Below are 134075 nucleotides of genomic sequence, written 5' to 3' on the forward strand. Positions count from 1 at the left end.
TGGATATATTTTAAATTTCTCTCATCTAAATTGAGTTATTTTAATTCAAATTCTTAAAAAATGACAAATTAGATTATAAAAAAATACTGTTTTAATGAACTGAATTGTCAGAACGTGCCATATAATATTTCATTTCATAGACTATAAAGAGTTTGAGAAATGGTAAGAGGAAACAAATTTGATTCAGGTACTGAGAAGCGAAAAAGAAAAAGCGAGAAACTGAATTTATTAATTCTCAAAGAGGGTCTCTTTTAAAACACTTTAAGTAATCGATAATTAACACAGATATGATAGAATTTGTTACTGCTCACTCGATCAAGTGAAGATTTCTCTTTTAAAGAACGCTTTCAGCAATTAAAACTTTTCAGGGATCATTTTGGGTCTTTATTGTTATACCTGTATTGGTAAATGCAGTGAAACAGAGCTGAAAGATTAATTAAATATTTTATTAACGGATCATGCCGACTCGTAAACCTATCTTTAATATCAATAGAAAATAACATTGCATCATTGCTAGATTGTACTGAGATAATATCCTCTTTTGCAAATAAAAAGGCGAGGGGAATAAATGTTATACGATTACTATTTTTTTAGTTTTTAATGATTATATGATATTGTGACTATGTACACGGTATATGCACTATATTAATTTTTTTAATGTGCGTTACTCATATTTATAATTAAAATTAAATGAATTTTACTATATTAAATGATTTGGTTTTTGTCAGAATACGAAAAACTTAGATAAATTGGCGTTTTTAAAAGGCCTCCGAATTGGTTTTTGCCCTGGGCCGCTAAAAGTTTCGGCACGGTGCTAAGTATATTAATGCTGAAATGATAGCAATCGGTATTGATACCGAAAATGTCTCATAATAGTGAACTAATTAATTTAAGCTCTTTGTAATAAGCTAGCCTTAATATCATTTTCATGAGTTAGATTTTTCCACAATGTTGGAAAAAAATATAGTTCTGCATTTTTATTAAATTAAATTTGTAAAGGAAACCAAAATATTTTGATTATAAGTTGTTCAAATATTCCTATTGATTGAATTGCAATATCATAGAGGCGATATAATAGTCATTTCTTTTACTCATCCTCACATTCATAATTTAATTGTTTTTTTTATCTAGCTTTTTTTTGTAGAAGTTTCAAATATTGAATTTCCTTTATTTCTATTTCTCCTGCTAAATTTTAACCTGATATTGATTATAGGCGTCCTACTCCTTAATCTCATAGGTGTAAAAAGGAGGGGGAAACCCCATCTTATTGAGAAATATAAGAATAATGCCTGACAACTTTAGATCATCGTCTCTAGATAAGCAATTTTAAAAAAATGTAAGGGTTAAGTACTTCATTACATAATTTAATTGTGATAAAATAGAAGAAAAATTGCAATAAATATAATGAAGCTTATTGGATGGAAAATTGATAATTAATTCTTATGTACAATCAATTTTGTTATATTTTTTTAAATTAGGGAAGGGGGAAATGAGAAAATCTTTTTTTCGATCTATTTTAGAAAAATACTCCTTAAAGAGGTCTAATTTCAATCTATTTTTAAGCTTTATTATATGTTTTAAAAGTAGCTTTGAAAGCAGAATTTATCGCACCACCTTTTTTGCTTCATTAGGAAAAGAATGATAAGCTTAAGATGAAAAATCCTATGAGATTGGGAAACAGGGATTTCTGGATCTCTATCTGCAATATTTGTCGAGGGATTATCACCATATTTTTTTGTGAGTCTGAGTAGCATAAATTATAAGTATGTAAATAATTTAATAACAATTAATTTAAATATATAATTTTGAAATATAACTATAATTTCATAATTAAAATTTTTTATAAACATTTTTGGCCTTTTCACGTTTAATTGGAAAAGAAAGTAAAAATTGAAAAAGATATCAATACAGGTGTTAATCAACAAGCATATTTCTAAATGAAGAAATTGTATTATAAAATAAATTTTCTATAGATAAACTTAAACCTGTTCTGGTTTTAAGAATTCCGCGAAATGTAAAGGTTATATTTCCACCAAATTTAATTAAGAAATAGGATATTGAAATATCTTAGAAAATTTGACAATATTATAAGATGATATGATAAATTATGAGATATTGTTAAATCAAATCAAAAATTAACATCAAATCTAAGTTTGTAACCAGAAACCAATCAAATAAGCGAAACCTGAAACTCCTGAAGATTTAAAAGCCAAAATATATTTTAAAATTTTAGAAACCTGCTCAAACAAAATTGTAAGCTATTTATACTTTTAGCTATGTAGTATCTTTTCAAACGAATCAATTTTAACCTGATTTTAAGATGTCACTCACTACATGTTTTAAAAAGGACATAGTGTAGCTAAAAAAGCGATATGTTGTCTAAATTATGAGATTTATTTTATAGAGTTTATTTGTTTAATTTTAAAATTACTTTAAAAATTTGAAACCCTGTAAACTGTCTTTAAGAACCAGAACCCACAACCAACTGAAATTTCTAGGATCCAGAACCTCTTTTTTAAAAATATTCTGAACGCAAGGTTCCAAACTTTGGCTTTTTTATATTTTGATCATTGGTGATATAATAGTTATAAAATATTTTTTGGAAAAGGTTAATTTTTATAAAATAACAATTACTTTGAGTTAATCATACAAATATAATGCCTGCAGAATTGGGTGTATTTTCAAAATTATGTTTTTGCCCATCCCTGCAGATTAGCAATAAATAGATAGGAGACAATAACATTTGAAAAAATTAACCTGAAAATGAAATTTATTTACAAATACATATAGATATATTATTATTATTTATATTACATCTAAAAATAAAATTTTAGTAAAATATCAAGGTTTAAAGATTATATAATATAATTATCAGAGTTTGATAGAATTCTCCCGTACTTCATCATAAATAAAAAATTAAGGTCCTGGTGGGGAGGGGCACACCTATTTAAAATGACATTTTGATCTTATTTATATTATCAGATTTTAACGAGCCAACTACTAGATCGTCATTCTTAAAATAGGATACATGAATAAGCAGTCTAGAATATAAATTAGGCATCATGTATATGATAAAAGTGTAATGAATGACTGAATTGGCTCCTATAAGCATAATTTATGTACTTTTTACACTTTTTTGAATTACAACTCACTTAAAACGCAAAACAATTTAGCAACGTTTACGTTGGGTGGGGGTAAAAAATTTGATGGGGTGGTACACTAAATCTTACTAATTAAGATTTTTGGAATAAAACGGGGATGTAATATTGTCATTTTATCGTAAAATTATATACTGGTAATTCACCCACTAACTCTATTATTCGCAAATTTGATTTGCTTCTACGTACGGATAGAGTTTAATTACTAAATATTCGGCTGCTTATATTTTATCGGCCAAACTTAAAGAGAAATTCTACTTTTCACCACCTTACTTATGTATGATTCTCATATAATTTCTTATCAAAAGGACATTCAGCATGGCGTTTCTCTCAATCTTTTATTATTTTGCGCGAATACATAGGATATCATTAGTCCTTTGGATGAAATGTTTGATTTGGATTTAAAATAATATTTAAATAATTATACCTATGACTTGTCTAAAAATATGTTTGCAGAATTGAAATATATCGAGGACAAGTGTGGAAAAATTGGCTAAACTTTAAAGAAATTAAAAATAAAATTTTATTTATAAACTACACTCCCTTTATTATATTTCTGACTTCAAACTTACTTAATTCCCGTTTATAGTTCTGTGCTAGGAAATATATTATGATTTCATATTTAAGAGATATATAAATAATTACCCAAAATTCTTGAACACTAGAGTTTTTTCATTTATTTCCTAAAATACTACATATTTTTCATATAAAAATTTAATAGACTCATGACCTACCGCCCTCTTATATCAAAATTATGTAAATATGATTTACCTTAAACTTGAAAAAGTTAGTTGGACATTTATTAACTTCACAGTAAAACCATTGATGCTTTTATTTCTTCCTTTATTAGCTGATAACTTACTTTAACTTCCAATCAATTACACGAGAATTTTGTATACACAGAATGCACTTCCCTGATAATACCACTTAAAAATTTTATCCCACTTCTAAAGGCCATTTTTAGATTTTATATAAAATTTTTAAAATTTACTTTGGATTTAAAATAAATAGAAAGTATGAATCTTTCTTTTTTTTCTTTTAATTTCTTCCCCTAAAAGGTAGACACTAAGAAGTAAGGCCTTTATTTACTGAGAGGCATCGAAAGTTTTCATTGCTCTTTTTTCTATTTCTATACGTAGTTCCTAATTAAATAACTTGTGTCTAATTAGCTTGTCTAAGTAAAAGCATAACTAGCGAGAGTCGCCCTAACCTAGCGTCTAATAGGAAGAATGACCAAAAATAGGTCTAACAGACTTCTCTAACCATTAAATTGTACACATATCTTCAATATAGTATTGACTAACAATAATGGATATAAATGTTATTAGTTTCAAAGCTAAAAATAACAATAAGATTTGAATTATTAGAACATAAATAGTAAATTAATAGATTTTTTTTCTATTTATAAGTCGAAAAAAAACAATATTTTCGGAAGATATAAAACAAAAAATATCTTAAAAAATTTTATTCCAAAAAAACAAATTGTATTGGTTTTTTATAATTTCAATAATACATTTGCATAGATCTGGAAAAAAATAATAAAAATTCCAAAATTTTATTATAAATTTTTCGTTTTAAATCTTTTCTAAAAGTTTTTAAATATTTAAAATTTTAATTTAAAAAAATAACAAGATAAAATTAAATATTTAAATTTATTTAATCATATGCCCCGATCCGACACCAGATGATTGGATATAAAAAATTATAAAACAATATTTATTCATAGATTATTTCTTACAAAATGATAATGAAAATTATTAATTTGAATTATTTGTAATTAATTGCACATTTTAAAAAAAAGAGAAGAATGAATATGAAGATAAAATGAAGATGCTTAAGAAGGAGCCGAACGAAGAGAAAAATGTAAAATTTAAAGATTCGAGATATTATTCCAATAATTTAAACAAGGACATTCCGGTGGAAGCGAAAGAAATTCATTATATTAATCGTGCCGTAAAAAACGTCAAACATAGTTCGAAAGAAAGAAAGAGATCTAGTATGATTCCCAACAAAAGGTTGACATTACTTAAGCAACAACTCATGGAAAATAAAGATAATTCTAGCTCGAACTCGGCTTTATCAAAGCAAAATTTAATAAAAAATAACGATGATTTAGTTTTTAATCGAGTAAAAAAATTACAAAGTAAATGGGAGGCCATGAAAAATGCTGATAAACTATTACCTACTCCCGCTAATTACAAATCGAATAAGTTTTCATCAAGATCTTCTTTAATTCCTACAAATAATGCCTTGGCCAAGAACGAAGTCAAAAGCTTACTCAAGAAATTTGAGGATATCAAAGGAGCTGTTACCCTCACAAACAACAGAAGCAACCTAAACCCTTTTCAAAATAAAAGTTTTTCCGAATTTGATGCTAAAAAAAGTAGGGAACAATTGACTTCTAGTAAGCAGAAAGACTCTCAAAATTTTCCATCACATTCAAATAGTGATTCTAAATATATTTACGCCAATACTCATGGTAAATCTATCATCCATTCAATTAGCAAATACAAAATTAGACCTATACCGAAACTGATACCCACATCATCTTATGAATTTATTAAAAATAGCTTTGATTTCGCAGAAGACATATATACAAAGCCAATAAATTCTAAAATTATGGACGAAGAAAAGATATGCACATGTAAATGATTAAATAATTTCAGCCAATTTTTTTAAATATTTATTTTATACAGTGTATAAGACTATCTATTCTTCAATATTTTTTTGAGAATTTATTAATCCATAATATCACCCTAATAAATTTATTGAGAAAAAGATAAAATGGTGTGTAAAAAAACGAGAAAAAAATAAGTAACAAATGCCACAAATACTTAAAACAAGTCAAAATAGAGTGAAAAGCTGTTTAGCTAAATATCAAAAATAAGTCGAACCAGAACACAGCTAAATGGCTTAAAATTTATTTTTAAAAAGAACGTATGCCAATCATCTTGCATTAGCAGATAATCATACATCTATTTTCAAAAATTCTAAATATTGCTGAATGGTATAATATGATTTGGCAGAGAAGGGCGCCTGAGTTTTTCTGCTGAGAGAGGGGGTGGGGTATTTATTACAGAATTCACTATATTTTATTTTTAGAAACAGGCTACTTTTATTTTATTATATAACACATTTTATTATCTGCTAGTCATATAGATATTCCAACCCTTTTTTAAAAACGTAATATAACTTTAAAATTTTTAAATTTCAAGAGGTGTCAATCGAAAGTTAAAAGTAACAAGTAAGTACAAATTTTGAAGTATAAATTTGGGATTATCAGCGGATATCAACGGAATCAGCCGTTTATGAGTAAAAATGCTGGTATCAGAACGACGAAGAATATTAAAACACTAATTAAGCACCAGTCAGTAACGTCACTTTGAAAAATTTAAAGAGCCTCCTTAAAATATTTCTAATACTTAAAAAAGGCAATTTTGAAATCCTAAAAAGATAATTTTGAAAATATTTCCTAAAAAAAAGGTAATTTTTTTAAAAAAAAGAGTCTTCTAATATTGTACAGGTTAGTGACGTCACTGGACCCAGCTTTATTTTATTACCCCAAATTTATATAGTCACAAAATTAAACAATAGCAAAATAGTAGCATATTTGTGCCTTTATTTTCATCAAAAATTTATTTGAAAAATAAAAAATATTTTTTTTAAATCAGTCAATTTATGAAAAAATAACTAGACATAGCCTATACATTGATTATGATAATTTAAGAAAAACAAAGTATAGTTTTAAAAACTAAAAAGCATTTTTCAGAAGTTTGCCATGCCTAGGTCTCATTGTGAGATGTTAGGATTTTCCAAAGTGAATGACTTTTAATCTAAAATTATTGAATCTATGCCAGCAAAGGCATAATCTTTTTGATAATTTTTTGAGATGCGAGCTTTTCCATTTATTGGCTTGTTAAAGATTTTATTTTAGACACGTTCAAAAGTTCGCCTTATAAAAAAAAGCGATTTTTTTTGGCTCATAGATATGGCAAATTTAGCTTTAGAGGAATTGTTCATAGCAACAAGACAACCCTTAGAGAACTTATACTGGTTATTAGAATTTTATTTTTTAAATAATATGATGATAGTAAAAATAATTTTCATTGCAAATAAAATTTTTAAAAATCAAGCACTCTAAAATAAAATCAAAAAGAATGAATAATTTAATCAGAAAAATATGAAAGAACTAATGAGGCATATGTTAAACATATTATATTATTTAATCAATAATTATAATTGAAATTTGTTAAAAAAATTGTAATGAAGTGCATGGAGGTGGGCAGTTGCCCAGGGCTCAAAAATTAGATCATTTTTAGGGCCGGCCAAATTTTGTTTCTTATGCATTTAAAAGTAAATATGATTATAAAAAAGTAAAAATTTTTCATAATTATTTTTAATAGTTACTAAATAAACAATTACAAATTACTTTTATTTTACAATAATATGATATATTACATAAGTATTATATAATTCATATAAACTGTTTATTCATAAATTCCATTTTAAAAATGACAAATCTAGTTCATTATTTTATGATTTTTTCTTAAAGCTTAAGCAAATTCGCCAGGAACCGTCAAAATTCTTATCAAGCCCCCGAGTATATAGTATATATTAAAACGAAATGAAAGTAAGTGAAGTGTATTTGAAAGAAAGCTATAAAAGAAAGATAATTGTTTTTCCCCAAATTAATGTACTATTATCAAAATTAAACTCAGATTTTATTTTTACAAAAAAAAACATGACTTTATTTGATCATAACATTCCGCTTATAGACGAAATATTTTCAATGCAAATTTAACATATTTAAAAAAATACCTTTTTCTAATCGATAACGTTTTTTCTTTTTTTTATTGTTAGATTAAACAAAATTATTATTTGAAAAATGGCAGAAATGTATGCTAAGATTTACGAAAAGAGTTTTCTTAGGGTCATATAATGAATTAAATATTTTATAATTAATCACAAACTGATACCACAGGCTTCTCTCGTAATTAATAAGATTAATTTAATAATTATTACCCAATGTCAAATATCTAGTCCTTAGCCCCTCAAGATATTTATTTTTATATTAAATTAATCTAACCCAATATCTAATATATAATAACGCTTAAACCTTAGCTGCTCGACCCTAATTATGGTAAAATTAGGTAAAATATCGAATTTTATATACTAATTTTGAGTGCACCCAGTCCTAGTCTATATCAAAATTTGGTAAAATTAAGCTAAGTATTGTTAAAAATCCCGATTCGGATCGATTTTTAAAAACGGCCCGATTAAGATTTTAGCCTATATAATATTATGTAAGTGGCAAATAGAGGTACAAACCTTTTAGCGAGCAAAACCTCTAGGCTTATATAATATTATTTTGGTTTAATTCTTAATCAGACTTTTTTTAAATATACCCAAATAGGGTTTTTAACTACACTAGCTAAACCCATCTGATTATATATAATATATAATAACAATCCCAGCCCATATCAGTCCAATATACAATATATTTAATTTTAGATGCCAAATGACATCCACGGTAATATTTTGCTTTAATACATTAGCAATAATCGGCACGAGATAATGTATTTTAGGTATTATATTAGTGGTTGTATATTCGTGGTAATACATTCGACATAATATATTTTGGCAAATCGACTCGCGGTAATAACTTTCAAAGAAAAATTGTGATAATAATGTCCTAAACTATAGAAGACAGACTAAGATTTATTGAGGAAGTCGTGAATGTTTAGGAAAGATACAGAATATATTTCAACAAATTATAGAGCCTTATTTTGCATTAGTTAAAGTTCAAATTTTTTTAAATCCACCATTTAACGATCCGAAAAGCCAGTTATCATATATTCAACACATGATGAGAACTAATACCATGTACCTCATGTGTGAGCAACGCCCTAGATTTTAGTTTTTCTGACCATCAAAGTAATTAGTAATTATATTATTTGGCTAGGCTTGGCTTCATCATCATCAGACACCTCCTAAGACCTTTGTTAAATCTAGAAAATATCAGAGTGCAATTTTGAATAATAGGTTGTCTATATTTTAAAGTGACTATAATTTCCATTTACACTTAGTGTTACTAAATTAGGTATCAACTTGCATAGTATTACACAAAATACCTATTATCTAATTTGTAATCTAATATGAAAAATTTGTTCAATTTTTGTCATGATTAATTTTTTACATTTAAATCGTTTTGTTATAAAGAACAGAATAACCTGTATTCATCATATATGCTTTTAAAGGGTATTAAAATAAATATAAATTCAAAAGTCCATCGATTAGCCTTCAATAAACGTGTTTTTTAACTTAACCATCCACCCGACCATTGCTTAAAAGATTTAACCGTCAACCCATGCCTTTTAAAAAACTAACCCGTTGGCCCATTTATTCAAAAATCTGGTTTAGCCCGCCCTCTCTCCCATTTTTAAAACTTATTTGATTGGTTGTTTTAGCTTTTTATTTATATTTTATTTTAATATAATTTTACAACTTTTAAAATATTCAATATTATGTAATAACTTTTTTTAAATTAATAAAGTTCCTTCTGCTCGTAAAGATTTTTAAATTTACCTTTCACCAGTTGTTTTAAAATATTTTTAGCCAACTCGCCCGCCTGTCCAATATCTAGAATTTTTTACCCACCCGGCCATAGCTTGCGAGGCAGGACTTAAACCCATCAATGTAGACCTCTAATCGATAAAAATATTTTTAGAATGTATTCAATAGTGACATATACATCGACACATTTCCCATACAATTTGGATTGATTTTTTTAGTATTGCAATTTTTTTTTATTAATTATTAACAAATACATTCACATATTATATATATAACATAATTACAAAATAACACAAATACTATTTTTATTTATTTTAACTTTTAAACAATAATATTTTTAAAAACATTTTGGCGTCACGTCTGAGAAAAAAATTTGTCAAGGTTTTGTTGTACATTTTAATTTTTATCATGTTTGTAGCATCAGCTTATCAAAATATGAGAAAAATGTATATATTTTTCTTTTCTGCAGCTTGAATATGGCGTTTAGGGAAGCTGATAGTTCTATAACTATCACTTATACCAGATCTTCTCCCTTTTCTCTCTGGATATTGGGGCCCACTTTATTTAAGCTTGAAATGAGGTATATTGTTGTAAATCCTTAATTAAGAGTAATTTAATTGAAACTTAAATTATAAATAACATTTGTAAAAAAAATAAGGAGAAAATTTACATTTAGTTAAAACTAATAATCATCAAAAAATATTATTTTAAAATCACTCATGATATTTCAATTTATAAAAAAACTTCTCAAAATATTTTACTCGGATTAATTTTTTAAATGACATTTTAAAGGTGATTATATAATTTAAAATTAAAAGTATCGGAGTAACATTTTTTCGAACATAGATATTATGAAGATGCCCCTTACTCTCAATCCTTCCCTTTAAAAAATATATCTTATAAATCCAAAAGTCCTTTTATTCACAATGATAAAATAACAACTAATATAAAAATATATAAACAAATACCAATAACTATCACATTACAAAATCGGTTCCATTAATCCAATATAAATTCTTTGTTCTTTCCCAGCTGGCATCCCGTGATCTCCCCATTCTCACTTCTTCCCCCAAGGTAAATTAATTGTTCCTGTCATAATAATTGACTGACATTTAGTATATTATATTAAATTTATTTCTTCTTTTTTCTAACTGCTACAACAGATATATTATAAATAAAATAATTATTCACCTAAATATTAAAAAAATGAAGCCAAATTTAAATATTTTAATGCACACATTTATTATATAGATTAAAGAGTATCATAGAAATTAGAAAATGTTAGCTAGTTTTACAAAATAATCTTAAGCTTTCGGTAAATTTTATGAATTAATGCAGCAAAAAAAATATATGAATAAACACATTCTTGGCTAAAGATTCCCTCCAGCTGTGCCAGGCGTGCATGCAGAAATTTGCTATGGGGGAAGATAATTTAAAGAAAAATTCTAGGAGTTATTCAAGAATATCTTTAGTTTCAGAAATTTATCAGGACTAGCACTAGTAACCACTATAAAATAAATGTCTCGAAAAGTGTAAAATATATAGAAATTTTTTAAGTATTTAAAGTTTATTTATAAATTTAAATTATATTTAAAAATTTGAATGTTATACATATTAATGCACTCAAATATTCTTAAAATATTCATATAAAAAATGGATGTGAATTTCAATCTCCTTTGGGATTGAGCTAATTTTTCAAGGATTTTATCAGAATTTGGAGTAAACTTCCTATTTATATTAAGAAGGTTAACCCATTTGATCTATTTTCAGACGTAGTATACTTCTCAGGTATATTTATATTCTTAAAAGAAAATGTTCTTTCATTTGTAAGACTAATGGATAGAGTTACCAAATAATATAATAATTTTAATATATTAGGAAAATAGTCTAAAATGTTTGAAATTTTGCAAAACATCTCTAACATTTTTTTATACCATAGTTTGCATTTAAATGCATCATGGGATACTTTAACATCCATACCATAAAAATCTGCCACTTATTCAATTTTTTCTCTATCAAGATTTGAAATAGATTCGGAAGGCTCCTCCTTTAATCATATATTTGCAGATTTGTCTGCGATAATGATATTTTCAGATTTGTAAGTACTACCTGATGAATCAAGAACCTTTCCTTCATTTGAGTAATAAAAGTATCCAAGAAGAGGATAAAGAAATTTATTTACCCCAAATTAATCTTGCTGCGAATCAAGGTAAACAAATATTTAATTTATAGAGCTCTGTTTTTCATTCTACAATGACATGGTAGCAAAGCTCAACGTTTTTTTAAAGAAATAGGCAAATCGCGAAAAAACCGATCAGCCTAAGGAATCCCTCTTCTTATGCCAAAGATTTGCTACCGCCATTATTCGCTACAACTACTTAAGTTTCATCTCTTCCATTGAATAACCTTCCATATTTTTAGCTTCCTTTTTTTTATCCCCTATCCTTTCCCGTAAATTCTATCATATCAGTAAATATTCAAATAAATAACCCATGACCGAAAAAAAAGATTTTATGAAATTCGTCATCTAAATTTTAGTATAATGTTTTTAGCTCTTCTCATCGTCTCAATCAAATCGATGTCCATTTTTAAAAAAAATATTTTACCTAAAATAAGTGTAAGTAAATAATTTGTTAATGCATTTCAATCTAAAAAAGATTTGGTTAGTATAGCACCCAATAATTTGTGCACTTCTGAAGAAATGTTTTTTTTGGATTATTACAGTAGGAGCATTTACAATAGGCTCTTATAACTCGATAAAAGCAGTTAATTTTTATGGTGAAGGCTCCATCCATTTGGAAAAGCTTATGTAATATATTTTCCGTGTTGGACAAGTAACTTCAGATATAATTCTATTTCTACTATTTTATCTCTTGGGATATATCTCATAGATGCTAGGTGAGAAATCTTATCAATTTAATATCAATGGTAGAGAACATCAATCAGAATTGCCAAGTTCAATGTGCAGAACCATGCACATATATAGTTGTTGGACTTTCTTTTTTATAAAGGCCTGAAGGAGATTAAATGGTTCACTCTTTGCATGGGTTCCATCACCACTTGTTAAGATAGATAATGATTTCATCAATATTGGTAAAGAAAAGTCTTTGTATCCATTCTTTAAATAAATTTTAAACTTAAATATTAATTTTTTGAAATATTTTACTTTAGCTTTGCAGTGAAAAAGTTTCAAGTGATTTGGTGAGAAATTTAAAAATGGTAATATAAATATAATGCTAAATTTGATATTGATATCAATTCATAGAATAAATCAGGAAGGAGGGTTCGAAGCAACTGCTTCTAAAAATGTGGGGGTATTTTTTTTTAAATTTAATCTTTTTATTGTTTTACTACACACCCATTCATAACCAAGTGATTTCTGTTTTATGATATCGGACTAGACTCGTGATTCCGTTTATACATATTAAATTAAATAATAAGTGGGGAGGGGGGGGGGGTGATTTTTATGCAGTTTAATGAAAGATTTAATGATGAATCGATAAAATTTTTAAATCAGACATCATTTTTTACACCAAAGGGAATGGTGGAAAAGTCAATCGTTAAAGATGATATCGAGGATATCTATAAATTTTACCATTTAAATTCAAATCAAATTTTTAAGAAATGTTGATTTGAAATATTTATAAGATGGCTAAAACGGGGATGTAATTATTACACGTGACCAGAATCTAAAGATTTGTCAGATTCTGAGAATTGTAAATATTTTTAATTAAAATAATTTTACTAATACATTATTTAGCTTCTTCTTCTGATGATGATGATAATTCTGAGACTTATGATTCAGATTGGAAAAACTATTCTTTTATTTTACCTTATCGTCTACTTTAAAATTTTTCTGCTTTCCCTAATTTAACAATTTTATATAAATATTTAGTAATCATTCCTACTACCTCATGTACTGCCAAAAGGTCATGAGTAAAATTAAATTAATTAAAACAAGATTTTGTAGTAACCCATCAAATTGTCTGACACACATGGACTCCCTCTCAAGTGTTTTTCCAGGCCAATACTTATATAAATTTTCGCTAGACATAATCGAAATGCTAGCCCCCTTATCAAATGACATATCTATATTCTTGTTGCCAATCTTCAAATTAACCTTCGGACACAAACATTGTCCATTTAAGATCTCCGTCACTAAAATATCATACACTTTAGTAGGAGGATCAATGCTCATTCCACCTGAAATAACCATTTCATTAGAATTAATATTATCTCCCAAATTCAACTCGGAATTTAGAGATTTTTTATTGACAACCATATTTCCTTTCACAAGATTTTTGGGACATTTTTCCCACCGAAAACTCCTGACATCCCTTCTATTCAAATATCGGACAATATTCACAGGATATTGTTCCCATTTGAACCCATTAATATTTTTTTTATGAGAATTAAGGGAAAAAACACTCCCTTTCATTTTATCATTACCATTATCAAGTTTTCCGTTATCATATTTGTACTTTTAACAATTTTCTCGATACCTCGGTCTCCCGACCCCTATATGATTAACTCTGCCATCATATAGTCACCGCGAATTTTGAGACATTTCATTGCATCGCATGGCCACATGACCCGGCCTACGACACTTAAAACATATTCGAGATTCACATGAAAGATCCATTTTTTAATAATTTAACCATTTTATCAATGGAAAAATTTTTATTTAAACAATTAAATATTAATGAAATTATAAATTTTTTCGCTTTTCCCCTAATTTGTCTAAATTATTAATTTAAAAATAATATTTTTAAGGTATATATTTTTTAACATTTTATTTATATTACTAGCTGATAGCCCGTCAAGAATGACGGGTAATCAGAATTTTCTCCTTATGGATAAATAATAAATTTTACCTTCATTTGACGATGGATGAATCATAATAATAGTCAAATGAGAGGAATAGATTATCCGTACATCCTTCCAAGATTTCTATAAATATGATTTGTGAGTTATGATATTTATTCTTTTAAGAAATTTTCCACATTTAGATGTAATGGTTTTTGTTCTCTCACTTCGTACAAAATCTACATTCTTCTCAAAGAATCATTTAAATTCTTTTAAAACCTTAAATACACTTTTAATGCCATAATAGATTCGAATCTATCATAGGGGCAAACCTGATTATCTCACATACACTGTAGTGGTATCCACCCCATTGCAATGGGCTATTTAGAAGATTATTAGCAAAAATAATTGCCATGAGTCAAAACCCAGGGTCTTAACTTATTAAGTATAATTATCAATTAGGATTTGGTAAGGGAGAAGGCATAGCTTTACATGCCATTTGTATTCCAAAATCCTCCTCTTAACATGGCTATTATCAAAGTAGACTTTAATAATGCTTTCAATAACAAATTTTGTGAACATTTCATAAATTGTTTTTATCCAAAATTTCCTGTTTATTAAAAATTCCTAATACTGTAACATTAAAACTTCTTTATTCAGCCCACATGACATAGATTCTGACAAAAGGATCCAGCAGGGGGAAACGTCCTCGTTTATTTTACCTTGGTATTCATTATCACATATATTACCTTAAATCTAAATTTGATTTGGGTATAATTATTTGACATCTTGATGATGGAACAATCTGTGATGCTCTTCCTAAAATAATTGGTTTTCAATTTCTTGAAGCCAATTTTAAAAGACTCATTCTTAATAAATCCAAATCCGAAATCTGTTTCCATGATAACAATATACAAAACCCTCAGCTGGCAAAATTAAATTTTTTATTAAGTACATAAATAATAAAAATTAAAAAAATAAGTAAATTAATATAATTTAAAAAAAGTATACAAAGTTAGATTAACAACCCAAAGCCATCAGCTTCGTAAGCGACGCTCTTGCCAATTAGGCCACAGACGCTTTTCAAAGTTGACGATTTTTTAAATATATATTATAAATTGTGACACTGTGACTATGACACGACTTTTATATATATTATTATAGATAGATAGATATATGTTTATGATGTATAAGATGGTAATGTTAGATAAGATTTTAATGGTTGCTTTGATGAATAGGTGTTTGATATGGTATGATGCTTGTTATAATTGGGAGACTTTGATTTGTAAAATTTGATTTTTGGTAAAGTGAATATGTATTGCGTTTGATGAGTCATTTTTATTTTTATAATTTTATTTTTAGTTAAATTGGTGTCATTGTTATTTTTATAATTTTATGTTTTAGTTTAATCGCGTTAACATTTTATTTTTAGATTTATAAAAGTTAATTATTGTAAATACATTATGATGGGATAATTTATAATTTCTAAAAATGTATTTTTATCTTATAATTTTAATTTGAGGCATGATTAGGTGCTTTATAATTTTAAAAGAAGATATTTTTAGATTGTTAAATTATAATTATTTATTTTTGATGATTACTGCTTCCCTATAAAAGGGAAGCGAAATTGTAAATTATCAATTCATTTTTTTTAATTAATTTTTTTTACACAAGTTATTTTTTTTCGTTTTAAAAATTATAATATTTTTTTTATTGGTTAAATAAAAAAAAAATATCAAAGAGAATTTGTAGTAAATTAGTAATTGCAAGTGGACAATGTGATAATGCTATAAGAATACTATTGGTTATTACGTTGTAAAAAAATTAAAAATATAAGAATACCTATTTAATAGTTTGAATTAGTGTTGTTAAACGGCTCGTTTTGAGCTGATTTTTAAAAACGGCTAACTCAATATTCCATCCAGAAAAATATTACGCAAGCCTGAAGATTTTGCTCATAGAAGGAACAAAGGTCTAGACATATATTAACGAAATCTCGAGGCTTAGGCCTAATTTTTCTGGCTAAAACATTGAGTTAGCCGTTTTAGAAAATCGGCTCAAAATAAGCCTTTTAACAACACTAGTTTGAATTTTAAAATAACAACAAACTTTGAATCGTATGTGAACATGTCACACTTAATTATTTTATCTTTTATTTAATTAATTTTGCCAGATTAAGTAAAAATAAATCATTACTGGGATTCGAACCCCATGACCTTCACATTTGTGAGCGAAGCTCTTGCCGATTAGGCCACAGACGCTTTTAAAAAATCGTAAATTTTTAAAATATATTATAAATTGTGATAATGACATTATGACTACGGCTTTTATATATATTATTATTATAGATTATAGATAGATATTATTAAATGTTATTTTTTTATTACATAATTTATAAGTTTAAGTAAAAAACATTAAAATAATACATAAAGATATATCAATCAATATAATAATTTTTATACATTGGACAGGCAAGTTAAACAAAATTTTTAAATAAATGAGCAGACAGGTGCACCAAAAATTGCCCATAGACCAATAATCAGGATGACATCGGAAACAGAAGATCATAATGGATTTTACTTCTGCCAAAGAATCCATTTATAAATGATGTGTGTCTGCCACTTTTATTTTCCCATGCATTTACCACCAGAGGTCTGCAAATGACAACATATTCAGGTCCAATGGGAATTTAGTTAACATCTCAAAGGACGGAACCACCAAGTTGGATTGGAAAAAAATAATAATCATTGCTGAGATTCGAACCTAAGTCCATCAGATTTGTAATCGACGCTCTTACTAGGCGATAGACACTTTTCAAAATTCACGCCCATGAAATGGTTTTTCAGAAAATAATCATAGCCTTAAATAATATCAGTGTTACAATTTATAACATATATTATAGATATTTCAGTTAGTTCTAGTATATATATGATGATGTATAAGATGGTAATGCTTTTATGGTAATTGTAGATGAATGAATGTTTGATAAGATATGATTCTATGGTGATTTTTATTGGAATTCTTTAAAAGAATATTAAAAATTTAAAAATATAAGAAATACCTATTTAATAGTTTGAATTTTAAAGTAGCTACAAACTTTGAATCGTATCTATTTGATTATTTTTGCCAGATTAAGAAAGAAAAAAATATTTTGCCAGATTGAGTAAAAAAAATATTTGCTGGGATTCCAACCTAAGTCCATTAGATTTGTAAGCGACGCTCTTCCCGATTGGGCCACAAGTCACTTATCAAAATTAACGATTTTTTAAATATATATATATTATAAATTGTGAAAGTGTGACTGTCACAGTGTGACAAGGCTTTTATATATATTATAGATAGATATATTAAAGATTGATGCAATAAAAATTATTTTTGAAATTTATGGGTGTCAAGAAATAATTTACCATTTTTTCGAAGGTGGGTGGTACTTTTCAGAAGGGGTATTCTGCTTTACTCCCTCAGAAAGTTTAGGGACCACTAGAATAAATTATTAGCGTATTTATTTCTGCTGCGAATGTGATAAATAAATGTAAATTGAAATATACATGTGACAAGAATTATTATAAAATAAAATTAATCATCTAAAACAGTAATATTATTGAGAAATATTTTAGCCGACTCCTAAATTTTTTGTACGCGCCTGAGCTGTACAATCCTTCCTGGTTAACTTAATCAAATCAAAATTACACGTTGGCGATCATTTATTATTATGGGAAAAGATATTCCATTTTACCTTTCACTTCCCAAAGGTCCCAAAAGACTAAGAAATTCACATATCAAAATCTATCAAAGATAATTTGATAAAGTTATAATTCAGATATGAATTTCGAAATGCAAATTTCGATATAAAACAGTATTCAGATGAATCTTTGACTAGGTTTATATGAAACAATATAAATATTTTCAACAGCAAAGGTGATTTAACTATTTTTCTAACAATTAGCAAATTTCTCCTGATGCATACCAAATTTTCATGCTTTCCAAACATTGAGCTAATATTAATAACAACACTTTCTCATTATTAAAGATATCTTTTATAAAATTAACTACATGGTTGAAATGTCTGAAACTATTATTTAATAGACTACGAAGGAATATTGGATGGTATCAAACCAGTCTTTCTACAAGATTTAATAAATTATGACAATTCTTGCTCTCTAATTCTATTATAGACATTGGCCAATCTTTGTAACCTAATAGTTAACGGGGGTCTATCTCATTCATTAATTCCCCCATTTTCGGAGCTCGATTGATTTATTTAAAGAAGCCAGATCAAGGCATTCGCCCAATAACTATAAATGGTATTTTAAGAAGGATTATTTGAAAATATATAAGCTAACATATAAAAAAAACTCCTATTAGAATTGCTGTCTCCAAACTAACTTACATTGGGCATAAAAGCAGGGTGTGAAATAGCTGGCTAAGCAGCAAGGATTACTCTAAATAATTTATCTTCAGATCATGCATTTGTTAAATTTTAACATAAAAAATAATGCATTTAATACATTAAATCGTAATTTTCAATCAAAAGCTCTAAGAATATATCCAGATTATTTCAATTATATCAGATCAAACTATTGTACTCAACCCTGTAGCGTCATTAGGGGGAAGGGGGCGCAAGGGCTTGAGTCCCCTGAAAAATTTAAGAGCCCCCAATTTTGAATTTTTTCGAATGTTAGTTAGAAAAAGTAATTTTCAAAATTTTTTTTGAGTCACCTGAGATTGTAAAGGTTAGCCTAGCCCCTGACCCAAAGCATATTAACAATAAACAGCATCCTCCAAATCTGATTCTAATATGAACGTTAATGTATAGTATTTGTATGATGTAACATTATCTCTGACATCAGTGAAATAATTAAAGCAGTAGACATCATCATTACAATTTCAAAAATGTAAATTTATCCCTAAATTAGAAAAAATGTGGAATTTATTCAACTAATTTATCTTACCCTTGATCTTGTTACCTAAGTGATTAAAGATATAATTTTCATTCTTGGCTTGCCAATAGAAGGATTTACAGGCATTCAAGCATTTTTAGAACAAAATGTAATTAATTTAATTTCAAAAGAAAATATTCTCATATATTTGCCTTCCCTTCAGGCCTTTTACATTATTGAAAATTTTTTTAATATTCCCAAATTCAATTTTGCTTTAGATCATCAGATGCCTTTGTATTTCCATCCATACTTATAAGATATGAAGAATATTTCAAAACAATACTCTAGAATATAGTTAACCTAAGATTCAACTAAAATAACAAACATAAATCTCATTTTAAAATTAATTAAAACTTTTGACATTATGCTAAACCATGTCTTTAAAGGCTGTGCTATATTATAGGAATTTATAATGAATAGTATTATGTTTTAATTTATGTAACGCGCATCCATCTAATTCTGTTTATTCAAATCATATTTTTATTTTAGTTTTACTTTTCGTTTTATAACTTAACCTTTTAATTTTATATTCTAATTTTAGTTTGTAAAAATATTATATAAACCTTAAGAAATATAAATAAAATGAACATTTTTAAACATTCTTTATTTTAGAATCAAGTGTTCCGAGGACTTTTTCTTCAGGCTGATCTGCTAATACATCCATCGGCACAATTTATTCCCTATCTAGCTTAAAAAACGATTGGAATACTGCTGTCATGTCACGCTCTGTTGATTATCTAAGTTATGACATCCAATAGTGTACTAACCGTTGTTCATTGATTATGAATAAATCAGGTCATGAAGAGAAGCTTATCAAAGCTTGATCAATAAATACTTTTGACAAACAAGGAATTCAGATATGCTATGGCTATTAAGCTAGGTTAATATTGTGTCTACTAGAGATCTACAAAACTTGGCATGGCCCGTACCCAAAACCGGCTTCGGGTCTGGCCAGGCAAATTTAAAAAGAAAATTGGGTCGAGTTTGGTCGGGTCTATTATTTTTAAAAAAAATTGGGCCAGACTTAAATTCTCAATATTAAAATAAATAAATATATTTTAAAATTTTTGCAAGAAACAAAACGCTAATATCTTTTATTTGTAGAATGTTATTTTTATAATCAAAAAAATATTGAATTTATCTATATTTAAATAAATCAGGGCCAGGCCGAGCCGGGCGGATAAGTGATTTTTATTTTCATTTCGGGCCAAGCCATTTAGGATAAATGAACAAAAATTTTGTTCAGGATCAGGCCGGGCCCAAAAATTTTTTTTTAAAAAAAATTGAGCTGGGTCGTGCTTGTAAAATTAGGCCCGATGCAGTCAATGTCTACCTTACAACTGTCAAAGATGTGGGTTAATGGTTATTTCTAAAGCTAGGCGTTCACTTCATTTTATCGTCAACAGATGCAAATATGTAGGGTGCAAGCAGAGTTGGGCAGTACCGCGAATACTTGTATCTAAGATACAAGATACAAGATCCTTTTGTATCTTGTACTCAGTATCTTATTGACATTTTTAATAAGATACTAGTATCTGTATCTAAGATCCTTTATTTTGAAAAGAATCTTGTATCTTTTTCATTTCTTTAAAAAGATACATATACAGATTCTTTTTAATATTCTTGTTTAAAACATTTACATATCACACAATATAACTTTATTTTCTTTGTGAAATCTTGTATTATTTTCTTTATTTTTTCCCGCTATATTTTAAATATATTGTTAACCAAAATTAGTTGGAAATGTTATAGGTCACAAAGATAGATAGATTAAAATAACAACACCAAAACTAAATAAGAGAAGGATATATTTTATATGTAATATTTTATTTGTAAAATGTTTAACAATCATAGTAGTGAAGATGAAATTATGGAGATGGGTTCTCCTGAATCAAATCCGAATCTTAAAATTCTAGATGGAAAATTTTATAAAGTAATTCATGTGAAAAAGAGCAAGGTACAAGCTGAATGTCAAAATTGCACAAGTAAAAAAGTTATTAAAGGTTCAACAAACTCCTTTACAAACTTTGTTAAACATATTAAAGTATATTATATTTTTATTTTATAATTATCAACATAATAATACCTATACTTAAGTCCCTCTTAGATAATTGTTATTAAAACTTTTTATAGAAGATGGTTGATTACAAATTAAAATCATTTTGGATATATATTTTTTAGGGGTGTGTCGATACCACTTTTTGGAGGCCGATCCGATATTCCCGATATTAAATTGATATCGGCCGATTACCGATCCGATATCATATCTAATTTTGTATTCTCTAAAGACACTAATGCTTTTAATTTTTAATATACTTTATTAGTATAACATCTATAATTTAACTATACCATAACTTATGTTATTTAAATATATTATAATGATGAGTTATAGTTTATATTCAATTCAGTTGCAATTCTTAAAGTATATAAAATATTTTTATTATTAAATCACTTTTATATAATAAATAATAACATTAATCTATATACATAATAAGTAAATAAACAATTATATAATGAAATTTGAAATAAATATTAACGAAGATTTCTTTTTAGAAATACCAATATTTCCAATTTATCAAGGTCAGCTTGCGGCGATAATAACTGTCAATATCACCAGCTTCACTAAAAACAGATTCTGATAAGAATCTCGCACACCTTTATAAACAGAATGCGCAAAAAAAAATAACAATATGGTAGAATATTTATTAATTAATTATTAAACATAATAATTTTCTTTAATGCATTTTAAATTGATTAAATTTTGTAAATAAATACTGTAATGTAATTTTACTTATATCATAAATAAATAAAAGTAACTAATAAAGTTAAATTCTACCTTATTATAATTATTTTATTAAGAGTCTTTTAAAATTTTTATATATCAATTGTAGCTTAAATATTTTCTCTAATAAGAACTTGCTAAAATAATTATATATAAAATATATTAGGGATGTGCCTTTTTTATCGGATCGGGCCGGTTTCACACATTTTAAAATGTCGGTTATCCGCCAATATTATGAAATTTGATCCGATATAAAATGGCACAAAAATAAAATGTTATAAAATTTAAAAAAAAATTATATAAAAAATCATTTATTTTTATAAATAAAATCGAAATCCATTTTTATGTATATTTTTTTAATAATAATTATGTATTTAAGAATTATAATATAAAGTTGTACATTATTATGATATTTTTTATATATAATTAATGATTTTGCAAGAAATATATAAAATAAATTTGAAAAGAGATTTAAATGATATTTATATATATAATATTACAAACGCAAGAATTAATAAGTCATATTAGAAAATAAACTAATTTAAATAATACATAAAAATCACAAATAAGTAATGATAAATTTAAATACTTATTAAAGATAATGAATAAAATAAAACTAGTAAATTTTTTTTAGAGATGCCATTTAGCCATATGCTCCGAATATAAGCTATATTTAAAACAACACAGAAAATAACCTGCACATTCTAATAAATCATTTGATTTAATTTTTTTTTCTTATTTGCAAATTTTCAACTCCCATTAAATATACTACTCTCCTTCCTGTTTAAGCTATTAATGGGCAAAAACTAATATTAAAATCCCTGGTTATTATAATTAATTTATTAATAAATATTTTATTAATTATTGCAAATATTCATTCTTATATGTGTATGCTATGTTCTTCACAAATAAATAATAAAAACTGTATTTTATAAACCTTTCTAATTTAATTGGTATTTATAATTTAAAAGTATCTTGTATTTAAGATACTCTAATTTAGTAAAAGATATAAGTATCTTTTATCTTGTATCTTTTTGATATTTTGAAAAAGATACTAGTATCTGTATCTAAGATTCATTTTTTTATAAAGAATCTGTACCTGTATCTAGATTCTTTTTCTGGAGGACCTGCCCAACTCTGGGTGCAAGAAATTAAAAATCATCCAAAATTGATTATTCAAAGCCAAAGTTCCTTAACACCTTGAACCTTGAGATACTTACGTTAAAAATAATTCGAGGTCTGATGACATACTTTAACACCCTGGGATTTATGGAAACACATGTACTGGGATTTTACATGCATGTACAGTTTATCCTCTTTAATAATAACTATATGAACTATTAGGAATTAGTAAAACAATAAAATCCCATAAATATTTACATTTAGCTAAAATTAATATATTCCTAACCATCGTGGTTTCAACAAACTGTTTATTAGGTAAAGAGGCAAAATCCCTAATCAGACTCATTAGTTGAAAAACCCCTAAAACAATATAGAGGGTCTTTTGATCCAACAGAAAATTAGCTTTGAAATCATACTTAAAAATTTAAAATTATTTAAAGATTTCTGGCTATCACCAGAAGAGGATGACTTTTATTCATTTTAAAATTTTCTTTTAATGTATCATATATTTTTTATATTTTTTTTAAAATATTTTTATGATCGGGATGTGTTTTTTTAATATGTACTTCTGTGTTTTAAATTTGTTTTTTAATAAAAATTGATTAATATAAATAACAGGAGAATTTATAACGCCATCTATATTGATTTTAAAAGTATCCTTTTATTGAAAATTATTTATGAAACTATAATATTACATATTTAAGGAGCATTAATATTTATTAGATATATCTGCAAGGTCCAGCCAGACATGTTAAGATTTTTTCACAAGTTACCCGGCCCATTATTTAAATATTTGTCAAACCTGTCCAAACCCGATAACTTTTTAACTAATTTCCGTTTCGGCCCCTTAATTTTTTTTAACGAATTTTTCTGCCATCTTATTTTTAATGTCGATATCTTATCTATATAAAAAAAATTCCCAAAATTAAGTCTCTTATACCTCTACTCTACGGGTATCTATTTCTATAACAACTATGTTATAAATCAATTTTGTTTTGATATCTGTATTGTGTAAATGTTGTTATAATTGGATTATATCATAAATGACTTGTTTAATTTTTTCTGAATTTACTATTTTATTTATGACTTTAATAAGTTAGACAGCTCTTCAAATGAAGAAAATCTTGTAATTTATTTTCAAATATTATAATCAAGATCAAAATATTAGTTTGAAATTTACAAAAAATAAATATCAAAATTTTAAAACCCGAGCTGACCTTTTAAATTTTAGGAAATGTCCGACCAAGTTTATAATTTTCTATAAAATAAGGAATATATGTATTTATTTTATTTATAGTAGAGATGTACAAATCACCTGGCCCGAGTCCTATTTTTAAAAATAATTTTGGTTCGGGCTTGGTCGGGCCTAATATTTTAAAAAAAATTCGGGCAGGGTCGGACTTAAATTTTAAATATGATATCATTACATTTTGTCAAATAAATTAATATATTTTTTAATTCTTGTAAAAAAAAGACGCTAATATTTTTTACTTATAAAGTATTTTTTTATAATCAAAAACAATAATTAAATTTTGCAATATTTGAATAAATTCGGGCCGGGTCGGGCGGGCAAATAATTTTATTTTTATTTCGGGCCGAGCCGGGCTTTTCGGGATAAATAAAAAAAAAATCATTCTTGATCGAGCCGGGTAGGACAAGTTTTTTTTTTAAAAAAATTGGGCAAGGGCCAAGCTTTAAAAATTAGGCTCGATGCAGATCTCTAATTTATAGATTTCATTTAATTAGAGAGTTCTCAAAATAAAATGAAAAGAAATAGACTCATTGTCGTTATTTATTGTTATTTCAAAGAATATAAAACTAATTCAAGATCAGAGATTTGCGAAACCCGGCCCGATTTTTTATGTATGAATTGTTCGACCAGGCTTGTTAATGTTTTATGTATAAATTGCCGGATCGTTAAATATTTGCCAGGCGCATTAAGATTTTTTATTTTGGCCATTGAAAATTATTTTTTGTGTTAATTTTTAAAATTTCTATATTTATAGCTAAAATTATGATAGATGTTTAATAAAATATATTTTAATTTGTATTTTATATAGTGTCAAAAAACATACACTATCTCGTTATTCTTTCACTATTAAAAAAGGAACACGTTGGGGGGGGGGGCAAAGGCGGACTGGTTATAATGGCAGGTTGGAACCCAGGGGCAGATTATTTTGGGGGCTCATTATAATGTGAGATATATACTATTCACGTAATAAATGTTACATGAAATTGTCATTCTGAACTATCATTTCACAAAATTAGTCGTACAAAAGAAATATATTCACATGAATGTAGAGACGAAATACCTAACAACCCTATTGATCAATATAGAATTGAGGTGGTTCGGTCAATAATAGACCAAATAATTAAAAGTTGAAAGATTTTCTGAAAATAAATGCCTCATTGGTGTTATACAAATTTTTCACCCAAATAAATTTCAGCATATTAATTTGGCAAATAACTAAACACAAAATCCGAATTAGTGAAAACCTCCAGTTGTAAATTATGATAAGAAATAATTTCTTTTGCTACTATATATAAAATAAAAATCCTGCAAACCCGACATCCAAAGAAAAAATCGCCCAAAATATGGAATAGGCAGAAGTCTCGGATAGGATAATAATGATAAGCAATGTATTAAATTTAAAATTATCAAATTTATGTGTATGACCTTCTCCATAGTTACAGTTTATAAATATTATTTTAAGTATAATTTTATATATGAAATTATAAATATAATAAAACATTAGATCATTTACTTTCTAATTAATAGAAGGAATCTTTTTTACACCCTACTTACTTGTAATGTTTTATAATAAAATATGATATATATATGAATTTTATGTGGAATATTTAAGATGCAATTATCTATAATAAAATATGATATAAGGTATAATTATATTCGTTTTTCCATTTATTAAAATCTTTGCAATAAAATTTTTAGCCCATTTGCACAAGTTTTCTCAAAAAATATATAAATTTTTTTTTAAAAGAGTAAGCCGCCACAAATGGGGATATGAGACGATGCCATCATAAATACGAGCTAGAATTTGTTAACAAAACCAAAGGATTCCCAGTCCGTCCTGGGGGAGGGGTTACATTTAAACATGTTGTTTAGAGGAAGAAATAATTTTTTTTAGTTCCAACCCAAAATATAAAAATGTTGTTTTTATTTATTAATTATATTTAGGCCCTGTCAGCCGACAGCCTATGCTAATGATTGAACCCGAATGAGCATAAGAAAGCAATGCTTTTTTTGCAAATTTCTTATATCAATTGATAAAATAATATTTTTTTTAAATTTGTTTTTTTACAAAATATGTAAGGTTCTAATTCTCACACATTTTTATATTAATTTTTGATTGTAAAGGAACCAACTTCTAACCAATTAAAAAACTTTAAACGAATAAGGGGGAATAAAGGTTTAATCATAATTGAAAGGATAAATTAGAGAAAATAAAATAAATCGAAGTCGAAAAAGATAAGAAGGAAAGTGTATAAAGAGGGTAGTTATAAACTTATCAAAATAGCGACCATATTTTATATTTCAGACTCAAATCTCCAAAACCGGAGTTATTCAATAATGACTAAGTATTATAAAAATTATATCAAACCGTGGTTATTACCTAGCCAACAGGAAAAACTTAATTTTTTTAATCTTCACCTCCTAAGACATTTTCACCTCCTAAGACATTTAAAAAGTATAGCCTGGCCCGCTGTTATTAAGTCTCTGCACTGCAAATTTTAATTATATACCAAATGGAGAGGTTATTTTTTAATTAACCAATTTTACAAAAAAAAGTCTGAAATGCATATAATCCGAATTGATAACTATATAAAATTCAATAATTCCACTTAAGAAATTTTATAAAAGTGTAGACAACGAGAATTTACATTTATATGAATAATCCAATGTATATTTCTTAACTCCTATACCGTCTTTTTAAGTACTCAAAATATTCTTCATTCATAGAAGAAAGGGTCACAGGCATAATCGGGCAAGATTCCCTTTTGCAAATATGCAAGTTATCATAAAATATTTAAAAATTATCTTCCAACATTCATCACCCCTTCCAACCTCACCAAATATTCATATATAATAATTGAAAACATAAAGTAAGTTTAATAGGAACGTGATTAAATAATATATTGATAGAGATCAGCACGACTCGGCCCGACCTTATATACCTTTACTAACTAATGCAAATTTATTTTTCTTTCTTCACAAAAAATAATAATTATTGGTCGGTCCGTGCTAAAAAAAATCATACAGGTCCGGTCAATTTTCATGAAACATTTTTCAAGCCAAGTTATTAATATTAAAAAAAAAAATTTGAATGTTCAATAATCTTTTATTAACATTAACTATTAAGGAATGATTAGAAAATGAACGAAATATAAGAATTATAATATAAATAAATTATTAAGAAGAAAAATGGAAAGAAAGAAGAAAATTAAGGTAATTATCGAAGGAAGTCACACCCATAACCAGGAAGTTTTAGTTGGGGGGGGGGGGGTATTTTTGAAATAAAAAAAATAGTCAAACACTCAAAGATTTTTAGCTATTTTTATTGAAATATTGTAAATACAAATAATGATTTTCATAAATGAATCGATTGAATTATTTTTTTTCATAAGCCATTAAAACTAAATAATACTATGATATAATCAATGACATATATATTACCTAGACTGACGATTCATTCATTAAAATGCATTTTTAAGCGTCGTTAAAAGCAAATCAGCTGGACCCGCCATTTTGGTAACACATATAGTAATTATTCTCATGTTAAAAACTACTATTAAATTGATAACTTGATTTCTTATTATCTCGATGATCCAGTAATTCTTTAATAAAGTTTGCATCAGATATAGGAATAAATTAGGCTCTCGTTTAAAATTTTATTAATGATTAGTGTAACCAAAATGGCGTCTCCAGCTGATTTGCATTGATGTACATTTTTAATGAATGTATCGTCAGTCTAGGTATTATATATGTCATTGGATATAATATGATGATTTTTAAATTTTAACAAATGAATTGAAAACTAAATTTTGGGTTATTATTATTTTTATTTACCATTAGACCTAAATTTTTTCGTTTCTTAATCATCTATCTGGTGCTTGATAAAACCCTGTTGAGTGTAGAGAATGAGTTCTCACAAGAAGCTGTTGAATAGCATTTTATGTAATTCTTCAAATGCATGACTTCATTTTAAATTCGAGGTGATATGTGTTGGAAATATTTTGGTAATAATTTTATAAAAAAATTAATTTCTAAATTTGAGGGCCGGATTGGAGGTCAATTATGGGAGCTAAAAATATCTCGGAGGCGAGATAGGGACCCAAATTTTTTTGGTGGGGGCTGGTCCCCTACGAAACCCCCCATGGCTACAGCCATAGCAACCAGAATTGATGCAGCAGACTTATCTCGACGGTTTCTATTTAGTCGTTTCCTTAAATAAAAGGTTTAATGTGGCTTTCCTGAGTTCTTTCCAATTAGATGACACAGAATCACTGTATATGTTAAGGGTCTAGCAAATGATTAGTGTTAAGAACTATTTTATAAATTTAGTTGAATTATTTACCAATTCTTAAATTTTAGCTCCTATTTATTACATCCCTTATCGGATGAGTTCCAAATATTAATAGTTTTACTTTTCATGGAATAAAAGATTGAAAAAGTTATTATTTCAAGATTACTTTTTATTTTGAGTACTTAACAGATAGAGTACTCGAAATAAGAATCAACTTAGTTTTTGACTAATCCAAATTAAGGAAATTCTATGGGATATATCAATATTCTTATCCTTATACATATATATTCATTTTTTAAATTTTAATTATAAAGCATCTACTTTTATAAAGGGGTTATATATAACGATAGTTAATTGGTTATCAAATAGAATGTATAAGCCTGATGATGGTCTATTGATTTAATTTAGGAGTTAGGGTAGATATAATTTATATGATTAAGCCAGACAACAATTGATCATGGCAAATGTTACATGAATACAATATACATATAGGAGAATAAATTTTTATTATCTTTTATACTTATTCATACACCCTACTATCAACACGTATTTTTTAATATCCTACCAATCTTGTAACCTACGAACAAGAGATCAAAATATTGACCGAACAAATCGTCGTTAACCTTAAATTTGGGTAATTATCTTGACTACACTCCACCCTTCCCACCAAAGCAGGTGGGATAGGAATACTATCTTCTTCCCTACTCTTCGTCAGTGGCTTCCTATCTTCACTTATTCCAGGGTTATAAAGTAACAAACAAATCCATGGTTCCAAATTTTCTTTTCTAAGAAAATATTCTTTCTTTATACATGAACTTGTGTGATCCAAAATATATAAATTTTTAACTCTAATTGAATAAATATATTTTCAATTATATCAAAAACTTAAAATTTAAATAATTTTTTGAAGTTTATAAAGTGGTGAATAAATCGGGTATGACCAGTATGAGCAAATTTTATAATAATTGTGAGTGATGTGATTCATTCTATCTTTTATTTTAGTGAGTAAGCGGGTAACTGCATATACAGGCCTGCGTCGACCTTTCCATTTGACCGAACCTAAATTGGCAGAGTGCTGTTTTTATCATTTTTATTAAAGCCAGACTCGAACCTCGACAAAATTTATTTTGTTTTCCTAACGCTTTTCTTTTCATGAAAAGACCACTTTTATAAATACATATAATTTTTTCACTTTCCTCTAAAAATTGTACTTTTCAGTCCAGCCAATATTTTCTTCAATTTGAATTGGACAGGTCTTGGACCTAGTTCTAAAATACAAGTCTTAACCAGATTTAGATCTTTAAAAAATTAATAGTAAGAATCGGTGTGCCTTAAATAAATTATTAGATCGGACCGGACTTGAAAAAATAAGTATAATGCAGGGCCCTTTCTCTTAAGGGCAGTATAAGACAGGTAATTTATGCTAGGAATTTTTCTCATTTGTAACTCTTGGAATATATCTTATCTAGATACAAAAATGTGGTATCTGTATCTAGAGATACTTTTATAAAAAGTATCTGTTTTAGGATCTAGTATTTTCGATATATCTGTATTTATTTATAAATATTTTTTATATATATTTTGTATTAATTTATTTTACGTTTATTTATATTATAAATAAATAATGATATTTTGATTAAATTCATTTGATAATATGTCCATGTATTTTATTACAAAAACAAACCTCACAAATTTTATTTTATACAATGGATAACGACATGATAAATTTTATATTATAATTTATTTTAATTAAATCATAACTATAAATCAATATTTCTAGACAATCTCTGAAAAGAAATCAATTTATTAGATGTTATGGGCACCCCGATATAAATATTGATATACGTTATGACACTCATCAAATTTTTATTATTTTTAAAAATGAGTGTCGGGTTTTAATATATTTAATGACTATCTCAATACAAAGTTGCTATTCATTAATATAACAACCCTTTGCCGTCAAGTGCTCCAATAGATAGTGTTTAGAGTGACTAAAAAATCCTTTACAGATTTAGAATAAAAATTTTAGAATGTTTTATTATTAAAATCTAACAATTATTTATAATCCTTTCATTATATATTTTGTTTATGAATTTTTATCATCTAACATTCATTATTTAAATATATATTTGTATATGGATGTGATATTAGCTCAAGAAATCTTTAGTTCACTTCGAAATTTAAATTTTAAATATTTTCTAAATTAAGCAATATGTACACCTAGCATAAGTATAATAAATAGCATATGTAGCTAGATCCATTTTTAAACAATGTATCTTGATCTATTTAAAAAGTATCTTTTAATACCTCTGATATTTCTAACAATTTTATTTTTCTGACATCTTCCTCATGTCCCTATTGGTCGAAATTAATCTAATTATATTAAATTGTTATTAAATTATCCAAAATATATAGCTTCATAACACATAGTTTTGTTATATCATAAAATCATTTTAAATGAAATAATAATTATGAACATAAAACAATCATACCTGTAAAATAAAATATTTTCAGGAAATATATTTGAATTTTTTTTACAATAAAAGATTTATCATAAATATTTTGATATGTAGAAGTATATTATTATATGTTATGCTTATTCAAATGACTTTATAAAATATTAAGCCCCGCATGAAGACAAACACAATTTTGAGACTATGTTGGATTCATCCAAAGTCCAAAGTTTAAAACAAATCGTAACAAAAGATGATCAAATAGATGGGTTTATGAACAAAGTTTTTAAATCACCGTATAATAACAATAATAGTAATGATACGAATATTGTAGGCTTAAATTATAAACCCCAAGACCACATTAAAAACTTTATCATGAATTACATACCAAGCGGTGAAATTTTTGATAATAATACCATTCTTTATTCAAATGCTTTTACAATGGAAAAAGCCAAGCTAATTGTTCCTCCAACAAAAAAAATAGCCTTTAAAATACCATCGGTTATGATCACCGAAACACTTATAAGACAAGACCCTGTAGAAGCAATCGAAGAAAGTAAAATTGAGGGACAAGATAAAATACAAGATGAGAACAAGAGCTTTATAAGTGATTCCCGTCTAATGAACGCAACAAAAGCCATGAGTTATTTGGAATCACCTCGGGTTACTTTAAAGAGAACCCCATCTTGGTCTTTGCCCACATCTCAATTAATAACTATCGTAAAAGATGATTTTGGTATTCAATATCCCACTCACGACATCAATTATACTAGTGTTGAAAATATTTATGATTCCTTTCCCTTTTTAAAAGAAGGCAAATGGCAAGTCAGGTTAAAGAGATCTTCCGTGCCAAACTTTGCATTGTCTAAGAGTCTCAAAAATTTGTCATGGTATAGCTCAACTTTCGCTCAATCTAAAAAAATTTTGAAACATTTTCAGCCTAGTTTGTTCAGGTATTTTTCTTAAATACATAATTGATACATTTTAATATAATAAGATAAGCTTCAGATTTAACTGACTAAAATTTATTACTATTTGTTATTCGATAATTTTGCTAAAGTAATCATTAGTAGCTATTTTATAGTTGATTACTTGTATATATTTTATGTTTGTTTTAGTTTAATATCAAAGTTTAATTATTTATTACTATATATCAATCATCAAATTCATCACCATTGTGTAAGGTTTAAGAACGAGAAGCAGGATCTATGATTAACAGGATAAGAATCGATTTTTCTTGAGACTATTTAAATTACTTATCTTATAATGTGAAAATAGATATTTATGAGGATTATATTTTTTAACTTTGATTGAACATATTAAATCGAGATTGAAAAATTATAAATGTTTAATATTTTCTTACATAATATCCTACGCATTTATTAATTACATGGACATAAATTTTTTATTTTGTAAACTTTTTTATATGAAAATACTTTATTTTTTAAGTAGAAATAATTAAAAATATAATAATACTTCTGTATATCTTCCCCATTTTTAATTATTATATAATTAACTAAATTTTTCTCAGTTTCGGTTACATTTCTATTTTTCCAGTGCTTTCAGTTCTTCTTCTAAGCGAAAAAATTTTAATAGGAAAATAATTTCAATATCGTTTACATTAAGATTAGCTTTAACTTAGCTCTCAGTTATCTAATTAGTGTTCAATAAAATCAACGGAATTATACTATTTTGCTTTTCGTTGAGGGTTTTTTGTGCGATAAAATTTTAAACGTACAGGTTGATTTACTTGAATCTAAAATTACACAAAGCGGTGTCGTCTTACCCCATAAAGAAAAAGTGTAGATCTCGTGTTATTGATTAAAAAAAGTTGAAACATATTTATCAATAAAGGGAAAAGTTCTGAAATTTTTTCATTTAAGGATACATCGATTTGTTTTTTTCATTAAAATGAACTAGATATGTTTACTGATAATTTTTTTTAAAATTTTATTATAAAATAAAAAATATTATTCAAAATACTGTTTTTAAAAATAATTATTTATCATATAATATTGTTAATATGCTAAAGTTTTCAATATAGGAGAAATTTCAAAATTTTAATTTATCCATTTCAGAAGATTTTTCGTTGCATAATAATAAAGGTTATATTACAACTATAGGTTAATCTATTCATTTGATATAAAATTATTGTATGCTGAAATATAGCGTAAAACACATATTAAGTAACTATCTGATCCAAAGATTAAATATTTTTATCACACTATCATGTCTAACTGAAATTTATTATCTAAACTTATACTTTTCAAAATAATTAAAGTGTTTTTGCATGCTCTTTGTTTCGTTCTGCCCGGGTCTTCCCTATATTCCGAGGGTTAGATTAAACCACGTGGACACTAGATAAATATATAACCAGTATCGCAATGAAACACCAAAACGGAATAACAAATATTAATAATTCATAATGTTACTGTTCGGTTATGGTTCTTAGGAAAAAATTTATAAAGATTCGGTCCAGCTAATTGTTAAGGTTTATAAAGGTTCATTACTAAAAAAAATTTTAAATATTTTTACTAGGGCAAACCATAGTATGTGACTTTAATTATCAATATTATTTAAATCTTGTCATCACTTAAGTTAAAATATTGTTTATTATAAAATAGATGAAAATTTGAATAATATATAAAAAAATGTAAAAATCATAACTGTACAAGAATTTATTAATGTGCATGGCTAGATTTCGATATTTATGGCAAGATAGATTTGGAAAACTTTAATTTTTTTTATAGTTAGGAATTCATGTTCTTTAGAATGATGCATGTAAATATTCCTTTCCAAATTAGCTCCATGGCCACTTTAAGTATGATTTTGCCCTCATCTTTATTACAGGCTGATTTATTTAAGAGAATACTGTAAGCATAAAAGGAACGGACTGAACTCTTGTTTGGACCATTTAAATTTTTTTTAAGGAAAATGAAATAAATTTTTACAATTACCAACATAAATACAAAATATGAGGTAAGAGCAAACAAATGTGGTAAAATTATGATATTGATAAACCAATTAGAATTCCCTATCAATTTGTAAAGCCAAATTATATGCGTATTATTAGTTTATAGATTTACAATTCCCCACATCTAGGAAATAAAATAAAAAACAGATTTGAACAACTTTGCCTGTATTTCAATTACAACACAAAATCTATTTTTCATAATAAAGGTTATAACAATACTAATGCTTTAAAATATACTCAAATGCCAAAATTCTATAAATAATAGTGCTGTAAAGTAATATCGTTGTCATTTTTGAAGAAAAGGAACACCATTCATTACCTTCTTCTAAAGGTACCGAGTAGCGTGTTTTTTTTGAGTAACGTTAACGTAAAACATTAACCGTTACTCTAAATTTTTTCTTAAGAAATATGAAAAAAACATATTTTATTGTATTATAAAACTATTTTTATTTATTTTTTAAATTTTATAAATAGTTTAAGCCGAGTTTTTAAGTCAGATCATTCACCAAATTTCTTCATTTTAATTTTAAATTTTCGTTGTTAAATTTTCAATCAAGATTGTTAATGTAATTAATATTGAATAATCAAGATATGTTAATTTACTCTAATATTATAATACATTTTATAAAGAATATTATGTCAATTGTATACATATTTCTTCAGGTGAAAATAATTGCCCCAGCCCTTATAAAACATTTTTTTTACACCAATAAAGGAAATTATGGGAGTAAAAATGTATCCCAACTCAAATATATCCTCAATTGTGGGATAAACATGCTCAGTTTCGAAACTGTGCATACATTTTTAAGGAAAAATAATAATATATCTGATTAAGTTTTAACAAGATGGAACTCTTTTTATAACTCAATAGTCTTATTAAGGAGAATAACCAATTTGACAAATCTTTTGATAAATCCGAATTCAGAGGTTTTCAGATAATGACTAGTCGTTCATATATATATTGTTTGGTTATGTTAATTAAAAAATATGATATTTATATATATGTTAATATGTTATAGAACCTGTTGCTACGGCTCTTTCGATTTTAGAATATTTGGGATATTTCACTCCCACGAAAACAAATATAATATTAAAACTTAAAAAATTGCTTTAAATAATATCAAGGTTAAGCCGCTTATTAATACAGATGCAATCCCGCAAGACATAGGTGCAGATGAAATATTGTTTACAATTTATATTTGGAATATATTTATTTTTAAAAGATTCGATCACATCTATAAAGATGAAAATATACAATCAGCAACAATTCACCCTCTTTTTAAATTGGATTGGTCCTGGATAAAATTATAGGTCAACGAAGGAGAAGGCCTAAACTTATTTCCAGTTAAAAAAATAATCTTGAAAAAAAAGTAGACTTTGATTCCTTTAAAAAACAACCCACATACCAGATTATTTTCTGATAAAGATAAAAAAAAAATATTTGATGAGGGTCAGATCTTTTGAAGATGATCAATTAAGTTTTTTTCAAAATGAGGATCATTTTTTAATTTTTAATAAATTCTTCCAATTAACATTTTTATTTATTAATTATATTATAACCCTCTCATTCTCTGCGCCAGTTGAAGTGTGCTAGCACGACGAAAGATGTGTTGAACACTCTCTTGTTTATCTGATCAAAATTTTGAAAATCAATTGTTGTTAAAAATAAATAAAAAATTATTACAAAAATATTTTATCCTATAATATATTATTTTTGTACAATTTTATTTATATTTTATATGAAATAAAATTATTATAAAAAGAATTATCTATAATATATTATTTTAGTAACGCGAGTTCCTTTTTTCAGGTAACGAGTAACGGTATCGCGTTTCTTTTTTTGATGTAACGAGTAATGCATTTCTTTTTTGAAGTAACGTTTAAAGCACTAATAAAATATATAGAATTTTATAAATATAGTCATTTTGATTGGATGGGAATATTTTCCCTTCTATCAAACTACTCGGTAGGCGGTGATATTATATTTAAATAAATTAAATAAATGCAACTAAATCATAAATTTACAAATTGTTTATTTAGATATTTTGCATACTGAAATAGAGAAAATAGTCTAATACTATAAGAATTGATGAATTTAAGTCGAAAAAATGAATACATACTTTTTATAGATATTAAACAAGTATTTTGATAATTTTATAATTATATGGATTGATATTTTAAGATAACCCGTATATAGTAAAATATATAATAACACAAGAAAAAGATAGTAAATAAAAAATGTAAATTTTTTTATTTTATTTTGGTTGAAACCTGTGGTTTAAACCGGTTAGCCTCATTTATAAAAGTTTTTTTTTACTCCTTCAAAAATAATTATATCGGTTCGTTAGGTTACAGTTCATATAAAGATATATAACGGGGGATCTCTGTATATAACAAAAAGCGATGTAAAAAACCATGCAATATTTATACCCTTTACATAATAGATTTACAATCATCCAGCTTAAAAATTAAATATAATGATTATCGGTATTTGTCTTTTACGCCGACTTCTTATAATGAGAAGCCTCCATGGCCTAATTAATCTGTATTCATTCTTATATTAATCATATCCTTGATTCTCATTGTTAATGATAGCTTTTTTTGCATTGATGATAGACATTTGGCAACAATACTATGGAACCGTAATAATGTATCTTTTATGCACAATTATATTTATTTACCATCATATTATATTTATTAGAGGGATATACCTTGACATGTAACGTTACCTTGATGGATCGATTTGAGTTTTTAAAAACGGCTTCAATATTTTGGCCAGAAGTATATTGTCTAAGCCTCATTCGCTAAAAGTTGTCAAAACCTCTATGCTCCCTATGAGCAAAATTTTGAGGCTTGCGTAATATTTTTCTGGATAAAATATTGAGTTAGTCGTTTTTAAAAATAGACTCAAATCCAGCAGTTTAACAATACTAATGGGAATCCGGTGTCTTTGTTCATTCTTATTGGTTTATTCTCTGCTTGCAGGGAAATTATATAGATTTTTGATTCAGAAGATTTCAGTTTAGGTTATGTTATGTATGGTATTAATGCAAATATAATTATTAGAAAGCTGAGTTTTTTTAAAAAAGGGGAATAAATTCTGGCCATGTTGGTATGATGAATTGTACCTTTAAATGAATTGGATTGCCAAGTTTGGTAGCCGTTATTTAATATTTCACCATGTGATAACACAAAGCTTTGTGTGAGGGTTTGTATTCTTATTATTTTATATGGCCTTTTATAATTACTATGTTGCCCTAACGTTTATATTCCTTTTTTGTGTTGGGGTGGTTAATGTATTGCTGTGAAACCTTAGATGTATGTTCATGTTAATGGATTTATGGGATAATATTATCTCTATTCTATACTGTATTACATATTTCCAATGTCTCCACTAGTCTTATTTCTTTCTAAGCACTGTAATAAAGTGTTAACTTTGCTAAGTATTAATGGCAATTTATTCTCACCCTTAATATCGAGAATGACATGACAATCCAACTATCTATGTCTACATTCTTACATTTATTAGGCGCTTGCATATTTGGCAATTATTTCCCATTTGCTGGGTACGGAATTAGTTTGTTTTATGAAAATCGAATGTTCTATTATCGGTTTAAGGGATATTAACTCTGCCTCTTTTATTAGTTTAGCTGCTTGGCATTCCCATCTTTATAATTTATAGATCTGTATACAGCAATAGGATGAAAATATTGACAGACGATACTTATATTAATTGAGACACATGGTGGGGAATCGGCGTAACAATTGTACAGATACATAGTATTTCGTATCTCCGACTAGCCATTTGTAGTCATATGCAATATTACCAAGTACTTCTACACCCTCTAACCCAATTAAGAAGTACCTCATACCACCTCTTACCCTCTATCCCCATCCTAAATCCTACCCCCTCCCAAAATTTTAATCACTATCTTGCATGATACCCCCTCCCCACCTCCCTTCCCACCCCCTCCCGTGGAATGGCCTGGATGAGATTAAACTTACTCTAGCACCAGTTTCACTGATTGAGTTCGATAATAAGATTATACATCCCAAAGAATGGATTAAATCGTGTTTGATGCTTGAGAGTTAAGTCTAGATTATATGCTTACCTTAACTACAGAGAATGTACATAGGTAAAAATTGCTAAGGTAAACAAACATATTATAAATAAAGGTATGATAAAGCATGCCTAGGTAATTTTTTAACCAGTATATTGCAATAAAAACAAATTTTTATTCAAAAATAATTAATGTTGGCAAAAATTACAGTATAAAAAGTTGTTCAATACAAAAAACATAATAAATATAATCTGGCTAATATAATGAAAACAAATTGATAATTAAGTTAACCCATTTTGAAAATATAATATATTCATTTTATTTTCGTCAAAAAATACCAAACCGGTAATAGAATATGTAAGGTTCAATATCATGATATGATTAAATCTCATAAGATGGGTATTATTATTTTCTTCGGTCCCAAATATTCATATAATTTGATATCCTTCTCAATGTGCAATATTTTTTAAATTGAAATGCCTAGATATGGAAAAAATATTTGCTCAGTTTTACAATATTTACTAAAATTAATTAACCAAGGTTTTGAATAAAAACCACACAGTGAGGATCGTTTTCTTCAGGACGGGTCATAGACAAACATGCTAAATAAATGAAATTAGTTAAATTATTCTGTAAATTGATTTATCAAAGAAATATATTTTTCAATTCGAAAACCAACCTTTTCGAGCAGAATACTTAGGACTGCGTACGCCGCGGGGGGGGGGGGCAGGGGGACAAATCCCCCCCTTCCAAAGCCAAAAAATGCAGATGCCGGATATATTTAAATTAATTTATATTTGTTAATATTTATTCCTATCTCATATTAAATATATATTTAATTACATTTATTTATCACATTCATCTACTAAGTTATTTTATCAATTAATTTCGATTTCAAGATTTTTTTGGCATAATATTTACCTATTAATTTCAAATTTTTAATGACGTAATATTTATCTACCATTCCAAAATTTATAGTCAAATAATAATTATTTCTGAAACTCCTAAGAAAATTGCAAACTTGTCCAACGAGATAGAGTCTCCACCATCAAGCAGTAACAGCTTTTATGGAGTTATAAGAGCCGATTATTTGCTATTACTGAAATATCACAATGGCCTGGAAGAAATATTTCCTCAGAAGCGAGAAAATTATTGGATTCAATGCTTATTCCACATTTTATTTATCATTAGAATGTATTAATTAATTTAATTATACAACTATATGTAATACTTTTCAAAAACATGACATTGACTTGATTAAAAAGATGAGAATATCGAAGAGCATTTTATTAGAACTCAAGGAAATTAGAATGTTGAAGAAAAATTTCATATTTTATATGTTATTATTGAGGCTATACGTGTTTAATATTTGTCTCCCTCGACTTGCAGCAAGGCAAGCTCATAGTTAAATCATTAAAATAGGATCAATAGAAGAGTATTATAAAATAAATGTCCCCTCTCTTAGATACACTATTAACCCAAATAAAGGAATGTTTTTTAATTTATCGTGCAGCACTTACCAATCTACAAATATTACTTCCACAAAAGCCTTCCCAACCTTTTTCAGATGGTGAAAGAAAAAATATATATTTGTTAGATTTTTATCATGAAGATGTTAAAGTATCTTATGATGCCTTATCAGCTGAATAACTATGTTTAAAATATTAACTATGGTTGATATAGTCCCAAAAAATGCTATGGATACTTTGCATTATTATATTTTAACAACTCTTCCCATTAGTAAACTAACATTCTCTTTTTTAAGAAGAATAACGAGCCCTGCAGAGATACCATTTGCAGGGCACGGCCCGGATATTTTTTTAAAATTTTTTACGACCCGGCTCAGATTTTTTTTTAAAAAATTTTCAGGCCCGGCCCGGATTATTTTAAAATAAATTATATATATTTTTGATTTTTATAGCTAATAATAACGATTTCAAATATAAGCGGTTTTTTTAAAATATACGGCGCGACCCGGATATTTTTTTAAATACGAGTCTGCAGGTCTCTGAAAAATATACCAAAAAGCAACTTCTAAAAGTAGATTGAAAGGTTTGGATCTTTTGAATATTCATAGGCATTTCACGGCAAGTAAGGATGAGATAATTGAAAAATTAGCTCAGTCCCAACTAATATTGGATTTTACATTATAATAATATTTCTTAAAAAATTTTATTATCCCCCCTCCTTCCCAGACCAAATTCCTGCGTATGTGCCTGACTTAGGAAGGTATGATTAAACATTAGAGAGACATTGGTTAGGTAGAAACAAGGACTTCTATCGGGGAGGGGGGGGTGGAGGGAAATTGAGATTAAGGGGGTTAAGAAGACTGGAATAAAATTGCAGGATTTGGATTAGTTTATAAAAAAAATTTAGAGTTTGATGGTAAACTATCTGGAATAATGTTTTAAAGCTCTAAGATTCATGGAAACTATTTCTATTAATATATATGATGGCTCCACGATACAAAAAAATCTTTAATATGAATTAGATTTTTTCAGGTTCTACCCGACGCGAAAGGATTTTCCGACTGATTCAATTATTTTTTCGAAGATCCTAGTTTAATCTAATTTTTTTTATAACTGGACTGTTGAAAATAAGATATTTTAAAGAAAATAACAAAATTCTAAGCGCTCGAAGGTGAAAAAGCCTTTAGGCCTTGTTCTGAACTAGGACATCCTATTTTTGTCCCTTCCGGTCCAAAATAAAATTTATCACCAAATTTAGTTGAGTCCGAAAAATTTTTTAAGTCTGACACCCAAGCAGATAGGACACGGACCTCTACTATGAATGAATTGGTTTGATTGAATATAGAAAATATTAGATTTCAGTTTGCATTCTTGACATAAAAAAATCGATATTTCCTGTTTGCGCAAATTAAACACTACTAAATAATAATTTATTTTATATTTAATAAGATTATTCAGAAAAAATAAAATGATTATCAAGTAAACAAATCTAAAAATATATAATAAATTAAGCACATATCTCAAAAAAAAGGTTGAAAAACCAAAAAAACTATCTATAGCGCTATCAATCATATTTTAAAATCAATAAATAATATATTTTCGCTAATTTTAAAATAAATTTTTATTTTATTTGATGATGAAAATAGAATTTAAAAAAAAACAACTGCTGAAGAAGAATCTAACTTAAAAAAAAATAATATTAAAAAACATTATTTATTTTATTTGTTTTTCTATATCTTTACCAAAAATTTTGATAATTATTATTTTTTAAATTTAAAAAAATAATATTTATTAATGTTTTATAAGAAAATTTGTATAATTTTTTACTTAATCGAATATCGATTTTTTTAAAGATAAACAATGTTTCATTTAATATCGAAAAATTTTAAAAATTCGAAATTATGAACTAAATAAAAAAAATGCGGTGCTTTTAGTGTACTATTCTCGGTGAACTTGGAATTTTATAAAATTCTGGCCAAAATTCTTACAATTACTTTTATAAGTAGTGCAATTTGCCAAATTCCTAAAAAAACATCTCTGCTCAATCCACAAGTAAAATTTTCTCAATTTTTAAGCATCAATACTTAGGCTACTGCGCAAACGTTTAAAAACGGCTAATCCAATATTTTGGCGAAAAAAATACGCAAGCTTTAAGATTTCATTAATAGATGTTCAAATATTTCTGCCATATATGAGCAAAATCTCCATGCATAATATTTTTGGCTAAAATTTTGGGCTAGTTGTTTAAACGCTACTACCATGATCAATCACATAGTTATTTGCATCAAATAAAATAAAAATATTGCCATAAATTAAAGAAACGAGTTAATTTCAAATGTAAATTATTTATTATAATGACCATCTTTTAATGTGATATAGGAATTTATTGATAATGGCAAGGTTGAAGGCATCCTTTCATTTTTAAATAGTCTAATTGTCATTGTTGATGTTTTCTTTGTTTTTTTTAAATGTAATTTTTCGCTGAAATCAAAAAGAACTCATATTTAAACTATAGAATTAATGATTTGTAGTCCGGAATTCGGATTTTGAAAGCTTTTTTATATTTAAAATATTACGGTGTATTTTATAGGATAGCGATAAGTATTCTTTAAAAAACTGGTAGAATTATATCGTCGTATTTATTTTGTTTTGTGGATTGTATTTAAAATGCTTCTTTTTTGAAGTTAATCCAAATATTAAACAAGGTCCTTTAATATTTATTTCTAATATGATATTTTTTTTTTATAAAAGCAAGTTTATATATATTTTTTTAAAGAGCTCTCTAATAGCCAAAAATACGATATTTGTAATATTATAAATAGTGGAAACGTAAGATTTAACAGAGGTCAATTTTTTAGGCCCGATTGGGACCGGGAATAATGTTTACTAACATGTTTCAAAGGTAAATTCAAAATAATAGCAGCAAATGTGTTAATCAACTAGATAATTGATTGTTTTCAAAAACAAGGCTGCCCTGGTGAAAAGAAATTTCAAGTCCTGTCCTAGTGTATGTTTTAGCCCGATCCTGCCAAAATTTCTAAAATCATTTAATTTTTCTGCCAACTCTATGCTGAATCGGATAGGCTGGGCCAAGTTACGGGCTGCGTATGCACGCCATTTTTTCAAAAACATATAAAAACACTAATTTTATTGTCTTATATCCAGACATCTCTTTTTCTAAAGCAACTCTAAGGGTGTGTTCCTTTTTAAGTATCTAGCTATTCTGAATAGTGATATTTATATTTAAAAACAGAAATAAATGCACCTTTAGCTTATTTTAAGATATCATCTACCTTATGTCAACATCTAATATAAAAAACCCAAAAATTGATTTTTTAAATAGAATTCAAAATTTAAGAACAGTCATTCAGCTAGGACATGACATAAGGGGCTGATTATAACGCACATGCGATTATAATTTTTATTTATGCTGATAGTTATTTAATTCATTGATGATGATTTATATTTTTGCCTGCAATATAAACTTTATTAATAATTTAATAAAAATTAATCGTTATACCACCTAAAATATAAACTTTCCTATATTTAATTTGAAGAACCCTTTTAGCGTAATAATATATTGCGTTGAACTTTATTGTTTTTTGCGTTTATAATCAACCCAGGGAGGAGGTAAATATTTTAAAGTCAAACATTTTAAACATTATCATCTATAAAAATTAAAAAAATTAAATATATTTTTTAAATTATGTATCATATAACAATATTTACCTCATTCACTTATATTTCCTATTTCCACCAATATTTATAGTAAAATTTAACTAATCATTATTTTAAGTGATATTCAAACAAATTAAAAGCAACAAAGATACTCCCAATATATAGAATATAATACACTTTTTAAGGGAAAAATTTATTTTAGATAAGTATCATTTTATCTCTCTTTTTTCAAGCAATTGTGTATATTGCCAGGGAAAGATCGCAAATGACTGATATTTATATTATATAAAAGACTATATTAAATTACAAATGGAACAGGAAATAATGAAATTGCCACAGATTGAAAGTGTGGTGATTCAAACTAACGTCTTTACGACAAATCGGAAGATAAGATAATTTGAAAAGTTACTATAATGGATTTCATATTCGCTGAAAAAACCAAAATGCCGAATAGGTATATTTTATTAAAAACCAAGGACGTGGAAAAAATTTATATACCCTGACCGAAAATTTTTTGAGGAAACCAAGGAAATTTTTTTTTTAAAAAATTCTGAGCCCTGAAAATAAAAATCCGGGCTGGGCCTGGCCGGAATTTTTTTTAAAAAAATCTGGGAGTGCAAATGGTACTTCTTCAGGTCTTGATTAAATAGCATCGTAATTTATCCATAATTGCTATTTTACCTATATAAATTTGGGTTCGAATCAAGCAAAGACCGGGTTTTTTCTGAAGTTAATTAGGTGGTTTTTGCTACGGGGTATGATATATAGAATTTCTGAAGCGTCCGCCTCATTCCTTTAATATATGTAAAATGGAAATGAGTTTTTATTACAATTGGTCGTTGTTTAGCAAATTAGTATATGCTTATTAACGCTATTTTATGTAGATTATCAATTAATCCAAACAAAAGAGGCATGAAGAATATAATTTTCTGTTATGAAAAATAAACTTTATTTTTTTTTACTTTTTATGATAATATGAAAACATAAAAATCAGCGAATATTAAATGTCAATTCAATTTATTTAAAATTAAATTAAACTACCCCTTTTTGTTTATTTTTCTATCAATTTTGTATTTTTATTGGTTCTATAAAAGACAATTAATTCTCTGTATACAATTACAATTCATTCATATTAATTAAAATTCTTGGGGTTAGTAGAATTTATTTTAGCCCTTTCCGAAACTAGGACACGCCATAGCCCATGAGTCAAGGGATAGACTCCTCTTTGATCTTTATGTTGATACATTTACATTTATTTCCTTTTTACCGTCGTAAGGATATACGAACCTCATCATAGATTTCCACCTAGGGATTATTTTTATTTGACAAATTAAAAAAATGCCCTATTTTTGTTGTTCTAAGCGTTTATCGAATAGTTAACGTAAAGTTAAAGTACAAATTATTCGCCAGTGTATTTTTGTTTTTATTTAATTTTAAGGTCTATTAGGTATAACTAAGTTTCAGTTACTCCAGTAATAACAACCGTCTTCGATTCCCTAACCTTCTAAAATTCAGTTGGACCTGACTTTGAGGCACTCATTCGCCGGGCCCTGTTTTATAACATACGAGAAATTATGATTTGAACTTTAAATAATATTCAATTTTTATATGCAAAATTGATTAAATTTTTAATTCATACACTAGCTCCATGCGGAAGCTCGCCTTTCCTGGGGTATGGTAATTCGTTTTAAAAAATATTTCTTAGAAAAAAAAAATTTTGTATAAGCATTATATATATATTTATAATTATAAATAAAACTAATTAAAAGAAATAGAATAAAATATGACAAGTATACTTTTAATTTGATTAAACTTTGCTTTTTGAGGCTCGATTAGATTGCATAATAACAAATTTTGAAGTAATTATCTGCTATGGGGTAATATATTATTTTGAAGGACCAGTTCACCAAAGCCGATCGCTTAGTAATTGAGGTCCTGACTTCTACCAGCATAATTTTTTTATCACTTTCTTTTTCTCTCTTTATTTTTTTGCTTTTCTCCCTTTTTCTATATTTTCATTTCTAGACTCTCTTCTTTTCGTTAAAGAAATGCCAAATTTGACCTAGCTGAGTTTTTTTAAAATCAGAGGTTACATGTCAATACCACGAAACCTTTTCAGATATTTACGGAAATGTCTTTTCATGATAATCGACATTCGCGATGTCATCTTTTAGCCAAAAAATGGTGTGTAAGAAAAATCATGTACTAAAATTAAATTTACAAAAAATATTCGATATTGTCTTCTTTTTTTCATATTTATAATTTTTAGCAGTTGTTTACAATATTTCAATTTTTTTTCCAATTTCAAATTTAAATTAAAGTTCACTTATGAAAAAAATAACATGGTATGCATTGAGATGGGTTTGACATGGGATTCCGAGTATCATATTATATAAAACTTTGAATTTATAAAAATAAATAACATGGGCGTTGAGATGGGTTTGATAAGGGATTCCGAAAATCATATAAAAACTTTGAATTTAAAAAAAAATAAAATAAATATTATATTAGAATTAGATATTTATGTAATTCTATTTTAGTTGGTATTTGTTTACTAAGAAATTCACAATTTGTTAAGAAATTCACATATTTAGATATGAGGGCAATTTAGATAAATTTATTCAAATTTTTCACAATCAGTGATAAATATAAACATTTTCTTTTCTTTTTTTAAATTTTGTGATAAATTGGTATCAATTAAATTTGGTGAAGGTGTTTTAAAAAGCGTTTATTTATATAATTTCAGAAATATATGATAAATTTTAAAAAAACTTTTTTTTATTCCAAGGTTAAAATAAGTAGTTCGTCATAACTATTAAGTATTTATTGATGATTATTATTTCTCTTGAAATAATTAATATATTATTTTAAATATAGTATATACAATTAATAATATCCATACTATGATCTGGGCTAACTACGAGGAGCAGCATTGGAGATAGTCCACACAACAAATATAAAACAGGACCCTTATACAAATTTTTAATTTTTTATACAAGTTATATACTATAAAAATTATTGCATTGACATTATATGCCTTTCGAACCTGGTATAACAATAAAAGTTTAATTTTATTCAAGAATAATTTTCAATTGTCTTAGGTTAGGGCTGGTTTAAACTATACAAATAAATCATTAATTTCAACATGCCATTTAGGTTGGGCGATAAATGTCTAGTCAATGCAGGGTATTTTGACATCTAATTATTATTATTTTCTAGGATTCTCCGATATCTTATGAATATTCATTTAAGCCCGATCCGATAACTGATACCGTCAGATAGATTAACTTTACTATTTTTCTTTGTTTAAACCAGATAAAGAAGAGTTTCTAAGCAAAAAATAACTAACTGTAATATTTTGAAATTGTTCATTTCTCGACCATTTTTACTACGTTTTCTTTTAAAAATATTTTGTAAAATCTACAAATAAATTGAATTTTAGTTTCATTTATTCATTTTTCATGAACAAAAACAATGAAGAAATCGGATTGACTTTTTGAAAATATCGCCTGAACCAATATTTTTTAAACGGTAAATATTGGCCTCGATCTGATAATTAATACCTGTACAGTCCTATTATTTTGCACTCAAAAATATTGTTTATAAAGAATGACATAGTATTTTTTTTGGAAGAAGATGCCATAAGGGGTAGGGTGAAACATGCAAATTTTCTAAGGGAGAATTCCCCTCTGCATAGCTGTACCACGATTCGGAGGGCATTGGTAAAATATTTGTTTTAGCCCAGTCAAAATATATTGGATCGAAAAATTTTATTGAAAATTTTTATGGATAAATATTTTCGATTTTCTTAATATATAGTTGTTTCACTTTGATAAATTTTCGTAAATATAATATTTTAAATTCAAATATTTGCATTGCATACTTTAATTAAAGTAAACAAACATTTAACTTAAATTTTATATGCTTAATTAGCTACATCATTTCGTATTATAATAATTGAATCTTTCAATATAAAATTTGCCTATTGTAACACTTTCAATTATAATTAATTTAAATTATATAAAAATTAACAGTTTTATAAACTTTTCCTATTTATGTTAAATAGTTATTAATTTTATCAGATACCTTTAGACAAGTCGGAATTTATGGCCCGGCCCGGATTTTATACCGGCCTATTCTGGATATTATGGCCCCACTCGAGTATTTTTAAATTTTAGTGCAGCAATTCTATATCTTAATTTGAACATGTTAAAATATTTTATATTCAAATGCAAAATATTTTTTTTAAGCTAATCTATCTAAATATAAAAAACAGATTTTTAAAAATAAAACATAAATTTCTTTATCAACTTACCATTCTCTTGGTTCGGATATAAAATAGTTATATAAACTCTAAATTTAAGACGATTGTTATAAGAGGTCTGCAAAATCCGACCCAACACATTGGTTCAAGTAGTCGTCATTATTTACTATATTGGGTAATTTTTTTCAGATGGGTTTGGAAATTTTATTTTTTTTTATTCTGAATTTAAACAGTGGTATCAATAAATCATGGTCAGATTGTAAATTATTTTATAATTTTTTTCATTTTAGATTATTTCTTATAACATAATATACTTTAAAAAAAGATCAGTGAAGTTGGCCCGGCCCCACCACTTTTGATTTTTGATGGTTTATCTATTGGACCCATATGTACCCTATATGCACCGATTTGTACCGTTTTCAGTTTGATTTGTACCATCACCGTTTTTGAGATATTCAAAGAATAAAAGGATGAGCCCAACTTCACAATAGCCCCGCTATATTTAAATTTACAAATAAAATGTATATAGATCTATAGAGAATAATTTGTACCGATCTTTACCGTTTTCAGTTTGATTTGTACCTTTACCGATTTCCAAATATTGACCGCTAAAAATATGGCCACCAAAAAATAAAATCCTTAAAAAAGATTAAAAAATTTATTTTTAATAGCAACTTCCTTCCTAATGATGCTGTAAAATTATTTTTATCTTCATTAGTTTTTGCTAAAACTTTAATTTTAAATAGCGTGAATTTAGCCCCACCCTTTTATAATTATCACATTTTTTAAATTTAAAAAACAGGATTGATTTGTACCCATTTGTACCGTTTTAAACTCGATTTGTACTATTACCGTTTGCAGATATTGACCATTAAAAATATGGCTTTAAAAAAAAACTTTAAAATAGGTTTGTAAAATTTTTTTAATAGAAAGCGAGAGATAATCTTCTTTCCTTCCTAATGGCATTTAAAAATAATTTTTAACTTCATTAATTTATCCGAAAATCAAACTTAACTTTCTTTCCTGCCTAATTGCGTTTAAAAATTATATTTAACTTCATTACTTTTCCCGAAAATCAAACTTAACCTTCTTTCCTGACTAATGGCGTTTAAAAATTATTTTTAACTTCATTAATTTTTCCGAAAATCAAACTTAAGTTTCTTTCTTGTCTAATGGCGTTTAAAAATAATTTTTAACTCCGAAAATCAAACTTTGTAATTAATATAACGTGAAATTAGCCCCAACACTTTTGTAATTTTTACATTTTTTTTTAATTTTTAAAATGGGATCGATTTGTACCATTACCGTTTTCAAGATATTAATTGTTAAAAATATGGCGCCAAAAATATAAAATCTTTAAAATATTAGGTTAAAAAAAATTTTTTTAATAGAAAGTGATAACTTTAAAAAAAACAAATTTTAAAGATATTTTAATTTTAACGTCAAAATTTAGATAGCCATTATCTGGAAAACTGTGATGGCACAAATCAAACTGAAAACGGTACAAATTGGTATACGGCATGCACATATCCGTCCAATGATAAACATCATAAATCGAAAACGACGGGGCTTAATTCACGGACCAATGTTGCCTCACCATTTTGTAATTTTAATATTTTTTCAAATGCAGTTTTAAACTCGATTTGTACTATTACCGTTTTCCAGATAGTGACCGTTAAAAATATGGAGCTAAAATATTTTAAAGATATTTTAAAGAAAGGAAAGAAGGTTCTCTCTATCACTTTCTATTTAAAAATATATTTTAAACCTATTCTAAATATTTTATATTTAGCGCCATATTTATAACGGTCAATGTCTGGAAAACGATAATGGTACAAATCGAGTGTAAAACGGTATAAATGGGTATAAATCATGTGCAAATCTTTCGGTTTTAAAAATTTAAAAATATGAAAATTACAAAATGGTGGGAAAACATTGGTCCATGAAGTTGGTTAAATTATTTTTGATTTTTATGGTTTATTTATTGGACGGATATGTACCCGCTGTGTATTCAGTTAGATTTGTACCATAACCTTTTCCAGATATTAGCCATTTAAATTTTGACGTTAAAATTAAAATATCGTTAAATTTGGGGTTTTTTAAGTTAAAAAATATTTAAAGCGTCCTTAGAAAGGAAAAATGGTTCTCTATCACTTTCTATTAAAAAAAAAGATTTGAACCTATTTTGATTTTATATTTTTGGCGCCATTGTTTTTTTCTGGAAATCGGTAATGGTACAAATCGAGTTTAGAACGGTACAAATGGGTACAAATCGATCCCTTTTTAAAAATTTTAAAAATGTAAAAATTACAAAATGGTGGGGATAACTTCACATTATATTTTTTAAATTAAAAGTTTGATTTAAGGAAAAATTAATGAAGTTGAAAATTATTTTTAAGGGCTATTAGGAAGGAAAGAAGGCTATCTATCCCTTTCTATTTAAAAAAAAATTTTACTCTAAAGTTTTTTATTATTTTTAGCGCCATATTTTTAACGGTCAAAATCTGAAAAACGGTAATGGTACAAAAATAGTATTTAAAACGGTACAACGATCCAGTTTTTAAAATTTAAAAAATGTGAAAATTACAAAAGGGTGGGGCTAACTTTACGATATATTTAAAAATTAAAGTTTGATTTTAGCAAAAACTAATGAAGATAAAAATAATTTTACATCATCCATAGGAAGAAAAAGGGTTCTCTATAATTTGCTATAAAAAATTTTTTTTTTTAATTTGAATTCAATTTTTTGGCGCCATATTTTTAACGGTCAATATCTGGAAATCGGTAGTGGTATAAATCGAACTGAAAACAGTACAAATCGTTAGAAATGATTCTCTATCGATCTCTGTACTTCTAATTTGTAATTCAAATATAGCGGGGCTACCATAAAGTTGGCCCCACCCTTTTATTATTCGTATAATATCTCAAAAACGGTGATGTTACAAATCGAACTGAAAATGGTACAAATCGGTTCATAGCGGGAACATATCCGTCCAATAAATAAACCTTCAAAAATCGAAAAAGGTGGGCTTCATGGACCTTAAAAAAATAAATATATTTTAGGATAAATTTTTTTATAAAACTTCGGATCGGGAATATGGAATTAATTTTATACGGGTTGGATCGCGAAATAATTTTAAAAATAATTTTCATGTTGCATCGGATCGAGGAAAAAGTTTTATCATTTGTGCCGAAAAAAATTATCTCACGGGTCTCTAATTGTTACTACAACATTGTTTTTATCTGTTTTGATGGGATCGAAATGGTTAGATTAATTTTATTTTTTTGCTGAAACGAATTTTTCTTTTGAATTTAATATTTTTTTTATAATATAAAGAATAATAGCAGAATTAAGGTTGTTTAAAATATAGTTTGTACGACTCTGAACCCAAGCCAAAGTAAATATTGGCTTTACTCACACCCGATGAGCCATATGAGCAGACCCATCATAGCTCGATAGTTGACTCATTGAGTCGGTAAAATCTGTTCCACAGGGAAGACACCCACCTTTATTTTGGAATATATTCCTCTTCTGTAACATACCAAAAATTAAAAACCCACTTTAAAGACTATAAGGCTATTGCCCTCATCCATGTTATCGTTTTCCTATTGCTACTCTCATCCTCCAATTGGCATATTTTTAAAATACATATGTGCATATCGCCCCGGCAATAATAATATGGAGTCAATATTAGCACTTAATTATGATCGAGAAATGTGTATTCTCCTCTATATACTTCAAAGGAGCGTTTGATAATATAAAGCATGAGGTCTTGTGGTACACCAATGGCAGAGGTTTAAAATTGTAGTAATTCTCTGAAATCATTACGACAATCTTTGCTTCCTTCAAATTTAACAATACAACGTCACCACCTTTCAAAATTAGGAGTGAAACGTTGTTTCCTTTCCCTTTTCAATATTTTTATAAATAAAGTTTTGAAAGATATCCTAGTTTCTGCAGTTATAAGAGCTTGTAATAACTACATCTGAAAAACAGCGTTATATGCTGGCGATAGTTATAATCATGAGAAATTTAGAAACATACATCCGGATTTACCTACTTGGGTTTTAGACACAAAGTTTGTCTAGACATAAACAACAAAAAAACAATAATCCTGCCAGTGAGTCGTGCACCCTCGATTGAAAACATCATAATAGAATCCGAGGACTCGAAGATTAAATATCTCGGCCTCACCCTAGATAATAAAGGGAGGAGCAAAGATGAACTTTGGGTTACATGCAGCTTTCAACGAACATGTTAAAATATGGAAATATAGAGATCTAGGGAGATTTCAGCATATATCAGTCTAAGAATCTTCAATTCCACTGTTATCCCCATCTTATTGTATGATGGCCAAACCTGGGAAACTAGTAAGAGAGAAAATAAAAAGTTACAGACTAATGTCTAAAGATAATAAACGGTATCATCTACCCTAGAATCATTTTTCATTTCTAACCATAAGCTGTAGAAAATATCTACACATTCTCCAAAACATATTACCTTAAAAAAGAGTATACATTTCTTAGCCAATATAATTAGAAGTGTAAACAGCAACATTGTTCACTATGCTTTTAGCTGGATGAAGCAGTTTATTTATCTCAATAACAACAAAAGATCAGAATTGTTAAAATATACTTTTAAAATGGATCTAGATACCGATACAGATGCATCATCTAAAAACGTATCTAGATACAGATACAATTTTTATTGTACTTATATAAAGGGTTCGCCGTTATTCTCGAACAGAAACTCTTATTATGAGAGCACAAAATACGGATACAACATTTTATATTTTGTTCTCATTCAACTCGAACACCATATAAAAAAATAATAATAAAATGTCAATACCCCTATTTTTATCGTTTCTTTGAGCAAATTCTCATTTAAAAAGATTTTTTACATCAAACTTATGTTAATTCATTAAAAGTTAGCAGAAATCTATAAAATTATTTAAAAAAATTCTAAATACATTTATTTGCTTAAAGTATTTTTGTGCATCAATGGTTTTGTTTTTAATAATTAATGGGTGTCATGGCTAAGCAAGGATTTATATATTCCTTTACATGATAAGAATATTTACAATCTTGAATTGATATCTATATATTTAAATGGGGAATATTTAATCAATATTTATATATATTTTTTTATTATATTAATCTTGGTAATGTTTAATATATATTTATTTAAATTATATGCTCGTATGAGATAAAATAAAGTTTGCATTAAAATATTTTTATTTTTAAGATAAAAAGCGTTAAATAAAAGTATATCAAAATGTATCTTAAAATTATCTAAAAACAGATACAGATACCTCTAAAATAGGATATAGATACTCTTTATAAAAATGTATCTAGGTACAGATACGACATTTTTATATCTAAATACTTTAACAACTCTGCAGAAGATTAATAAAGAAGCTACTGAGGTTAAAATCATGATACCTTAGATAATTCTAGCGCTCCTTGGCTTTCCCAAATATAAATATTCCCTCCTAAACCGCGATGATGACTTTTCTCAAACTTTAAACAAAGGTTTCTCTAATGAATCAGCTTCAAACTCACCTATATTCAATATCAAGTGGCCACTTATTCACTTTTCCAAGATAAAAATCTCAAGTCAATTAGACTTACTCTCATACTTTAAACTTAATATTACCAAATCCCCTCATTTAATAATTCTATAGTTCTTGGGTTTAGGTCAGCCTATAGACATTTAAATAACCATCTTTGGACAATTATCTATACAGGTGCTTGCAGCCTGCTCACCAACATATAACTTATATTTTTTTTCTCAAATCTTTCTTTAACATCTAATTAGATGAAATGATGTTCAATCAACGTTAGAGGGCGTAGCCCTTTATTTCTTATCACGTAAAATTATGTCAAATTCATTTTGCAGCTGACAATTTGAACATTTACCCTAAACTAAATGATGCAATTTCAAACATATTAGCGAAATTTTCAATTTTTTTTGATATTATTCAAAAAATATACATATTTTTAAAGAATTAACTTAAATTATAAATTTGCAAATATAGGCTTTTTAAATAGAAAATTCGGTCCCGGGTCTATATTTTGAAATAAATTTTTATATTTTAAAATTTTTGCTGGAAACAAGATGCCAATATTTTTAATTTGTTTGTAGAATGATCAAAAGCTCGTTTATGTTAGTGTAAAAATGTAAAACTATATTTATATATTCCGCTTTTCCTAGCGTATTTCTATTTAAAACAGGACATTATAAAAATCGTATTTCTTTGCAGTAAGTAATAAAACAGAGCGATATTTTTATATAAATTTGGGCCGGGTGGATTAATAATTTCATTTTAAGCTTTACGGGACAAATAAAAAAAGAAAAATTGTTCGGAATCTGCGGGCTGGAACAATTAGACCCATGCAGATCATTAATTGAACCTTCAGATATTAACATCTTGAAAATGTTAAAAAAATTTGTACCCTTCAAAATGATCATCCAGGATGATTTAATACCACCCGGACCTCTTATATTTCAATTTTATAAATTAGTTAGAGAAGAACGAGACTCTATAAAAAATAAAATGGAAATTTTAATTTTATTTATTTTGATAGTGTTTTATTCGAAAATAGCAAAGTCATTTCAAATTTTCTTTACTGCAATCCATTTTCTTAAATCTAGAAATTGCAATGAAAGTTTAAATATTATGCTCAAAGAGTGAGAAATCATTTTTTATTGTTTAAAACTGAAGCTGAGTAAGTGGCTAAAATATGGGGTGTGGACTGTTATTTAAAAGGGGAAGAGTATCAAGAATAGAAATTTGTCTAGCAAATGTTCAAATAAAAGGTTGATAAGCCAAGATTTAATATTTACATTGCATCTATCGATACAATCAACTAAAACGATTTGCCACAACCTATTGAAAATAATATTCATTTTTTAAAACCAACAAAATTTTTTAAATATTTCTAAGCAAACTTTTTAACCAAGCTAACAACGTGATAGTAAAATATAACCATGATTGATCAATCATTTCCTGATAAATTTTGAGATTTTATTTAATCAAAAAAATTAAATACTATATGATTTGGCAGAGTTTATCATCATAATTATAGATAGCCGGGGTAACATAGTAGGGGAGACCGGGGATGGTTGGGACACTTTTCGTTCAAACCTTAATAATTTTAATATTAGTAGACTAATCTGAATAACTAAAATATTTTCTAAATCCCAAAAGTATAGGCTATTTGAAATAATTAATATATATTTTATGAAGATTATATTTTTTTAGAAAATTAAATTTAAAAAAAAAAATTTTTTTTGTCCCAACTATGACAGACTCTGTGTACGTTGGGACACACATATGTGATAGTTGGGACACTCGTGAAATAGAGGTCTAAATAAATTTAAAAATTTAAAATCAGTAATCCAGTAAGACTAGAGACTATGACACATATGATTTTATTGATAATATTATAATTCATAATCATTAACTATATAAAAAAAATTTTAGCAAAATTTAGGAAATTTATTTTGGCGAAAAAAAAATTGTAAAGAAAAAAATGTAAAAAAATTTTTTTTTAATCATAAACATAGTGAAAGATAAGTATTTAATTATTTATTATTCACAATACTAAATTAATAATAAAATTATAAAATTGTTTATAAAATGAGCTAAAATGGCGTGTCCCAACTATACTATGACCAACTATGACCGAGCCCACTAACTTTATAAATATCATCCAAAATCATATTAATTCATGTTTATTGGTTCTGAAAGTTTGCCAGATTGGAAAATAGGGTAGGCTTTCCTAAAATCTATTTATTATGATTTTTGAAGCTTTATTGATAAATATAAACGATAAAGTTTGCAAATATTTTTTATTACTTTTGGTATGCCAAAACACATTTTCTTCTGTAAAAATTAAAATACTAAATATTTTTCAAATCTTTTTTAGCCAATCATGTATGACAAAATTATCTATGTTAGGCTCAAATTTCCAGTCTTATAAAATAATAGCTCAAATTATAATTAGAATGTCCTAACGTTCCCCTCTACTCAATGTACCCCGGTCTCCCCTACTCTTTCTATTTTTCAACTTTACCTGTTACTACAGCCACCGCAACGTTGTTACTCAATTACAAAATATAATCACCATAGCAGTAGCTCAATGTTTCTAAAAATTTAAAATAGCGTACTATCGCTAACGCTATTTTACAAAAATAGGTAGCGCGCTATTAGTTACTTTTTACGCTACTTTAGTATGTTTTTTAAAATATTTTTTACTTCCACAAATAAAAAATATTATTAATAATTCAAATATAAATAAATATATATTTATTTCTTATTGCATTTTTGTAATAATAACATTTCCATACTGTTATCCGAATAAGCTATGACTAAATAATCGCCAACACTAACAGGCATGCAGTAAAAATCATTCATATTAGGTAGGGTTTTTGATCTGGCTAGGGTTAGTCTGAAATTATAATAGTAATAGTTAGAATAAAAATTATGTAGGGGATAAGTAGATGGCTGTTTGCAGATAGGATGATTATAATATCACCAACTCGATTGACTCTTAAAATCATAGTGGCTTTAACTTTTTATCTATCTAACAAATTTCTCTAAAATTGGTTAAAATGTGAAAAGATTGAAACTAGCATGTCTTGATAAAGTTTATAAATATATAAATAGCTGAGTGGTTAATTTTAAGCATGTTTAACATCCAGATAATAATTTATAAAATAATATAATTAAATAGATAAGTCTGATGATAAAATGAAATTAATATTAATTATTTATTGTAATTTTTAATATAATTCTTGATTAATATCTTATGGCCAGTTGAAATATATCATGTTTGGACTGGACCAGAACTTTTACATAAACTCATCTAGCTCCAAAATTATTATAGATATGGCTTTGATTCAAATTTTATTTTAAAGATTAGGGAAATGATATTAAATTTGTTTGATATATTACTTTTAAATGTTTCCTTGTTGAAGCTACTAATCTGTTTGATGATAAAATCTTCCGATACATCTCACAATGAAATTTATAACCTGTGTTAATAATTTTATCGAGTTTGCGAATTCAGGAAAAAAAAATTCCATATTATTCCAGGGATATCACTTTGTCGATATGATCGGTGCCAAGATTATTTTCAATATTAATCTCTATCTTCGACATTTTAAATTTTAAATTATTTTGTAAACTAAATTTATAATGCAGATTTTTAAATATAAACTTCAATTTCAAAATTAAATTAAATAAAAGATTGTGATTTAAATTATTTTGTAAACTAAATTTTTAATGCAGATTTATAAATATAAACTTCAATTTTAAAATTAAATTAAATAAAAGATTGTGATTTTAGAATATATTAATAAATTTTAACCATATAAAATTGAAAGTAGCGAAGTAGCTCCTATTTAGGGGGGAGGGGGGGAGGATTTGAAGAGCCCCTCAAAAGTTTAAATTTTATATATAACACTGGAAAAAAAGGTAATTTTAGAGATAATGTTATAGCTAAAAAAACAAGTAATTTTGAAAATAATTTTAAAAATTTTTTGAGTTCCCTGTGACGCCCCTGCACCATAGTTCAATATCACAAGTCAGATTAATAATTTAGCAATAAGTAATTGGAGACTATTACCCTCAATTACCATATAGACAAGAATATAATTTAATAAGTTTTCTATGCAACTTTTAAATTCGTATAAAAGCGTTGGGTTTTTCTTAGTATATAATACCACTTACAATATTTAGTACCGACTTATTTGCCTGTAGTATTAGTTAATTATATATGCACAATCCCTTAAAGTAAAGTAAAGTAAAATAGAAAACTTTTGGTGCGAATACTTTCCATTTACTAGCTTTTTGTTAAATGTTTAAGAAAAATCTATGTGAACAGAAGTTTTTATTTTTTACAAAATTCAATAAATAAAAAGTGGTAAGTTAAATTGTTTTAAAATGTTCCCCCTGATTTTGCTTTATCATATGTTTCATAGGAGATATATTTAAAATATTGTTGATTAAAATTAAAACTTTTCATCGCTTTTTAATATCATTCAAAAAATTTCATTTTTTTAATCTTAAGTCGCATAACAAACAGGACGCAGGTGCAGCTCCACTCCACATTGTGGCTCCAGCTATGATGAGGGGTCTGTCCAGAATTTTTTTAGAGGCATGTGATATACTTTACTTTTAAAGTCACCATCCAATTTATTAATAAGCATGGGAAGATTTTTCCCTCTTTAGTTTTCTTATATCTAATATGATTTAAAGCGAATAACCCCCTTCCCCTATCTCTCACACAAGTGGAATTTTTAGGATAATTTACTCGAAAAATTTCGTTTTTTAAAAAAAATCAATTTTTGCTCAAAATTATTTGAAGATTTTTTTTCAAACTCTGATAAATTCATTCAATTATAAATTGGATACTATGAACGTATACCAAGAGATCCCCCCCCCCCTTCCCGAGATTTTTATGACGCAATTGATTGGTAACCCACCACAATATATATAATTATATAAACAATAATTTAAAAAAATAAATATGAACAAATGTTTTATAAGATAAGGATTATAATTGAAATTTCTTAGAAAAAAAGCATTTCAAAAAATGTATTGTAAATAATTATTTTAAAAAAATGTAACCCGGCCAAGTTTGCAAAAAAAAGGGGTCTAAATTCTCAATAAGATTTATTGGGGAAGACTCTCTTAAGAGCCAATAATACTGGCTACCCTTATATCAGCCAGAAACCTACAAAATAAAAACGACGCGAGCCCGCCCGCGATCCGTTAAAATTGTTTAGGTCTAGTCATACAACCCGAATTTTTAAAACCCTATAAGAAAGAAATCTGAAACTCAAAATATTTATTTTATTGTCTATTTTAATGTTTATGCATTAAATTCAAATATTTAGCAATAACTTAGATAATGTAATTATATTTATCCTATTTATTACAAATGATGAAAATGAATGGTATCGAAATGCTGACCTATATAGCTACCATTAAAACTAGAAAAAACTTAATGGATTAATAAAATAAAGGAGCTTAAAAATTAGAGATATTTTTGACATTGAATGAATAGATATCGTAATGATCTGCAGATGTTTATTACTTGTTCCTAGTGCTGAATTTATTTTTTTAAATTTTAGGGCCCTTGAAAACTTATTTTCTTTTGTTAAAACTTTCACTTATTGTTTTTTTGAAGCGGTCATACATATATTTCGATAATTATTTTGTATTTTTAGAATTCAATATTTGTGTATTGGCATACAGTTTATGAGTGGGGAAGCATATCTTGCCTTAAACTTAACTCGATGTGTCTTTTCGATAAATTTAAAAAAACTTGAATCAAATGAGCAGATAATCAATTTATTGTCAATGGAAAATATGATGGTCATCAAGGGCTCAATATCAACATGGAATATATGGTACCATAGTAAAATTTCCTTAGTGAATGTTCTGATCGGACATTATTAAAGTTGAATATTGAAAAATTCTATAACTATAATTAAAATAAGTGTAAATGCCTTGTTCTATATTATCTCAAACTATTGATTATACAATATATATAAGAGAGAATGACTTTAATGAGAATAAATATATTAATGTATGTCTATTAAGTCAAAAATCACGATTTATCTCATGTAAATAAATGAACATTTTAATATAACTAAGCCTCAAACCAGAGGCCTACATAAGGAAGTCCGGTCAGGCTCATATTTACAAAAAATATATTCAGCCCGGATGTAAACTTTTTCTATGGACCTGGTTTAAAAGAAAAATATATATAGGCCTATTCGGCATTTTACTACTCATTTTTCAGCAAATATGAAATCCATATAATATAACTTTTCAAATATTATTTAATTTGATTGAATATCACCTAAAATAATTTTAAGTTGATTAATTAATTTGAATAATATTTTACTATAAATATTTTCTAAGGATATGATAGGCAATTTTTAAATATATCTTATTTATTTTTAATTTTTATAAATAATAATAGCCATTTAAAATATTTGATCCGCGGGTATTTAAATTTTTTTTAGACCCGACCCGGGTATATTTAAAAAAAAATAACGGCCGGGCTTAGGGTCTGTCTTTCAGGTCTCTACCTCAAATAGAAAATAATTCTGTATTTTCAATTCCTCATTCGCCAGAACTTAATGAACAGATCATTAATTTTTATAAATGTTGCCTAATCAGTAGTCTAGACAGAATTTGAACATAAATTGCTTGTGGAGTTTGTGAAATTGATTTCCAAAGAAGCACAACTTTAAATAAAATACACTCAGCAACTCTTAAATTAAATAGACTCATTGGATAAATTTAAATATAGAATTTGTTTAATTTCCTTTCAAATTTTGATTCATAAAAATGTGATTATAAATATCTAATTTATAATAGAGATATAAATAAAAATACATAAATTTGTAATTAGACAAAATTTCATATAAACAACTAATTTTCTATAATCTAATTTATTCTAAAATTAGTTATTATAGTTGTATCATTTTCTCAATCTTATTCATAGAATAGAGAAATATATTGCCAATGATGGTGATATATTTCATGGTAAGGATCATGTTTTTATTTAAAAGGTTTATGGATGCTCAATGTACTAAATATTTAAGAGTTTACTTAAATTTTTTACTAGGGGGGGGGTAGGCTTGGCTTCCCTATGAGGTTCTCAGAGATACTAGCATAAAGGGGGGGAGCAAAGGCTACATTCCCTCTTTCTTGGAAAGTGAACAATTAATCGTCACATTGCAATTGTAACCTAATCAAAATAGTCTCTAAAGGATTGTTTATAATTGGTAGATTATTTTTAGGACAAAAAAATGGCATTTCAATGATGGTCTAAAATCATATAAATATAGAAATTATAAAAAGAATTTGTGAAGATATATAAAAAATAGAATAAATAACTTCATCCTTTTTTGAATAGAAATTTTTTTTTTTTGTTGGAACTTTTTTCGACCGGACCTTTTCCTTTTTTCTATGGGCCTATAATATTGTTTAATTAATAAATATTATATATTTTTTAAAGCCAATGGATCCACTTTAACAAGCCTTCCCATGAACTAATTGACAAAAGCCAAACTAGGAAAACATTGATTAATCGTAAATCATCTCTCACCAATAAAAAATTATTACAGCATATAGTTGGAATGGGAAATGAAAGTTCCAAGATACCCAACACTAGCAACAATAATATAGATGTTAAATCCTCGGAAAAGATACCATTCCCAAGCCCCTTGGATTCGAATGCAAACGAGACAGTTGACTTTTTACTTCAAGATGCTGAAAAAAATTCTTTACTATCAAACTCACAGGCGGGTTCCCCTACGTCTTACAAAAATGTATATGATTTATTATAAACAGCATTTTTTAGGATATAATCTATATTCTATATAAAGGTTTTCTATTCACTTCAAAAAAATATATCATTGTTAATTATTATTAATTTCAAAGATCTATATTAAATTTATTTTTAACATCCTTTAAAATATTTGCATTAGATGTCACCAAAATCCGATTATAGTAATCGTTCCTCCAACCAAAGCATCAATCAATTAAATAGAACCAATGTTCTTCCAATTGACCAAGACCTATTAAAAAACGGCAAAATCGCTACTGTGTTATCGCAAAAAGGTTCGAATATAGACAATCAAAAAGATAAACGTATAACAAAGGATGATCTAGACACTCTTACAAAACCCACCAAGATAGACAACGATGGATTTATAAACTCACCACTTATTCCTTCCTTATCTCTCCAAATACCCACACCCAGTCTTTCTTCTCTTCCTGAAAATCCTAAAATAGATATAGACATCAAAGAAAAAAATTTCGGCAAGAGTGCTGCTTCTTTGAAAAAAAGAATCTTTAAATTATCCAAAAAATTAACCTTTTCTAATTCTGTTAATAGCATAAGTTCATCTAGTGATTTTACTAGCCCAGAGGAAGAGATTTTGAATGAATTACCCCAAAACACTGCTCAAACCGATTCGACAGATATTAAGTCCTTATCAAATTCCAAGTTAAATGACGGAGAAAAGAGTAAAGAGATTGTTATAGTTACTGATGAGATGAAAGATTGTAAAGAGGTTGTTATAGTTACCGATGAGATGAAAGATGATAATCTTAATGAAAGTGATCAGGGGAACGTAAATTATAGCCTTGAACTAAGTACCTCATCTAGGCAAAGTGGCTCAAAACAAGGAGGTAATCTGCTCAGAGGAGACTCTATGCCTACTTCAGGAACCGTTAATAAATTGACGCCAGATACAGTTAGATTATTTCTATTCTTTGATAAAAGATATTCATATTAATGATCTGCATCAGACCTAATTTCCCAAGCCTGGCCCGGCCCGAGATTTTTTAAGAAAATTTGCCCGGCTTTATCCCGAACGATAAATTTTATTTATCCAGAAAAGCCAAATCCATAATAAAAATAACAATTATTTCTCCGCCACCCTGGCTCGAATTTATTTAAATATGGAAAAATTTAATTTTTTTTCACAAATAAAAAATATTAGCTCCTTGTTTTTTGCAAGAATTTCAAAATATATCAATTTATTTGACAAAATGTAATGATATCTTATATAAAGTTTTAAACCCCACCCAGCCTTGTCTGAATTTTTCAAAAAATATTAGGCCCGATTCAGCCCGAACCAAAGTTATTTTTTAAAAATAGACTCGGACCGGGTAAGGGCCAGCCGTGATTTACAGATCTCTAATTCATATATATTATATTTTTGCTATTTGAGGCAGAGACCTTCATGGGCCGGGCCGGCCCGCAATGGGCCGGGTATGGGGTTAATATCATATTTTCTAGCGGGGTTAGGCCGGGCCTGGTTTACAAAAATTTTTTTAATGGGCTTGGGCCTAAATTATCAAATTTAGATTATTTAAAACAGTTGGTAATTTAATGAAATATTGCCTTTTTTTCTTCTAATAAAAATAAATTTCAGTATTGTAAACAAAATGATTGCCAAAATATATTTAAATATTGTTAATTTTCATTAAATAAAAAAAATTAAATTTTTGTATATGGGCTTGGGCCAGGTTTGGGAAATTTTTGTGAAACATATTATGGGCTTGGGCCGGGCTTGAGAATTTTTTTTAACATTAAATATGTGACGGGCCGGGATTGGGCCAAAAAATTTTTTACTGCGGGCCTGGGCCGAGCTTGGTCAAAAAATTAAGGCCCATGAAGGTCTCTGATTTGAGGAGGTTTTATATTTGATAAATTATAGATTTTTTAATAATTTACAAAATTTGACCTCGATATAACATTAACGATTTAGGGTAAAATTGACAACTTTAGGGTGTTAATCTTATCTATACGTTCGTTATGTTATATGAAAAATATTTTAATTTAAATCTTTTGTTTTATTAGTAAAGGTCTCGGTTCGGTCTGGGGCCAATTTTGAAAGGTCAAGCCGAAAGTGAACCATATAAATACCATTTTTACCTTAGTTTAAATATTCCTATATAATACCAAATATCATTATATAAAATTAAAAAAATTCATTTATTTACGGCTATTCCATTTTTTGTTTCTTTTTTTGTTAGTAAGTCACCTGCATGGAAAATGGTTATTACCAAAAAACCAGAGTTGATAAACCCTACTTTTAAAAGTAGCACGCTATCGCTACCCATCTAAAAAAGTAGCCCGCTATTAACTACTATTTTTTATAAGTATGCTACTTTGGCTACTTTTTGTAAAAAAAATTTAGAAATAAATTTAATTTATTTTTTGCTTATAATGTAGCTGTATAGTATATATTACATAAAAATCAACATTTATAAATATTTAAATATATTTAGTTTTGATAATAGATGTAAAAAGGCTATAATTTATGTAATAAAAATAACTATTTATGGTAATATTCATTTTTTATTTATTTTGTTGCATTTTAGTAATAAAATCATTTCTATACTATCATTCCCAAGTCTAGAGCGACGATTAGAAAGTATTAGTTTCGCCTAACTAAATAATCTCTCAACACTAGCACTTGAGGGCAAGGCAGTATTTAATTTTATATATATATTTAATATATGAAAAATTATCAAAAATACTCATTTGAGCATTTTTTGAATTAAAAATCGCATAAGATAATTTTCTATTATATAAGTATCATTTATTTCAAAAAATTATCGGTGAAAGTCTTTTTTGTAGTTGTAACTAGGGTATCTTAGTTTGATATGAGACTATTCAGCTTTATGAGTCTATCACGTTGATCTATAGCATAATAGGAATTGATATATAGCTAGTTTAATTTAAAATTGGGATTAATCATAAATTTTATTTCAAGTAATCGTATGTCTGGCATCCTATTATCCTTTTGAGGGCTAATGCTACAGATCTTCTTTTTAAAATCTTAGGGTCAGGCCAATGGCCTGTGATTCACAAATAAGCTCTAAAAATATTAATATCAGATCAATTTATAAATATAAATAAGTTTTTACCTTCTGTTATGTGTCCAAATATCTGCCGTTGTACAATATATAGGATGACAACTCTGCTATTAGAACATATTTCATCACTTCAAAGTTATCTGCTATCTTAATAATTAGTGTCTGGTGGCATAAAATTGTTGAACCAGGGAATAGAACTTATATCATCATGATAAATGATGGATTATCAACCAAGGGCATTGGCTGAGCTGCATCAATTATAAAATCGACAACGACTGTTCAATATCTGTGAAATATTGTCATGTGCATTATTATTAATCAATTTAGCTTGAATTGAATTGGTCTTTTTGGATGTAGTCTCCCCTATACTAAAATTATTACTATGTTTTTCTATATCGTTAAGGTGGCACATTCTTATAAAATAAATACTATTAAAATTTAAAAATGACTATTACCTTTAATTGTTTTTTGAAGTTATATCTACTAGATTTATTTGGGATATATTTTTTTACATTTTAAACAAATAAATTTATAGCCACTTTTTGTTTTTATATTAATTTGAAAATATTTTTCAAATTTTGGAAATGGAAAATGTGTATTATTGTTATCAAGAACATTTTTTTCCAGGGTACCTTCCATTTCATTAATATCATCATTGTCTGTCTCACTTACATCGATTTGGATATTCATTTGCGATGACATTTTAAATAATTTACACTAGATGATTTAGGTTTATTAATACTTGAAAATTTCAATTTCAAAATTAAATAATAATTCATAAAAATTATAATTAATAATGATATTTTATTTAAATTTTCATGTTTATAGTTATATTCATATAATTTGCGTTACTTAACCACTTTCAAAAAAAGGAGCGCGCTAAAAAAATTAATAATTGGAAAAAAGCTATCGCTACCAAAAAAGATAGCGTGCTACAGTAGCGTGCTACTTTAACAACTCTGCAAAAACTGACCGTTGTTGTTTGTTTGAATTGCCAAATATTCTCTAGTAACAGGAAAACCTATTATTAATATACAAAGTCAAACAGATCTTATCATAGGCACCACTTCATAGAAAAATAGATAATATCGACACATTAATATTTTAAACATCAAATTAACATCTACAGCCTAATAAGTTTTTAAAAGTCACCACCTCTGGGCCTTATGATAATTTAACCAACCATGTGGATTCCTTATGGGCTATGAATTTAACATTTAAACATTTCATTATAGATATAAACTTACATTGAAAATTTAACGTCGTTAATGGCAATTGACAAATAATATTTAGTAAGAGGAAATAATATATACTAATAAAAACGAGAATTCAAAAGTATAAGGGGAATTAAGTTGATTTACATGAATATAACTTGGATAGATTTAATTATTTTTATATTTAATTTGATCAGAGTTGTTAAAAGATACTTTTTAAATGGATCCAGATACATCGTCTAAAAATGGATCTAGATACAGATACATCGCCTGAAAACGTATCTAGATACAGATACAATTTTTATCATACTTATATATCGGGTTAGCATTGTTCTCGAACAGAAACTCTCATTATGAGAGCACAAACATTTTTATATTTGGTCACAATATAAAAAAATGTCACCCCTATTTTTATAGTTCTTTCGAACAAATATTTAAAACGAGCACTTATAGAAATTTTTACATTAAACTTAAAATTTATTTATTGAAAGTTAGCGGAATATCTATAAATTATTTTAAAAATTCTAAATAAATGTATTAGCTTAAAATTTTGTACATCAATGCCGTTTTTAATAATTAATGGGCGTCATGGCTAAGCAAGGATTTATATATTCCTTTGCATGATAAAAATATTCACAATCTTGAATTGATATCAATAGATATAAATGGGGAAAAAATAATATTTAATCAATATTTATATATATTTTTTTATTATATTAATCTTGGTAATTTTTAAAATATATATTATATTTGTGAGATAAAATAAATTTTGCATTAAAATATTTTATTTTTAAGATAAAAAGTGTTAAATAAAAGTATATTCAAATGTATCTTAAAATTATCTAAAAACAGATACAGATACCTCTAAAATAGGATATAGATACTCTTTAAAAAAATGTATCTAGATACAGATACTTGTAAATAGATACTTTAACAACTCTGAATTTGATAATTATTAATAGACATAATATATAATTAAAATGATGTATAATTTTTTGTCGGTCTAGACTAAAATTTATTGAAAATCGATTGGAAAGCTTAAACAACACTTGGCCGATCCCAAAGACTAAACCACAACGGTTCAGTCAAACCGAGAAAACTTGGCCTTTGAGCTTCACTATGATATTAATTTGTTAATTTAAAAATTAAATTATTTATTTATTTTATAAATATTTAATTTTATAGGAAATAAATTCCCCCAATCCTACTCCATTAGAAGGCAGAAGAAGGTCTTCGGCTTCATTAGACGAAAGAGCACTTAACAAAGACAGTTCCAGCTCTGTAATAGATGCGTCTATTTCTCCTATAGAAATTTCAATTCAAGTTTTTTTAGAATTTAAAATAATGTTATCTTCTCTTTATTATTGGAGTGATCTTGCTATAATTTTTTAAAAAGGAGAAAATTGACAATGAACTTTTGAATCATTATTTTTACTATAACTAATTGACCAAAATGAAAGAAAAGTTGGGATTTATTAAAATTAATTATTTATTAATGTTATAGGAATTTATTTTTATATATTTTTTGACGCCCTCAAAATGGAAATAAGGTACAAAAAAAATACAAAGCAAACCAAATAAGTTTGGAATAGTTTTCTATTCACCCTGAAAATAATACTAAACTAAACTTACTATTCATTTATTAAAAGTGTACCACTTTGAAGTCACCTACGGTAAATGTCATTGACTAAAATGTAGACTCTATTGAAAAGCATTTCATCTATATGCTTTTCACATTTTTTCTAAATGTCTTTAATGGCGCACTTCAAAGTATTTATACCTTTTATTGCCTATTAATAAATGAATCAAGGTTGGTATTATTAAGGTCATTGAGTTATACTTTAAAATATTTAACTAAATATTCACAAATATCCGATGGGGAGATTATGGCTAAATATAACAGGGGGCACATCAGAACACTTGATTTCATTTGGCAAATTTTAAGTTTAGAGTGATATTCAGTTACAATATAGATAATTATGGTACTAATGAGTGACAAAATTTTTTTATTTTTATACCTGATACTTATGATTTATTGTAGTATATGTGTTTTTTACCCTAAATTTCAGCAAAATTTTTTTTAACATTAGTTTTCACAAAATTAAACTGAAATACATAAATTTTATTATGTTAAAAAGCTTGCCTTCCTCTATCGGATGATATAAAATTTATTATGATATTGCAAGTTAAAATTTTTAATATTACCATCCTGCCAACAATGAGGAGTAAAAGCACTCTGGAACGGGGCGGGAACATTCAATCTGATTGTTTTACAACAGTTATTTAAATATTTTTTACAAATTTTATATCATATTTTTCTCGAATGTTCTTAAATTGCAAAATATCATGTAAATTGTTGCCTATATATATATATTAATTAATTAAGCCATTCTGATATTTTTATCACTAAAAAGTTTTAAAAACAATTTTGAAATATAAATTTCACAAAATATCGCTTTCTGGATATTCTCATCACTAAAAAGTCGTAACAAACAATTTTTAAACTATATACACATCCGACATAATTTCCTCTTATACCATTTAAAAAATAAAATTTGACCTAATATGCAGCATGCCCAACATACTGCCCATTGTGCAACGAATCTGTTAAAATAATAAAAGAAGGCTTCGTGTCATCCCACAGCACCATGCCTAAAATCCTGAAAGCATATGACATATATATTTCATTCATAACTATCACAACCACAGCCCTGCTACTACTTTACAGCCTTCATCTCCTGTTTCAGATATTCTTATGATACCTACAAATAGTGAAAACCTGAATCCCACCTATAGAGTCATTTCTCATAGCCCCCAAGCCTCAAAAAACATAACAAAGACACGGTAGCGATTGGCATCACCTGGTTTTAGCCAAATTAGAAATGAGTTTGATGAAATTTATAATATAAGCTCCAACCAATAAGAGTTCGCCCTGAATGCGGTTGAACTGTCTTTAACATGGCCCGAATGTACTTTAGATTTTCTGTTAATATATTTTTGATAGTTAATTTTATTTTCCTACTATCTAAATAGGTTATAATTTAAAATCTCTTTGTCGAGATTACTCTCAAGTTTTATAAATAGATTATATATATTTTAATAATTCACTATCGGAAATGTACTCCATTAATATTTGTTATTAAATCATAAAATTATCTCGTATTTTAAATTCAGTATATTTGTTATTTATATGAAATTAGTATAAATTTATTATTTTTGTGTTTTAAAACCATAAGATCAAATATTTTGACGCAGTATGCCCAGGTTTGTGATTCAATTTACACTAGCTGACATGCCACATTTTTGGTGACACTAAAATTTAAATATTAAAAAACATAAAATATTAGGATTTTTTATTATTCGTATTACATGGACACCTTGACTATCGTTAGTATTGTTCAATCGTTATAAACAATGCCTCTAAGCTCTATGGACCTTTAACAAAATCCTTTCCATTTGGCCCTAGTCATTCCTATATATAAAATATAATGCATCAATATTTTTATAATTATTGCTTCTAGGCATCTTTTATCCACCTTTGGTATATAATAATTATTGACATATATACATACACCAATAATTATATATAAATAATGTTAAATAGAATTTTTTAAAGTATTTTGTTTATAAATAAATATGATAATGATTTATAATCCTAATGTCTATGATACTCTTAAAACAACAAGACCCTAATTACTCTACTATTTCACAGATTCTTAAAACAACTTTTAATATGATTTACCCTGTCCACATCTTACTTAATCTATATATATATATATGTCTACCTTTGACACCTTTCCTACAATACACATCCTGCATAAGTTATCGTTCTAAATTAATATATGTCAAATTTTATCTATCACTTTGATCACCCTGAATTTTATTAATTAAAATGTTGGCAAATAAAAATTTAAATGCATGAAATATGCCCCTTATGCAATAAATCTATAAATAGAACCAAAGCTAGAAAGTTTCAAATCCATGGTACCCATCCTCCAGATGTCGAGGTTTAGGGCTAACAAGTATAATGCCCACATATCCTCCTCCATTCAGTCTATTAAATCTATATACACCTCCCTCTCCTATTGTTGCTACTGATTTGTCTCCCAGTCAACTAACTCCCAACATACAATCATGGGCCAATGATTTTTTATCTCTACCCAATTTTCCCATCATATCCCGCATACCACGGGGTGCTCGTAATTCTTTTGCAGACTCCTTCAACAAGTTAATCCTATTAACAGTAAACAATCCGGGAAACCTATCCAATTGGAAAATTTCACCCTTAAAATCCCCGATAATAAAAATATTTTATTATCCAAATATATATAATCATCAATATCCCTATTCAATCCGAATTCCATACAAACCCCTACACCCCGAACCCACCAATCCAATCCACTCCCCATTGCCCGCAGGGCTAAAATAGTTTCAAACAAAATAAACAGCCTTAATATAAATTCAGCCCTCCGCGGGCTATGACCTCTGAAGACTCCTTAGCTTCTAACAATGAGCCCACCTTAGAAGCTTTGTTTCTAAAACACCCCATATGTGATTCAGAATTTGTCTTCTCAAGCCAAATCGATCATATAGCTCCCGAAATCAACATCGATGAGACAATCAAAGCTGTTAGATCTTTCAAAAGAGACTCTTCCGGAGGTCTTGATGGCATTCGTGCTATCTTCATACAAGACATTTTAAAACCCAACATTTCGTGTAGAGCCCTTTTATAGAACCTTACCAGGTTACTAAATATAATTTTTAATGGATCCCTTCCATCACCTATCATTCCTATTCTCTTCTCTTTATTGCCCCCCTTATAGACCTCAAAAAAAGGATGGAGGTATCCGCTCTATTGCTGTCGGGTCGTTCTTCCGAAGGACTGTCTCTAAGATCATTGCTTCATCGCCACTTGAGCTTGGGTTCGGTGTTCCTGGAGGGAAATTTCCACTTACCTTGCTCGTTTAACTATAGCTAACTGTATACATGATGACGTGGTCCTAAAACTGGATTTCAACAATGTATTTAATACAATAAAACGCCAACACTTCGTTCCTCTATTTTGCAACCAATATCCCGAATACTCTATTTACATCCTCCACAGCTATTCGAGCCATACTTATTTAAAATTCAATCTCAAGAGGGAATTCAGCAAGGTGACCCCTTAGGCCAGTCTTTTGCATCGGGATCCACAAGATAATCCAGGAAATTCAATCTAAATCTAACCTTACCTTAAATTCCTGGTATCTTGATGACGGCATTGTCTAGAGCAACCTCTCCTCAATCATGTCCATCCCCTCATCATTGAGAATCTCTCTCATATAACAGGACTATCTCTCAACCTCCCCAAATGTGAGATTTGCTTCCTAAATCTCACTTCTATCCCTTCAGACATGACATATCACATCATCAACAGAGACGAGATGACACACCTCTGATCACCCATAGGAGGTGAAAAGGCCATCGAAACATTTTTAAGCAAATCCCTTAACAATTTATCCAAATTAAATACATTATTTAATTACCTCCCAGCCCATCAATCTTTTTTTTAATAAAAAATTATTTCAACATACCTAAAATCCTTTATTCCCTGAGATCCTGTCCGATCTTTAAATGCCGCGACTTGCTCGTTTCTCATGAAACCCAAATTAAGGGTCTTCTTGAAAACATATTAAACCTTAAATTTTCCAATTCATCTTGGTTTCAGGCCACCCTTATCAGCGAGTTTGGTGGCTGTGACGAATTTGCCGCCAAGTCCAACCTCTCATTTTCTGCCATCGAAAAGGCCGAAATCCTAAAAAAAACAAATATGCTTGCCTCACCAACACCGTGTTTATCCCAATCGTTACCAATACCCTAAGCATGTTCAGAAGTGATGCTCTCAATTTCATCAAAACTATAGGAAAAAATGAGGCAGATCTCAGGAGACCCCAATGAAGGATTTTACCTGTCCAATTTTTTAAGCATTCACTCTTCTCTAGGGTGATTTGTACCCTTTTTTTATTTTATTTTTTTTATTTCATTTCTCTTTTATACATATATATTTTTTAATTCATTTTTAATATATTATTTGTTTTTTAATATATATTTTTAATTATAATTTGTAAATGGAAAACTTGTTTATTATTAAAATATTATCAAAGATAAAAAAAAATAGAATTCTTAATATTTTTCAATAAAAGTATGGGCATGGTAATTATAGCATGAAAACAAATCCATTTATAAAGCTATCCCATTTCTTTAAATTTCGAGTAGAGCACTTCAATTTTCAAGCGACTTTATGATCAGTTAATACACAAAAATAATAATTAATATAAAGAATATTAATGCTTTAAATTTTTTAAAAAAAGAGTGATCCACGAAAGCTTAAATTGGAACAGGCTATTCAGAAAAGAAAATATGTGTTGATGGAGTTGGTTGAGACCGAAAGGGAATATGTTAAGGATCTTGGAACTGTAGTTAATGGTTACATGGTAGCAGTTAAGGACCAAAACCCATGTCCACCCGAGCCTTTGCAAGAGAAAGAAAAAATGGTTTGGGGCAATATTGAACAGATCTATGATTGGCATAGAGAGTAAGTATTTTTTAAATTTGATTTTCGATATCATTTTATAAAATTGAAATTTATTTTAAAATTAATCAAATATTCATTTCTTGAAAAATAATATATTGAATTTTCCCCCATTCAAATTTAGTGTGTTTTGTAAAGAGATTGAAAAATGCTTAGATAACCCAGAGCTTCCAGGTTGGGCGTTCGTAAAATTTGTAAGTTTCATATTTATTACGTTTACTCTTTATATTTATTACTTTATATCTTAGGCCTAACTAGAATTTGGGAGGGAGTTATGGAAGGTGTAAGATAGGATGTCTTTACCGACCTTTAACCGGGTTAAAATAATATTTAGTTTTCACCATATGTTAGTTTCATATGCTTCTTTTTTCTGAAAAATTTAATTATAGTATATAATCATTTTTAAAAGTTCGCACTTACATTTAAAAAAAATATTCTTTATCATTATTTATTTTATCTATTTTTTTAGATCTGGGGGGATATAAATTTTTAATTCAATATTTACGAGTTTGAAAATTTTATAAGGGGATCCTCCACTTGGCTACATACGCTATGAATTTTCTCATATGTATTATTTTTGCTCGTTATGTGAATCATTAATAGGAAAGAAGGTTTCAAATGTACGTCGTATATTGCCAAAATAAACCCAAATCCGAATATATAGTTTCAGAATACCTTGACACCTATTTCGAAGTTATTTAATTTATTTTATATTTTGTAGGAATTATACTAAATTATAATTTTCCCTACTTAGGAACTATTTTTATAAAGTTATGTGCACACAAAAAAAAATTGGTTTTTATAATTGAGTCTTGTAAATGGATTGATTGAGCATAATAACAATTTTATTAAATTAATTATAATCTTATTTTAAATATTATAAATAAATATATAAGGAAGTAAGATTAAAACTCGGACAAAAATTGACACTACCCGATTTATTGATTAAACCCGTGCAAAGGGTCATGAAATATCAGTTACTTCTTAAGGAATATTTAAAACTGACAGAGAAAATTAATACTATAATGGTTGATATCAATAACAATAAGACCCAAGGTGAAGAAAATTTAAAACTTTTGGATATAACACTCATTAAAAAGGCAGTGGATGTGATGTGCGTGGTGCCTAAAGCGGCTAACGATATGATGAAATTAAGTCGATTACAAGGATGGGATGTAATGAAATGATTTAATAGAAAATTAGTTTTTTTTATTTTTCGATTATTTTTGATATATTATTTTACAATTAAAATCAATAGATAACAGATTATTTTTAGATTTTTAATATTATTATATCTCAGATAATTGCTTATTATATGTTTTCTTGGTCATATTTTATATTTAAAATATTAACATATCCATATCACAAGGGAAAATTAAGTGCTCAAGGAAAGCTGTTGTTACAAGACACTCTTTTAGTTAGTCCCGGTCCCAGTAATCAACCTTTCAAGGGAAAAGAATGGCAAGTGTTTTTATTTGAACAAATAGTGCTATTTAGTGAACCTACCTCATCATCTTCTTCGTCTAGTGCTAGCTCTAACTCATCGATCAGCACAAAGAAAACTTTTAACAACCTTGGATACATTTACAAAAATAGCATCAAAGTATAATTTTGATATTCTTTATTTGAATAATATGCAAAGTGCTAATTTAAATACATTACATTATAGACATTATATTGACCACACTATGGACAACATTAGCTTATATATTACTACACTATTATGCTATATATAATCAATATTCCAATTATCTATATTTCCCTACAGACTAACAAGTTAAGTTTGACAGAACGCGTCAAAACGGGTGAGGATGATGGACCTGATACTGTTAACGATGAATCAAGGTTTATTTTAACAGGCCGTTCTCCGGAATACGGAGAGATAAATTTTGTATGCCAGGCTAGCAGTAAAGAAGCTAAGAGCATTTGGATAAACCAGATTAAATCAATGTTAAGCTTACAGCGGGACTTCTTAAGAGCTTTGCAGTCACCTATAGCTTATCAGAAACATTTACACTCTAGCTCATCTACTCCTAATGATAATTTAAACCCTTCTCCGGTAAGCAATAACACAACTAATATTAATTCAGCTGATAAATACAAGGGCAAATCGAAGGGCCCATCAATCTTGAAGGATAGACAAAAGTACAAAGACTTGCTTCTTAATCGGAAAAAGAGTCCAACATTAACTGATGTGAATATTCTTAATAATACATCTCTTACAAACGATAATATAATCCCTAATCTTGAATCAACTACTAACAATTTACCAATCAGAAATCTTAAATCCAAAAATGATAACGAAAATATTTTAATGGCTAACAAAAAAATTAACAGTATAGGCGGGCCTTTGAGTGGGTCCAATAGCACTGGTATGGGTTTATTGGCATCTCTCAGGAAAGCTGTATCTCAGCCAAGTAGAAGCAAGCTTAACGAGGCTCACAAAAAACTCGACGAATTACGCCGTAAACATAATGCCACAGAAAGTGAAAGCATTAAGAGTGATTCTATAAATGTTAAATATAATGCGAATGATGTCGAAATTGACAGAAAAGATGTTATGTTAATTAATGTTTCCTCGGATCCCGGTTTAAATATATCTGATTCTAAGGACTACCCTCAATCATCGGCTTTCACTTATCCATCAAAATCAAAGGTTTTAGTTTTTAACAAATTTCTATTCACTACATTTTATAATTTTCCTTTTGTAAATTTAATAATAGATTTTAAAGCTATATATTTTTTCTTTATATACTTATATAAAATTAGTAAAATAAATATTATTGCCCTTAGTAAATTCAAATAAATTAGGCTTTTGAGCCTATGAACTTATCTTATGAAGACAAAGTTCTGGCTTGGTTGAGTGAAAAATTCATACCAGGCTTTGGGTCAGAGTTCAGCGCAGAAAAATAAGAACCTATAAAAAAATATTATTTAAACAAAGATATTTTATATATTTATAATTCTTCATATACAAATTAAAAAAAGATTTGATTGAGATTTTATAAAACGATTTTACCTAGTTGATTTGGGGCTTTCCTTTTTTTTACCTCTATTTTGTTTAATTTAATAATTGAAATTAGTGATCTGCATCGGGCCTAATTTTTCAAGCCCGGCCCAAATTTTTTTTAAAAAAGTTTTGCCGGCCCGACCTGAACCCGATATTTTTTTAGGGAAATTTACCGGCCCGGTTTGAACTATTTAAATATAGAAATTAATTTTTATAATTACTCAAAATAAAAGACATATGTTATATTGCATCTAGTTCTATAAATAAAATCAAATATTTTTATTTTACTTAAAAATTCAATATAAAATTAATAAATTCAAATATATTTTAAAAATTTCCAAAGTCCGGCCCGATCCGGCCCGAATTTTATTTAAAAATATTAGGCCCGAGCCCGATCCGAAGCCGGTTCTGGCCGGGTAGGGGTCGGGCCTACTATTGCAGATCTCTAATTGAAATAATACATTAAAAACATCTACAACAAATATTTTCTGAAAATATATTTATATCTTATATTATGGGTCATTTCATGTCAAATCGATCAAAAGGGAACATTTTCGGCCGACCCCTTTTAAAATTGTTAAAAATTGCTGGAATTATTTAGATAGGTAAAAAAAAATAAGAAAGCCTTTTATTCTAGCCCGCTAGCAAATCTGGATCCCAAAATATATGGGCTCTTGCAAAAAAGATCCATTTTGGAATCTGTAAAATTTTTAAAATGCTTATATCTCAAAAACTATTTATAGTAAAAAATATATAATATATATTGTATGCAAAAAAAATCTAAAGGGCTATCAAAAAACAATACAGATTGGCGTCAATTTGAGACTTTAACTTCCGGTTTACATTTGCTTTACCTGTGTTTTTAAGCTAAAGGGTTTTAGAATTTTTTTAGTGGCTCTTCTTTGTACCTATGAGCCCCTATATCTCGAGAACCAGATGTGCTAGTTAGCTAAAATAAACAGCTTTCTCATTTTTCCTATTTAAATGATTTCAAATTTTTTTAACAATTTTAAAAAGGGGTCAATCGTGATCGATTTGACGTGTAATGGCCCTTATATAAAATTTTAAATAATGGTAAAACATTAAAACAAAAATAATTGCACAAAATATCATAAAAAATGATTCCATGGAAAAGTTTTTTTATAATGAAAATAAATAAATTATATATGAAAAAATCCTGAATTTCTAAACCATTTAAAAAAAGAGTTTGGATTCAGTATAATTATGAGGGTTCTGAGAGTTTGGGTTGAATGATATCATGAGGGTTTGCAGGTTAAGGTTCACAGCCCTAATTTAAATATATAAAAATGACAACAAATCATTCTAGTAGTTTTTTAATAAGAAACGGGCAGTAATATTAATTAATTTTAAAATCATTTGATAAGCATATGAAATTGTGGCAACTAATTCATTTTTAAGTATTTTAGTAACTTGACATTATGGTCAAAATTTTAAGTCTGGCCCGAATTTGAAAAAAAAATATTTTCACGCCCGAACCTGCCCGGATTAAAAATAATTTATTTTCATTTTTTTTTAACTCGGCACGGGATTTTTTAGTAATCTTTTGGCTCGCCCAGGCAAAAACTTAAAAAATATTTTGCAGGCCGGGCCAAATCACATTTATAAAATTTTTCACGTCCCGGGCCATGATTATCTCTGCTTATAATAATGGAAATTTATGATTTTTTTTCTCACTAGTTTGGGGTACGAATTTTTTTGCAGACAGAGCTTAAAACCTTTTCTCTACTTTGCAGTTGAATGTTCAATATACTACAGTCAAAAATTAAAGTTTATTATATTTAATACATTTAAATGTTTTATAAGGCCTTGACATTTGACCCACATGTACATTTTCTTTTACGCTCTACTATCGCTCATATTCAACCAACGGTGGGTATAGTTCTTTACAACAATTACAATGTCAGCACAAATACATCGAACAACAATTTCTGTACTAGCCTAATAAACGATGACTACAATTTTCAATTCAAACTGGATATTGTTCATCCCAAGGATCAAAATTTTCGCGATTTAGATATGCGCACTCAATTGACTTATGCTCTTTTGTTGTTTTATTTGAAAAAGTCCCAAAAAATTATTGATAATATTGAAATTACTGATGATTCACACAAAGGTTTAACATTTTTATCTTGGTTCAAGGTGTCAAAGGATTTGAATATTCCTAAGACACGTGGTGAAAAGGCTTGTCAAAGCAAAATATTTAAACGAATATGGAAGGACTATAAGAATTTGAGAAAATCTAACAAAATATTTACACAAAACGAAAAAATTGACATACATATTTTACCTAGATTCATGCCATTAGAAGATTTATCTTTTAAATGTGATTTTATTCGCAGTGCTAAGAATGATTTTAATAACAAAGAGATCGATAACGGTAATAATGCATGCCAAAATTCCTCGCTGCTCATTAATTTCGATAAATACAAGCTCAATGATACAGGGAGTTACTATTTATACTTCGACGAAACTCATTTTATTCATAGCGGTCATCAAATAGTATAATATTTATATTTATTGCCCTTAGATATATTATCAGCAATATGCTAATACGTGCTTGCCTGATTAATATTTCAGGCTATCCTTGCAATTTTGGTGTAAATAGTTTATGACTAAATTGTCTAAAATTTATAGAATAGTTATTTTACACATACTGGAATACATTTTCTATAAAAACAGATCCCAGAATTTAAAAACGCGTTAAACAACATTAAGTTTGCTCTCTTTTTTAGGTCTCAGAAATGTATTCCAGCATAGTTAAAATATTTACCCTATATTTTCATTTTTATAAAATAAATATTACATATATTTCGCATATATGCTTACACGCATTGCTGGTAAGTACGAGGCTTAATGTTTTTATATTTTTTGATAAAAATTTGAAGGCTCTACACAAGAATTATAAGAGTTTACCCAATATAAATTCTCAATCAATAACCAGCAACATAAAAATATACAATACTACTAATAGACGAAAAATCCAAGATCATCCCTTAACCCAAATTTCATTAACTAGGCATAGTTCATTCAAAAATCATAACTGTTTTCCATTTTATCTATTCGTATTAGGTAATTTTTTATATATAACCTTTAACTTTACTATTACCATATAATAATCAAATTTAATTGATATTTATTTAAATTTTACATGTTAATTATTTCTTAGAATGGATATCATTTAATATAATAGTATATATATAATTATTTGTTATCCAATACATATTTTACGAATTCTAAAATTTGAATCGAATACTAATTATACGATCAAATTATTAGAAATTATTCGTGTTATTCAAAATTATGCATAAATATTAGAAATTATTCGTAAGTAAACATGTTCCGTGTTAAATTTTTTATTTTTTTTACGTCACATATATTAATCATATTATTTTAATAATTTAATATTTCACTTTTGATAATATTTTTAAAAAAATTTAATTTTTAAATCGAACTTGATATTTGACGAATCGAATAAGGCAAATATTTATAATATACAAATAAATTATTTGATCTAGAGTCCAATCGTTTATGCTCTAGCAAAAACAGAAGACCCGATGGTATCAGTACCTTGGTCTTCCGATTGCTTGGGATTACGCACACTTAAAAATAAACAAATATTTAGACATTGCCAACATAATAGTGCGCACAAATTGAGCGTTTCAAACGCAAATAATGCATTTCAAATGACCTCGTGCAAATTGGTAAAATTAGAGTTTGGCGTTAGCAACCATTTAAAAAAACGCAAATAGGTTTGCTTTTTGATTACTTTTTATTATTATTCGCTGTGTATATTATATAAAATGTAATATAAATATCTTACTTATATCCTAATTTAGAAATTAAAGAAATAAAAAGGCAGACGATAATATAATTTTCAAAAGACAAATCCTTTTTTTAAAGAACTTATTTAAAATGTTGCGTTTGAAACGCTCAATTTGTGCGCACTATAATACTTGTCACTAATGCTCTTAGTGTTTTTGATGAGGAATTTCTTAAATTTATCACATTATTAGGGAGGAAATTAAGCCAAATAAGTGGCGATTGTAATGAAGCCTTCTATTTCAAACAAGCCATTACGATGGTTAATCATCATAATAATTGCATTGCTATTCATGGTTCTATAGTAAACCGATCTCTTAATTGTTTATTTTTAATTTTAATTTTTATTATATTCTTGTCTTTTTTCAAAAAAGAAATTATAAAAAGATAATATATAATCAAAAATAATTATTTTTTTCTATATTCAGACAGAACCGAAGGCCGACTATAAAGACTGAGCCGAATGACGTAACCGATTTTAAAGATAAAACCGACCTTTGATTTTTACTATGCGATAAAAAAAATTGGTGGTAGGACGGTAGATAGATACATATATAAAAAAATTTACTTTTTTCTTAAAAATATAATGTTCATTGCATTTTTATACGAAATCATTTAACCAAAAATAGTGATTTTAACAAAAATCATTGGATTGGTAGCGTGTTTAAATACGAATATAGATTTGTAAACCGGGCCCGAAACGGGCCCTAAAATTATATAATTTTAAAAATCCGGTCGGGCTTGATTTTTTTAGTAAAATCCCGGATTTGAGCTTAAAAATATTACAAAACTCAAGCCAGGCCTATTTTTAAAAATAAATTTAAAAGATAGGATTTAATCAGTTAAAGGTTGGCATGATTGTCAAATACTCTAAAATATTATTGGCGAATAAATTTGCAATCTTATTAAGTTAAAATTTATTTAAAAATATATTTGTATCATAAAGGAATCGAAAACAAAATAATTTTTTTTATTACTAAAATAAATAAATATAATAATTTAGCTGTCGTGGTTTATTTTTTAATGAATTTAAATTTTATTTAATATTTCGCCCAGTACAAATTATATTAATTCTCATTTATTTTACTTCCACTTGCTACATTTGAATATAAAAATTAATTATCTTTTATTTGTTCTGGTCAGATTTACCAAATAATTTATTCAATTCTGGTAAAAAGTTATTAAGCCAAATTATTGAAATAATTGGCGATAATTATAAAATAATTAAGATTGATTAACTTTACATTTTTTAGTTAAATTTTAATTTATTAGCGATTATGGTCAAACCAAAGCATCAAGTTTGGAAACATTTTTAAAAAGTACGCGATGGTAAATCAGTTAAAGCGGTATGCAGGTTTTACAAGGTGTCCTATATTACTCACGTTGATAGAGATCAAGCATTTATTAAGCAGCTGTACTGTGCCCTGCCATAATTAAGGAAAACTTTTATTCAAATTTCAAAATATCAACCTTTACAAAAAATCACATAAATGTAATTTGTAATACTTCTAGCGCTAACGAAGAATTATTAGTGGGAATGATTATCAAATTTACAATATTTTGTCTTATGACTCAAGAAAATTTAATTCCATTATCTCTGATCAATCTACAAGCAAGGCTATTAAATGCAAATCTCAATCTTGCATAACAAGTTTCATAGATAGAATGAATCCCAAAGAAAAAATTGAGCTCGATCAATTGTTTGCAAAGGCTGTATATGCTAGCAATTTACCTTTCCACATCACTGAAAATCCCTACATCCAAGAATTTTTTAAAAAATTACGTCCTATTTACACTTTACCCAGGCGAAGGCAGCTGGCTGGTTATCTTTTAGACAAAGCGTCAGGAGATATGAAGGTGAGTGCAGATATAATAGATAAATCTCCTCACTTATCAATTGTATCAGATGGCTGGTGCAACATCAGAAACGAGAGTATTATTAATTTTATGGTGATGACGCCTGTTCTAGTATTCTACAAATTTTTTTATTGAGGAAAATCATCATACGGCAGATTATATTGCCTAGGAATTTTAAAATGTAATTCATCAATTGAATCCGGTAAAAGTATATTCTTTAGTTACTGATAATGCCGTTAACATGAAAGCAGCCTGGAGAATTCTAAAATTTGGATCTATTTATAATTATATACAATGTTATGGTTGTGCAGCGCATACATTGCAGTTATTCTTTCATCATTTTGAACGATTGAACGACTTCAGTTACCATATTTCAATAAATTAAAAAAATTGTTAAATTTTTCAAGAATAAACATACACCAGCTAATGTATTTTCCCGTAATAAGAATCAACATAGTATACCATCTACATTAAGTACCAAACAAGATGGGATCGTCAATAAAATGTTTGGAGCGATACAAATATGTAACTCTGAAAGCATCAGTTGTTGAAGAAGCTATATGTGATATATGTCCTATAGAAATTACAAATAATATATTAATGAAAAATATTTTGGACGAAAAATTTAAAATTTTTAGATATACTCCATCCTTTAGCTAGCTCATTGTTGAAAGTGCAAGGGGATAAATGTACTCTAGCTCACGTAAAAAAGGAGATGCTTAATTTGGAAAAACACATAATATAATCATGCCATGACTCTATATTTTCTCCATCTGAAGAAAAAAAAATTAAAGTTATGTTTGAAAAGAGAAAAAATAATCTAAAATACATGTGCTCACAATGCTGCTTATTTATTAAACCCCCAATATCAAGGGGAGCATCTTACTAGTACTGAATTTGTAATAGCCAAAATATGTGGAAAGTGGTAACTTCCATAAGAAACAATCAGATTTCGGCCTCAATGGTGGAATGTATTTTGCCCACCTTGCTCATTAAGAGAAGTAGTTAATATTTTACTAACATTTCCTAGTTCAACTTCTTCTTCAGAAAGAAATTTGTCGGTTTGGGGAAATATTCATACGAAAATCAGAACTCGATTGAAGACTTCTACAACAGGAAAATGGTAAGAGTATACCTTAATTTAAGATTGATTAAAAATTAAAGAAAATTATGATATTGAATATGAATCGGAACAAAACTCTTCTACGGAGGGAAACAACTATGGAATGAATTAAAAAAATATTGTGAAATTTAATATTACATAGATTCATTATAATATTATATATATAAACAAAAATAAAGTTAAATGGCGTAAAAAAACATTTATTTGAATTTGACCAGTGAAATATACGTCAATTGACCGAATCGTATTTGACAGGTCAAATGTATAACCCTTAATCAGTTGTAAAATGTTAGAAAATTAATAATGGATTGTTTATCCTTCATTTACTGCTCATATTTCCAATTCCCTTTGAAACAATTACAGCATAAATTATTTAAAATAACATAAATAAAAAATTAAGACATGGTTATAGCAAATTTTATTTTTAATAGAAGAATAAAACTATTTTCCATCCCCGCTTTTAACCTTTCCCTCCGACATCACACTTAAAAAAACTTGAAAAACGTTAAATCTGGTTTTACTGTAAAATATATATCTGATTTGTAAATTTTTATAAATTAAGTATATATATTAGTATTTTTAGTTAATTTAATCCGGTGGCATTTTATTCGGTCTCTTGTATAATCATATAGTTTATAATAAACAATTTTTTATATAATTTACTCCCAAATTTAGAACCTCCATTTATATTATGGAAACCCACTATTTCAGAAAGTTCTCAACTCGGGATACGTCTAAACTGGAGATGTTCGCCTGATATCACGAATACTTTTGCAACCTTACCATTTATCATACAAATTCAGCATTCCAGTAATTATTGATATTCTAATAAATAATTATTAATTAATCATACACATAAACATAAACAAAGATAATTTGTGAAATAAATTGTGAGTCAATTATAAGTTACAATATTACAATATTAATTCAATCTCATATTTTTATTAATCATTTTAGATGAAAATCGATTTTCACCCACTCCACAAAAAAAAAGTTCTTGAAAAAATTATTAGCAGTCCCGATATGAGTCAAATTCCTCCTAACTCGGAAAGCAAAAAATGGATTGATCTTTGTACTTGTATTAGAACGCAATCGGCTATCGTGGATAAATATATGGTGCTCAAGGATTCCCCTCATTTTAAATTACGCGTTAAGCCAACTACAGCTATTTATCCCTCTTCCGATATAACTTCTCTGACGGTTGCCCAAGAAGCTCAAATATGTTCTGAATATAAAGGATCTATTAGGTTTGAAATAGTTAGTGGATTACCAGTATTTACAGGTGACGACCCTAAGATATGGCTTTCCGGGTTTTTCGATAACTATACGGAGTCTGAGGAGTTTTACAAGTATTTTGTAATTAAATATTTTTATTTTAAAAGGTTTTCTATTAGTCAGGATTTTATATGGAAGAGGGGGGGGGTCTTTTTATGCTTCCTACCAAGGCCTGTTATTATTTTAATTTGCTCCCCTTTATTATTATTATTTTTATTTTCTATCATGATCTATCGAGTTGCTGGAACTACTGGAAGCACGAATTTTTAAATCTTAGGTAAATATGAGGTTCTTTTTAAGTGCCTATTAGTATTTATATCTATAATCGCCAATATATAAAAAAATTATAAACAAAATTTTGAACGACTTAAAAATAATAAAGCACTAATTCTATAACGTATGCTAATATTTAGTGCTAATTAATACAATAGTTCCTCAATCCTTTAGGTACACCAATAAAGAAAAAAGGGTTATTCGAAATAAGAAAAATTGCCAAAATTTTTATTATGCTAAACGCAAAATTTAGAAGCATTATTATGCCAATATTTAGTGCCTGATAAGTATACTTATTGCATCCTAAATAAAGATCCTTATACTATATCTAAATTGAAATCCATTGTAATATATTAAATTTACTATCATTCATATAATAAATTGACTTTATATCTAAATTTAATATTTGAAATGAAGAAAAATGGCACTAATTTTAATAAACAATTTACACACAGAGGTGTTAAAATAGGGTATTTTTTTGTAGCTCTGACGATAAAAATCTGGTACTAAAAAATATGCTGAAAATATTTTTATTAAATAATATATTATTACTCACAAGCGCCAATATTTAATATGACAATAATAAATGATCGTCACTCTAGACTCGAGAATGGAGAAAATCAAATATTTCACAAGTAGAAGGAGAGATAGAATCTGGAAGGATTTTATAAATTTGAAAATAAAAATCAAAATCATAATGAATACTATTTTATCCAAAAATATACCCCCCTCCTTCCCTTTCCCTTAACTCATATATTAGTGTATTTTATAAATCATAATTTTCAAAAACAGTTATTATATGTTTGTCAAGTTTGTTAAATTTTCTCCTACTCTAATTATATTGAAAATTCCATTATACAAAGATTCTTCATGAGTTCTATATATATATATACTGTATGAAATATTAATTAAATAAGCAAAATTTATTAATTTTTAAATTATTTCTATAGGGGATATTCTTGTAGGTTATTTTTGTTGCTGGATAAACATACCAAGCGAAGTATCAAGCAAAACATTAACATAGAAGCTAATGAAAGTCCTGTCTCAGGCACTAATGAAAAGTATTGTGTTGGCAAGTATGTAGAAAGGCGAGTTAGAGGCTATCAATCCGTGACTACAGAATACAATATATTGAGGAGATTGCAACCTCACCCTAACATAGTAGCCACCTTTGGTGCATATGCCACTCCTCGAAGATATATAATCGTTTTAGAAAAGTTTATATTTAAATATTATATATGATCATACTTCTTAAAAAAACATATCAACAGGTTAACCGGTCAAAACGTTATAAATCATTTTAACAACGTTAAACATTATAGCGAGGCTCAAATTTGGGATTTAATTCATCAAATATGCACGGCCCTAGACTATTTGCATTCGCAGAACATTGCTCATTTAGATTTACGAGTAAGACCTAATTTTAATTTAATGTTATATATTAGTTAAGTTTTAATTTTGAAGCTAAAATTAATCAAAATAAACGAGTTGCCCTTTGTTTGAATATTTATCATCTTTATTTTTAATTAATTATAAATAAACCCCAAATTGTAAACAGCCCGAAAACGTATTTATCATACCATACAATACCATAGATTCTGAGAACGATTTCCATCACCTTAACGGTAATATTAAATTAACGGGCTTCTCTCAGGCTTGCCATTTCCCATTACCGCCAATGGGTTCTCCCGACAAACCTTTTGTTTTTTTAAATCATCGTCATTCACATTATACTGCGCCTGAAATATTACTTAGAAGGATTCATTCCAATTCTAACACCTCCACCTCAACTTTCAATTTTTCTAGCACCAGTAGAGTGTCCTCTTTTGATACAAATAACGATAAAATTAATAATAATTTAAATACAAATGGTTATGTTTTTCAATCCTTCCCGTACATTGAAGTTTTTCATCAATCTTCCATTAATCACGATCCTAGTACCAATTTTAATAGCCAGGTAGGAGTGGGGATGGTTAGATTTTTAACTTCGATAAACAAATTTAAAGATTTTGATTTATATCCTCACGCGGATGACATATTGACGGAGACTCAAGGGAATAATGTAGTTCTTATCAATGGGGAACCCCTTAGAAAATCAGACGTTTGGAGTCTGGGTATAATGATGTTTTATTTATTGACAGGAGGTCTTATACCTTTTATTCATCAAAATCGTTATACTTTTACCAACACAGCTTTAAAGTCCAATGATAATGTTGATAAAGGAAATTATGATAAAGATGACGGCGAGGATGCATTATCTTCAATGTTATTACCATATGAAATTGATCACGAAAAATTAATTTACATCATATCCAATATTATGAGTTTCGATGTGGAACAATGTCTTAACGATATTGATCGCAACTATATTAATCGTACAAAACATTTTTCCGTTTTCCCCACCCAATCGAATATCATGTCAGACCAGGCTAAGGACTTTTTAATTAATCACTTACTAGTATTCGATGTAGCTAAACGTTCTTCCATCAAAAAATGTTTTACACATCCAGTTTTACTAAAGGTTGTTTTGATTCATTGTTATATTTTTTTATTTTTAATTTATCCATATTTGATGGAAATTTTTTTTAAAGGTAATGTTGAATGTGTAATAATATCGTTTCACTCTAAAAAAACTTTTTATTTGTTAGATCACTTTATAATTTTGATTTAATTATTATCAATAGAGACCATGATTCGAACCCCAAAATGCAAATCTTGATAAAATTGTACACTTTCATTTTTAATAAAAATATTAATTTTGTTTCTTTTTATTAGTTTTTATTATATATAAAATTCAAAAAGATAATATAAAATACTTATCAAAATTATTTGGGGAAGGATAAATTTATGTATAGGGTTGTTGCGGAAACTAAAAATCTGATTATTTTTGCATATAAAAAATATTTAATCATAACTTCTGGTCATATTACAAATTGTAAAATTGTAGTATTTTTAATATTATTCATGTAAATTAATATTATATAAAAAAAGGGTTTTTTCTTTTTTATTAAGATATAGATGGTAAAAACATGTATTAATTTTTATTTTTGAAAACTTGTGAAGTTCTAAGGAGTTACTTTGGTTCCCGTTCTAAATCGCTAAAACAAAAATCTTAATATTAATTTCACATTTACTTTAAAAATTTTCTAGGAGATATAAGCCATGTTCCCAATTTTTAGCGATTTTTGTTTTCGCTATTTAGAACCTATCTCGTTACTTTTACAGGTTACTTCTTATTAAGATATGGTTATGCAATACATCATTGTGTATCATATTTGGTTAAAAATTAGTCCTTAATACCGCAGACGCAATATATCCTCAGTCTCCCCTGTGAAGTTTGTTTATGATTGTATATCTTAATTCATATTTGATTATATTTTTAAGGGTCCACCTACTAAAATCGCTGATATTTTACCCAAACAAGCTTGGATTCCCTTTTACGATGGAATGGGGTTGTTAAACTATGAAAAATAATGATTTTGCACAATTACTAAATTGATTTGTTACAAATTATTTATATAAGACAACCCGAATGATTTAATATTTATTTTTATTTTTCAAATATTGCATAATATTTTATAAAATAATATACACCATATACCAAAACTAAGTCAGATTAAATTTAAATTTCTATTTTTTTTATATGTATATATATATATATATATGATTATAATATTAGATTGATAATAATAAATATATAAAAATATTTATTAAAAAATGGTTTAAATCTTTCCATACTATGCTTTAAGATATATATTAAAACGTTTTTAATGTGCATCTTCAGATTTTATATAAATTAAAGATCAAGATTGGCCCATATGCCCCCCATAATATCAACCTTAGTATATTTCTCCATTTCCCAAAAGCCGCGTTAGACCGGACTTACATGGCCCTAGGCGCCCATCAATTTATGAACCGTTTCCTCTAATATTAAAAATAACAAAATAAATTCTATCAGGAAAAAAATCTAATAAATAAAACTAATTTATTTTACTTATTTTTTAAATATAGTCAATTTGATAGTTGTTAAATTGTAGATTAAATGAGGAGTTAATACTAATAAAACAAATATTACATTTTGAAAAATAAATCAATTAAATAAATGAGAAAAAAATATAAATAATCAGTATTATTTGAGGGTGACCTCGAGTTTTTAAATAATTTGAAATTATAACGATTTCGAATTTTTTGCTCCAGTAAAAAGCTCTTGAATTAAGGGATTTCGGGCTCTTTTAGTTAATTAATTTGAAAGGAATATTAACTTACTTTCAGAATGAACAATGAAACTATAATGGGTTGTTAATAAATATGCATATTTATTATATTTTTCCTTCAGTTCCTACATCATTGTTATTTGAGATAGCAAAAATATCATTGCAGGTAAAGTACCAATATATTTTTACCATTTACCCCATGGTGTAAGGATAAATCTGTCAGATCATGATCTATATCAGGTGATGAATCGTGGGGTTCAAGTTTTGATATATATTGGCTGTGTATAAGGTACTGAATTATTTTTTTAATTTTATCCCGTAGGAAAATCTGGCTATGCCTGATTGAGAGTTTTTCAGATTATATTTGGAGTTATTCATTTGTGACCTATTGGATATCATTTTGTATATTAATTATTCCTCATTTCAATTCATTCGATTCATATTGGAAATGTTCTGTATCAGCTTCCTTTAATTATCGTAATATAATATTTTGCATTAGCTTTTTATTCAGCTTATGTTATCGCTTTATTACTATTATCTATTCGAGCCTTATTTTATATACTAAAAACCTGTAATTGAGTGTTTTTCTACTTAAATTTCGCGTTTATAATTCGTTGCTTTGTAGGATATTCCATATATATTAATTGTTTGTGGATTATTATTCCATTTCTATTCATTCGATTCTAATGGGATATATTTTACAGTTTTTCCCTCTGACATAATTAATGCTATTTATTTAGCATTCTTTTTCACTTTGCTTTAATCGCGCTATTTTATTTTGCCTATTTTTTTTATCCTTACTTGCCTTAACATATTTAGATTTTATGCCAATTTAATTTAAAAAAAATTCTTTTTTTCTTTACTAAAGAGGCCCCCAAATTTGCAATTTACTAAAGAGAGGCTCCCAAATTTGTAAATCTCGAGGCCCCATGGGAGATTTTCTTACTAGGCTTACTGGCCAGTCCGTCGTTGCTGTACATCTCTGTAAGAATGTTTTCACATAGCTTATGAAATAATTGTACTAAATTTTAGATTGTTGTACATGTAATGTTGTAATAAGATTTATGTTTTGCTTATTATATAGAATTATTATTTAAATTAAACCAACTTTTTATGAATAATACATTAAGCTTAATGGCAACAAGATCCTTTTAGAAAAATTTATTATAAGAAAGCATAAAATAAAACATAATCTGGGTCATTATCTGAACTAATTAAAATTAAATCATTACTTTTTATTAGGTACATAATGTTATCCTTACAACACCAAATGTTCCCGCCCCTAGAACGTTTTTTTAGGCTGCATTCAAAGTGGAGACGGATCCGTTTTTTACATCCGTTCCGTCAAGAGTCAATCTCATTAAAAATGTATACATGTTCAAAGTGCGTCCGTTCCGATACCTTACGTCTTAAAAACGGACCCGGCAAACTTTGAAGTCAAAACATTTTGACTTTTTGATCCGGCAAATTTTATAGAGCGTCATAACGTTACTTATATTTTTTAAAAATGAAAATCAATATATATCATTTTTTATGAGATTGACTTTTGACGGAACGGATGTAAAAACGGATCCGTCTCCACTTTGAATGCAGCCTTAGTTTAGAGAGCATTATTTGTGGAGACAAACGAATGCGTCCTTTAGACAAAAATTTTGTAAACTCAAATTTTTTTATAAAAAATAATTGCGACATTCTAATATTTTATTTTAGTGTAAATATATTCTTCTCTGGTATTTTTTTTCACAGTTATAAAACATATTCATATACATAAATTGTATGTTTTCTCTTAAATGTCTCTGATTAAAGTTTGTAAATCGTAAATAAATTTTATGTTATATTCATAAAAAGGTAACTAGACTAAGTAATAACTTTTAACAACACTAAAATTTATTTTTCTCCCTGATGTCATGAACAGGGTTGCCATGTCCCCCCCATCAGCGGGAGACTCCCGCAATTTTTTAGTTTACACGCAGATCTCTCTCCCGCAAAACTACCGCAATTGGCCCGCAGAAGTCTACCGCAATTTTTTAATTTCTCCCGCAATTTTTTTAAAAGTATTTTAACGTTTTTGATATATAAATAATAATTTTGAGAGACATTAATTGATTATTTTTAAAATAAATTTTAAATATTTATTCGAAAAACATGTTTAGTTTGTAAATTTCTTTCTATCCTGTTTTATTTTTATCCAATAATAAATAAACATCATTTCATTCATATAAGTCAGTACAGGGGAGTGTATCAACATCGATTGCAATACAAAAATATTCTCAAAAATAATAAATAATACAGATGCTACAGTTGCGGAAATCGTATACATCTATCATGTAGTTCAACATTCGCAGAGCTATATCATCACAATGTGGGTCGAATCTTTTTCTCATTATATTTAACGACTCCAATATAAGTGCAAACCTTACTTGTGGCAGAACAAAATGAGCAAGGCTATCACAAGTATTTTAGTACCTGAACCCTAGAGGTCAATTCTAGACGATTTGAAAGATAGTCATCCATTTGCAATTCTAACAGATGCATCTAATAGGGGAAATATTAAAACATATCCCCCTTCGCTATTTCAACAAGAATAAGAACATTTCAATAAAACTGTTAAAAAATTTTCCTTGGATAGTGAAAAATCCAACAATGTTGCTAGCCACATAATGGTAAATATAGCTGATTCAGGGTTATCAATGACTTGCATGTCAGCTCTGCGCTGATAATGCCTCTGTAAATTTTGGCAAAAACCAAAGTTACCGAATTGAGGCAGCATAATAATGAATTAATACCAATTGGCTGTATATATTACATAATTCTTGCAAGAAGGCAATGAGTGTACTATCTGTGGATGTCGTGATAAATGCGATGAAATGTTTTAACGAATTTAGTTCATCAACTAAAAGAGTTAACGAATTAAAAGAGTTGGTGAATTGGTCTGACTTGGAATGGTGTGAGTTGTTGCGATACAGTGGCGTCGCTAGGATGGGGCGCGCAGGGCCTCGAGCTCCCTGAAAAATTTGAATAGCCCCCTGAAGCAAAAAATTTTTTTTTAATTGCTCCTTAATATCCTCTTGAACTTAAAAATTTTTTTAATTGCCCCTGAACGATTTCTTTTATAATTCTATTGAGTAATATATAGATTTAATTCTATAATAAAACTATCTAAATATTTATTAAAAGAATACTATTTGAATTATTAGATTAGATAATACATGTAAATTATATGTTCACTCTGTCAGCTTGCAATCAAATTCTGTGTTAAAAATATATCAATATCACTCGCTAAATATTAATTTAGCATTAACAGTTTAAGCTTAATTGACTTTTATTATTTAAATTATTATATAACCTTATTAAATAAATATAATCATTTATTAATTGAAAATTAACAAATTTAATATTGTAATTAGCCTAGTTCAAAATCATTAATCAACTACATTTTGATTTTAAAATTTAATTATCATGTCTCTTCCTAAAATGATTTTCAAGGTACAAATCCAAATGAATATAAGATTTATAAAAAGTACTCTTTTTACGGACCATTATCCACTGGGTTGTGAACTAAAAATTAACAACAGTATCTTCCCAAACCACACTAGACAGAACAGTCTCACCACTGTAAAATACATAGCTAGAAAAGACTTGGCACAACTAAATGACTTAGAGGTGAAAGAAGAGTTCGTCTCTAAATTAACATCATGGAGAAACACAGTAAATGGCATGATAAACCCAAATCTGACCTGGAAGGACATTAAGCTGAATTTATTAGGTAGTATAACATCATGCTTAAGACCACGCACCAAGCGCAGAGAGTGGCTCACCCCTTCAACAATACAAATAATTAAGAATCTTACAACAAATATATCCCACCATCAATTCGCAAGACATCATAGGAGGTACATTACTCACCGCATAAGGGCTGACAAAAGACTTTTTATTGCTAACTTATCGAATTCTATCCAATTCAATTTTGATAATAATAATATTTATAAGGCCTTCCAATCTCTTAAACTACTCACCACCTTTAAAACCAATCCTTTACCAAGACTACAATTAAATAACAACAAGATTATAACTGACCCTAAGGAACAATTAGACTTATGGATAGACCACTACATGAACCTCTACAGAACGAGATGGCCTAGACCTAGATGTGACTACCCCTTCCAATCACCCAGTCAGAATCTGAACAAGTCCGATATAGTCGGTGCCATCAAACGCCTAAAAATGCATAAAGCTGCTGGAGCTGATGGAATTTTTGCAGAACTCTGGAAGATAGAGGTAGACCTAAGTGCCAGCTTACTACTTCCCCTCTTTAGGGAGATTTGGAATACGGGCAAGTTTCCTGACGAATGGATGACATCAATTATACTAAACTTCCCTTAAAAATAAGTCCCCAAACTGCCTTAAAGATTACAGAGGTATTACACTGATTCCAGTCACACTAAAAATGTTCACATACATCATATCAGTCAGGATTAAACCAATCATTAACAGGTTCCTTTCTAACGCTATCACATCATACAGGAAGGGCAGAAATACTAAGGAGTTGACTATGGCACTTAAGGTCATTCTGGAAAAGGCCAGAATGCATAAATCCCCCATCTTTGCCCTAATGATTGATTTAAGTCAAGCCTTTGACTCCATAATTCAGAATAAGATATGGCCCTTGCTGGAAAACATTGGAATAGATAAGCATCTGATAGCGCTAATTAAGATAATTTACGACAATCATAGCGTAGTTCCTCAGCATCTAAATATGAAGTCGCAACCTTTTAAAGCAAATAGGGGCCTCAAACAAGGATGCATCCTTTCACCGATTATTTTTAATGTAATAATGAATGATATCCTAAATAAATCCCTTAAACAGGAATATGCACTCAACACATATTACAGTGATCAACAACACCTCAATGATATACACAACTCTTTAAACTTTCTATGTTATACCGACGACGTATGTATTCTAGCCAACTCAGAATACAAATTAACAAATATCATTATTTGTCAACAACTGTGATGGATATGGTTTAAGAGTTAACTACACAAAAACCAAACTGATCACCTCAAATACCGATGCGAGTCACTTAAACCCTTTTAACTTTGAGGGTAATACGATAGATATAGTGTCAGATTTTAAATACCTAGGAACCAGGATAACATCATTAGGCCTCACTTTTTTAGATACGAAATCGAGAACGAGTAATGCTAGACTCCGCTATCATCAACTGTCGAAATTATGGTCATCCAACCAAATATCAACTAATTTAAAAATAAGACTCTTCAAGTCCCTAATTGTACCCATTTTTACCTACGGCCTGGAGACTTGGCAGGACTCAAAAAGTAACATCAACACAATTCAGACATTTATAAACAAATGCCTTAGAATAATCACCAAAACGTATTACCCATACAACACATCAAATACAACGCTCTGGAATAGATGCGACATCCTACCAATTAATCGTCTCATACCCTTTGAGGAGACTAGAATTACTAGGCCATAGCTTAAGACACTCGCAGGAAAATATGATATTCTCGTCCTTGAAATGGTGCCCTGACGGTAGGAAGAAAACTCCTAAATACTATTGATTGGCGAAATGTTTGAAAGATATGGACCTGATTAACCTCTCGTTTGCAGATTTCATGGCGCTCAGCAAAAACAAGAAACACCTAAAGGAACATTTACAATACATGTTAAAATATGGCCTAAATTAATATTGAAACCGTTCTTCTCCTTTACGTTCTTGCAATAAATGGAATAAGTATATTTGATAATGATAATAACCTGAACAACAACAACATAACTTAACTTCCTTTTATGAACCCACGACCTTCTTTTCTGGACACATGATATCGGCGACGATAACGATAACAATTACGAAACTATTAGTTGTATAATGGACAATGAGAAGATAGAACTGGTTATAATAATAACGCAATAACTCGGACGAACCCAAATATCATTGGCACAGCACATACAAGATCTACAGGACATACGATATTTGGCACACCGAACAACAAACAAGGAAGAGACTCTTCATGCAAACTTAACATAAACTCTCAATACTTACCAAGATATAAGGGTTATTATTTTTTGTTGCCTCACTAAATACCACTTAAGGATGCAGGTACATTTTTTATATGACATTATTTTTTTTTTCCTTAACGCTATTCTGCCGGTAACGGAACTAATACATCACCATTATTGTACTTCTTCCTTCTTCACTTTGCTAACTGGCTACATAGTGGTACCGTCCACTATAATAAAACGGGTAGACATCATGTATGGGATCTATATACTAGTGAAAAAACATGATGCACACTTCAACTCCTGGTGGGTGATGAAATTGCACTTCGTGCAATTTCTGGCGTGGTAATGAATGAATGAAGTAAGTAGATAAATAGTTTATAATCCCTTATAATATATAATTATTTATTAAATATTAGGTAAAATGCCACTGTAACAGACATATTTAACAGTTATATAATATATTACAGTTAATAATTTTAAAATTTTAATAATAAATGCTTTTGATAATAAATATAAGTAACAATTTCCATTTAATTATTTAACTCCATCTATTTATTTCTTATATATTATTAAAATTAAACTTCTTATTATTCATCCCACAATGGATGTAATAAATTAGATATCTTTTCTTCTCTTTTTTTACGTTTTTTTAGAAATATTTTTTTCTTCTTTGAAAAACAGTTTTGAGTTAAATTTTTAATACTAATATATTTTTGATATTATTACAATCTATTATTATTTTAAGATATAATATACCAACTAGAGGTGGTGCGACAATAATATATAAAATCTTAATTACTTTCATCATATCACTCTGGTTCTTATTTTTTAGTTACAAAATATGGCATCCTTGCCATGTAAATAACTCAAAATTTCAATATATTTGTATAATTTCTTCTAAAGATTTACTGTTTTTGTTTTATCAATTTATCTAACATAATAAACTCAGATATGGGTTACCATCGTGAGTGTCATGGCTATGACTGCAAATTAATCAGCATCTATTATTTGTGTGACTATGTAATTTAAGATTATTACTATAGCTGCTGAGAGCATATGATTGCATATTTTAGATAAGCAATAATGGTCAACTGTTTAGTCGTTTATATATCATAATGGAAGATAATCTTTTAGAAATTTAATATCTCACAAAAATTTTCTCTATTACTTATCTAGCTTCTATCATGTCATCTAAGAGGAAGCTCTAGCCACCATATAGTTTTATGATTTGGATTGATAGTTTATATTTTCTTCTTCAAGAATTATTGATTTGGTTAGGCCTATAAATTTTTCCTTATTAGTCTATTTTATAAAACATTGTCTAAAATGGTAACAGAGAGTTATATTAGTTTCATGACCTTTTGTCAATGTAACTTACTAGAATTATATAGCCTTATGTGGTTTTTAAAAACCATTATCAATTGAGGCAGTATGAATTAATTAATCTTTTTTACCACTTGTAATTCTTTAGGCAAATTTTTTTATATCAGCAATCGTAAATATTTTATACTGAAATAAATAGATTTTGTATTATAAAATATTATTTTTAGAAATGTCTTGTGTTTTAATTATTTATATGCTAGTTTATTTTGTATGCAAAATATTATAAATGACAAAATTGTCTAATGTTACGATATTTTAAAAAATGTATAATATCTATATATATAATCACCATAATAAAGAAATGAACGTTTTCGTATATCCTTAATGTTAATTTTTATTTTTCTTATCAACTTTCCTATCCTTAATTTTAATTTTTATTTTTCTTATCAACTTTCCTATCTTCTTAATGTTAATTTTTATTTTCCTATCAACTTTCCTATCTTCTTAAATGTTAAATAAATCGATGGAGACTATATCTCTCTAATGTTAAATTTTAAGAAAATTTTTTTGTATATAACGGGATCGAACCCATGACTTAACGATTTAAAGGCAAACGTTCTTCCCACTCAGCCACCTTCTATATTAAATTTTGTAATATAATCTTTCTTATATATGTTATTGTTATATGATTTTATTTTTATTGGCTTATTAATCTTTATTTTTATTGGCTTATTAAGATCTTATTTTATTGGTTTATAGTTATTTATATTATTTCATTTTAAAATCAACCATTTTTTGTTTTAATTAAAAAAATCGTAACGAAATGATTACAACAGGACAGAATAGTACATCTGCCAAAGACCCCAAAATATAGGAGACAGTAATTAAAAAGATGTTTAATTTTTATAGATATTATTACAGAATAAATCACCACCAGGCTGGCACAAGATTTAAATCATGTTTGAGCTCAGCGTCTACATGAGCGGGAGGAGTAGGAACAGTTCGCATCCTATTTTTATGAGGGAGGGGGGGGGGGGTAGGCTGCTTTAATGGGGGTAAGGGGTAGGCTGCTTTAATAGTGGTAAAATAAATTTTTTGGGGGGTTATCTATTAAATTTCCAAATAAAACTTTCTGCTATCATTTCAGCAAGCTCATAATGCCATAATAATTAATTCATTGTAAATAATGGAGGTTTTAATTGAATTTATTATCTAAAAAATAAATTATTTATATTCACAAAATATAGATAGTTGGTAGTAGAGATAGATTAATTTAAGTTATTATAAATTCTCTGAAAAGAGTATCAATAAATTTAAAATTTTAAAATAATAATAAGGGGCCAAATTTTTTTAGGGGGGTAGGCAAAGGTTTTCGAAGGGGTTTGCATCCATGGAAAATATTGTCATGTAGACGCTGTTTGAGCTTACCTCTGGTTATCAGAAAACAGAGTTGTACAAAAGATCTTCTTTGAAGATTTTTGAGCGAGATCTAGCTCAAAAATTTGAGCAAGATCTTTGAAGATCGTAAAATTTGAAGATCTTTTATTTTTTAAAAATTTTGTGTGACGACTTCAAAGATCTTCATGATATTTATTTTTTTACCCCTTTATTAAAAGCCCAGATGTTTTTCAATTTTCATCAAGGCAGGAGGAGAGGTATAAAACATAAAAGAAATATTATATTAATAAAATTGAAAAACATCTGGGCTTTTAATAAAGGGGTAAAAAAATAAATATTATGAAGATCTTTGAAGATCGTTGATCGCAGCGATCTTCAAAGATCTACAAAATTTTAAAAAAATAAAAGATCTTCAAATTTTGATCTTTGAAGATCTTTTTATTTTGAGCAAATGTACAACTAAGTCTCAACTGACCCATACTCAATCTGCATTTCACATGTTGATATTAATAACGAAATGATTACAACAGGACATAATAGCATATCTGCCAAAGGCCCCAGCATATAAGAGACAGTAATTAAACAGATGTTTAATTATTTTCTTTTTTAACTAAGCAAACTTTATTTATTTATTTGAGATTCTTAAGATACAGAATATTTAAAAATGTAGGTAGATATTGTTAAATTGGTATTGTATGTCATTTCCAGAGTTCAAATATTGTTTGAGAATACTGGCATATTTTTAGGTGGTAATATGAGATAAATGTTTATTTTTCAATTGGCTAAATATAATTTAAATTTATTTGTTAAATCTAATTTATAATAAGTACTTAGGATTAGTTAGGAAGGTTAATTTTCTGGCATGGGAAGATATTGATAAATAGGTATTTTAAACTATTTGCAAAGTTCCCATATTGTGGTTGAGATAAAAAAAAATTTTACTTTCATAAAATCTTTATGTAAGGAGTTAATGTTTTACAGCGACATGCCTTTGATCAGGTTATCCTGGCTATTGCCGATACCTCAATTACTACCAGATTTTACTATATAGATGCTCCTGGTGGATCAGGTAAGACGACATATCTTTATAATACTCTACTACACTATCTTAGAGGACAACAAAAAAATGTCTTACCCTTTGCTACCACAGGAATATCCTCCATACTTCTAACCTATGTAGATTGTCCTGGGTTCAATTGCAACTATTTTAATTTTCCATCTTCTGACCCTATCACTCAATCTAATTTATATGACCCAATAATAGAAGCAGATGTCGCAATGGTAATGTTAGCCAATCTAAATGTTTTACAGCAACATGCGTTTGATCAGGTTATCCAGGCTATTAATGATACCTCAATTACTACCAGCTATTTTTATATAGATAATGGAAAAAAGAAATACTTTCAATCTCCTTATTTAATGGAATTTACTTCCAAATTTTAGAAAATTCACTGAATGTTCTCAAAAAAATTTTCCTGTGATAGTTCATGATTTTTTTATTCCCGTCATTCTTGATGGGTTATCAACTAGTATTAATATAAAACCCGTGCAAAAGTGGGCCAAAGGCTCGCAAATTGGCTGAGCCCCCTGAGATTGTAAAGGCTAGCGACGCCCCTGTTGCGATATATACCTATCAGGTGCTTGTCATTAATACCTGCCATCGATAGAATTTTAAAATTTTATAAACTTAAAAAAACTTCTTAAATTTAGATTTTAAAAGCTGTCCTAAAATTTTGAAAATTTTTTTCGAGTATGAAATGGCAAAAGCATATTTGGGATTCGTTTCACATGTAGGAAATCTACTTCATGCAGTTAATATTCAGTTGCAATCAGAATATTCTTTATTAAAAAAAATTCACAAAATCATGCTACAGCTCTGTTCATCTTTACAGTTAAAAATTGATAATAAATTTTATGGCGCTATTGCTAAAAATATTATATTGAAATGTTCAAATAACACTATAATTAATACATATTTAAATGAAGCAGATATTTTTATTAAGACAATTTTAGAATATTTACAATCAAAATTTGATTTTAATAACTCTATTTACAAATGTATAAATATTATGACCTTGGAACAGAAACCATCAATTGATGGTTTTTATAATTTAATAAATATATTAAAAATACCAAAAGACATTGATGTCTTATTTGAGGAGATTGTAATTCTCTCTATATTTTATGATTCGCCAAAATAGTTAGATGGTCTAAGCAGAGGAGAAATGGGTAGAATTTTTTCGTAATAACGATAAATCCCCATGCTTGGAAAAAATATGCGAGTATGTCTTCTCCTTACCTCATTCTAATGCCTCATCTGAGCGCATTTTTAGCCTGATGAGGACTGCCTGGATAAAGGAGAGAAATCGGATTGCTTTAACAACATTAGAGGCCGAGCTAATAATATGTCATGCCAGGAATTTTATAAATATCTCAATAATGACGGTAAACATTTAGTTCTATTATATAATCTCAAATAAAATATAATTATGTTTTAGCAATGGCGCTATAAAATTTTATGTCAATTATTAACTGTAAAGATGAACACATCTTCAGCATAATTTTGTGAATCTTTATTAAGATTCTTCTGATTGCAACTACACACATTAACAGCATGTAGTAAATTTCCTACATGTGAAATCATTTAAATATACCTTTGCCATTCATTATTGGAAAAATTTTCAAAATGTTAGGACAGCTTTTATAATCTTTATTTAAAAAAATATTTTTTTAAAGGTTTATAAAATTTTAAAATTCTATTGATGGCGGGTATTAGGAACATATCGCAACCAACATTGTGCTGAGTCAATTCTGTAAATACACTCGGTTTTTACCAAATTCACTGAGGCATTATCAGATCAGAAAGCTGACATGCAATTTATTGATAATCTCGAATCTGTTATATTTACCATTATATGGTTAGCTATGTCTTTGGATTTTTCACTATTTGAGGGGAAAAAATTTAATAATTATATTGAAACGACCTTAATTTTGTTGAAATAGCAGAGGATCAAGGGAGATATTTTTTTTAATTTCTCTTATTAGATGCATCTGTTAGAATTGCATATGTAGACCCATCTTTCAAATCGTCAAGAATTGACCTACTGGATTTAGGTCCTAAAATATTGATGATAGCCTTGTTCATTTTGTTCTACAAGTATAGTTTTCATTTATATTAGAGTCGTTAAATATTATGGGAAATAAGTTTTTCTGTGAATGTTGTACTACAAGATAAGTGATTACAATTGTCGCAACTGAAGTTGCATCTGTATTATTTCTTATTTTTGGAGTACCTTATTAAGTATTTAAACGTGATTCGTGATAATTAAGCGCCTATCCCTATAAAGTTATACACACACACTAGATTAAATAGTTTTTTAATTGTAAAATTAAAATCTTTTTTTTAAATAAAATTTTATCTTGTTTACATTCTTTTATATTTAAAAAAGATTGTTGGTTTTTTTTAAAATTAATATATTTTAATTAATATGTTATTTTATTTTGTAAAATAGTTACCGACTTTGTATTTATATAAACTAATTATAAAAAATAATAGGCGGATAATTAAGTCAATTCAAAATCCCGGCCGAAGGCCTGCAAGGGTATTATTAAATAGCTTCATAAAAATAAGATGATTTATTGGTTTTTTTTATAAAAATGAAATGTAATAATAAAGAAGCCGATTATTTCGACTTGACAATTCGCTCAAATTATTTTTTATATTATGCCGAAACAAGTCTAATTTGTAATTCAACATCTTAATGTCAATTTTTTATTTTATTTTACTGACAAATAAAATTACCATCAACTGTCTATGTCAGATAGTGTTGTTAGGATCAATTTGAGCCTATGGCGAACTCAATATTTTGGCCAGGAAAATATCTTCCAAGCCTCGAGATTTCGTTAATAAATGTCAAAAACTTTTGCACCAACTGTGGCCAAATCGTCAGGCATAAAATCGAGCTCTTTAAGTAATACTGTCGGATTAAAAAGTTATAAAATAACTCCCTTAAATTTAAATTCTCGTGATTTTTAGAAATTTTTATATTTCTACCGCAATTTTCATATTTCTCCCGCATAATACCAAATATCTCCCGCAATTTGAAAATTTTGACCTGGCAACCCTGGTCATGAATATATAACTATTAGGGGTTGGCCAAAATTTTTATTTGAATATTTAATGAGTCAAAAAATAGATAAAAGCTAAGAGCAAAATTGATTTCGAAATCCAAAAATTCTGAATTCAAAATTCAGAATAATTTCAAAAAATGAAGGTAAAAAAATCATTAGTTGGGTTGAGGTAAATAAATAAATTTAAAAAAACCTCCCCGGCCGGGAATTGAACCCGGGTCTCCCGCGTGACAGGCGGGGATACTTACCACTATACTACCGAGGAATTGTATTAATAGTTATTTTTTAATAATATATAATTATTTTAAAAAATTTTCATAATAACATAAATTTCGAATATTCATAAAAACAAATTATAAATTCTTAAATTACAAAGCATATTTTACCTTTACTTTTGCACTTTAAAAAAAATTAAAAACAATATTTATAATCATACTAATTATCGCCTAATGCCTAAAATTACTTCTAAATCTAAATTATTTAAATATACTTGTCTTCAACCTTGTTGTACTGTTAAAAGTATTCGTAATGACAAATGGGCTCAACATTGTCGGAATAGACATGGAAGGGTAGCCAGAGAAAATGTTAAATTTAAAATTATAGCAATTAAAGAGGGATTTGCCCCTTGGAAACCATATGAACAATCATCCTCTAATAATTCAAGTGATAATTTGGATATATCAAATTCACATTCAAACAATATGTCATTAATATATAACCATTTATTAAGAGAAAATAACCAACCAACATTGCATCATTTTTCAAGCTCAAGCCCAACTTTTTATACACCTAATGATAACAAGAATACATATCAAAACAAAACTATTCTATCTTCTTTATATCCTAATGATCCATCTCTACTGGTTAATGTTGAAATTACTCCTAAGGTTATAAATGAATTTATGAGGCTTGGACCTTGTCAGCCAAAATCTCAAGATTTTAATTTTCCTGTTACTACAATCTATCACTGTGATAAGAAAAAGAATATTCGATTTTTAGATTCATGGTATTCTAGATCAATATCAGGCAAGCATCTTGATTATAACAAAAGCTTAAGAGACTGGCTATCTTATAGCCCAAATTACAACAAAGCATTTTGCTTGAATTGTATGCTATTTGGCAGAAAATGCAGTCAAACCTGGACTCTTCATGGATGGGACTCTTGGTCTAAGAGTTCAAGAGATATAAGGAGACATGAGCTATGTATTGAACACATTAATGCATCTAAAGCCAAGTCAAAATGGGTTCAAGATTATAATCAAATGTTTAAGATAATTGAAGGTTAACCTAACCAGCCATATTTATAGATAAATCAATAGTTTGTAATATTGCATTTCATAAATTGTTCAATTTAAGTTCCTTTTTTTTGATAGCCTATATATATTTATATTTTTGCCTTCTCAGAACACAATAATGAATGTACCTTTTATACCCTATTTAAAGTAAAAATTAATTTATGGAGTTTTTATCAATATTTAAAATATTAGATGTAAACTAAAATATTTTTAATTGATAAATTTACACAAATTCAAATTTTGATATCTTTTTAGCCACCCAACATTTTATGCATATTGATCAACTTTTGTTGGGAAAAAGTTTCAGAATAAATAATACCAATCATTAACTAATAAATATTATATTACATGTTATTTAAGGCAATACCTATTTTTGCTCAAATTTCTAAGATTATACTCATTGTACATGAGAATTTCTATTCCCATAATAGTGTTTGTTATATAAATGTAATCTTATATTTGCTATTTTATAAAAAATTTATTAGATATCAACAATAAAATTTTTCAATATATATAAGATGGCAAATATGTTTTATGATTTCATCTCTTGTAAGTTGTACTGTTAACATTACTATATTTTTTTCCAATACCCTGATACCTGGCAATAATGTTACTGTATTTGCTCAAAAATAAAAAATCTTCAATGATTTTTTGAGAATGGTTGAACAGGATTTTAGATCAATTTTACCAAAAATTCCAAATCATCTTTTATAAGTAAATCTTTTCTAATTTTTATGCATAAAAAATCTTACATAATAACATCATAATTTTTTAAAAAGATCTTAGAAAAATTTTTTAATTTTATGATCTTCAAACTTGACAAAATAATCAAGATTTAAACCAAGCAAATACTTCCTAAGCCTCAATATTTTGGCAAATAATGAGAAATATTGAAAATTTTTTTTGAAGCTAGGTAATACTTGCTTGAATCTTGATTTAATCGATTTTTTTAAATCAGCTAGATCTAGATTTTTAACATTACCTGCCATCAATACTTTAAGAAATTTTTGAAAAACATACACAATAACTTGATCATATTTTATTTAAATTTGTCAATTTTTTGCCTCTGTGGTATTTTATTTTTCAGTAGCTTTATAATTTAGAAAGTAGTTGCGCGCTACTCTTCTACTTTCAATTTTATATAATAAATAAAAATTATTAAAATATATTAATAATTAATTCTAAAACCATAAATTTTTTTTGAAATTTATAAAAATCAGCAATAGTTTTCAAGATAATTTTAAATGTAGACGATAGATTGATATTGAAGATAATTTTGGTATAGATCATATTGACAAAGTAATTTCCCTGGAAAATGATGATAATATTGAATTTCCTTTTCCTGAATTTACAAAATATTTTAATTAAGATAAAAAAATTAACAGAGTATAAATTTCATTCTAAGATGCAGAAGGTTTACTCATCAAATAAGACTAGTAGCTTCAATCAACAGTGGCGTAGAAAAGGGAGGGGGGGGGGGTTAAACCATCCTCCCCCCCCCCCAATAACCTCCGAAAAAAAAAATTTTTTAGGGAAATTTTTTTCTTATTGCGAATAATTTTATTTAAAAAACGGTTTCAATTTATAAATAAAAATATATACGATATGAAACAATCGTAAATTTTTTCTCGCATAGTTAAATTAGATTAGATATTTATAAATTTAATAATAAAATTTATATTTGTTAAACCAATTAGATAGTTTTAAAAATTTTAATTAATTTTTTATAATTTTTAAATAAAAGAAAAATCATTTAATTTGGTAAATATTATCAGAAAGTAAAGGTGATCGCTAATATGTTTGGGATTAAAAATTTTAAACCTAGAGTAGTTTCTAGATAGTCCAATCACTTAAATATTGATGCATCTACGATTGAGGATTTTTATAAAATAAATATTTTTACTCCTCTTATTGATACATTTTTATTTCAATTAAAGGAAAGATTTATTAGTCACAATTTTATTTTAAACAGCTTTATTTTCTTTTGCCGGTTGAGTCTAAATACACCTAAAACGCGAGAGGATATTAAAATTTCAGAGTTTTATTCTGATGAATTATCAGGATCGTATGATAAGTTACTTTGTGATGTCGAATTTTGGTATGAAAATTTTGGCCTAATACAAAACATTGCCTTTTATTTTAGCTACCTTACCTATTAGCACCTGCACTAATGAAAGGTGTTTTTCAACTATGAAAAGGTTAAAAACCTATTTTAGAAATAGCACCGGTGAAAGCAGTTTAAATGCATTCGCAATATTAAATATTTATAAGGAGAATATTCTAGATAAAAATTTGATTCTAGATGAATTAGTCAGACCTCAGAGAAAAGTAGTCCTCTCTTTATAAATACAAATTATAAAATTGCTATATTATTTTAATATGATCTTAGTCATAAAATTTTTATATTCAAAACGTAATTATAATGAAATCTTAGTCATAATATTTATATATTATACTATTTTAAATAAAAGTATTGCATTTGCACTAAAAATTAGTGATCTGGATCGGGCCTAATTTTTCAAGCCCGGCCCTGCCCGAAATTATTTTAAAAAAGTTTAGCCGGCCCGAACCTGATTTTTTTTTAAAAAGTTTTGTCGACCCGGCCCGAATTTATTTAAATATAGAATTTCATTTTTATAATTACTCAAAATAAAAGATATAAGTTATATGGCGTCTAGTTTTATAAATAAAATATAATATTTTTATTTTACAAAAAAAATTAACATAAAATTGATATATTTAAAAATATTTCCAAGGCCCGACCCAACCCGGCCTGATTTTTTTAAAAAATATTAAGCCCGACCCAGCCCGAACCTGATTTTCCTACTTTTGCGGATCTCTAATAAGAATTATTTATGTTTTCTTAATATAATTTGTATTAATTATAATTGTTAAATTATATTTTTTAAAATATCGTACAAGAATTACTCATATTTTATTGTAATTCTATTTTTTTTAAATATAGTTATTTAGAATAAATTTTTAATATAATCTAAATATATACATTTTGAAATTTATTTTATTGTATTAAATAATAAATAAAATCTATAATGAAATTCTCTGCAAATTTTTGTTTTATGCAAAAATTTAATTAAAATAATTATTTAACATAGAATAAGATTTATTGAATGATCAAAAAAATGGGAGGTTTGGGAGGGGGAGGGGCGATTGTATTCTTCTTTCTACATCGAATGGATAGAATTAATTTACAATTGACTAAACATTGATAAAATTTTCAGAATAATGCTTTCAGTCCTGTATTAATCATAAATTTGGCCAATTTGTTACTAATATTTTTTCATTTATGCTGGCTACAATGGTGGTTAGACACCAATAAAGCACAAAATATTAGCTGGCAAATTTTTAAAATGCGATTTATTTATACCCCCCCCCCCCCTTTCCCCATGAATCAATCCTGGCTACGCCACTGTCAATGAATAAACAATTAAAAGTAATACACCAAACAAATTTAATATCAATGTGTAGCCCAATTCTTAATCTTTAAAATAAAATTTAGATTAAAGCTGTATCTATAATAGTTTTTGAGCTAGATAAGTTTATGTAAAAGTTAATTTTCTAGCCCAGTCCAAATCCCAAAATCGTTTGTTTCAATTGACCATAAGATACTATTCAAGAATTATATTATATAAATTAAAAATTACAATAAATAATTAATACTAAAATTTTATTTTTCATCTATTTAATGATAATATTTTATAAATTATTATCTGGAGTTAAACATGCTTATAATTAACCACTCATCTATTTATCTATAATATATATAAAAGCCTTGTCACACTGGACAGTACTGTCCAATGACATATCATATATAATACCTAGACTGACGATTCATTCATTAAAAGTGTACATCAATGCAAATCAGCTGGAGACGCCATCTTGGTTACACTAATCACTATTAAAATTTTAAACGAGAGCTTAATTTATTACTCTATCTGATGCAAACTTTATTAAAGAATTACCGGATCATCTAGTAATAAGGTAGCAAGTTATCAATTTAATAGTAGTTTTGTAAATAATAAATGTAAGAACTTATTTTAACTATTTTATTATTATATTTTATTATTATCTTTTTCATCTAAAAACATTATATATATATAAAATTTACAAGTTAATTGAATAACTTAAATATAAAAATAAATAATATTCAAATTTAAATCAATCAACATATAAAATAAATAATATTCAAATTTAAATCAATCAACATATAAAATAAATAATATTCAAATTTAAATCAATCAACATTCCCCCTCTTCTACAAACAACGAAGCTTCTTCTCAGCAGTCATCGAGAGCTTGTTGTCCTAGAAGTTTTTCCTGTTTCGATTGTACTCGGTTTAATCTTGGTTAGCGCATAAGTCTCAAATGTTTTCGTAGGCTTGATTCTATCACGTAGGTTTGGTAAAATCGTTTATTAGAGTTGCGTGAGTTTGTACGTTTTCTGTAGGCTTGAATCAATCGCTTGGGTTTGATAAAATCGTTGAACGTTATCGTTGGTTTGATATCCTTATCGTATGTTGTTCACATTTCTCAAAATTGTTATTATCATTAATCCAGTTGAATATTGGAATTTGGAATAAATCGGAATATATAATTTGGAATAGTTGATCAAATCAAATGTATGAATAATATACACAAATAAAATTTTGAATTTCGGAACAATAAAATATGTAATAAGGAATGATAATTTATGGAATAAGGAATGATAAATCATAACGATTATTATATTATTTTTTATAGCGTTTTATACTTTTAGCGTTTTAAGCGTTTTATATTTAAATTTTAAGCACGTAATCTTTTAAGTAATCAGGTTTATTTTTAATTCTTATTGGTCTAGTAATTGGTATCTTAATCTCATTCTTTATGTCCACACTTCCCCCTTTAGAGGAATTTTTAGGGTCAATTTCATAATATTTTAAACTATTGTAACATTCTCTTTTCCTTAACTGATCAATATGCCTACTTACTATCCCTTTATCAGTATAAACTTGAAACATGGTGTTACTCTCTTTAAGCTTGATGCTGCCTTTGCACCATGTATCATCACCCTGTTTCTTATACCAAACATAGTCTCCTCTATTAAAAGTTCGATTTCGTGGTAACGACATGAAGACTTCACCAACTTTGTCCTCCAAAGGTTTTAATAAATCCCACTTTATTCTAATGTCGCGGTTAAACATTCTTTTGGACGGTGTAACTCCCGTAGTGTCATTCGGCGTGTTTCTATAGTTGAACAAAAATCTGTCCAGCGCAGTTTCTAAGCCAATCTTTATGTTTCTTTTCATATGAGCTTTAAATGTTCTCACCATACGTTCAGCTTGTCCATTAGATTGCTGATGGTAGGCCGACGTTAGTACATGTTTTATACCATAATTGCTACAAAATTTTTCAAAATCTTTGCTCGTGAAATTGGTACCATTATCTGTAACAATGGTTTCAGGTATACCAAATAGTGAAATAGTTTTATAAATTTCCTTTAACGTGAATTCAGTCGTAATACTCTTTACCGAAACTATAACCGGAAATTTACTGTAAGCATCAACGATTATTAACCAATTCTTTGTAAAAAACATACCCGCATAATCTATGTGTATCCTTTCAAATGGTTTAGTTGCTGCTACCCATGGATTTTGTATTTTCTTTGGATTGTCATGATAAAAATTACAATCATCGCAACTTTTGACTTCCAAATCAATGTCGTTGACCATACCAGACCACCACATACGATCTTTGGCTAAGGATTTAATTTTACCTGCTCCCAAATGACCTTCGTGTAACGCCTTCAGTATGTTCATTCTCAGACTTGACGGAATTATTATTTTGTCGCTTTTGTACAGACAATCTTTAATGATACTTAGTTCTTGTTCAATATTTTCATAAATTTTATTTTGGATAGGCACATTATTTCTTATATCATTCATAACTTGAGATAATTCAAAATCTTTGGATGTTTCATCACGTATTCGGTCAAAACTAAGAGGTATATCGCCAAAGTCATTTATAATCGCGATATCATCAATAACGTCATCATCAATTACTTGTGGTAGTCTTGAGAGGCAATCGGGAACAACATTGTATTTACCAGCTTTATATCTGATGTTAAAGTCGTAACCCCCCAAAATTATACTCCACTTCTGTAACCTTAATGACATGGTGCTATTATCTTTGAGCCCTTTGGTGAAAATATGGATTAGCGGCTTGTGATCCGTTATAATAGTGAACTTAGTCCCTATCAAGTATTCTTGAAATCTCTTGATAGCAAACATAATGGCCAAAGCTTCACGCTCAATATTGGTATAATTTGTTTCAGATTTTGCTAAAGTTCTTGATGCAAAAGCTATCGGTTTTTCTTTGCCATCTTTTTCAGTGTGAAACAAAACAGCTCCTAAACCTCTTTTAGATGCATCAGTCGCAATTCCGATAGGTAGTTCAGGATTAAAGTACGTCAAAGCTGGAGGAAGACTAATCAATGTCTTTAGATCATCAAAACTTTTGGAGTGTTCTAAATTCCACTCCCATTTTTCTTTGTTAACAATCTTGTATAAAGGATCAGCTATTTCAGCGAAGTTGTTCAAAAATTTTCTGTAGTACCCGGCCATACCTAGAAACGTTGACAATTCCGCGGCTGATTTTGGTTCCGGCATTTTAACGATCGCCTCGATCTTGTCATGGTTGGCGTGGATCCCCTTGGCGTCGATGTCGTGTCCTAAGAACCTTAGACTTTTTTTGAAAAATAAGCTTTTTGCAAAATTAGGCACTAAACCATGAGATAGTATTCTTTCAAAAACCTTCTTTATGTTGTTGAAATGAACTTCGTCACTACTTCCCGTAATTAGTAAATCATCAATATAAAATATGACATCTTTCATGTCACTGAAAATTTGATCCATAATTTGTTGAAAAATCGCAGATGAAGTCTTTAACCCAAAAGGAAGTCTGGTAAACCGGTAGTACCCCCTGTGTGTAGATATAGTTAATATGTCTCTGCAGGTTTCATCAATGGGAATTTGTAGGAACGCATCCTTGAAATCTATCTTGGTGAACTTCTTCCCTTCCTTGAGCTTAGCGATAAGGTCATTTATTCTTGGAAGTGGGTATCTGAAGTCCTCAAGGGCTGGGTTGACAGTGTCTTTGAAGTCGGCGCAAACCCTAACGCTCCCATTATCCTTGTAGACAGCGGTTATCGGACTTGCCCATCGGACATCTGTTACAGGCTCAATGATTCCATCTCCTATCCATCTCATAAGTTCTCTAGTAACAGCGTCTATCTTTGAATAAGGTAACCGTCTAGGTGGTATGATTTTTGGTTTGGCGTCGTTACGTAGATATATTTTGACATTCCCTTTATTGATCGGTTTTTTAGTCAGTTTAGATTCGCAATCTTTTATTAATTTCTTTATTTCATCTTCATAGTTGGTATCAATGTTTGCTATAAATTTGTTCAAAATATTACTAAAGGCATTAATCCACATACGTCCCAATAACGCATTTTTATTAGATTTAACGATCACGGCTTGCAAGTGTTTGGTGATACCTTCGTAGGTTACTTTAACTTGAGTGACGCCAATAATCTTGATTAAGTTTCCATCATAAGCTGAAAGTTGTAGAGTGGACTTTTTAAGATCTTTAATACCTATTTGTTTAGCCATTTCATGAGGTATAATTGTAAACTTGGATCCCGTATCAACCTGCATAGTAACAACAGCATCATTTACTTTTAAAGTGGTCATGAACGCATTATCATTATGTTTAAACTCAGTTAAATTGTTGATATTAAAATCACTACCATTATTATTTTGTGTAGGGTTATATTTTTCTTCAACAATCTCTTCAATGTTCATGTTACAATTGATGTTACTTTGATTCACGTCATTATATTGTAATGGTTTTCTTTGATTAATATACTGATTATAATTTTTCCACGCATTATTTTCTCCATTATTGTTGTTATTATAGGATTGATATTGATAACCATATCGATTATTATATTGACTCTGATTTCTTTGATTGTTGTAAGACCAGGAATTGTTTCTCCCATTATAATTATTGTTTTGCCAAGTACCTCTACCATAATTGTTTGAATTGTTATTGTATTGCCAGGCATTGTTTCTATTATAATTGTTTGCATTATTGTTGTTGTGCCACATGGAGTTTCTTTTTATAAATTTGTAAATTTGGATAAAATTTTGACTATCGAAAAGAAAAGTCAAAAAATTTTATTTGTCCTTTAACATCTCCCATATCGAACGACGAATTTGATAAGTATTTCGTTTACTTTTTATTTTTAACATAAGAATTCAAGGTAAGGATATTTTTTAAATTTTTCTTTTAAAACTTTTATCATTTAAATTTAATTTAAAATGAAAAACGTACCACCGTAACCGGGGCACCATGTAAATAATAAATGTAAGAACTTATTTTAACTATTTTATTATTATATTTTATTATTATCTTTTTCATCTAAAAACATTATATATATATAAAATTTACAAGTTAATTGAATAACTTAAATATAAAAATAAATAATATTCAAATTTAAATCAATCAACATATAAAATAAATAATATTCAAATTTAAATCAATCAACATATAAAATAAATAATATTCAAATTTAAATCAATCAACAAGTTTTTAACATGAGAATAATTACTATATGTATTACCAAAATGGCCGGTCCAGCTGATTTGCTTTTAACGACGCTTAAAAATGCATTTTATTGAATGAATATCAGTCTAGGTAATATATATGTCATTGGTACTGCACAGTCACACTTTTACAATTTATAATATATATTTAAAAATTATTAATTTTAATAAGTGACTTGTGGCCCAATCGGCAAGAGCGTCGCTCACAAACTTAGGTTCGAATCCCAGCAAAAAAATTTTTTTCTCAATCAGGCAAAATATTTTTCTTAATCTGGCAAAATTAATCAAATAGATACGATTCGAAGTTTGTAGCTACTTTGAAATTCAAACTATATAATAGATTATCTTATATTTTTAAATTTTTAATATTCTTTTAAAAAATATTCGTCCAATAAAAATAATCATTGAATCATATCTTAATCCAACATTCATTCATATTCCATTACCATAAAACCATTACCATCTTATACATCATCATATATATACTAGAACTAACTGAAATATCTATAATATATATTATAAATTGTGACACTGATATTTTTTAATGCTATGATTTTTTTCTGAAATACCATTTCATGGGCGTGAATTTTGAAAAGTGTCTATGGCCTAATTGGTAACAGCATCGATTAAAAATCTGATGGACTTAAGTTCGAATCTCAGCAATGATTATTTTTTTCTTAATTCAACTTGGTGGTTTCGTCCTTTGAGATGTTAACTAAAGCCCATTGGACCTGAAAATGTTGCCATTTGCAGACCTCTGGTGGTAAATGCATGGGAAAATAAAAGTGGCAGACGCATATCATTTATAAATGATTCTTTGGCAGAGGTAAAATCGATTATGATCTGCTGCTTCCGATGTCATCCTGATTAGAGGTCTGCAATGTGCATGTTTTGGTGCACCTGCCTGCTCATTTATTTAAAAATTTTGTTTAACTAGCCTGTCCAATGTATAAAAATTATTATATTGGTTTATTTGGCTCTTTATGTATTATTTTAATGTTTTTTACTTAAACTTATAAATTATGTAATAAAAAAATAACATATCTATCTATAATCTATAATAATATTATATATAAAAGCCGTAGTCATAATGTCACTATCACAATTTATAATATATTTTAAAAATTCACGATTTTTTAAAAGCGTCTGTGGCCTAATCGGCAAGAGCTTCGCTCACAAATGTGAAGGTCATGGGGTTCGAATCCCAGTAATGATTTATTTTTACTTAATCTGGCAAAATTAATTAAATAAAAGATAAAATAATTAAGTATGACATATTCACATACGATTCAAAGTTTGTTGTTATTTTAAAATTCAAACTATTAAATAGGTATTCTTATATTTTTCACAACGTAGTAACTAATAGTATTCTTATAGCACCATACCATATCAAACACTTATTCAACAAAGCATCCATTAAAATAATATCTAACATTACCATCTTATACATCATAAACATATATCTATCTATCTATAATAATATATATAAAAGCCGTGTCATAGTCGCAATGTCACAATTTATTTAAAAAAGCGTCAACTTTGAAAAGCGTCTGTGGCCTAATCTGCAAGAGCGTCGCCTATACGAAGCTGATGGCTTTGGGTTCGAGTTCCAGCAATGCATTTTTTTGTTAATCTAACTTTGTATACTTTTTTTTAATTTTTATTATTTATGTACTCAATAAAAAATTTAATTTTGCTAGATGAGGGTTCTGTATATTGTTATCATGATAACAGATTTCTGATTTGGATTGATTAAGAATGAGTCTTTTAAAATTGGCTTCAAGAAATTGAAAACTAATTATTTTAGGAAGAGCATCACAGATTGTTCCATCATCAAGATGCCAAATAATTATATCCAAATCAAATTTAGATTTAAGATAATGGATGTGATAATGAATACCAAGGTAAAATAAACGAGGACGTTTTCCCCCTGCTGGATCCTTTTGTCAGAATCTATGACATGTGGGCTGAATAAAGAAGTTTTAATGTTACAGTATGTCTCTAGGAATTTTTAATAAACAGGAAATTTTGGATAAAAACAATTTATGAAATGTTCACAAAATTTGCTATTGAAAGCATTATTAAAGTCTTACTTTGATAATAGCCATGTTAGAAGGAGGATTTTGGAATACAAATGGCATGTGAAGCTATGCCTTCTCCCTTACCAAATCCTAATTGATAAGTATACTTAATAAGCTAAGACCCTGGGTTTTGACTTGGCAATTATTTTTGCTAATAATCTTCTAAATAGCCCATTGCAATGGGGTGGATACCACCACAGTGTTTGTGAGATAATCAGGCTTGCCCCCATGATTAATTCGATCTATTATGGCAGGCCTTTTTTTAAAAGAGTATTTAGGAAGGTTTTAAAAGCATTTAAATGATTCTTTGAGAAGAATGTAGATTTTATACGAAGTGAGAGAGCAAAAACCATTACGTCTGGATGTGGAAAATTTCTTAAAAGAATTGATAAATATCATAACTCACAAATCATATTATTTTTTTTCCATATTTTTCATATTTATAGAAATCTTGGAAGGATGAATACGGATAATCTATTCCTCTCATTTGACTATTATTCTGATTCATCCATCGTCAAATGAAGGTGAAATTTTTTATTTATCCATACGGAGAAAATTCTGATTACCCGTCATTCTTGACGGGCTATCAGCTAGTATATTTATAAATTTTATCAAAACATGCTAAAAAATGCTTACTTCAATCCTTTCACATTTTAAACAATTTTGAGAGAAATTGGAGCAATAGATATAAAAGTTAAAGGATGGTGGCCTGGCAAGTTGGCAAACATGGCCATCCACTATCCTCTACATAATTTTTATTCTAACCATTACTATTATAATTTTAGACTGACCATAGCTAAATCAAAAACGTTACCTATTATAGATGATTTTTTTGAAATAAATAATAATACTATTGAAAATCCTTTAGACGTATTTTTTTTAAATCTAAAAATACTCAAATGATTTTTCTTATATAAAAAATATGTATATTAAATTTAATACTGAATTGTGTGCTAGTGTTGAATGATTATTTAGTCATAGCTTATACTTTCTGACCGTCGCTCTAGACTTGGGGTTATATTATTGAGATGCAATAAAAAAAAAATTATATAAGAAAGAAAGAAAAAATATATTTAAAATTTTAGTCATATTTTTCATTTGTAGAAATAAAGATGCGTAAAAAATATTTTAAAAAAATTCTAAAGCATAAAAAGTAGCTTTAGCTAATTTTTTTGAAGTAACTAATAGCACGCTACTTTTTGGAAACGTTAGTGGTAGCGATCACATACTACTTCTTTTGAAAACGTTAGCGGTATAAAATAGTGGTAGCGATAGCACGCTACTTAAAAGTAGTTTTTAAAACAATGAAAATTAGCCTTACAATATTAAAATTATTTCCAAAAGATGAGCTATTGCTATTGGATTAACTCAACTGCCAAATTGTTCTACTTTATCAATAAAACCAGAGTAGATAGCAAGGGTAGGTATTGCCGCCTTTGCCGAGGCCATTTCTCACGGCACACCAAATGTTATGACATTATTTTAAGTGCAAAATCATGCATTCCCTTTAGACTATAACCAATCGGCATATTTAGAACCGATGGATCCGAATGGAATATCCTTTATTCATTGGGTCAAGGAGTCGGCCCATGGTTTGGGACTTTATTGCATTGATTCAAATTAGTGATCTGCATCGGGCATATTTTTTCAAGCCCGGCAGGCCCGAAATTTTTTTTAAAAAAGTTTTGCTGGCCCGGCCCGAACCCGGAATTTTTTTAACGGCCCGAACTCGAAATTTATTTTAAAAAAATTTACCGGCCCGGCCAGGCCCATATTTATGTAAATATAGAAATTAATTTTTATAATTACTTAAAATAAAAGACATATGTTATATAGCGTTTAGTTTCAATAAATTAAATCAAAAATTTTTATTTTACATAAAAAATTCAATATAAAATTGATAAATTTAGATATATTTAATTAAATTTCCAAGGTCCGACCCGAACCGGCCCGAATTCGAGCCGGGCCTAACTTTGCAGATCTCTAATTCAAATGCACCATCCCACCTCAACTTCAATGCTCTCGCCATTGTAGAAACTTGGAAAATCACCAAATACAACTCCATTCACTCTTCTTACACATTCGTACCCATCGCCTGCTCCATTTTTAACACTTTTGGTAGCAAAGCTCACAGAATTTAGGAGACAGATTCGTGTAAAGTCTAATCAGCTTAAGGAATCATTTTTTCTAACAAAAGGTAATACCGCGATTATTCGTTCTAACTACCTTAGTTTTATTTCTTCCATCGAATAATTATGCCCCTTTATACTTTCTTTTCTTCCTATTTTCTCTTTACAATTTTCTTTTTAGGACATCTTTTGAAAATCTATATTATTTTGTTCTCCTTTATTATATTACTATATTAATTTTGCCTTAGAAAAAATAATCATAATTTTCTTTTTTAATACATTATATTTGGTATATATACTCAAATTAATTATTATTATATTAATACATTAAGGGTCATATTTTTTCTATAAAATTCTTGATTTTCAAATTTTATTTATTTTGTTCTAACTAAGAAATCATAAAAAAGCTTCCTTAATAGAAAATCTAAATCTTTGCATATCTGCAACGTTGTCCATTAGGGGTATAAAATAAAATATTATATTATTGAAACGAATTTCAAAATTTATTGATATAATTTAGGTTAATGATAGTAACTACATTTAGGTATTACCCATCAAATTTGTATTTTGTTTATTTTTCATTTGGATAGGCAATACCAAATTTATTTATAATATATATTTGAAAAATCCTGATTTGGATATCCTCTATGGCCTAGTGGGAAGGGCGTCGCTTACCAATCCGATTGTTATGGGTTCGAATTCCAGCAATGATCATGTTTTTTTTAAAATCTAACTTGGTGGTTCCGTCCTTGGGGGGGGGGGGTGATATATAGGAGGTCGGACTCAACCACGTGATTCCGTTATAATGTATGTTAAATAATAAGGGATAAGGGTCTTATTACATTTTAATTTTGGTCGGTATTTAGCAATTTGGTTGGTATTTAGAAAATTGTACGTTGACTTGGTAGTGACCATCATTAACCTATAATTTACATTTATTAGATACAATATTTAGATTTTTTAGCTCTACTTGCGGGAAGTTTTCAAAAGTGTCATAATTTTATTCTGCCAAAATGTTAGTAGTGGTTTTTTTTAGCGGTATGACTAAATACTGCATTGATAAAATGCATTGCCAAAAAGCAATTAATCATAATCAATCAAAATTTGATTATATAATATTTTTTTTAAAAATAATTCATTCATTACCACGCCAGAAATTGCACGAAGTGCAATTTCATCACCCACCAGGAGTTGTAGCGTGCACCATGTATATTCACTAGTATATAGATCCTATACATGATGTATACTCGTTTTATTATAGTGGACGGTACCACTATGTAGTCAGCTAGCATAGTAAAGAAGAGAGGAGTAAGAAAGAGGGGATCTATTAGTTCCGTTACCGGCAAAATAGTGTTAAGAATTGTAGCTAATATTAATAATAATAATGTACCTGACACCTGGTTAGATTTAAGAGATGGGAAAAAAAAATTTCTTAATGTTTGGTAAGTATATCCTTGGAAGATAACGCAACGTCTATAGAATCCATGTTATTCACTATTATCATTATTATATTGAGCCTGGAGATCGTTATCATTATCAATATTCACGGTTTTAAGATTATCATTGACTTCGTCAAAAATCATAATTCCTATTGCGCCAAAACATAAGTTGTCATTAGACTGGGGATAAGGGATTGGAAATAAGGCAGTGTGAGAAATAGTCTGATACGTCCATGATTCCTGCTCTAGTTTAAACCATATTTAAGCATGTATTGCAGATGTCCCTTTAAATGTTTCTTGTTTTTGCTGAGTGCAAGAAAATCTATAAACGTAAGATTGATCAAGTCCATGTCCTTCAGACATTTTGCCAGCCAATAGTATTTGGGGATTCTTCGCCTTCCATAATCCGGGGTCCACTCCATGGACGAAAATATCATATTATCTCGTGAATGTCTTAAGCAGTGGCCGAGTAATTCTAATCTCCTCAAAGGAATGAGTCTTTTGATAGGTAGGATGTCGCACCTGTTCCAGAGAGTTGTGTTTGGGGTGTTGTGTGGATAGTAAGTTTTAGTGATTCTTCTTAAGCACTTGTTTATGAAGGTCTGGGATGTGTTGATGTTGCTTTTAGTGTCCTGCCATGTTTCCAACCCGTATGTTAAGATGGGTAGAATTAGGGATTTAAAGAGTCTTATTTTTAGGTTCGTAGATATCTGGTTGGACGACCATAATTTAGTTAGCTGATGATATCGGGATCTGGCCTTGTTGGTCCTCGACTTAGTATCCAAAATGGTGGTGCCTAATGACATTATTCTGGTTCCTAGGTACTTAAAATCCGAGACCGTATCTACCACATTCTCCTCAAAGTTAAAGGGGTCGCTGTTATATAGAGGGATATTGGATACAATTAACTTTGTCTTTGAGTAGTTGACTTTCAGTCCGTATCCAAAGCAATTTTTGACAAATAATGACAGCAAGTTTCTTAAATTGTACTCAGAGTTAGCTAATATGTATACATCATCGGCATAGCATAGAAAATTTAGAGAGTTGTGTATGTTATTATCATATTGTTGATTCAGATATCGAGGGTTAAGAGCATGTTCTTGTTTGAAGGATTTATTCAGAATATCGTTCATTATTACATTAAATAGCATAGGTGATAAAATGCATCCTTGTTTCAGTCCTCTGTTGGCCTTAAATGGTTGTGATTTTAAGTTCAGATGTTATGGTATCACGTTATGATTATCGTATATTATTTTTATAAGCGAAATCAGATGTTTATCTATTCCTATGTCCTCCAGTAAGGGCCAGATCTTATGCTGTATGATGGAGTCAAAGGCTTGACTTAGATCAATCATTAGGGCAAATATTGGGGACTTATGCATTCTAGCTTTCTCCAGAATAACCTTAAGCGCCATGGTTAGTTCCGTCGTGTTCCTGCCCTTCCTATATGATGTGATGGCGTTTGAGAGGTTTCCATCGATGATTGGTTTAATCCTGACGGCTATAATATACGTGAACATTTTTAGGGTAACTGGGATCAGTGCAATTCCTCTGTAGTCCTTCAGGCTAGTCGGGTTCTTATTTTTAGGGAAATTAAGTATTATCGATGTCATCCATTCCTCTGGGAAATTGCCAGTATTCCATATCTCATTAAAGAGGGGAAGCAGTAGACTAGCACTTAAATCAGCATCTATCTTCCAAAGTTCCGCAAAAATCCCATCGATTCCGGCTGCTTTATGGGTTTTTAGTCTTTTAATGGCATTGATTATATCTATTCTGTTCAGGTTCCGATTAGGTGGTTGGAAAGGATAGTCACATAATGGTTTAGGCCACCTTGTTCTGTAAAGGTTCATGTAATGGTCTGTCCATATCGCTAATTGTTCCCTGGGGTCCGTTATAATTTTATTATTTTCAATGTGTAATCTTGGTAGAGGATTGGATTTAAAGGTAGTGAGTAACTTAAGAGATTGGAAAGCCTTGTAAATATTATTGTTGTCAAAGCTATATTGTATGGATCTAGATAAGTTGGCAATAAAATATCTTTTATCTGTTCTTATGCAGTGAGTTATGTACCTTCTGTGGTGTTTAGTATATTGGTTATAGGAGATATTTGTTGTTAAGTTTTTAATTATCTGTATTGTTGAAGGGGATAGCCATTCTTTACGCTTAATTCGTGGTCTTAAGCATGAATTCATACAGCTTGATAAACTTAGTTTCATATCCTTCCAATTAGGATTGATCATGCCATTTTGGGCGTTTCTCCATGTTGTTAGATTGGTGATGAACTCTTCCTTTATAACCGGATCATTCAGCTGTGCCAAGTCTTTCCTCATTATGAAGTGTGTAGAGTTAAGGTGGCTATGTTGATTTCGGTTTGGAAAAATGGTATTTTTTATCCTTAGCTCGCATCCTAGTGGGTAATGGTCCGTAAATAAGGTGAAGTTCAGTTTGCTGATGACTTTGATGTCCTTCACCCACTTAAATATATTGTTGGAAATTACAAAGAAATCAATTTGTGAGGTAGTGCCAAAAGATGGGCTTTTGTAGGTCATGGTGTGATGGTTAGGATGATTGAAGAAGGTATTTCCTATTTTCAAATTGAAGTGTTCACAGATTTCTATTAGTTTTTTGCCATTAGTCTTCGTACTTTGTACTAGAGTGGCGTTCCCGAGGCAGGTAGAATTGTTAGGCTTCCCAACCGAGGCATTGAAATCGCCAGCTAATATGATACTATCTCGATGAGGTAGTTCTTTTAAGCTATTTTCCAGCTCTATGTAAAAAACTTTATTATTATGTGGTGAATAAATATTGAACAGGTGAATTTTCTTGTAACCAATATTTAAGGTAAGACAGCAAATGCGACTGGAAATTGGATTAAAGCTTACATATTTAATTAGTTTGTTATGGATTAAGATTGCTACACCTGCCCAAACATGTTCAGCATTCGAGCTGCAGTATAAGGTGTATTCTAAGAGATTTCTTACTTCCGTTTCTTTCAAGTGAGTTTCTTGTAGAAGGAGGATGTCGTATCGTTGATCGTTTATAGTTTGCCAAAGAATTGTGAGTTTGTCACTTAGCGATCTTATATTTAAGGAAATCATCCTAATACTATGGTCTTTCATTGTATATAAAAAATATTTCTATGATTATCGTGCGATTCTACACCAGGAAGGAGGGAAATGAGTATAAGAAATTATGATCAATATAGAAGTATAATTGTAAATTATGGTTAAGTTATAAAGTTTATCCACGCCATGGGATTTAAGATACTCAATCTTATTCGAATAGTATAAATGTTATATAATATGGCGTAACATTGTTAGAGTCAATCTGCTTAAAAATTTGTACAAGTGTAAAATTTATCCTTAACCTAAGTGGTACACAATACGTAGATTTATATTAACAATTTCTATATATTTAAGGTCCATAAACTTAAGAAATTATATAAGTTAATTATCAATGATAGTTACCTTTAACTTACAGAGTTCGCCTTATAAGAATTAAGAATGTGCACGGGTTATTAGAACAAAAATTATACGGTAAATGATTTAATTGAGATATATGTCTACTTTTTTAAGTAATGTATTGAGATATATATATTTTTTGTAGGCGAAAGAGTTTTTTGTGAGTTTTACTTTTCCTTCTCCCTATCATGTTGATTGTAATTAATTTTTCTATTTAATTTATTTATTTATTAATATTTTATCTTTTTATTCGGAGAGTGTAGGATAAGTATAAAGAATAAAATAGGAGTTCCAGAGAGATATTAGAAAAATTAAAAATCAGGAAGGAAAATATAATAGTGTTACTTTCAGAGATCAAAGGAAATTAATATTTGTTCAAATATAATTTTTCACGTCAAGATATTTAAAATTGCTAACTATAATTGTTTTCCTAGCATCTCCTGACAATGTTTCTATCATTAATAACCATATTTTTAGAAAAATGTGTTCAAAAGATAATTGACGATATTGTAAAAGGGGAGGGCAATGCACTCCGTTTACCTATATATCTTAAGAAAATTAAATCTTTTATAAAATAAATTTGGGTGAAAGTGACAAAAAGAAAAAATTATGGAGAGAAAAATAAATAAGCGAAATAATAACCTTTAATCCGGAGTGTTTACTGGGATCCGAGATTTAATATAAAAAGACCAAAATGTTGGAAGATGAGGTCACCTAAAAAACTTAGAGAGAAAAAGAGAAATAAAAAAAAATAAAAAATAAAAAGTGAAAAAGATAAAGATTGTTTAATACAGAAAAACAAATAAAATTTAAAACTGTATAAAAAATTACCTCCATATCTCTGTGCACATTTGGAAAACGAGTTGACATGGACATTAAAATAGAAAGGATTTAAAAAAAATTGAAGGGAAAATAAAATACAGCTAAGCGTATAAAAAATAAAGTAAAACTTTACAAATTTTTATTTAATAGAAGACTATGGAAAAGGAAATGATTACAATAATAAGGGGGGAAAAATTCAGGGCGGGATAACCTAATAACTTCACAATAACCAAATTAAAATTATATTAAGCTCTAAATATATAAATACAAAATATTAATAACAAGTTGTATAAGACATTGCCAAGAAGCAAGAAAGAGAAAAATTTAAATGTTAAGAAAGAGAGATCGATGGCGCCCAATATTTGGAAAACTTTTATTTTAAGAGAAACAAGGGAATTAATATAACAAAGGCGCCTAGAAAGTTAAAAAATATGAAATATTGAAAATAAAATTTTATTTATTTTTAGCCAAAACAACTTGAGAAGTCGTTTGAAATTAAAGAAAAACATAAATAAGATTTATAAATAGACAGAAAAAGTAAAATAGAAACATATTTGGGAGGGAGTCATAAAGTATTAGCAAGTGAAAGAAAGGGAAGCAAAAATTAATAAATATATACGATATTCCAAGTCCAAATAAATGTATATATAGTCTAATATATGTGATATAAATAATATATACATAATACAATGTTAGCGTTGTGTTCGATTTATCCTATATAGGTGGAATTTAGGATAGTGATATAATAAGGAGAAATATCCGACCATCTACATTAAATAAGATATGAAAAGTCTTACCAGTGAAATTAAATAAGATATTTGATAGCAAGAGACTAAAATAAAGGAAGGTCAAACCAGCTAGCAAAAGTCGAGTATAAAAAGAAGGTAGAGACCAACTAACCAAAAAGTTTTACGTCATACTACATAACGTATAAGTTACCAGTTAAAGTGAGGTTAATTATGAAATTTATTTAATCTCTTACCTATATCTTACAGAGAATCCGCCTTGTAAGAATAGCAATCACACACGATGATAAATAGAATATATATAAGAACTGTTTCAAAACTATTTCAAAAAAGATACAATTAATATATATATATAAATGGTATCTAAGTTAAATGATTATAGTAAATGATAATAGATTAAATGAGTATTTGAGTAAGTTTCATATAGTAGTTTAGGATAGGATAAAAGGTTTTTGTTCCTAATTTCCTTCCTTATCCCTCCTTATATCCTCTTATTTGGAAAAATAATAAACCATTATTTTTATTATTTTTCCTTTATTATTACTTCATAATGTGTTTGGAATTATACCTAGTTATAGGGCTACACATCAATAGTTAGATTATGAAACCTAGTAAAAAAACGGAAGCAAAATTACATATTGTGAAGTAAAAGAAATAAATATATGTTTCTCATATATAAAAAAACAAGGGAGAAACATAATGAGACAAGAAGGGAAAAATAATAAATCTTCTAACGAGAAGAAAGAAATATAATAAGGTAAGAGAAAACATATAAATTACATGAACAAAGAACTTCGGCGTCTAAAAAGTTTTATTTTTTTATTAAACAAAAAAATTTTCTAAAAAAATATAAGAAATAAAACTTCATTTGTTATTATTTTATTTTATTTTTTTAAATTTGATAATAGCGTCATAGGAATTGACATTTTGTCTTTGATGCTATTAATATTTAAGGAGGATAAGAAAAGGGACCCGTTAGCATAGTTTTAAGGGGGGGATTAAGATTCATGATGTAAGGTTTGGTAAAAAAAAAGATTTTTCTGAACTTGTATTTTGCTATTCCGTACAATATTTGAGCTAAATAGTTACGTGAAGGACTAAATTTCATAATAAATTGATTGAAATTTACAAGAAAACGTAGAATTAAATACATTTTACCAAGAGAAGGGATTACACTAAGGACTTTGTTTGAAAAAGTAGAATTAATTACATTTTACCAAGCGGAAAAGGGATTAAACTAAGGACTTTGTTTGAGAAATAGTACGATGCCACATATAATTATGGGCATAAGTAAGAAGTCAAGGACTACATTAAAACTAGTAAGATGTCGAAGGTTACGACATAAGAAAACTGATGTCAAGGCCTAAGTCGATGTCAAGGACTACATAGAAGCGTGTAATATGGCGATCAACTAGTAATATGTCCATATAATTTTCATAACATTTTTTTAATGTATAAATCAATTTTTTATTTAGTAAAAAATTGGGATTAAATATCATATAATTTGTAATTCTATTTTTACGTAATATTATTGGGAAAAAAATATATTTACTAGATTATTACAACTTAAATTTTCTTTTTCAATTGCAAAATTTAACAAATATATATCCATAAGAGGGCGTTAAATAAATATGAAAATATATTATTAGGAAACCAGAATAATTATTGGGTAGCGCTTTTTTTATATTTGGGTGTAAATACATGTAAAAACCTAAAAATATTTTAAAAAATATAGGTTTCTTTGACATTTAATTAATAAGTAGGTTTAGAATCGAAAAATAGTAGAAAATTTTTAAGGAATATATTGCTGGCGTTATTGATCAAAATCTCTTCATTTTTGGTTTATACGTAGGTGTTAAACATTTTCCTAAAAAATATTTTAAAAATATTATGATTTGACCGAATGCCGAGCTCAAAACCGACCACTTACTAAATATTCGATCGATCAAATTTGGTATTAATATTATTTAGTAAATGATCATTTTTGGTTTATTTATCTATAAATACGTGTAAATCATTATCCCAAAAAATATTTAAAAAATATCGTGATTTGACAGATAACCGATTTGAAACCGGGCCAATGACTAAATACTGCATTGCTGGCGTTATCCATGGAAAATTATTCATATTTGGTTTATACGTAAACAACAATGTGTTAAGCATTATCCTAAATAATATTTTGAAAATATTATGATTTGACCGAATGCCGAGCTCAAAACCGACCACTTACTAAATATTCCATCGACCAAATTTGGTATTAATATTATTTGGTAAATGATCATTTTTGTTTATTTATCTATAAATACGTGTAAATCATTGTCCCAAAAAATATCGTGATTTGACAGATAACCGATTTGAAACCGGGCCAATGACAAATACTGCATTGCTGGCGTTATCCATGGAAAATTTTTCATTTTTGGTTTATACGTAAACAACTATGTGTTAAGCATTATCCTAAATAATATTTTGAAAATATTATGATTTGATCGAATAGTGAGCTCAAAACCGACCACTTACTAAATATTCGATCGACCAAATTTGGTAGTAATATTATTTGGAAAATGTTCATTTTTGGTTTATTTATCTATAAATACGTGTAAAACATTATCACAAAATATATTTTAAAAATATCGTGATTTGACCGATAACCGATTTGAAACCGAAATACTGCATTGCTGGCGTTATCCATGGAAAATTCTTCATTTTTGGCGGCTTATACGTGATCAATAACGTGTTAATCATTATCCTAAAATATTTTTTAAAAATATTATGATTTGACCAAATGGCGAGCTCAAAACCAACCACTTACTAAATATTCGATTGACCAAATTTGGTATTAATATTATTTGGAAAATGATCATTTTAGGTTTATATATCTATAAAAACGTGTAAATTATTATCTGAGCAAATATTTTAAAAAATATCGTGATTTGACAGATAACCGATTTGAAACCGGGCCAAATGACTAAATACTGCATTGCTGGCGTTATCCAATTAAAATACTTTTTTTTTGGTTTAAGGTATTAAGCATTATCCTAAAAAATATTTTGAAAATATCATGATTGACAGAATGCCGTTCTCAAAACCGACCACTAACTAAATATTAGATCAAATTTGATGGCAATATTAATTAAAAAGTTCATTTTTGTTTAGTTCGACGAAACGTTAAATCTAACCGAAGGCAATAATACGGTCGGATCGGAACTCTTGGACAACGAGGAACGCTCCCCAGACCCGGAGGAACGTGCCTTACCTCCCCCGCAAAAACATACTCTTTATTACTTGATAGCCTATGGCACTAATACATTATATAGCAATCACAAATTGATAATTAGTACACAAATTTTTGTTAATAAAACACCAATATAGGGGGTAATAATCCGCCAAACCCAAATACTTAATATTATAAGCGCCGATAAGCCCCTATATATGATCGATAGATCTATTTGCTAAGCATTGTAAAGTCGATAGACTTCCCTTGTCTTAGGGTCGGAAACTTATTAAGGATACCCTCCTCGGGTGAGCAGAAATAAAGTCCTATGCATATAAATGCCAACACAAGGTTATAAAATTACTTTTTATCAAACTTGAATTAATCATTTTAACTCACCAGGGATACCCTTAAAAATTTCCGACCATTTTTAATAAGCCATGATTTATATACAATGTATACTCCGCTATATTTTAGTTAACCAAATTGTAACCAATTGTATTATATTGATAATTGTTAATATCAATCGTCTTTACTTTAAAATTGTAGATATATAGTTTAAATAAAAACAATTAGAAGGGCCTAGCAAGGCTTCAGCTTTTCAAATTAAATGTGGCAAGAAATCAGACATTTTAAAAACAATATGATTTATAATTATATAATAATTTTAAATTTTAACGGCTAATATTTGGAATTATTATTTATTTGTTTATTATTTTTTTACGTACTTTCACTTTTCATTTATTTTAGGAAAATGCCAAAATAAAATTTTTTTTAAATTTTTAGAATTTTAAATTTTCAGAAAATTGAAAAATACCAAACATTCAGGTAATCTCGACGGAGGTGGAGGGAGGAATAATTTTTTGTAATATTGAAATTATTTTTTTTGGAACATTAAAAATTTATTATAATTAAGATTATGTATTATTGGTGGGGTTTGAGTTGGCATTTGGCCAAATCATAATATTTTCAAAATATTTTTCAGGATAATGTTTTACACGTATTTATAGATATATAAACCAAAAATGAACATTTTCCAATTAATATTACTACCAAATTTGGTCAATCGAATATTTAGTAAGTGGTGGTTTTTGAGCTCAACATTCGGTCAAATCATAATATTTTGAAAATATATTTTAGGATAATGTTTAACACCTAAATACGTACAAACCAAAAATGAAGAATTTTCCATGGATAACGCCAGCAATGCAGTATTTCGGTTTCAAATCGGTTATCGGTCATATCACGATATTTTTAAAATATTTTTTGGGATAATGTTTTACACGTATTTATAGATAAATAAACCAAAAATGTTCCAAAGAATATTACTACCAAATTTGGTCGATCGAATATTTAGTAAGTGGTCGGTTCTGAGCTCGGCATTCGGTCAAATCATATAGGATAATGTTTAACACCTAAATATACATGTATAAACCAAAAATGAAGAGAATTTGATCAATAACGCCAGTATGTTCCTTACAAATTTTCTACTATTTTTCGATTCTAAACCTACTCATTAATTAAATGTCTATGGAACCTATATTTTTTAAAAATTTTTTAGGTTTTTCACATGTATTTACACCCAAATACAAAAAAGCGCTATCCAATAATTATTCTGGTTTCCTAGTAATATATTTTCATATTTATTCATTTAACGCCCTCTTATGGTTATATATTTGTTAAATTTAAAATAAAATTTAAGTTGTAATAAGCTAGTAAATATATTTTTTTCCCAATAATATTAAGTAAAAATAGAATTATAAATTATTTAATATTTATATAAAAAATTGATTTATTTACATTAAAAAAAATGTTTATTATAATTATTTTTAAAATTATATACTCAAATTTTGATTGATTATGATTAATTGCTTTTTAGCAATGCATTTTAGCAATGCAGTTTAGCAATGCAGTATTTAGTCATACCCGTTTTTTTAGTGCTGTAAAGTAATCTCGATGAAATTAACATCGTCAATAAAGGCGTTACCTTTTTGAGGAAAAGGAACGCCATGTTACTTTTTCAAAGGATAACTAGTAATGAATTGATGCCATATAGCGACTATTTTAAATATAATATATTTTATTACTTACTAAAAAATTAAGCATACATATACCCGAATAATTTTAACGATTCATCAAAATATATAACAAACAAAACTTTAATTAAAACAACCCCGCCCCATTTAATCAACGAGCCTAAAAGTTCATATTACATGGGAAATATATGGCCTATCGATTTACCATTTTTAAACACACGATACAGTCTTCTTGTAAAATAAATCCCTGGAAACTAATAGCCATGAAACCCTCTCTGACTACTGGCTATGCATCATTCTCCTTAAACCCAGATCTATCACTCTTCCTTGTGTTACTATTTTATCTATACATACATTGTACACATGACATACGCATTCATCAATGCAGATACACATAGTCCCTTGTTAAAAAATATTCCATATACAATTTAAATCTAAAGTTCATTTTCAATAATACTCTCTTCCTTGTTATTCAATCAACCCATATATCCCATAACGAGTTGGTGCTACTGATTAGCTTATATCGCAAATCTCATTAACCCTGGTTTATCGTATTAAAGTAACAGACTATTGTATTTGTTACATTCATGCCTGCAGTATCATCATTGTACTTATCTTGATTCTTTGCTGTCTCATCCTTCACTTGTTCAGTCTACTTGCTTTCATTTGTATTTTCCTTTTTAACTTATTTTACTTTTTTTTAAACATTTTATGCTTTTCATACATTTTAAACCGTTCTTTTCACCTTTTATTTTTTAACTTTGTTTTCTTTGTGCTATTTTTTTAATTCTTATTTTTATCTTTTTATTTTTATCTTATTTATAATTTCAAACTTCCATCTTGTCATATATATGTATTTTTGGGGGAAATTTTGGGGATTCATTGTTACATTTTTTGTGTAATTATTTTTATTATGTTGTCAAGTCATCATTATCAAAATGAATATATTTTATTTTTATGATTAGAGAAGATTTTAAATAAATTTATATTTATTTGTCAAAATGTGCGAGATATAAAAAGCAAAAAAAGGTAAATCATTATTAAATTAATTTTTTTGGATTGTAAAATTAGATTAGTATATCATAAATTTATTAAAATTATATTCTTAATTTATATTATTTTTTTTTGGAAAATATAATTTTTATCGTTTTCATTTTCAATATTATAAAATTAGTGGTTTTTAAATAAAAACACAAATAAAATCGTATCCCTTCTGATAAAGAAACAAATAAATATTATATATGTTTTGTTTTTTTGCGTTTTTTTGCGTTTTTTTGTGTTTTTTTGTGTTTTAGTGTTTTTGTTGTATGTTTCTTTTTTTAATATTGGTGGTCAAGACCAGGGATGCGAACCCGGCAAAATTTTAGCCCCGGGTTCGGTTCGGGTTAAGTAAAAAAATAAAAGGTGGGTTCGGTTCAGGTTCGGTTTATGGAAATATTTTTGAACCCGGGTTTGGTTCAGCTCGGGTTTAAGAATTTTTGAATTGATATTAAAAAACTAGACATAAATTTGGTATAAAAATAAATTTTTTATTTTATTTATAGGTAAAATACATTTAAAAAATGCAAAACAGTCATAAACCTTGAAATAAAAGAGTTAAAGAGGATAAATTTTAAATAGCAATGATTTCATAGAATTAAAAAACAGATATATAAATTTAATTTCAATTATAATATACACTTCATTAATATATATTAAAAATTAATCTGAACAGAAAATAAACAAATATAATAATTTTTACTTTGACTTGTTGATTCCTTTAATTAGTAATCTTTGAGACTAAGTTAAAAATTAAAAATAAATGGAGTGAATGTATTTAATTGCTTTAAATTTATTTAACACTCCAATAGGAATCTTTGAAAATAAATTTTAAAAAAAATTAAAAAATGGCGTAAAGGAATTAAGTTGTTTAAAATTTATTATCACTTCACTTAAAAGTTATTATAATAATATTATAAAATCTCAATTAAATTATTAATATTTGTATTTACAATTATACAAATATCTTAATATATGATTTTAAACAATACACTGAACCCGCTTGAACCCGGGTTCATAAAAATTCCTGGGTTCGGTTCGGGGTTTTAAAAATTCTATAAATGGGGTTCAAGTTCGGTTCGGGTTCAGATTTTTTTATCAAAAACCCGGGTTTACTCTTCCGGGTTCAGGTTCGGTTCAAATCCCTGGTCAAGACGTTATATATGGGAATTTAAAAATATAACAAGGAAGTTCACTGTTTGTGACGTGTGGGGTTATTAAAAGGGAAGTTTACCGCTTGTGTAACATGTGTGTCTTTTAAAAGGGAAGTTCACCGTTTGTTTAACATGTGGATTTTTTAAAGGGAAAGTTCACCTTTTGTGTAATGTGCGGATTTTTTAAAGGGGTAATTCACCGTTTGTGACGTGTGGATTTTTTAAAAGGGACGTACAGAGTTGTTGCGGATTACAACAAAGCCGAATTACACGGAAGTGCTGCCCGTTTTTGCAAAGTTTCTTTTAAACAATAAATCATATCGTTTAGAAATGCTGCCCATTTTTTTAAAAGTCTTTTACACGGAAGTGCTGCTCAAATTTTTGACATATAGACCTGTTTCACAGAAGTGCTGCCCAAATTTTTGTTATATAGACCTGTTACAAGAAATTGTTTCCCAGATTTTTGTCATAAATAGATCCATCATATGGAAGTGCTGCCCGTTTTTTCCCCTCAAAGAGAGAGAATTGAACCGTCGTATACTCAAATTGTAGAATCTAAAGACGTAAATTTGCCCACATATCAGAAATAAGTATAATGTCTTTTAAAAATGTGATGGATGTATATGTGGATCATTGGACTATTTACTCTATTAATATTATCTTATCTGTTGACATTACAAATAACCAAAATTTTTATTTTAAAATTAATCATAAATTTTTTATAACGCCGGTATGAAAAGCTTAAAATTTGTTAAGTACTGGGAGATACAGTAAAATATTCTTGGAGCATTGGTTATACTATTAATGTGGTTGTGTAGTTTAATATGGGGAAGAAGGATGAGGAGAAGTGGCAGTGTTGGAATGGCAAACTTTGACAATAGAAAGACATAATGGGGAGGAAGATGTGATGAAAATTAACGTGGCTACCAGTTCAAGAGTTAATTTAAGGATGGACGAAGAGTGATGTAAATGAATTAGTCCATACAGAGAGGCGAGATACAATAGTCAAATGTTGGGAATGCAAAGAGGACCAAGTAAGATGGGGTTTGAATTCTCACTGTAGAGTGAATATGAATTTAAATTGTTATAATTGTAGGAGACAAGGCCATATGGTGAGAGATTGTTGGGAAACTAAATGTTTCAAATATGGAAATATGGTCATGTAGCCGCGTACTGACCCGGAAAGCAAAAATTGCGGTGTGCGGGATGTGGACGATTTGGTCACAATAAAGAGGAGTGCAATTTGATCAATTATAACACAAAGGAGATTTGCGGCAGAGAGTAATGAGTCAGAATGCTCCGAATGTGCGAACTATTGAGAGCGAGAAAATGGAAGGATTGTTGGACCTATTTTGAAGTAAACATGGAATGTTTTAGATGTCGAAAAGAAGGGTATGTGGCAAGTCAGTGTAAAAATTGGTAACTTTATGAAAGCGAAGAATTTTCAAAAGGTCGAGGCGTGGCAGTATAAAAAAAATTGATATAAATATGATACAAGATGACATTGTGCATGACCCTTGTCCGAGAGTAATAATAAACTTTAATGGGAGTATGGAACCAATGTTATTTGACACGGGAGTGGCTATTTCGGTAATTGGATATGATAAGCGTCGGAGTATTTCGCCATATGAGATAATCGAAAATGAAGGATTGAGAATACTGCTATTCGATGCGGTAATGGGGAGAGTTGAAATGGAAGCAATAGTGTGAGAAAGAATGGAGATATTAGATTTGTGGATTATTAATCGGAGGGTTGAAGCGATGATGGGAGGGGAGACTGAAGCATTCGAATAGGTCCATGGTATAGTTTTGGGGAGTATTTGCATTGTGGGACCTGTTAATAACTAAAACTAGACGGGATGTGTATGGGAACATAGCGGAGGAATACATAGAAACATTACCAGAAATTGAGGCAGTGTTTAATAGTAATAGGGAGGGAAGAGAGTGAGGAAGTATCGTAGAGCTGATAAAGGAAGATGCGAGTGAGAGGAGGGAGAGGAGTATTCTTAGGAGATAAGAAAATAACGGAGTTAAATATAGTGGAGAAATAGAAGGGAGGGGGGATAACTCTAGTAAAGAAATAGGGCGAATATTTCTAAGGGAGAAATTGAGAAGAATTTTAGGGGAGTAATTGGGGGGACTCATTGGGGAGTTTTCGGGGCAAATAATTCTAAGAGAGAAATCCGGGCTAATAATTCTAGGAGGGAAATCGGGGAATAACTCTGGTAGAAAAATAGGGGCGAATAATTTTGGGGGAGAAATGGGGGAGAGTTATAGAGAATATGATAGAGATCATTAAATCCAACAGAGTTGCAAGAGAATAGACGGTGGAGACCGAGAAAATGGAACGAAGTGTGGATAAAAAACGCGTATTCGAGGAGGTGAGATGGGAATGAAGGAAAAGGATAGGCGTAACGAAATGGAATTGCGGAATAAAAAGATGGAATTAGGAATGATCAAAGTGCAAGAAAGAGTGCGTAAATAAGTGGAGGAATATCAAGAGATTTTTAATGAAGGCTTGGGGTGTCTAAGAGAATATGAAATGGATATTAAAATGAAGGAGGGGGGAGCTTTGTGCCAAAATTTTGTGGATTGCGACAAGGACCGTTCAAATGTTGAAAAGAAATGGAAATAGAATGGGATCAATGGGCAAAGAAGGGAATTGTGTGTCCTGTGAAATATAGCAAGTGGACAATACCGCTGGTGGCGGTAAAGAAGGCCAACAGAAAACTCCATTTGTGCTCAGATTTCTGGATCATCTTAAATCTCTGGGTTGTGGAAATGTAATATCCCTTGCTTCGAAATGAAGAGATATTAGTCAGTTTAAAGGGTGGTGTGTATTTTCAAAGGTTGTATATGAATTAAAGCCAATTATCTTCAACTTGAATCTCACTATCTGTACTTCTGTCATGCTCTATAGTGTTAAATTTTAAATTAAAAATTGTAGAGTTCAAATTTAAATATTCAGAAGAAATTTTAAGATTTAAAAATCTTGGATTAAGGCATCGCTTATACCGAATTTTCAAAATATTTTAAATAAATTTTTATCAATAAAAATATCAAATAAATAATTATTATATAAAATAAATTACTTGCAGTTCAGTAAGTGGAACCACTATGCTGAAGCTTTTTTGTATATATTCTTTTAGACAAATTATATCTGATCTTTCAGATTTGTTGATTATCGTTGTTTCTAATTTACTGAGAAATAATAAACGTAAATTAATTGTTGATCCCTTTTGGGAAGAAATTTTACACGATTCTCCAAATGGATTTAGTAAAGCAAATAGTTCGTCAACTGGATCCCATTCGTTATTGAAATGTTTTAAAGATTATTGTTATTTCACAATTGTACATAGGGTGGTTGTATTAAATAGAATATATGAATGAATGATAATAAGTATATTTATTAATTTAAATATTCAAATTTATAAAATAAGGAATTAAGATAATATAAAAATTTACACGCCACGCTGCTGGCGATAAAAAAATTGACGGCATAGTTTATCTCAATCGGGGGCTTTTTCGTGAAAAAACTAGCCGGGAACCTCAGTGTGAGTCAACGGCACACAGGTATAGTTACAATATAGCATGAATTAATACAATTAATTAAACTGGTTAAAAACCGATACTGCCCTAAAATATTTATATTCATTCAATCTTTCAGCTGTACAAGGTTCAGCAAGATTTTCTTATAATTTTGGAACTCTTCTTTTTTTAATTCACATCCTTTATTTAGCTATATTCCGCTTCCGTTTTAACCCTTAAAAATAATTTCGCATTCTTTTAAGTGAAACTTAATTTTTTTTTATGGATTGCAAATTTTTTAAAATAGCGTTGCTATTTTCCAGTCCCTCATATTGAAACATCAAAATATATTTTTATTTATAAAATATATGAAATTAGCCGGGGTGGCCTAATGGGTTAGATGTATGCTTGGAAACACAAGGACGAAGAAGGACGCAGGTTCAATCCTGGTAAGGAGCATAAAAACATTCAAGTTTTTCTTCGATGACTGATGTGTAAAGACATATGGTATTCGGAGCTTAGAGATGACACCCCGTTCATCGACAGGCATGACAGCCGGGTGCAAAGGATACCTGTCCAATAAACAAAATGAAGGAAACAAATGTAAATATGAATATGAAAGCTAGGGCGTTCCCTCCAAGAGACGCGCGGGGTGTAGACCTCCATCCTGTGAAAAGTAAAGTAAAGGTAAAGAAGACAAGATTAGCAAGTTTGAATATTGGGACGCTTAAAGGTAAGACAGGAGAGTTGGCATCAATGTTGAACAAGAGAAAAGTTGATATAACGTTCATACAAGATATGAAATGGAAAGGTCAGAAGACTTTAATGATGGAGATGGGTATAAATTGTACTATAATGGAATTGTTAGCAATAGGGACGGTGTCGGCATCATCCTCAGCCAAGATCTAACCTCCTCAGTAGTAGAAGTCAACAGGATCTCTGATAGACTAATGAAGATAAAACTCTGCATTGGTCAATCAATACTACACATCCTTTCAGTATATGCTCCTCAAACGGGTTGCAAGAAAGAAGAGAAAGATGACTTTAGAGCTATCCTTGATGAAGCTGTAATGGAAATCTCTATCCCTAAGGATGACCTAGTCATAATTGGTGGTGACTTAAATGCGCATGTGGGGAAAGCAAGAGATAGCTAGAAAAGGCATCATGGTGGTTTTGGATATGGAGAAAGAAATGATGAAGGAAGGAGAGCCCGTATGAAATTTGTGCAAGCCTTCGACCTTGCCTTAACCAACACCTACTATAGGAAAAAAGACAGTCATTTAATAGCATACGAAAGTGGTACAAGGAAAACACAGATAGATTACATGCTAATCTCTCGCAGAAGATTAAAAGATGTAATAGACTACAAAGTCATCCCAGGAGAAGATATCGCCACACAACACAAGCCTAGTCATGGATTTACACATCTCAAATAAATCCACTCAAATCAAGATAAAACTGGAACCATGCATCAAATGGGGCAAATTAAAAACAATGACAGATGCCTTTGCAATCAATGCAAAAATTGAAACAATAGATTCCTCACAAGTCAGTGAATCCAGATTAATAGACATTGCCAAATCGACACTAGGCTTGATAATTCATACAAAGAACTATGGTGGTGGAATGAAGAGGTACAAACCACTATAAAGGAGAAAAAAGGCCTATATAAAATATGGATCAAATCCAAATACTCAGATGACAAGACAAATTACAAAAAATCCAAGAGAATAGCTACAAAGGCGGTGGCTAGGGCCAAATTTATGTCATACGATGACATGTATGAAGAACTACATACTAAAGAAGGGCAAAATAAAATATACAGATTAGCCAAACAGCGAGAAAAGAATTCTTAGGGATATAAACGGAGCTTCGAAAATAATCAAAAATAAAGATGGAAAATTGATAATAAAGGAAAAAGAAATAATGAATAGATGATAAGAATATTTTCAGGAGCTTCTCGACT

The 134075-nt window shown here is 28.1% G+C and overlaps 2 protein-coding genes, 1 long non-coding RNA gene and 1 other non-coding gene across 5 annotated transcripts; 2 read left to right on the plus strand and 2 right to left on the minus strand.

Annotated features, from left to right (window-relative positions):
* Window positions 1-38708: 38708 nt before the first annotated feature.
* Window positions 38709-42402, minus strand: LOC135927246 (uncharacterized). 2 transcript variants are annotated; one of them, XR_010572012.1, is made up of 3 exons: window positions 42241-42402; window positions 38949-39014; window positions 38709-38892 (listed from the first exon to the last, which is right to left on the minus strand). It is a non-coding gene; the product is annotated as an uncharacterized LOC135927246 (long non-coding RNA). The 2 variants fall into 2 exon arrangements; XR_010572013.1 differs by having other exon boundaries at window positions 38935-39014.
* LOC135927245 (rhoGEF domain-containing protein gxcI-like) lies at window positions 41703-83010 on the plus strand. Its single transcript, XM_065463200.1, has 14 exons — window positions 41703-41933; window positions 60868-61180; window positions 61340-62110; window positions 66644-66781; window positions 71809-72032; window positions 72154-72223; window positions 72633-72722; window positions 72926-73204; window positions 73399-73632; window positions 73798-74685; window positions 76864-77559; window positions 77946-78129; window positions 82535-82669; window positions 82817-83010. Exons 2-14 carry the CDS (start codon window positions 60989-60991, stop codon window positions 82858-82860), a joined length of 3945 nt encoding a protein of 1314 aa, XP_065319272.1. The 5' UTR covers window positions 41703-41933; window positions 60868-60988; the 3' UTR covers window positions 82861-83010.
* Window positions 83011-100697: 17687 nt separating this feature from the next.
* On the minus strand, window positions 100698-100769 carry Trnad-guc (transfer RNA aspartic acid (anticodon GUC)). Its single transcript has one exon. It is a non-coding gene; the product is annotated as a tRNA-Asp (tRNA).
* A 184-nt stretch (window positions 100770-100953) lies between these two features.
* On the plus strand, window positions 100954-101790 carry LOC135926793 (zinc finger MYM-type protein 5-like). Its single transcript, XM_065462724.1, has one exon. It carries the CDS (start codon window positions 100954-100956, stop codon window positions 101788-101790), a length of 837 nt encoding a protein of 278 aa, XP_065318796.1.
* Window positions 101791-134075: the final 32285 nt, after the last annotated feature.

Source organism: Gordionus sp. m RMFG-2023, chromosome 3 (assembly GCF_954871325.1).
Source record: "Gordionus sp. m RMFG-2023 chromosome 3, tfGorSpeb1-WG-v2, whole genome shotgun sequence".
NCBI lineage: Eukaryota > Metazoa > Nematomorpha > Gordioida > Chordodea > Parachordodidae > Gordionus > Gordionus sp. m RMFG-2023.

What these genes read in the sequence shown, in the direction of transcription:
- LOC135926793 (XM_065462724.1), top strand. Translation starts at nt 100,954, where the DNA reads ATGCCTAAAATTACTTCTAAATCTAAATTATTTAAATATACTTGTCTT.
- LOC135927245 (XM_065463200.1), top strand. Translation starts at nt 60,989, where the DNA reads ATGGGAAATGAAAGTTCCAAGATACCCAACACTAGCAACAATAATATA. An exon ending in GTTGGGCGTTCGTAAAATTT is followed by an intron (nt 72,224 to 72,632) that starts GTAAGTTTCATA and finishes AATCATTAATAG; the next exon opens with GAAAGAAGGTTTCAAATGTA. An exon ending in CATACAAATTCAGCATTCCA is followed by an intron (nt 82,670 to 82,816) that starts GTAATTATTGAT and finishes TAATCATTTTAG; the next exon opens with ATGAAAATCGATTTTCACCC.